General features: G+C 37.5%; 2 protein-coding genes and 1 non-coding gene across 8 annotated transcripts in view; all 3 read left to right on the top strand.

Annotated features, from left to right (window-relative positions):
* The first annotated feature begins 13924 nt into the window (after nt 1-13924).
* actn4 (actinin, alpha 4) lies at nt 13925-113625 on the top strand. Of its 6 annotated transcripts, none has more exons than XM_059330829.1 (23): nt 13925-14317; nt 69294-69408; nt 71328-71447; nt 76485-76571; nt 78431-78518; nt 81989-82067; nt 82210-82291; nt 85644-85729; nt 92274-92366; nt 93356-93481; nt 93624-93728; nt 95023-95170; nt 95623-95773; nt 96607-96715; nt 98395-98535; nt 98667-98849; nt 101088-101222; nt 103372-103551; nt 104997-105143; nt 108781-108861; nt 110641-110706; nt 112251-112409; nt 113084-113625. In XM_059330829.1, the coding sequence occupies exons 1-23, from the start codon at nt 14192-14194 to the stop codon at nt 113240-113242; spliced, it is 2766 nt and encodes a 921-aa protein (XP_059186812.1). In that variant the 5' UTR covers nt 13925-14191; the 3' UTR covers nt 113243-113625. The 6 variants fall into 6 exon arrangements, with proteins under 6 accessions (XP_059186812.1, XP_059186810.1, XP_059186808.1 ...); XM_059330828.1 differs by lacking the exon at nt 85644-85729 and adding an exon at nt 90051-90136 and having other exon boundaries at nt 13926-14317; nt 113084-113623; XM_059330827.1 differs by lacking the exon at nt 108781-108861.
* A 5700-nt stretch (nt 113626-119325) lies between these two features.
* Nucleotides 119326-144179, top strand: part of LOC131969692 (SPARC-related modular calcium-binding protein 1-like) — a 29450-nt gene continuing 4596 nt past the window's right edge. The window contains exons 1-9 of the mRNA XM_059330836.1: nt 119326-119865; nt 132402-132576; nt 135135-135362; nt 137787-137837; nt 139732-139779; nt 139918-139998; nt 141334-141523; nt 143127-143200; nt 143351-143444. Coding sequence (XP_059186819.1) covers nt 119785-119865; nt 132402-132576; nt 135135-135362; nt 137787-137837; nt 139732-139779; nt 139918-139998; nt 141334-141523; nt 143127-143200; nt 143351-143444 — 1022 coding nt within the window. The 5' untranslated portion in view covers nt 119326-119784. The remainder of the gene's footprint in view (nt 119866-132401; nt 132577-135134; nt 135363-137786; nt 137838-139731; nt 139780-139917; nt 139999-141333; nt 141524-143126; nt 143201-143350; nt 143445-144179) is intronic.
* On the top strand, nt 138206-138396 carry LOC131970788 (U2 spliceosomal RNA). Its single transcript, XR_009394208.1, has one exon. It is a non-coding gene; the product is annotated as a U2 spliceosomal RNA (small nuclear RNA).

Raw genomic sequence — 144179 nt, forward strand, 5'->3', positions numbered from 1 at the left:
AGTTTAAGCAAATGGAATATATTTATTAAAAGGAATCACAGTTTCTAAACCAATATTAACACACAAACATAATCATTGTATCAATAGCATATTGCATGATTAATTCATGATTGCATAGAGAAATAGCACAGACAAGGTTAGTGAATTACTCATGCATAGTGACCTTCATCACACAGATAGTGACCCCCATACACAGAGACAGAAAACAGAGACAGAGTAACAGATTATTTCTAACAATAGTTGCTTTGTTTCTCTCTCTGCCCATTTTATGGCCATTAACAATGCTGTTCATTTTAAATATTTTGTATTCAATATTATTAAAACATGAAATGATCATAATATAAGATGTCCACATTATCATCCACTTTAGCTGTTTTTTTACAAACTGATGCAGATGTTAAAGTTTTCAGCCTTCTTTTTTTTTTTTTATTCACAATAACAATTTACAATATATACAGTTTTTTGCCAGGGGGTTAAGAAAAAATAACATAAACAAAATCAAATAAACAGCAATTCCAAAATAAGGGTAAGAAACAAACAAAACAAAGAATAAATAAATACATAACAACTAAATAAATAAATAAATAAAGAACATAATGCATGATTCTTCAATCAATAAAGTATTGGTCCAAAACAAAGTCAGTTTTCAGAGCCTTCTTGCTCTTAAGTCCTTTAATAGAAGTGCAGTATTGCTCCAGTTCCTGTAGAAAGTGAACAAAACTGGGTTTGGAGTCAGCCCATTTCTTCTTATGTATGTGAAATTTCCCTAAAAACAGAAGTAACTGTACAAAAAAACTCAATTCAGTTTCCTTCTGATTTTTGTCAAAACAAATAATAATGTCTTTTTCCTTAAAGTGGATTGCTTGACCTGTTTTCCTGTTGACAAAATTTTGTACATCCTTCCAGAATATTCGAGCATATACACAGTCATAAAACAGATGACAAATTGTTTCCTCGCCTAACCCACAGAACTCACAAGAATACTCAATATCAAGCTTAAATCTCTCTAAGGTTTTTTTTTGCTGGATATATTTTATGCATTATTTTATAGGAGACCTCTTTAACTTTATTATTCAAGACAAATTTATCTCCAAGTAGCCAAATTTTCCTCCTGTCAATATCCCCATATAACGCTGTCCAAAAATAAAGTTTTCAGCCTTCAACTCTGCAGCTGCATGTTTTATTTTCGTCACTAGACGGCGCCTCGCGCTCCCTGATGACGTCGCGTGTTTAAAAATCAAAATCCCTGTATGAATGAAGAGTCTCCCGCCGGGTGCGGTGGCGCGCGCCTGTAATCCAAGTTACCGGGAGGCTGAGGCTGGCGGAGCGTTTGAGCTCAGGAGCTCTGAGCTGCAGCGGACTATGCCGATCGGGTGTCCGCACTAAGTTCGGTATCGATATGGTGCTCCCGGGGGAGCCCGGGACCACCAGGTCGTCTAAGGAGGGGTGCACCGGCCCAGGTCGGAGACGGAGCAGGTCAAAGCCCCCGTGCCGCTCAGTAGTGGGATCGCGCCTGTGAAGAGACGCTGTAGTGCAGCCTGAGTAATACAGCGGGACCCAGTCTTTTACACTCAAACACTCTTCAACAAACACAAACAGGCTCAACAACAATGTGTTTACATGTTACAGCAGCTTCAGCACTGCTTCTGCTTTTTCTTGTTGCCATGAAAAACTTGAGAAAGCAGCTGTGTTTGTTTGTCCTGCAGCGCCTCCTGCTGGAGGAGAGCAGCAGTGACCAGCAGTCACATGCTTGTAGTGATCACACAACACTCATATTCACCACTTCCATATAATGAATGTAACCAGTGGCGGTTCTAGACCAGTTTTACTGTAAGGGGCCAAGGCGGGGCCAGTGTTTAATCAGAGGGGCATTTTAAAAAACGGCAAAGATTATATTTGAGCATTCAAAACCTTTATTTTAGCTTATTGAAAAATCTAATTTAAGCATATTTGGAAGACACAAATACATTTTTCTTGAAACAATGAGACAGACTCACCAACAATAACTGTTATTTTTGTACGACAATGACATTTCTCATTTTTGTGCTTTTATTTTGAAAGTGCAGTACAGTGGGAATTATATATATATATATATATATATATATATAAAAGCTTTTATTGCACAATTAAACTATTATACAATGTACACATTCTGGATTCCTTTTGTGTACAATGAGGTATTGTTTAAACAAAAAATAGGTAAGAATTGTTGCGACGGTCATCGTTTGTTTTATAAATTGATAATTTTATTATTAATTTGACACAGGGGCCACAGCAGGGGCCAAGGGCTTCTTCACAGGGGGCCCTGTGTAGAACCGCCACTGAATGTAACCTCTCTTATGTTTAGAAAATATGTTATGGCTACAGTGCCCTAATAATTCTTGTACTACAAGTGGACAAATGGAAAGCCGTCTATGGTACAGACGGGGATTTCAGTGTTGCACAAAGAGAAATCATAGATTTTTAGGTTCCTTTGTTAAAATCTAGTTCTACAAATTTGACTTCTTTGGTTTCTTTTTCCCCCCTAATGCAAGTCATTTTTAATCTAATGAATAAAATGAAAATGGCACCTAGAAAAACCCTGAGCCAGACAGTGTCAACCCAGGAATACAGTTGCGTTTGTGGGTGTGAAGGCAAAAAACAAAAATATTTTGTCGAGTCTGCTGTGTGCTCTGTACCTGATGGAACTTTACATTGGTTGCAGGTACATCAACATGCCCCCTCAGTATTTTAAAGTTGAAATTCTATTTTTCATTGTATTAATGGCATTTTAGTCAGTCTTAAACAATTATGGCCCATACATTAAAAAGCTGCATTAATATCAGGATGTTGTAGCAGTTCTCCACCACCTGAGGGTGCTGAAAGGCAACACATGTCTGGGAAAATCAGAAAAAGCATCAAAACAAAATATGATTGAGAGCATAATTATGAGCATATGTGACTTCAGGATTTCAATAGAAGAATCCTTTAATGACTTATTTATATTCATATCTGCAGACCTGATGGCTCATTTTAAAAATAGAGAGTCATGATTGTTTTTATTGACCTTATTTACATTTTTAAAAAGTACTCATATTTATAAGGGCCACGGGGCAATCACACCGAGCACTGGCCTCCTACAGCAAAGCACCGATCGATATTGCTATTCTGTGGATTTTTTCTTCTTCCAAACAATTTCGTCCCGCTACAAATTATAGATCAAAAAGTACGGTTTGATCGGGATCAGTGTGCTATTACTTTTCTCTATTTCTATTTCTCTAATGAAAAAATACAGTAGTCTACTTAACTTTTCATACTTTCTACTGTGTTTTTTCTACAGTAATGTTTGAACTACTGTAATTTTGTCACAAGGACAGATTTTTATTGTAAATTATACAGCACTATACTGTAAAAATTAAACACAGTGATGAACTGTGAATAGTACAGTTCATCAGATGAACTGTGAATAAGACAGACTGGGCCTAGAGGTTAGGAATTGGGCTTGTAACTGGAGAGTTGCTGGTTCAAATCCCACTAGTGACAGGTCAAGGTCCTTTGTTAAAATCTAGTTTGACTAATTTGGTTTCTATATCCCCCCTAATGCAAGTCATTTTTAATCTAATGAATAAAATGAAAATGGCACCTAGAAAAACCCTGAGCCAGACAGTGTCAACCCAGGAATACAGTTGCGTTTGTGGGTGAGTAACTGGAGAGTTGCTGGTTCAAATCCCGGTACTGACAGGCCAAGGACTAAAGTGCCCTTGAGCAAGGCACCTAACCCCCACTCCACAGCTCCCCGGGCGCGGTAATGTGCTGCAATCCAATTTTCTGCTCTTTTCCATCTTTCATGCATTATTTGAATGTGTTTTTTCACATATGAGTTAATGGACAGTGTACAGAAACACATAGTAAAATAAGAATTCATGTGCCATTTATAGTTCTTGTTGTATGTTGTCATAAAATAGTCAAACACTAACAGGCTGTCATGATGTCAGATTTTCACTTGACGATTATCATGGCAAAAATAATCCTTGCAACTCCTTGCATGGTGTGTTCACTTGTGTGTAAAAAAAGATGGGTTAAATGCAGAGGTTGAATTTCCCCATTGTGGGATTAATAAAGTAATCTTCTTCTTCTTCTAACTGTAGATTTCACAGCGATTATTTACAGTGTAGTAGCAAGTTTATCTTCACTATCTACCACCTCTCAGACATCTTACTGGACACAAGTTTCAAGTCAAGTTTTGTGGCAGCATATTACAAACTTTTCAACAGTTGTGTACATATTTAGGGACATTAAAGCAGGCAACTAAACGTTTTCTGTTCTCTGATTGGTTCTTGTGGCTCCACATGACAACAGGCGTTGGCTCTTTTTCTGCTCTTTTCCATCTTTCATGCATTATTTGAATGTGTTTTTTCACATATAAGTTGATGTACAGTGTACAGAAACACATAGTAAAATAAGAATTCATGTGCCATTTATAGTTCCTGTTGTATGTTGTCATAAAATAGTCAAACAGTAACAGGCTGTCATGATGTCAGATTTTCACTTGACGATTATCATGGCAAAAATAATTCACAATAACATTATTATCACAAAATCTATAGAAAGAATTGATGCTAGCAGTCAAATTCTATTGTTTATTGTGCATTTTGTCTCTTTATTGGTAAATTAATTTACAAAAAAAAAAAAAAGCCAGGTGGAGAAATACAACCCCTTATAGCCCTTTAAATTATTTACACATTCAATCATTCTTAAATACACGGTTGCTAATTAAGTTGGAATAAAATCATTTTTACCTCTTTCCATGAAATGGTTGTGACAATGTGATTTATTCCTGGCAGATAATATATATCTTCTCAAAACTTTATTAATCTATCTCTTCAAAGTGAATACTGATGCATTTAAATAGGAATAAACAGAGGATTGTGTCTGAAAACAAAATTAATTCCAACTTTATGGGCAACCATTTATAATGGTTATAATGTGAAACCAATGTTGCCTCCCTCAAAATGATTAATGGTGTAGAGATTATGAACTTAAACTATGTTCAGCAATAAAACAGACTGGTTCTGATAATTAATTTTCTTATTATTAGTATAAAAGATTTATTGAAACATTAAAACAAACCAAAGAAATAAAGTAAACTATTGGGACACAATATTGTGTGTATTATTTTCATACGATCATTCCATTATCCTCCACTACACATTTCTTTATTATTGTAGCAGTAAACCTGAATGCTAAATGACTGGATGGATGTTTTGTACATGAATGTAAAAAATATGTATAAATTGCTTTTGAACTCACTTTTGTTTGGGCTTTGTGTCAACATAATGCTGCTTGACTAAACAGTATATAAAGTCATTCCATTTGTTTTAATGCTTCCCAGCAATAATATCTTAACTGAACAGTTCTCTCTCTCTGATGTCCCAATAATACATGTCACTAGCTTATATTTTTCCAGAGTACTCGCACTTTTCTTTGCTCTCTCTTTCACTTGGCATCACTCCTGCTGGTCTCACTGCCGTGGATCTGGTTCGGCCCCAGATGGGGATGCTCCTCTCCTGTGGCGGTTCTAGACCAGTGTAACTGTGGGGACCAAGGAGGGGCCAGTGTTTGATAAGGGGGGCACATAAAAAAACGGCAAAGATGATATTTAAGCATTCAAAACCTTTATTTTAGCTTATTTAAAAATCTCATTTAAGTATATTTTGAAGATACAAATACATTGATTGAAACAATGAGACTTACCAGCAATAACAATTATTTTTGTACACAATGAAATTTCTCATTTTTGTGCACAATATATATATATATATATATATATATATATATATATATATATATATATATATATATATACAATACTGGTCAAAAGTTTTAGAACACACCAACTTTTCCAGAATTTAATTGAAAATGATGCAGTTTAATGTCTCAGTCTACTCTGAAATGAATGCACATTTGCAACATTTAAAATTCTTTATTGAGCATGATAGTGTTTTGAAAATAAAAAAAAAGATTCAAAATCACATTTTATGTTGAACTAAAGGACTAAGAAAAGACACAAAATGACAAAAAAAAGACACAAAATGAAAAAAAAGACACCAAAAGACACAAAATGACTTACAAAGACATGAAAAGAATTCAAAAATGGACAAAATAGCCCAAGACTCCATAGAGTTAAGTTGTTAACCCATTTCTTGTTCCCTGAAAAAAGGCTTACTTGCATAATTCTGAAATGTACATTATCTTTCAGTTTTGACCGGTAGTGTATATATATATATATATATATATATATATATATATATATATATATATATATATATATATATATATATATATATATATATATATATATATACACAAGCTTTTATTGCAATAATACAACTAAACTATTATACAATAGTATAGTAACATAGTAACATTCTGGGTTCCTTTTGTGTACAATGAGATATTGTTTGAACAAAAAATAGGTAAGAATTGTTCCGTTATAAATTGTTATAAATTGATCATTTTGTTATTAATTTGACACAGGGGCCACAGCAGGGGCCAAGGGCTTCTTCACAGGGGCAGTGGCCCCTGTAGGCCCCTGTGTAGAACAGCCACTGCTCCTCTCCTGGTCCACTCTACACTCACCATCACTACTGCCCAATGGTGGCGCTCCATCACCTGCTGCTGTCTCCTCCTAGAACTCCTGCTCCTCTCTCCCTCTCTCCCTCTCAACGTCTCTCTATCCTCCCTCCCTCTCCTCCTTCAACCTGGGAGATGGATCCCTCCTCTGTCTTTCCCTGAGGTCTCTTCTTCGTTTTCCCCTGTTAAAAGGGTTTTTCGAGGAGTTTTTCCCTGTGAGGCTCTAAGGACAGAGGGTGTCGTACCACGTACAGTCTGTGAACCCCTTTGAGGCAAATCTGTGATTTGTGATTTTGGGCTATATAAATAAAATTGACTTGACTTGACAATCAGAAACTGAAAAAAAACTTACCATGACGTGTTGGTATCATTGTTTTCAGCACAACCTCTATGACCTGATAATTATTTTCATTTTGACTTACTGTATCAACATTTTGAACACAAAAAACACACAAAAAAAATACAAAAAATGCATTAAAAAAACCCAACAAAAACACACACAAAAACACATCAAAAACATTAATCTTTTTTTTTTTTTTTTTACAAAAAAACACATAAAAACACACAAAGAAATTACAAACAACACAGATAAAAACACAGCAATTACAAAAAACACAAGAAAACTGTAAACACAAAAGATTGAATTAAAAATGCTGAATGCACACTTAAAAATTAGAAAATCTCAGCAAAAAAAAAGTAAAATCATTTACACTTGGTCAAGGTGGGGTTTTTTACCTTTGACTTATTGGATCAACATTTTGAATGCAAAAAGCACTCAAAAAAAATACAAAAACCCCATAAAAACACACACACAAAAAATCCAACAAAAACACACAAAAAACAGACCAAAAACACACACACAAAAAACACATAAAAACACACACAAAAACACATAAAAACACACAAAGAAATTACAAACAACACAGATAAAAACGCAGCAATTACAAAAAACACAACAACAAAAAACAGTAAACACAAAAGATTGCATTAAAAATGCTAAATGCACACTGCAAAATTATTTTTTTTCCAAAAAAAGTAAAATCATGTTACTGAACTTGGTCGAGGTGTTTTTACGTTTGCTGAAAAAGGGTTGATGCATTAAATTGGACATGCAAACTTTATAGAAAAGCTGACAGCAGGGCTCCATGCTGCTTCATTTTTACATTGTGACATCATGAAGAAGTTGCGCTCCGGCGCTTTTGTGGACTCCAGAGGGTTAAGAGAAATGAAATGAAATCAGTCCATTTATGAATGGCTCCTTCCTGTTAATGAGGCCAGACTCAGACGCACCAATCACAGAGCTGTAAGTAGCAGAGCTGCACTATATGGCTTCACACTACAGCACAGAGCTGTATCCTGGTGCTGCTACAGTCTATATACACTGCTCTGGGCCTCAGTGACGCTAATCGACCAGGACAGCCTGAGCATGACCTACTTCTGCAGGTGGCTGCTGCAGGACGGACAGTCAGCCTCCAGTCCATCCCGAGCATCCACTAATGGATGATACGGCGCTCAGGCTGCTCTGTTTTATGAGTGTCAGTCCTCTGGGTCAGTGGCACACTTTGGATCATCACCTCTTGGTGCTTCACCGGCTACTAAAGATTGATTTCCCCCTCTAGACTGCAACAATATTTCATCATTTACAAGGGAAAGGTTTTAAAAATTGAGAATAATGAAGGAGATTTTATACAAATTAAAGAGCATCTTCTGGTCTGTCATGGTTCTTACACAGTTTGGAAAAGTATGATTTTTATTTTATTTTAGTCATTTCCAGGTCTGGATAAAGACGAATCATTCTTGTTTTGTTTTTTAACACTTTGATGCACAACATATAAACACCTTCTAATGCACAACATGGGTCAAAAATGACCCATTCATTGCAATCAATTTATTTTATGATTAAATAGTCCAAGTATTCTTGGAATATCTTTTTATTTATTACAATCGATCATTATATCCATTTTTACTTTCATACTTTATGAAGAAAAATAGTTTTTGTGTTATTACTAGGGCCGGGACTCGATTAAAATATAATCGAATTAATTAGAGGCTTTGTAATTAATTAATCGAAATTAATCGCATTTTAATCGCATATAAACATTTGACCTGAGAACAGTGAGAAGTAATTTTTTTCGCATGGATTTTTAGTATACCATTGAATAATGACTGAATACATAAGCTTAAGCAACAAAAATATTGTTGTTTTTTTTTCAAGTCCAACAGACCAGTGCAATTTTTGCCATTAAGTGTAGCAATAGCATATTTATAAATATAGTACATTTCATAAATCCAGGTAGCCTATAGGTAGGTATACCTTCTGTAAACTAGAATACTTTGGTTTTTTAAGTAAAACACAATCCACGCTAGCTACCACACTAGCCGCTAGCTGCTATATGTTCTGCATTGAGGTGATACTTGAGGCTGGATGTGCTGCGGTGATATGTGAATTCCTTGTTGCATAGCAACACAACCATGCTCTTATCGACGCTTCCATCTGTTGGTTTTTAGTAACTAAATGTCCCATCATCCACGGGGCCAACCAAAGCGTCTCATCAGCTTCTTCCTTCATGTTCACTGTGGTTTGTTGTTGTCTGAACTCATGAACGCTAGTTGGTGCTCCAGTATAATCGGACGGCCTGAAACTCATCCAGTGAGAAAAAATAAGTGCGATTAAAATGCGTCAATTTTTTTAACGCATTAATTTTTGTGTAATTAATTAATCTTAATTAACGCGTTAAAGTCCCGGACCTAATTATTACATCAATTTTTACACATGGGTCAAAACTGACTCATTCATCCAAATTTGATTTAAAATTAAATGACCTAATACTATAATAATAGTAATTTCTTTTTAATAGTTAGTAAGAGGGGCCAAACACTCATGTATTTAATATATTTAACATGTTTATGTATCATTTTGTCACACATACAGTGTATCTGGAAGGTATTAACAGAGCTTCACTTTTTCCACATTTTTTTTATGTTTCAGCCTTATTCCAAAATTGATTAAATTCATTTTTCCTTAAAATTATACACACAGTACCCCATATTGACATTTTTGACCCATGTTGTGCATTAGAAGCGTAGTGATACAAAAAAAGGGTTTTTATCCAAAAAGTAAGAAATAGAAACAAAACGTTAGGATGTATGATGATCAAAAACAAGTTGATTGAGGAAAACCTGGAATACTGAATGATGAAATTAATTAATTGCGAAGATATAGAAAATAAAAACTCAGTCGGGTCACTTTAGACCACAACATTACAGATTTATTTGATAAAACCATTTATTTACACCATAAACATCTGGCTATTTGAACTCACAGGTGGTCTTAAATCAATTGGGAAGTCTGGAAATTTGAGTCTGAAAAAGTATGAAAAATATGAAGGAATCCTGTCACATCACTACACTGTAAAAAAAAAAAAAAAAAAGCAGCTGTGGTTGCCAGAACTTTATCGTAATAAACAAGGTAGAACTTTTAAAAAATATTACTGTAAAAAGATATTGGCACTGTTGATTTCACGTTTAAGATTGCCATTTTATTCTATTTTTTACCGTATAAATAAAAAGTTTTTCCATCAAAAGAAATGCTGTTCTTCCACATAATTGACAAGAAAATACTTTATAAATGCCGCACAAATTCAAGATTTTACCATTAAATATTACAGTATATTTTTGTTAGAGATATGATGTTTAGTACATTCAACAGTTAAAGATAAATGCAAAAATTACAGTGATGGCTTGTATATTACAGTATATTTTTGTTACACACACGGTGCCAGTGTATTTTACAGTGAAGTAATTTATTTTTCCTCTACTGTAACAACTGTAAAAAACAAAGCAGTTTTGGCAGATATATACATTTACTGTGTTTCATTGTTACTGAAACTGAATTAACTCATTTATCATTTTACGGTCTTTTACTGTCGTGGTTTAGCAGTTTTTCACCGTAAAATCTACAGACCTTTTTTTTTACAGTGTAGTACTTTTCTGCAATGTGTATGTCACAAACAAATACTCATATTACTCGATGATCATTAGTGAAATGCATTGTTAGAGTGACAGATGGATATTTTCATTATTAGTCTAAATTGTACTTTAAATGTGGTGTGATGTGTGTTATCTTAGCTTTAGCTCCTTACTGTAACTACTAAACAGTCCTCTATTTTATATTTTTGCAGTTTTCAATGCATTCTGCACAAATGTATATCTGTAGGTATGTTTTTGCTCATTTAGACTGCTATTGTTGCTCTTTTGTATAAAAATGAAGTAAAAGACTTGTGAAACTAATGCAACACAGTGTGTTCATGTTCATGTTATACAGAATTAAAATTATATCCAACTTTGTAAAACAAAGCAGAAGGCAGATGCATTTGCCTAAAAATTAAGTTTGTAATGTCATCAACGTTTTCCACATGCTTGTGGCGGATTCATCCACAACATATTTCATGTGTTGAAAAATGTTAATGTGATATATGAAGTGACAGTCTTTCTAATCTTTCATTGTGTAAGGATCCCCTGTATGAATATTCATGAGCTGTCTGGGCCTATAGAAGCTGCTGGAGACAGATGTGTCAAACACACACAAACATACAGACTCACACCAACAGAGACGGGGCTCCCTTCAAAATAAAAGCTCATAATTTCAGAGGACTTGCAGAATAGCGAATTTGCACAAGGAATCTGTGCAAAGTGATAAGAAAAGTAGAATGCAAGATTTAACACTGTTTAATAATTGGTAACATGTATTTTTGTTTTTATGGCGTTTGTAAGAAAATATAAGGAATGATATGACTGATAAGGGATTTTTTTAAACCAATACTGATTTCAGAGGGGGGAAAAATCACAGATTTGGCAGCAAATGTAATGGTTTTTGAGTAGGAATAAAAATAATGTGCATTTTGCACAAATATGAATTTGCAAATGTACTCAGAGGGCTGCTTTCCTAAACATTAAACATTCCTAAGAGTATTTAACATGATTATACTTTACATTAGGGTTGGGTGATATGGACCAAAAGTCATATCCCGATATATTTACGCTGAATATCTATGTACGATATATATCCCAATATTTCATTACACAGTGAGAGCATGCAGTCAAAGTAAAAGCCAAATATGACATGTCACAAGTAGTTTTATTGAAACCATTGAACATAAATACTAGAGTACCTTTTAAAAAAACAAAAAAAAACAAAGCTCTATAGTGCACATTTAAATAAAGAAATATCTTAAATAAAAATAGCATATGAAATCAAATAGGCCAATCTTTTTCTGAAATAAATATATTTATATAAGAAAAGAATAATGAACATTACAAAGGAACTAAATATGACAAACCTTATAAGGGCAGCATTATTATATAAAGAAAGAACAAAAATTGAACTATATCGATATGTACAATATGGTCTTATTCCATATCACATTTAAAAATATATCGATATATCTTTTATATCGATATATCGTCCAGCCCTACTTTACATGCAATCTAAAATATTGCCGTCTACATCACCATCCGACTGTTTGTTTCAATGGCTTTTTATTCATCTGTAATAGAGGCTTTCAGGGAATCCTGTGGGTCAAAGAGTTCTTGCCAAATTCCCACAGGATGGGAGTCAATTTCACTATTTATAACAGGACTTGGACAGGAAAGGAGAAAAAAGGCAACCAGAGGGGATGTGTTGGGAATCATCAGGACAATGGAGCAGTTTTTACTCGTGTTGTCTTTTGACTTGCTTGTGTTGCATGAACTTTCAAATGTACGTCGCTTTGGATAAAAGCGTTTGCTAAATGACATTGTATTGTAGAATCTATTATTTTCGGCCAACATATCACCTTATATGAAAAATAAAACAATGTAGTGGAATTACTACCTTTCTTGAGTGAGAAAATAAATCAAAGAGCACGTTGATGTTCCTTTTTCGTTTTCTTTATTATCAGACATCAAATCTTAAAGGTTGCTGAAAAAAGGGTCCCGTCTCGAATAAAGCCCTGAGTCCTCTGAGTTTTTCTCTCTGTGCCAGGGCGTATTTAAACATTCTGTAAGCCAGAATTGTAACAGCCCACAGTTCAACGTATACTGCACGTTTTTTGTACATGCGCACGCTGCTAGGTCTACTTTTGACCTTCAAAGGATACAACTCACTGTTTATATTATGCTCCCAAACACCTCTAATATCTGACAAAACAAAACAGGCAAGGCTCGGTGCAACATCTGCCATTCTCTGGTGAGCTGCTGCTGATACCAGAAAAAAGAAAAACTCATCAAATATGTGGATCATCTGAGGCGCCACCACCTCCAGGCCTAGAACCACATACACATTGTTTGATATCCAACTGTTAATATATGTTGTTTGTTTTGTTAATAAATATTTCTTTTTTTGTTTAAATTGAGACCTGTGTAACATTTGTTATCATTGTGTCATTTTCATCATGTAAATGGAGGGAGAAAAGGCAATATTGGCTTCAAGAATCGGCCCAAAAAAAATGCCATTACTATTATTACTACATACTGTGATATACTACTAGTATTATGATACTGGCATTATTATTATTATATATTATTTTATCATATCTATCTATCTATCTATCTATCTATCTATCTATCTATCTATCTATCTATCTATCTATCTATCTATCTATCTATCTATCCGTCCGTCCGTCCGTCCGTCCGTCCATCCATCCATCCATCCATCCAGTGGCGATTCTAGACCAATTTTACTGTGGGGGCCAAGGAGGGGCCAGTGTTTATACAGAGGGGCACATTAGCACATTAAAAAAGTCTTTATTTTAGCTAATTTAAACATCTCATTTAAGTATATTTGGACGATACAAATACTTTGATTTAAATAATGAGACTGGCCAACAATAACAGTTTTTTTTGTATGACAATGGCATTTCTCATTTTTGTGCACAATCACTTTTTTTATTTTGAAAGTGCAGTATATATATATATATATATATATATATATATATATATATATGTATATATATATATATATATATATATATATATACATATATATATATATATGTATATATATATATATATATACATATATGTTTGAAAAAAGAAAGGTTAGAATTGTTCCATTGTTCATCGTTATAAATTGATCTATCTATCTATCTATCTATCTATCTATCTATCTATCTATCTATCTATCTATCTATCTATCTATCTATCTATCTATCTATCTAAAACTGCCTTTTCCACACGTGCTTTACTGTGAAAGGTTCCACCGGAAGCGCGGCCGCTCGGTGCTCCAGCTTGTCGCGCCGCTGCAGCCTGTAGGAGCGGCCGGTTCCTCCCAGCAGCCTCACAGTTTAGAGGGAAAGCTTTTCTTCTCACAGCAGCAGCGGGGATTTTCTGACTGCACACGCCGGATATTCATCACATTAAAAAACACGCTCACGACTGAAAGCGGCGAGAGAAGAAGGACTCTTTCCTGGGCCGCTATCCCTCCCCGTCCCACCTCTCTGATTTGGGCCGTTGTGTCTTTTTTTCAGTTTAATTTTTTATTTTGTACGTTTTTCCCCCTGCTGACAGTCTCTGTGGCGCACTCAGGTTTTCTTTTGCTGACATGGTAGATTATCACGCTGCCAATAATCAATCCTCCGGCGGAGGGCCACCGACCTACATGGAGCAAGAGAATGACTGGGACCGGGACCTGCTGCTGGACCCGGCCTGGGAGAAACAGCAGAGGAAGGTAAGGAGCCAAAGTGTGGGCCCAGCTGGGCCGAGCCGAGCCGAGCCGGGCTGAGAGGAGGAGGAGGCGGCGGGGAGAAAGAAAATGGCAGGGAGGGATGGGATGTGGAGTGGAGGTCAGAGACCGAGTGAGGGCCTCGCTTTGGCTCCACAAACCCGCAGCTGCCCCACTTTCTATCAACCATTTTCTCCTCCCAGCCTGGCTCTCCTCAATGTCAAGCTGCTCCATTCCTCCTCTCATCAAACAATCATTTCTTCTCCTCTACTTCCCCTCTGTGAATGAACAGTTGTGCCTGTTTCTAACATTAGCTTTCACTCTTTTTCTAAAGCTGCTTTTCCTCCCATCCTCCGGTACTTTTTCCTTTTTCCCTGAGCGGAAACAGGGCGCCACATTGTTCCAAAAAAAAAAACCAAATTGTGATTGTGCAGACATCTGGGAGTTAAAATAGCAGCCGAAGCTGTGATTTTGTGAAGGGGTTAGTGCCTTATCAGGGCGTCCTGTCCCACTTGTCTGCCTGCTTGGCTGGCTGCTTGCAGGCCGATAAGACTGACTGACTGAGGCGAGGCGACTCGAGCTGCTGGAGGAGCTCACCGATACGGTGCAGCTCAGGACCGATATACACACTTCAACTGCTTTACACTCTCATCATTCATGACAGGATTCTTCCTTTCACCCTCAATTTGTTTTATTTTTGCCCACAAGGTTTGCAACTCCTCAAAGAATATTCTAGGATTTGCAGGAATTGATCCAAAACATAACTGAGAGATGAATTAAGTATGTAACATTGACCGACCATTGATTTCTAAATCACATATGACAGCCTGTGCCTGTCTGACAGGTCAGGAGAAGAGAAAAGTACATGGCTGCATACGTCCCACACCCTCACTTGAAGTGGCCCTCAGTACAACTACATGCATTTGAGCATGAAATCTTAATAGTACGGTGTAAAAATGCACGAAATGACTTCTTGCAATTAATGTTGGTCTGCTGTTCTTGCACTGATAAAAAAGAAATCACAGGAAGTGGTTATTTTTTATTTGCTTCACACCTTTTGTATTCCTATTTATACTTATACTTATACATGCATCTGAGCATGAAATATGTTAAGTTACTGCACTGTAAACATATTTAAAATTGCAGTTTCATCATATCTGGTTAAGTGCATTACATTACATTACATTACATGTCATTTAGCAGATGCTTTTGTCCAAAGCGACTTACAATAAGTGCATTCAACCTAATGGTACTAGACATAGACCATAGGAATCAAGTAAGTACATAACTTTAAGAGCTAGCTGTCATCGCTAAAGGAGAGCTATGGTGCACAGTCCTATATGTGGCTCTGTGGTGGTGTCCATGAAAAATTGTGGCCCCCTCCAGCATTTAAGTTGCCCATCCCTGGCCTAAGTGTTGCAGCAATGTGTTGGAGCTAACCAGCTCTACATGCAGATTTCTGTTGCATGTGATGTGCCAATCGCACCTATTCTGCTGCTCTCTTCCCACAGCCCTGGGACATACAAGTTTCTGTATCCACACTCACACAGAACTGAACGCCCACATGCTGTGCTGCAGATTTTTTAGCTCCAGTAATATTCTGCATAATGCTCAGACACAAATAACATGAAGCCACTTGGTACCATATGGTGCATTTCCCTGTTGTTTGTCCTAAAACTACACCAATCATTCCAATAACTTCTCCTCTTTATCCCCCGAAACTATTAACATTTATGCACCGTTGTAGCTTTTTATGTACCTAAAAGGAGCAGCACCTCCTCCTCTTCGCTCTGCCTCCCCCGGTTTCATCAACTCTCAATCCAACCTCTCCTCATCCTCTTATTCTTCCTCCTCCTGGTTCTGAATCCATGCAGTTGAGCTCAGATCAGTGCTAATGTTCCTTACAGTACCATGGCAAGTTTATCCGTAGATGGCAATGAGAGCCATTGGCCAATTAGGCCGAATTTTCAACTGTTTTGATATTCGTTTGTTGGTTAGATATTCAGTTTTCAGTTTTGGGATTGAGCTATTTATTTATTTTTCTAAATGTAGGCTATTAATAAAAGCAGTCAGCGAGATGCATTCTTGTCTTATATTTATAGTTTTTGATTGTACTGTCAAAATGTAGAAATGTAATATTTCCCGCCTAAGTTTGTGTACATATGTGCACATATTTTGTGGGGCATTTGAGGGTCCTCCCCAAAGTAAATGTTATATTTTTTAAATTAAAAATATTGTAGTTCATACCACTTTGGATCATTATTATTACTGTATCTATGTACAAAAGTTTGGAAAAATCTAAAGCAGATAATAAGTAAGCAACACTCAAGAAGTAGGGCTGGGCGACATGGACCAAAAGTCATATCCTGATATATTAAGGCTGAATATCGATATATATATACGATAGCGCAAGTGAGCCCAAATTTTCAGTCAAAGTCCAATCCAAATGTGACATGTCTCATTAGTTTTATTGAAACCATTTGTTAAAGTGAACATAAATACTGTTTAACAACAGGAGTACCTTTTTAACAAAAAGCCACAGCTAGCCTGGAGCAAGGATCACAGTGCAAATTTGAACTATATCGATAATTGCGATATGGTCTAATTCCATATCACATTTAGAAATATACCAATATATCTTTTATATTGATATATCGCCCAGCCCTACCAAGAAGCTTGAAGACAAAACTTGCTAAAGAAGTCCACTGGAAACAGACTACAAGCATGAGATCTGGAAAGGTCTTTTAGTTTTGATGCGCTCCACTTTGATTTGACTTTCATTTGTCTTTGGTGGTGCCCAACACAGTCTTTGGTGCTGCACCACCAAGAACAACAGCACTCTGAAATAACCTTTGAAGATAATTCCTTTATTAAAACAGAAAGAGACGTACAGCAGTGTTATGCTGTCCACATCCAGCCCAGAATGGAGAAGCAGAGTCACTCCAGAGTCATGCTGAGCAATCCCAGACCCAAGATTCAGATTTTCACTGTTGGTTAAAGCTGCCGAGTCAAAAAAATTGTATTCAGGACAACTATACTACTAATATTCACTAGGGAAATTTGACCTTGTGCTGTGCCGAATGTCTCAGACATATTCGAGGCTTTTCACATTTTGTAAAATGGAGATGGAGAATGCACATGCTACCCTGATGATAAAGTTTGTCACTTTTTACTATTCAGACACATCATATAGGTCTTAACTCTCATAAGGGAGTGGTGAAGCAGTCTACTGAAGGATAATGTGAAGCAGCATTGCTTCACAGTGTGGAATGATTGAGTGGGTGTGTTTTATGTGTGTAGTGCTAACCAGGCTACGCACCCTATCTTATTCACTTACTAGCCAGATGACTGGCATACTTTCTAGTGGTGTGACAGCATGCCGAGCATTGAATCGTGCATTTTTATTAAGCCACTCAGCATTTTAGCCGTCAACATCAGACATTCCTGCAGCTGATTAGCATCAAACCTGGTGGGTCCGGTCCTTTAGCTGTTGGCTACGAGGACTCTCTGCATGTTTGTGTAGAGATCAGACAGGTCAAAGTTTCTTCAGATGGAAAATCTAACTTGCCAATCATTAACAGAGGGAGGCTTGTTGTGCAAACCTGGGCTGAGGTCCATTCCTGAATGTGCACCCATCACTGGAGGCTGATAGGTGGTTAGTGTTTGATTGGGACTAATGCGGGTTGGGGACGTGTCCCCCTGCCAGGCTCGGGTTGAGCTGGCCCTGGTGAGGTGGAGGGGGGGGACCAAGGGCAAATTCCTGCGGTGTATTCACGCTCACTGTGCCAGTTATTGCACAAATGTGAGCAAATGCCTCCCGCAGGAATATCCAGAGAGAAGAGGATATAATGAGTGTGGGAATGGGTTTGTCCTGACAGTGTGTGAGGGGCGAGAAGGTCAGACCCAGGAGCACAGTTTTCCACCATGCTGACTTTCACACATTTACAATGTAGAGTAATACAAGAGGGGGAAAAGACAGAAATGCTTGGGATTTTTTGAGCATTCCTGGTTTTATTTGGCGTCTACAGTAGAGAGACGGGAACGCCTGAGTGAGGAGACAACTAGACATGTGACAGTCGGCCTCAGAATTCCAGTTTAGACGTCATCTAATGGAGCCACGACGACACACAACTTTACCTGGTTGTTTCAAAAAATACAATCTACATGTACAAACCTCATCTGCCTTTAACTTTTCAGTAAAAGTTAAAGATGGGCTAACGGGCTGAGTTTCAAACATACTTGTATGATATGAAGATGGAGAGCAAAACAATCCATGTTGTAATACCAGGAAGAGGAAGTTAGGCTAAATTGTAGTTAGAGGAAAAAATGACACAGCCATATCCCTTGACCTCCGACCTTTGGTCTCCTCTTTACAGAAACTACTACTAACTACGAAACTATTCATTATTATGAGACATTAGTTCAGTATTATGGTCTTGGGAGGAATAAATAATCACACATAATTAGGGCTGGGCGATATGGACCAAAAGTCATATCCTGGTATATTTAGGCTGAATATTGATATACAGTATATGTCCTGATATTTTTTATTGCAAAGTGAGAGAAAATGTTCAGTCAAAGCCAAATATGACATGTCAAGAAGTTTTATTGAAACGTTTATTTAAGTGAACATAAAAACTGTATAACAACAGGAGTACCTTTTTTTTTTTTTTAAATCAAAGCTCCATAAAGTGCACATTTAAAAAAAAAAATATCTTAAATAAAAATAGCCTATGAAATAAAATAGGCCAATCTTTTTCTGAAATGAATATATTCATATGAGAAAAAAATAATGCAAATTACAAAAGAACTAAATATGACAAACCCCTAGTAAGGGCAGCATTTATATATAAAGAAATATTTTTTTAAACTACATCGATATATGCGATATGGTCTAATTCCACATCACATTTAAAAATATATCGAATTATATTTTATATCGATATATCGCCCAGCCCTACACATAATCACAATTTTTAACACTGAAAAAATATTTCAAAAAAAGACATGACTAAATGAACTTTATATGTATCAGTCAATTGCTGAACATTTAAATAAAAATGAAAAATGTATAAAAATAAGTTATATGACACCATTTTCAAATAAACCCATCCGTCATATGTTCTGTAAAAAGTAGTAGTGGCCATATTGGAAAACACACTGATAGATACCAATATATCAGTCCTGCAGAGATTCACTCAGCTGAAGAAGAACTTGTTTGGGAGTCTCTTGTGATGTGTATGTTTCAGGGCTGAACACTGTGAGTCTGTGTGTCTTTGGCAGAAGCAGAGGTTTGTCCTTGCAGCGTGTTTCCAGTTGTCCATTTTGTACACGGAGGAACATTTCTCAACACCCCAGAGTACCTAGACTGAGCCCAGCTGAGTCCAGTTAACTGCAGTTTGTAGCAGGCGAAGTTTCTAGCCCGACAAACATGTTATTAAGTCTTTCTCACTGCCTTTGGATCCACCACAGGCTCAAACATGTCAAAGTATGCAGTGACGCCACCACAGGTTTTTTTATTGTAACTCTCGACAGTTTGGCTGGCGCTACATGCAAATCCAGCTCCTCAGTGACAGTTAGGCTGCACATATTTTCTCATGTCAGGAGGCAGGGCGAAAGTACAGCGAGGTGGGCGGATGAGCTAACAAGGAAAGCAGTAAAGTACACAAGCCAAAGTGCCTGGAGCAGTCAGGATCAATGCTGAGTGAGTGTTCTTATTTGTCAAGGTGATACACTTGTAAAAATCAGATTAATTAGCACTTTTCCCACCGTTCCCCTGTGATGCCTTAGTGTTCAGTTGATTCATAAAAGATACAACTTTAGATGATTTAAACTAAGTGAATGCCAAAGGTAGGCATGGAAAACAGAACAGAGTAGAGTTTTGTTACCAAAAACAATTTGGCTGCCAAAAACAGACGAGAAATTAACTCCTGAATCACGTCAGAACACTAAATGTTTGTTCTCCATGTCAGGAGTGTGTAGCACTGATCGTGGAACATTTCCTCTCATAAATCAGCTGGCAGGAATCATTTGTGGTCAAGGACTCTGATTTTTATCACGTCTCATTTTCCTACACTGTCAGCCTGTGTGCACAGATGTGATTTGGAGCTGGATGGCAGTACGGACTCACTGCTGACTACTTTACTTTAGCGTTAACAGCTGGAACTAGTGGGAAGATAGCAGTTTAGACTTTGGTATAACTTTCTCTTACATGACCTGTTAGATGGCCCATAGAGCAGCACACCCTTGTGCTAAATTAAGCTTATTTTTTCTTTAAAGGCCAACTCTTTCCCGGGTTTGGACATGGAAACGCCCACTTAGCCTGTAAACGCTAGTAGAAGCTGAGTCAGTGTTAGCTGTGTTAGCTGGGTTCTGACCTGAAAGTTGCACAATAACGGATCAACTAGCCACTCCTTTTAAAGGTAAAATAGCTCTTTTGGTCAATGGAGTTTCATATATTTATGAGAAAAGAATAACGGACATTGCAAAAGAACTAAATATGACAAACCACAGACACTTTTTTAAACTATATCGATATATGCGATATGGTCTAATTCCATATCACATTTAAAAATATAGCGATACATCTTTTATATCGATATATCGCCCAGCCCTAGTCATCATCCAGAAACATACGTATGTATGAGAAAAGAATGACGGACATTGCAAAAGAACTAAATATGACAAACCACAGACACTTTTTTAAACTATATCGATGTATGCGATATGGTCTAATTCCATATCACATTTAAAAATATAGCGATACATCTTTTATATCGATATATCGCCCAGCCCTAGTCATCATCCAGAAACATACGTCAGGTCAAGCGGGAAAAAGTTTATAGAAGGGCCTCAGGGAAAGTAGCATTTTGATGCTAAAACAAATTTGAATACATAAGGAACACTACAGGATGAGGGGGGAAAAAATCAACCTGCCCTTTAAAAACACAGACATTTGTTTCTGTCACACAAGAAATGATTTTTTCTTTTTCTTGCCCACTGTGTGATTATTCCAGCTCTGCTGATGCAGTTGCGTCCTGGAGCATGAATGCGTTTGCAGCCAGCCTCCCTGACACACCCCACCAGCACCCAGACGTGCAACACAACGCGCACACTGATTTGTTTTTCCATTACTGCCAAGGTGGGCAGCTGGACACAATGTTAGTTTGTTCTTTTGCCGCCCACTTTCACATGCCTTCAGTGTGACGGGCTGGCAGGCAGGCGGAGCCGGTTCAGATGGCGCGGGTTGGCTCAGGACGAGCTGTGACTGACATTTTGTCAGGACCAAACAATGCATCCTGCCGTCATCACTACGCTGGCGAAGATCTGACTGCAGGAAAAGCTGCCAGGCTGCTTTTTTTTCTTCTCCTTCCTGTTCCAAAGCAGCAAGACTGGAGCTGAAAATGGTGGACCCAAAAGCTGCTAGCTGAATAACAATAGACAATGCTCTGTTTGTAGAGAGTTAAAGGAGCAGACGCTTTAATTGGTCGTCTGTGTTTTTGTGAGTGTGATTGGCTGATTGAGTGCAGCAGGACAGACCTGACGGGGTGTGGCAGATACAAGACCAATCCCAGCTGTTTTTATTCAGGGTGGAGGAGCAGATAGCAGCCCAGTGTTTATCTGTGATGTAGTTAGTTGTGTTTTCTGCCTCAGGTGACCTGCAGGTTTAATCCTCATCACACATGATCTGCTGCAGCCTCTGAATGTGCATCAGTTTGAGCAGGATCAGCTTTTGTTCCATGTGTCACATATGAAGCTCAAACACCTGGAATTAGATTGTTGTGATGATTCTGATTTAGAGTGCTTCTGATATGGGATTTTCGACAGCTAACACCCTTTCCAAATAACACAAAGCTCTCTCTTCTGCAGGATATATTCTGTAAAAACTGTTTTACATATCAGACACTATATACAGTACAGGCCAAAAGTTTGGACACACCTTCTCATTCAATGCGTTTTTCTTTATTTTCATGACTATTTACATTGTAGATTCTCACTGAAGGCATCAAAACTATGAATGAACACATATGGAATTATGTACTTAACAAAAAAAGTGTGAAATAACTGAAAACATGTCTTGTATTTGAGATTCCTTAAAGTAGCCACCCTTTGCTTACTAGAATATAAGACATGTTTTCAGTGATTTCACACTTGTTTGTTAAGTACATAATTCCACACGTGTTCATTAATAGTTTTGATGAATTTACAATGTCAATAGTCATGAAAATAAAGGAAACGCATTGAATGAGAAGGTGTGTCCAAACTTTTGGCCTGTACTGTATGCTGATACTGATAGATACTAATTGTCGTGATCCAAATGTATTTTTAGACATTTTATAAGGATAAAACTGCAGGAGGAACATTTTGTGCCTTTTAATGGTTTTAATGAGTTGCTACTTAGGTGACTATTTTCAACAACTGATTACATCATTGACTTTATTTGTTGAGCTTCTGCAGCTTCTTAAATGGGAGACTTTGTAAACTGTTTATGTTTGGATTTGGACTGTTTGGCAGTTTCAAGATGAGAAATGAGATCTGGAAACTGGTGATGGGAACGATTTTCTGACATTTTTACGGAGTAAACAATCAAGTAATTGCAAAGCACTTTAACTGATAATGAAAATAATCATTTGTGACAATCCACTTGTATTTCCCGAGCCCTCTGCGTGGGGAGACACGGCCGCATGTCGGCTCTTCTCGCAGCACACGGAGAGAAGTCCATTTTCGTCTGTAGACATTTTGGGATGTGAGATAATGGAAGTGCAGCCTTTGGTCATTCCCTCGCTGCCAGCTGATTCTGGGTCAGCTGTGGGAAAGCCCTCCGCCTCAGCTGACTGTGATCCAGAATCAGCTTGTGGACCTAAACAACGAAGCAGTCAGTGCAGCAGGCAGCCAGCGAGAGGACCGAGCAGAGAGGAATGTAACCCCTCTGTCTCTCTCTCTGTTTGGCGGCAGTGAGAGCATGCAGGGGGAAACATTCCTTTGGTGGCCCATTATAGCCGGCTAGGCCAGTGGGAGGGGGCTTTTTTTTACTAAAGGGGGGGCGGGGTGTCCTGTTTTTTGCCCGACAGGGGGAAAAAAAGGGTTGGGGTTTTGTAGGATTGCAGATGTGGTCTGTGGGAGAATCCTCCTCCAGGGCAGCGGGTGCTCGCAGGGGGGGAAGTGAGAGTTTCCAGCCGGTTGTGATGTGGCGGAAGTCGTGGCGCCAATCGCTGCTCCAAATATTTGTTTGCAGAAATGTTTTTCAGACACCACCAGCCTGTGATTGATTGCACTTTTGAAGCATTTGCTTTGTGTCCAGGCGAGTTCAAAGTGCAAACCAGAGTCCAGCACGCCAAACTTCAAGCTCCAGTCCAATCAGAGGAGAGACTGGGAGCCTGCGGCTGCTATTGACATTGGTCGGCTGTGTGTCGAGGTGCTGGAGCCTAATGTGTTTCTCTTTCAAAGAGATTTCTTTACGGTCTGTTTCTCTCCCACTCTTTGTGTGCGAGGAAGGCGTTGTGTTTCGGGGGACTCGGGTGCATCCCAATGTCATAGACGCCATGAATTCAGTTTACAGCTGACATAACCTTAGCCTGCTCGCTAATTGTAGCGGTGTTCACAAGCGCACTTCTTAGCTATTGTGCATAGTTATGAGGATTAGTAAATGGCATTTCCCTCTGATGAATTGAAATTGGCAACAATAGGGACGAAGAATTTCCTTTTGGTTGGCTGCCAGTGTGCATGTTGATGGTTTTAGCTGGAGGCTTTGCCCCCCTTCTCCTTACAGCCTCCAAGTGAATCCTCCACAAAGATTGTAAGGAATATACAATAATGTTTTTAAGTGATTGATTTATTTTAGGGCTGGGCAATATGGACCAAAAGTCATATCCCGATATATTTAGGCTGAATATAGATATATGATATATATCCTGATATTTTTATCGCAAAGTGAGAGCATATGTTCAGTCAAAGCCAAATGTGACCTGTCACAAGTAGTTTTATTGAAACCATTTATTTAAGTGAACATAAATACTGTATAACAACAGGAGTACCTTTTAAAAAAAATAAAAATAAAATCAAAGCTCCATAAAGTGCACATTTAAATCAAAACAAATCTTGTATAAAAATAACCTATGGAATAAAATAGGCCAGTCTTTTTCTGAAGTAAATATATCTATATGAGAAAAAGAATATTGAACATTACAAAAGAACCAAATATGACAAACCCTAGTAAGGGCAGCATTTATATATAAAGAAAGGGAAAAAAATTGAACTATATTGATATAGGCGATATGGTCTAATTCCATATCACATTTAAAAAGATATCGATATATCGCCCAGCCGTATGTTAAACACCAATCTGAATGAAGTGGTGTGCTGCAGCAACCTACAAATACTGGCTCAGGGAAAAGAACTTGTTTACTACTTGTACTTGTACTTGTTAGATCCTCACACAAACTCACCTCATGATCATTTTACCCCCTTTTCAGTGAAAATTATGATGCAACAGGATCATTCCCTCCATTATGAATGAATTCATCATATAAAAATGTGAAATATTAGCTGGTTTCAGCCCCTCACAAGTGAAGCACTGCTGCAGTTTTATCTTGTCACTGAATATCTTTGTGTTTTGGACAGTTGGTTGTACAAAACCATTTAAGGACACCATATGGCGTATTGTTTTTTCACTTATTTTTTACATTCAACAAATAATGGAAAATTATCTGTAAGAATATGCAAGTAAGCCCTTTGATGTTTTTGTGTAAAATAACAGTTTCATCGTCTGGTATTTCTGCTGATCTCATGGCTTTAGTTTGAAAATACTCGGCCTGATTTGCATAATTTCACACTGAACACTGAAGACACAGCGTGCTGCTGCGTGCTGAATCAATCAGTCGATTAATGAGAAGATTATCCACACATTTGCTGGCTTCAGCTTCTCAGACATGGCACACGTCACTGTAGACTGAATATCTTTGTGTTTTGGACAGAAATAAACACTTTAAAGACGTCACTTTTGTGTTTTTATAGTGGTGATTTTAACTTTGTGTCAGAGGTTTCTACTTCCAGTTAGGGCTGGGCGATATATCGATATAAAAGATATATCGATATGTTTTAAAATGTGATATGGAATTAGACCATATTGCATATATCGATATAGTTCATTTTTCCCCCCTTTCTTTATACATAAATGCAGCCCTTAATAGGGTTTGTCATATTCAGTTCTTTTGTAATGTTTGTTATTATTTTCTCATATTAATATGTATATTTCAGGAAAAAGGTTGGCCTATTTTATTTCATAGGCTATTTTTATTTAAGATATATTTTTTATTTAAATGTGCACTTTATTGAGCTTTGATTTGAGAAAAAAAAGTACTCCTGTTATACAGTATTTATGTTCACTTAAATAACTGTTCCAATAAAATTACTTGTGACATGTCATATTTGACTTTGACTTTGACTGAACATTTGCTCTCACTTTTTCGGGATATATATCACATATCGATATTCAGCCTAATTATATCGGGTTATATCGCCCAGCCCTACTTCCACTATGTGTGTGTGTTCTGGTGCAGACTCTGTTTGTGAGGAGCTGGTGTTGTTTGTAGGAGAGCAGCAGAAGAAAAGGATGTGTGCTTAGGTGTGGTTGAAGGGTGGGGGCACCATTATATTATCGCTTTTCTTGCAGGTTGACTGCAGAGCTACATACCTCCTGCACAGGTGTGTGTGTGTGTGTGTGAGATATTTCCTAAAGTTATTGTGTGTCAACCAGTCCGTTTATCCTACAGGGAAATAAACTGAGGAACATATTAAACAATAGAATATTAAAAAAGCTGCAGTTCAGCTTTGCTTTTTAGCAACTTCCTCTAAAACAAACGCTTTGGTACAGTTTAAATAGAAGGCTTAGAGTAACATCACACCCCCACTGTTTGAATAATTGGGCTGCACTCACAATGCTAAAAAAAATAAAGACCATTTTCACCGCTGCAGTGTCCACAATAGAAGACTGCAGGTTATCTTTGCAGCAAGTGGCAAAATTGAAAACAACTCTTGATATTTTTGATAGTTTCAGTCATTATTTTCTAACTTGGGATAATAATATGAGATATATTAAAAGCGAATGTATTGTTGTCGCCGTGTGACACTGTGACCTGTCTCTCTGAGTGTCTCTGCATCTCTGGGCTCCTGTCTACGTGGCTGCAGAGTGCATTGAGCGTTCAGAGATGCATCTATGAGGCTGCAGCCTCTCTGTTCTGAACCACAGCGCTCTGCAGCCTGCTGTATTTTTGGTAACACCACTTCAGAGCTCTGCTGTCATGCCGCACCTGAGAGAGAGCGAGAGAGTTCAGATTCAATAAAATTTTGATCAGAAGAATAGAAGCTAAGCCCTGTTCTCACGGTTGCTATTTCTACCTGAAGCTGAACTAAGCAAGGTTTCATACCCTGCAGCCTATAGATGTGCATCGCCTACACCTTTAGCACACTTTATTTACGGTGTATGTGGTGTTAGTGTGTGATAAGATCTATTCTTTTTATAATTGGTGTTGTTTTGTTACTGTAAAGACTTGTAGAGTTTAGTTTGAAATAGGGCTGGGCGATATGGACAAAAAGTAATTTCCCGATATATTTAGGCCGAATATCGATATACGATATATATCCTGATATTTTTATTGCAGAGTGAGAGCAAATGTTCAGTCAAAGCTAAATATGACATGTCACAAGTTGTTTTATTGAAACTGTTTATTTAAGTGAATATGAATACTGTATAGCAACAGGAGTACCTTTTTAAATCAAAGCTCCATAAAGTGCACATTTTAAATACAATTTTTTTAAATAAAAATAGCCTAGGAAACAAAATGCGCCAATCTTTTTCTGAAATAGATATATTTATATGAGAAAAGAATAACAAACATTACAAAAACAAGCGCATACATACTCAAAATCCTGATTTCTTTTTTTTTTTAATAAGAAATCGTATCAATTCAGTTCAACTTGAAGGTCACTAATGCAACATATATTTAAATACTTTTTATTTTGGGGTGCACGTTTTGCTCTGTCTCTTTTTTCTCTGTTAAAAAGTTGTTGCCACAATTGCCACTTTGTCTAAATAATTGACAAAGGTCACTGTGGAGCCCTGATTTAATTCACACAGAACAAAAATGGGCTTTAGCACTTCATATAGACTATAAATAACTAGTATTATGATCTATTTCTGGATATAAGATTCTGGACATCTAGTCTAAAGGTTTAAATGGTCTATATTTGCGTGTGGAACAAAGCTTGTGATGTCACAGTGTGTGTGTGTGTTCGCTGTCTGAGGTTGTCCTCAATCTGCTCGTCCTCTGGAGGCCGACGTCTCTGTGCAGCAACATCTGTCAGAGTGGGAGCGACCACCCTCAGATTACATACCAGATTATTTCCAGATCCGACACATATCTGGGAGAGGAGGAGAAAGGTGGGGAGTGATGCGTGTCGGCACGTGACATGATGCATGCAGCTGCTGCTTTATTTTGCAATTTTATCATGAATTAAAATACTTTTTTTCAACATTTTTCTTTTACAGTTAGTGCCCTAGAAACCCCAACAGAGGCTCTAATGTCCCATGAGAAATTAAAATGATGTGTTTTATGTGACTTGCAAAGTATTTCCCGCCTTTAATGATGTGATTTAATGGCAGCAAATAAATGTAATGTCCTTATGAACAGTAAAAGAAGGAACAGAAAGTCTTCAGAGGTTCAGCTGAGTTTAAATAGGAAACTGAAAGCTCTACTTTTAGTTTGATAAAAATGTTGAATAGTAAAGAGATCATGCTCGTCTTTGGCCGGCTCTTCAGAGCGTCCTGAGGCAGGTCACAATCCATATTGTTGAAATAACATTGTTGTTCTGTAGAATAAAGCTGGATGGCTATGTGCCACACCTAGACAGGTTATTCTCCCTCTGGGGAGTGTGTGTGTGTGTGTGTGTGTGTGTGTGTGTGTGTGTGTGTGTGTGTGTGTGTGTGTGTGTGTGTGTGTGTGTGTGTGTGTGTGTGTGTGTGTGTGTGTGTGTGTGTGTGTGTGTGTGTGTGTGTGTGTGTGTGTGTGTGTGTGTGTGTGTGTGTGTGTGTGTGTGTGTGTGTGTGTGTGTGTGAGAGAGGGAACCACAAACAGGCCGCGCTAGTCTGGTAACCAAGAGCGAGCTCTGACAGGAAGGCTACATGCTTACACACACATGCACGCAGACATCTGGAGGGGGTGTTCGTAGGGCTGGGCGATATATCGATATAAAAGATGTATCGATATATTTGTAAATGTGGATTTTGACCATATCGGATATATCGATATAGTTAAAAAACATAACATCTACACACAAAATCCACCACACAAGCTATGTCCACTATTATGAATAAAACGATTTCTGCTCAATCAAATTAGTACGTAATAAGTTCTCCTTTACTTTGAATTGGTTCAAACTTGATTATGGCGGGAAAAGTTCCAGTCCTGGTGTCCACCTTCAGCTGCATCTGTGCATTGTAGATAAATGTAAAATTCTTTCTTTCAAATCATGATGTTTGACTCAGTGGTCAGCTTTTTATGTTTATAAATAAGGTTTTGTATGAACACTAGTTTTAAGAGTTGTCTAACCAGGTTGAAGGCAACAAACGGAATTTCCTGTTGCAACAATTTACTGTTAAATACATTTTCCTAAATTTAAACAGATTTGGAGGCAAAAGTATGTACGGGAGTTTTAGCTGCAAATACACCATCATTCAAACTAAGTGTGTGTGTTTGTTTCCTCTGTGGCTGTCTCTGATTTCCTCCGCAAGCTCCTGTTTTATTATTTAACAGCTTTCAAACTGGAGCAAAGAGGTGAAGGCCACACACACACACACACACACACACACACACACACACACACTGTAGCTGCTTTCCATAAAATATATAAACACAATGTAATGAAAAGGAAGTGTTATTTTTTTTAAATTGAGCTTGACACATAAAATGCTTCTCTTTCTGTTGCAGGATTTTTTTTGCAGCTTCTGGAATATTTGAAACTGCATCTTAAAAGCCTGATAAACATCAGTCATTAAAATATTATTTAGTAAATGAGCCTGGTTATTAGGTTGTTTAAAAACTGGGCTTGTAAGCGTTCTCTGGGGGTTGGTACACCTGGAACAGGAACATTTCCGAGGGGTATCAGTGGCGTGTGCTGTAACAGCAGCATTAAATATTTACTGATGGCGCCTGGCCTTCAGGTTCCTCTGCTCTCGTTTATCTGCTCACCACATAATCCCACGCAACACTCTTCCTCTCTCTGACTCTTCACAGTTATTCCCTCCCCTTCATTTCTCTATCAGCCTTTCAGTCTTTGCCAGAGTCGTTAAGGCAACAGGTTCAGACTAAAGAGGATCACTTTGTGTGTGTGTGTGTGTGCGCATGTGCGTGCGCGTGTGCGTGCGTGTTGCTATTTTAAGGGTTTTGCTGTACGTTTGGTTGTGATGCAACTATTTCTATATTGTGATATATACAATATTTCTGGTCGGGCATCTCCAGGAGCAGCCTGGGGCCTGCTCAAAACTTCAATCTTTTTATTTTTCTATTTTATATATATGTTTCAGAGGGGATCCCTGAGAGACTAAAGGCCTCAAGCTCTTTTTTTCTGTTTTTAGAGTTTTACAACACAAAGAGACAAAGAGGTGTTTTGAGCTTGTACATTTAATTTTAAGATTTCAATTGTTTATTGGCATATTTGAAATGTTGGCCCTCAATTCCTTTATTATCATCAAGTACAAAGAAATTAAGTAGCATCTCTCACACACATCAAATGGTGCAGTGCATGTTCTGAATTGAGGGGGCGTTCATGTGAATGTCATGTGTCTGGAACAAATTTTTTCAGATTATTCCCACAGCACCTGAATGCATCATAAATGCCCTATCTTGCAGTGTTAATAAAAGTGAAAACACACAAACACAACCTTCACAAATATTTAATCAGAATTGGGTGTAACTGGGGCCGGGCGATATATCGATATAAAAGATATACCGATATACCGATATATCTTTAAATGTGATATGGAATTAGGTCATATCGCAGATATCGATATAGTTCAAATTTGCACTGTGATCCTTGCTCCAGGCAAGCTGTGGCTTTTATTTAAGATATTTTTTTTATTTAAACGTGCACTTAATGGAGCTTTAATTGTAAAAAAAAAAAAAAGAAAAAGGTACTCCTGTTATACAGTATTTATGTTCACTTAAATAAACGGTTTCAATAAAACTACTTGTGACATGTCATATTTGACTTTGACTTTGTCTGAACATTTGCTTGCACTTTGCGTATCAGGATATATATCGTATATCGATATTCAGCCTAAATATATCGGGATATGACTTTTGGTCCATATCGCCCAGCCCTAGGTGTAACCTATCAAAGCAGTGAGATATCTGAGGTATTGCACCTTATCAATATGTAAGGTGCAGTTGGAAATTGTGTTCCCTTCGTTACCGTGAATCAAATCGCAACTGCAGTCTAAAATATAGTAATTACATATTTTTTCAGATTGTGCAGAATAAAATAAATTAAGACAGACGAACAAACATGTTTTTTTAGGGGGAAGGGTTCATGCAGCTTGCAAGAGTGAGACATTTAGTCTCCCATAAAGAGATGGAGACAGATGCATGATAAGCACTTACTGCACGTTCACTGTCTGCTGCTGCTGCTGCTGCTGGCCTCAGGGTCTGAAATGAGAATAGATGCAGGAGGATTTTTTTTCTCCTCCCTTGTTTCTTTGAAAATGGTTGTGTGTTTGCAGACAGTACTGATGTAAGAATCTGTAGCATGGACAGATATGTAGTTTCCTAAGACTTTCAGCACCCAGGATAGAGAAAGAACAGATTTATTTTTGATAAATGGCAGTTTAGAATAAATCTCACCTCCAGAGAAGAAGAGGATGAGTGACTGCAGCATTGTGTTGGTCTCCTCTTGGAGTCGTAATCGGGGATAGAAAGAGGAAGGAAGGCTCTGTGGTTTCTGTGGTTTTCTACCCCGATGCTGTTTAAAAAAAAAAAAAAAAAAAAAATCACCACACGCAAACAGTCAGGCGAGCCCTGTGAGTCAGGCCAGAGACAGACAGATCGCTGTGTGTCACCCCCCCACTGCCTGCATGGACCAGATGGTGGGCCAAGACAGTAGGGAATGCCTGCAGACCGGCCCTACTGTACACTGAATATACCTACAGAACAGGGAGTCATCTGTCTGAGCTGCCACATTCAAACTCTTGTGAATAATGCTTTTCACACAGTTATCTTTATGCACATTTTCAGTCATTGCAGGAAGAAAACCACAGTGGAAATAGCAGAAATACAACAAAAAATATACCAAAAAAGAAGTAGAGATGCTTGTGTGTACTCTACGCTTGTAGATCTCTTTTTGCACTCTTAAAGTCTTTGAGCTGTTTTTGTCTTTAAGATAGAGCTGCAAAAAAATAAACGGCAACTATTTATTTAAAATTATTGATTGTTAAATTGTAAAAGAGTCATTTTTAATGCAGAACTTGCTGTTTTCATCCTCTAAAACATAACCTCTTCCTGCCTTTCTCTGTTTTTATATCATATTAAAGTGAAAATCTTTAGATTTTGACTCACAAAACATTTTCACTATTTTCTAGACTGATTAGTCCATAATTGGAGAACTAATCTGCAGATTAATGGATAATGAAAATACTGCTTTTCTGCAGCCCTGATTTAAATGTCACAGTTGACATTTCCGTAACAGAAAGTCTTCCAGGTCCCCGCTCTGCTGCAGGTCTGAATATGGGTCAGGGAAGTCCTCTGCCCTGGCTGCCATGGGCCACGAGCCTACTATCCTGTCTGATCCAATCAAAGCTAGCCTGCAGGGGATTATTTAGCTACCGTTCTCCGGCGCAACAAAGACTCCTCTGTTGGCCCTGCTCTGACTCACAGCTCTGCAGGGAGTGCATGTGGAGCTAACAGAGACCCTGGTACCCTGCAGTGGTTTCAGAGCAGCACGGTTCTGTCCCAGGCGTGTGTGTCTGTGTGTGTGTGTGTGTGTGTGTGTGTGTGAGCTCGGCGCTCTGGTTTTCACGCGTCCGCGGAGGAGACGCGACAGCTCGTCGCTGCAGCGTGAGAATGGTGCTTTAGCGTTTCCTGCTGAGCTCGGCGCTGCAGCATGAGACTCTTAACACCTTCCTGGGATTGATGGGTTATTTTTGCCTTCATGCACACATTGACAACTGCGGTGGCGGTGCTGCTTTCCAGCTGTGCTTTGTTGTAATAAAAGTCTTTGCTTTGGTTGAAAGAAGTCTTTTAGTTTGTCACATTCTCTGCAGGCAGAAGTGTGTGAAATCTATTTTTGAGGATGAAGGGAAAGACGGAGAGGTAGCTCTGTGATGGAGGAGAGGCTGCAGAATAAAAGAGCTCTGGAGTTGGACTGGTTCATACTACGGGCACCAGGTGCTCAGATGCATTTTAAACCTTCTAAAAATAAGATGCTGTAGTCTCTGGTTGCTTAGCAACAGCCCTGAAGAAGGCTTGTGGTACTATTATGGTTGCCGTGGTATCCTGCATCACCAAGCTGCACGAAGATTTCCTCAATGAAACAGAGCTGCAACTCGTCCATTAATCTACATATTGATTATTAAAACGAATCATCAGAGTCCCTCAGATACTGTTGTTTGTTTTTCAGCATTTAAATTGATCTTGAGTTTGTTTAGACATGAGCTGACTAACAATATGCACAGAAAAAAATCAATGCTTCTATTCAAAAATAGATATTTTTCTGAACTTCCTTGCAGATGCAACGGATTGTTAAACTGAAATCAAGTCCTGTCATAAACAGAAGAGGCCAAATAAAATGGAACAACAGCTACAACAAAGATTATCTACACAAAATTCTTTTCATTATTTCAGTTGCTGGGCAAACAGATCTACACTCAATAGTTAATTTATTAGCTATCAGGGTATCAGGTCCTTTTTAACATGCATGAAGGGATAAATGTTCACACAAGACATTAATTGTTGCATTTATTAGCTTTATAAAGACAGACATATCATCCATGCTGGATTACAAAGCTTCTGAAATGAAAACGATCGCACCAGAGCGCTCGTTGAGAGCTACAAAGAAGATGAAGCGGATGCAATTTAAAGTTACTTTCTAGACCACAGCATTAATTATATTACTGTGATATCATCTTGCTGTTTTAATACGATTACACGTTGACTGAACAAGTATGAACAAAATCTGTGAACTTATTTCCTGCTGTTGTGTTTATTGTCAGTGTAGATGTGACGATAAAGGCTTCAAGAATCTTCAAACCTTTTCCGTTATGGTACCTTGAAAGTGCTTGAATTTTACACTATAAAAGCTGAAGGTGTGAATGTAGCTGTAGCCGTAGTGCCCCTGAACGCCTCATTAGAATACTAAGATGTAGATCTGTGAACTCGGCTGAACCATCTCTCAGTTCTTGGAAGAGAAACGTCAGTGAAGTGAAGGAAACTGTTGAACTTTGGTGAGCCGAGGTGTAAATGTGTGAAAGGAAGTTCAGCATTTCTTTATTATATCATGGCAATCAAAGCTTGTATGTGTAGATTTTTACATGTCTAGGTCTGATAACTATTCATAATACAACAACAAGATATATATATATAAATTGTCATTTTAAGACCAATTTCTGCTGCAGATATAATAATATAACAGAATTATAATGCAAGTACACCATTTTTAAGAGCAACAAGCTTTTAATTCTTAGGAATATTCAAACATGAATTTGAAAAAAATATTAAAATATCCTCAATAAATAAAAGCACAGAAGAAATTAAGTTTAATTTCTGTGCATTGGGCTTTGGGTCTTATAATAGTGGGTAAAACCTGCTGTTTGTTAGACATCATGCTGGCTGAAGTGTTGCTGACATCATGAAGTAAACAGGAGATATAGAGGTCAGACACAGTTACCATGGTCATGTCCATATTTCATTTGATATTATAATTATCGTGTCTCTATAAAGTGTGAGCAATGTGGATGTAGTGACATAAACAGCTGGGCTTCTTAACTTCTGTCCAGTCGTCCATTGTCTGAGTGCAGACGGACGAGAAGTGTTTGAGCGGATCAGACTGTCACTGATTCACTGTCTACACACCCTGGACCGCTCCACATGCAGCGGAGGAGGGGGGTCGCTATGATATTCAAGTCATTTTAAAGGGATTGTGATGATCTGGGGCTGTGATCCCCCCTGAGAGCCGACCTGCACACAGTGGAAGCAGCCACGACTGAGCCCTGCACCCGGAGGGGCTCAGAGGGGTGCTGTGTGTGTGTGTGTGTGTGTGTGTGTGAGTCTATCTGGGGCACGAGGATCACTGCATTTAAACAACTTAAGGTTTCAGGTTGCTGTGGGAGGAGTTTTGGTCCAGAGTGTGGATTCATCATGTCATGCCATTTTTTGTTGTTTTCCAACTCTGTGTGGGCACAAAAAGGATAAAGAAGTAAACCCTCCACCTCCTATAAGCAGCGCTGCAATATAAAGTCTACTCAAGTACTGTACTTGAATATAAATGAAGCATACTTATATATTACTTGAGTATTTCCAGTTAATGCAACATTATAATTCTACTCCACTGCAGGTTAGGGCTGGGCGATATGGACCAGAAGTCATATCCCGATATATTTAGGCTGAATATCGATATACGATATATATCCTGATATTTTTATCACAAAGTGAGAGCAAATGTTCAGTCAAAGTCAAATATGACATGTCATAAGTAGTTTTATTGAAACGGATTATTAAAGTGAACATAAATACTGTATAACAACAGGAGTACCTTTTTTTTAATCAAAGCACCATAAAGTGCACATTTAAATAATAAAATATCTTAAATAAAAATAGCCTATAAAATAGAATAGGCCAATCTTTTTCTGAAATAAATATATTTATATGGAAAAAGAATAATGAACATTACAAAACAACTAAATATGACAATCCCTAGTTAGGGCAGCATTTATATATAAAGAAAGAACAACTATATTGATATATGCAACATGGTCTAATTCCATATCACATTTAAAAATATATCAATATATTGCCCAGCCCTACTGCAGGTAAATATTAGGCCTGTCACCCATATAACACTGTCAAGTCCAAATGTTTAATATTTATTTAAGAGTCTATATTTATTAATTTGGTTTTATTTATTTAGGATTTATTTCTTTTTTCACATTCCTATTCCAATATTTGAATACTCTTCAGAATTAAAGGCGCATTGCTCTTTTAACGGGTGAACTTCAGAATCAGAAGACTTTATTGTCATTGCGTCAATGGTACAACGAAAATTGTCGTGCATCATCTAAAAAAACAACACATGCATGCGTACGCTCATTCACTTGCATTATAATGCTATTAAATTATTACACCAACGGCATAAATTGGTCTTAAAATCACAATTTTGTTTCATCGCAGTCATTTCTGGCAGAATATTTTGTCTAACAGTAAAATAACATGTCTCTCCTTCTTCAGCTAAAAAAAACCTGTCCTGGATCAGCTGGAAAAGTCATTATCACTGAGCTGAAAACAGCTGTTTTTCTATCTTTTTACAGGTAAAAGATCCTATAACATATCAGGATATTGTAGGATATAATTCACTGCTGTACATTAAACTACCCAACAGGATATAAAGTTGTTAAAATGAGCAACAACCTTTAACATACACATTAATTCAGCAGTAACATTAATCCAAAAACATCAGATATAATAATAAAACACTGACAGGAAACATTTTGCACAATTAGTTTTACTGAAAGTGAATTTTGCTGCTAAGGTTGAAAGCAGGACTTTAACAGTGTCGTATTAATACTTTTACTGAAGTACAGGATCTGAATACTTCTTCCATCACTGCTTATTATACTTTTTATTCCGCGTTTAGACGAGCGTTTTCAGGAGGAAATCTGCTGCATACGGTGACTTAAAAGTGTGTGAATTGGATTGGGTATGCAGCCAGGCGGCATCACTTAAAGCGATAAGAGCATCTTTGGGCATGTGGAAGTTTTCACGCCACGCATTTTCATCAGCTACTCCTTCCACAAAGTTCTCCACCATCCACTAGATATCCCAGGTCTCGTTCACAGCCGTCTGGCTCGCCTCCGACCAATTGGTGCATCCAAAATGTGATAGAGGTAATTCCAGATCCTTCTCTGTTCACTAATACTATCTGTACATATCCTGTACATTTGGTGGAAAGACTCCTGTAAGTTTATTAGAGCTGCCAGAGCAGCTTGAAGGTCCGACGCATGGAAATAATCCCACATGTTTGTTGTTTATTTCCCTGTACTGGAGCATGTATGTGACGTAAACGCGTACGTGACGTGAGCAGATCTGAGCAGAGTTTTGTGTCTTGTCAGTGTAGACGGACACGCTACGGCGGAGCGGATTACAGTTTTACACTCTGGAGGGTGGGTTCAGATTTTTGCCTATTTAAGCTCCAAAAACGCCGTCACCGTCTAAACGAAAGGCACTTCCCACTAGGGTTCTCACGATACTAAAATTTTCAACTCGATACCGATACTCAGGAAAGTATTCGATACTCGATACCACAAGAATAAAAATAAAGACCCCAAAATTTAACAGAAATATTTATTTAACAAGAAAAATGCAACATGTAAAAATTAACAGAACCACAGGTTAAATATTTATAATAACAGTTGTGCAAAAGGAAGCTGCAACTATGATAACAAGCTTCAGGTCTGAGGTAGTGCAAAAAATAAATAAATATATACAATAAACAATAACGATTAGAACAATAACAATTGATACTTTTTAAAATGAGTATCGTATCCGGATAAAACGTTTTAGTATCGATACTTTTTTGAGGATTGATACTTTTGACAACCCTAGTCTTGGCAGTGTAGACGGACCCGCTACGGCGGGGCATATTCAACTTTTCCACTCTGGAGGGTGGTTTCAGATTTTTGCGTTTTTAAGCCCCAAAAACGACGTCACCGTCTAAACTAAAGGCACTTCCGATAAAATATTTTGTCGTTTTTACCCGCAAGCGTCCTCGTGTAAACGGGGCCTAAGAGATTCTTCTGAAAATCTCATCAGTTTTCACACTGCTTGATTGGACAACAGAGCTTTGTTGGGATGTGACCAGGAAAACGTGTCACCATTTGACATTTTCCAGACTAAACAATTAGCGACACAAACACACCCGCTCTCTTCTTTTGCAACACAGTAGTTCCAGAAAAGATAATCCTGGTAATCCCTGATGGTCACTCTTTAGCGTCCTGTCTGTGTGATGTGACACTCTCAGCGGTTGATTAGTGCCCAGTCCTTGCCAGTTTCTCTTGGCATGTGCTGCACTGTGTGAATGTGTCAGACAGGCGGAGGGCCATGAGTCATGAAGCCATAAAGGGCCGGGAGAGCTCTGGAATGTGTGACAGGGCTGGACCGAGGGGGGTGGTTTTGGCTAGACGTGTGTGTGTGTGTGTGTGTGTGTGTGTGTGTGTGTGTGTGTGTGTGTGTGTGTGTGTGTGCGGGTCATCAACAAGCGGAAACTCGCAGGAACAAACAAAGTGCTGCTCCTTGTCCCGGGTCTGGACCCTCTCAGCTCCATTACGATCTTACCCCGCCCTCCCAATGACTCGCAGCATGGAAAAGTGTAGAAACAGTTTGCATAATTTAGATTTCAGGCCTTATCTTAGTTGAGTTTTTTAGTTTGACCACCAATGAGTCCTAAAATTCACATTTCCTGGTTTCGGCAGTAGCAAAATATCTCGCAAACAGTATTTGGAGGTTGGATTTCTTTCACTGGCATGTGCATTCTGTACTTAACCCTCTGAACCCCCGAAATCTGCTCACAGGTTTTTAAAAAAATCACCCAAAATAATCGTTCTGTAAAAACAAATTATCGTCAGCTCTATACATTACAGTCGGTCCTTGAAAGGATCATGTACGATGTACGATGTACCTCCGACAGGAAATAGTAGCTTTTATTTGTTATTTTCGACAAAAGTAAAGTTTGTTTGCACCAACCAGATCGTGTAAAAAGCATTAAATTGTGCTCCTCAGTGGCACTGGAAAGCCATGAAATGACTCTGCTGAGAACAACGGTGACAGCAATTCAGTGAAAATTAGACAGAACTGCTGGCTATTTACACAGAGCCGAGAGGAGAGGTTGTAAGAATATAACTGATTCAATATGTACAGCATATGGAGACTTGTGGTCTAGTATCAAAGAAATTCAAATTTTGTTTTTTAGAATTTATGACATACATTACTGCACAAGAGACATTTGAGTTGCAGGACTTATATATTAGAATAAAAAAATGAGGCCACGATTAGTAAAATGTGACAGGAGAAAAAAACACCAGAAACTGTTTTGGGCTTCAAAGGGTCAAAAACCACTGTTTGGATTCCAGCAGAGTTATAATCATTTGATAAATTCTGATATTCTGGTATGCTGAAAGCAATTTTAACGAGCCTAGAGCATAATTTCTCTTCGTAATCGATTTCTAGATGATGATCCGTCTTTGTCTCTTCATGATGAGGTTTAAATTCAGCCCCATGCAGCACAAACTGATACCTGACCTCCTTAAAAAGTGCAGAAACTCACACAGGATATTAAAATTCACCAAACTGAAGCCAAGGCCACCTCAGGACACACATACTTACTGACACACAGTGTTTGACCTGAGTCTCCTGCACTGTGGCAGGAAGGTGGGAGGTGTTGTTGCTGAGCAGCAGCTCTCTCTCAGTTACTCTGTTTGTCCCTTAAACTCTCATTTTACCCTGTTTGTCCCTTTTCTGCTCCTCTGTCCATCTCGTGTTGGTGGCAGGGGGGTAGAAAAGAAGGTGTGTGTGTGTGTGTCGTGTTTCACATTCCTGCACTTAAGAACACACACACACAAACACAGACACGCGCACACATGCACTCACTCAAACAAAGTCGATGCAGTCGGGTAACTTTAAAGTATCTGCAGTGTCACCCTGAAAGTGTGTGTGTGTGTGTGTGTGTGTGTGTGTGTGTGTGTGTGTGTGTGTGTGTGTGTGTGTGTGTGTGTGTGTGTGTGTGTGTGTGTGTGTGTGTGTGTGTGTGTGTGTGTGTGTGTGTGTGTGTGTGTGTGTGTGTGTGTGTGTGTGTGTGTGTGTGTCTCTGTCTGTGTGTGTCTGTGTGTGTGTCTGTGTGTGTTGGGGGTGCACCTTGCTGCCCTCTTACATCAACATTGTCACTGTGACAGGCAGTTAAATGCGTTGCCTTATAAGGTAAAAGCGCGCGAGGCGTGTGGGGAGGAGGAGGAGGGGCAGGAAGAGCCTGTTAACGTGACAATGCTGTCTGCTGCCGGGCAACTGGGCCGGCCTGAAACTCCCGTTTGGCTACATTTTCTCTCTCTTTTTCTCTCTCTCACACACACACACAAGCCTCTGTTTTCTCTCCATCTTATTCGTCTCTGAAGTACCACATGATTCACTCATTTAATATTTGCTTTTGTTGTTGTATGAAATATTTTTTGTCCCATCTTTTCTGTCTGTCTCTAAGGTGTGTGTGCATGCATGCTGCTTGACGTCATGCATTTTGTATGAGATCAGCAGCAGCATGTGCAACACAAACTCCTGTTTTTGCAAGAATGCCAAGAATGAAGATTTATAGCTGCTGAAATGCTTCTCATACCACACACACACACACACACACACACACACACACGCATGCACGCACACACGCGAGTGCACACACATATTTGTTCACACTGACCCTGAAACCCTGCAGTTTTTCTCCTCCTCCTCTCCTCCTGGCTTGTCCAGAGGTAAACTTGCCGTGACTTATGCTTATTAATTACTTGTGTGTGTGATTGTAGCTGACAAAGAGAAAGATTGAGTGATTCTGCCAGATAAGCACGATTCTGGCATGTTTTCCCCTGTAAAGATTAAAATAAGGCAGCAATGAGTAACTCTGTCAGGTGGTGGCTCAGTTTAGCGCTTACTCATTCTATCTACGGCGGTTTACCCACATTCTCACACTGGAGCCAGAAAAGTTTCCTGTAAAGGAAGTGAAAGAGCAAGAGATGGTTTGCAGCGTTATTTGAATGTCTTATTAGGTTTCAATGGTACAGAATAAGAGGTTCACTTCTCCCACACTATGCACCAACAAAAATGACTTCTCCTTTCTGTCCAATGACTTCCTCTAACATGCTTCAGCAATTTTTAGATGATATTATCACAGCTGTGTAGGTGTGAAATAAGCCTTCTCTTAAAATAAAAAGTGGACCATTGCTGTTCGCCTAAACCGGCAAAAGTCTCTACTTTCATAGCAAACGTTCCAAATTTAAATGATAATGAAATGTAGGGATGTTACAATAACCAGAAATGTAGCAATAATTGTCATTTCAATTCATCCTGACCACCGGAGACTTTATTAAATACCTGAATGGCAGTTTACTCCAGTTTTCCAGAATTCATAGAACCTTAGTTACATCTATAACTCTCATTCTCTCATTCTTCCTGAGCGCCACAGTTTATTGTTTCATAGTATGTCCGGTGGTCAGGAGTTAGGGGGTTTTGTGCCCTGCAGTGGCTGTGTTACTGTAGTTAAACAAATACCGTCATGTTTATGGAATTTAGGCATCAACGTGGCACCAGAGTGTCATTAGTTAGTATGATTATTGTAAAAAAGGTCCAAAATATTTAATGTGTTGGCAATGGTGAGACAATATTCCTTTATATGCATCAAAATAACACATGCAAAAAGTGTAATATGCAGCAGTGAAACTTTGATAACATTCAGATTCAGGAGAACTGTTCCTGTTAATGACATTTAATTGGCTGTATCCTGCATGTTAGAAGGGATGAGACTCATCATCATGATCACTGGACGCTCCTTTTCTCTATCCTGTGCTGCAAATCATGAGTTAAAATGTCACATTGACTGTTGATGAGAAGTGATATTAGGGCTGGGCGATATGGACCAAAAGTCATATCCCGATAAGGCTGAATATCGATATACGATATATATCCTGATATTTTTATCGCTAAGTGAGAGCAAATGTTCAGTCAAAGTCAAAGCCAAATATGAAATGTCAGAAGTAGTTTAATTGAAACCGGACAACAGGAGTACCTTTTTATTTAAAAAAAAAAAAAAAAAAAAAAAAATCAAAGCTCCATAAAGTGCAAATTTAAATACAAAAATGTCTTAAATAAATGCTGCGGATTGCCTGGAGCAAGGATCACAGTGCAAATTTGAACTATATCGATATATGTGATATGGTCTAATTCCATATCACATAAAAAAATATCTATAATAAAATAAAAATCTATATCTTTTATATCGATATATCGCCCAGCCCTAGGTGAGATGTGGTAGAAGGCATCTTTAGTCTAAATGTCACATGCAGGTGCTGCAGGAGATCTTTTTTACTTGTTTTCTCAGGCTGGTGGTAAAATGAATTAAAGGGAAGGAAACAAGAAGATTATTTGAGATATCTTCTGTTATGATGTGGCGATATGTGAATTAGATTAGTATTGCATCAGCCGTCACGTCATTCACCATCATCACTGACATCATACTGCTATTCAATCAGTTGCTATTCAACAATCTCATAGTGCAAAGACACACCCAGCATGAAGCTTTAGTCACTTTCTCCTACATGTGTACACACACACACACACACACACAAAATCACGTCCACATGTCAGTGGATCATGATGCTCCCATTTCTTTCAAACTCATTCTTCTAGTATTTTAATTTATTTTCAGTGTGCTGATGCTCTTATTCAGACTTTGTAGACACTTAACCAACAAGCACATGAATATTAAATATGATCATTGTGATGCACAGAGAGAAAGCTCCGTGTTTTTATAGTGTTTCATGATTAACTCTAACCCACCTACATGCAAATTGCTCACATATATATTTTTTTGTCTTCTGTTTTTTCAGTCTTTTTTCATGTCCATATCCTGTTCTTACAGAAACATGTTTACGTGTTTGTCTCACGCTGGAAAAACCCATAAATGCTGAAAATCCCAGCAGCAGAGCCAGTTTGGCATCAGCACAACAGCGCGCTTTCTAACAAACCAGGTTTGGTGGCGTGGATCCGTTTCCTCCTGCCTGAACTGATCAACAACAGAACCGCAGAACTGTCGCGGAGCTCTGGAAATATTCAGCCAGCGGTTTTAATAAAAGGCCGACACAAACAGCTGACGCTTCGCCCTGCCAACTGCTATCAGGGCCTGCCAAGCGCCTGATTCGGACCGTGTAAAAATGGGCGTGTAGTAGTAATAATAATAATAATAATGACATCAGCTTATTCAGAGATTTGTAATGGGAGGTCAGGCTGAGGAAAGAAGGGGAACACCGCTCTGGCTCCTGGTGCTCCTGGCTGCCCAGTCCAGCTACTGCAGGACATCTGGAGACTAAAGGTTTACGTCACAGTCAGGCAAAAGTTAACTCGGCCAATGTCAAAGGAGACGTCTGTGTTAAACAGTCACAGCTCTCTCTGTTGACTTGTGATTATTTAACTTGATTTGCAGCCAAGTTGAGGCTTGAGTAGTGTGAACATGTAACAATCTCAAGGTCATCACAGCAGAAAGATACTTACTGCTGATGACTCAGATGTGGAGCTGACACTGTTTTCCAGAACCAATTACATTCATTTATAATCAGTGTTAAACCATCTGAACCACATGACACACAAAGCTGGCCGCTTTGAAGGCCATGTTTTCTTTAAGAACTGGCCAAAATAACACAATTTATCATCAATGGAAACTGTAAAAACAGCAATTATAATCAGATTTAAAAATCGCTGATGGTCTTTGAATTAATCATGTGTGATAGGGCTGGGCGATATGGACCAAAAGTCATATCCCGATATATATTTAGGCTGCATATTGATATACGATATTTTTATACAGATATTTTTATCGTAAAGTGAGAGCAAATGTTCAGTCAAATCCAAATATGACATGTCGCAAGTAGTTTTATTGAAACCGTTTATTTAAGTGAACATAAATACTGTATAACAACATCTTTAAAAAAAAAAAAGCTCAAAGTGCACATTTAGATAAAAAATATCATCATTAAAAATAGCCTATGAAATAAAATAGGCCAATCTTTTTCTGAAATAAATATATTTATATGAGAAAAGAATAACGAACATTTCAAAAAAACTAAATATGACAAACCCTACTAAGGGTAGCATTTATACATATAAAAGAAAACATATTTGAACTATATTGATATATGCGATATGGTCTAATTCCATATCACAATTAAAAATATATCAATATATTTTTTTATATCGATATATCGCCCAGCCCTAGTGTGATGCAAAATAACCAAATCTAAGTTGATTATAGTAATATTTAATCAAAATAACTTTATTCAACATCTCCATTGTAGAATAAATGATTATAAATCATTTGCACCAATCTGATCCTGTAAAAACATTGATTCAGCGCTCCTCTGCAACTGTGTAGACATTGAGAATTGAGTGAAACTTCGACTGAACTGCAGACTGTTTACACAGAGCAGAGAGGAGAGGACAGGAGAGCTTGGAAGTAAAGGTTGAAAAAATGTGAATAGTACAACACTGCAAAAAAGGGTTTCCATTATTCCATTTTTTGAGTATTAATTTATCAAACACATTTAACTGGCAGTTTTTTTTATGATTTGTGGCTTTATATGTGTGTTGTTCTGCACAAAAGACATTTCTGCTCCATACTTCGAGCCATACTGTTTCCATAGAGCTTCAGGACTTATTTACTGCAGTGAGAAACAAGGTCACAGTGAGCGAACAGTTGAGAGGGTTAAGGAGTACAATAGTTAAGGAGCAAAGTCTGAAGGGACATGGTTTGCTGAGCGTGAACCATGAGAGTTGTTAAAACGCTGTTTGTGTCCCCTGGCCTGTACAGCGTCCTGCTGCAGCATGTGCAGCTGTAAAGCAGCTTCCAGGTGTTGGTCTGAGCTCAGTGAGATCTTTAACAAAGAACCAGAGTTAGAAACAGTCGACTTGTTGACATTAAAAGTGTTTGAATCAAATTTTCATTCAGCCCAGTTTAACTTTCACATCAAGGAATATGGAGACGTATAAAGACATTCCTGAAGTATGAAATCTGTTTCAGGACCAGCAGATGAAGTGGTGATTAGTGGTCGACTGATACGGCTTGTTTAAGGCCGATACCGATTATTTTGAAAAGCATGTGCCGCATGTGCTGCATGTGCAGCTATGGATGGATGGATGGATAGATAGATAGATAGATAGATAGATAGATAGATAGATAGATAGATAGATAGATAGATAGATAGATAGATAGATTAATAAAACAGGAATACACACTAAAATAAATAGTTGCATTGCTTTTTAAAAAAAACAATAATAATAATAACAATGTGTTATATATTCAGCAACTGACTTTACTGACTTTCAATGCTTCAAAGGTGTTTTGTCTGTTTGTTTGTTCGTTGTTGTAGTATATTTTATGTTACATGTGGTATTTTATATTACTTTTGAGTATAAGTCTTCTGCTTCTGTTAAAGGCCCCATTATGACCTCCTGATTGTGCAACAATGAGGTTCAAACTAGTGGTCGACCGATGCAGGTTTTTTAAGGCCGATACCGATTATTTTGACGTCAGTCTTAACCGATCCTTGATATGTGCTGCCGATTTTTTTGGGCCGATTCTTGAAGCCGATATTGCCTTTTCTCCCTCCATTTACATGATAAAAATGACAAACTGATAACAAATGTTACACAAGTCTCAATTTAAACAAAAAACATTTATTAACAAAAAAAACAAAACATATTAACAGTTGGATAGCAAACTATGTGTATGTTGTTCTAGGCCTGGAGGTGGTGGCGCCTCAGATGATCCACATATTTGTTGAGTTTTTCTTTTTTCTGGTATCAGCAGCAGCTCACCAGAGAATGACAGATGTTGCACCGAGCCTTTTCCTGCTGTTGGCTCAGTGAAATGGGATAATTGTATCGGAGAACGCACGCATGTATCGGCCGATGCCGATACAAGTAAAAAAAAACGCGAATATCGGCCCGATATATCGGACGGCCGATATATCGGTCTAACTCTAGTGGTGACATGTCTTTGTAAGTTCAAGTCATGCACGGCTGTGTGTGTGTGTGTGTGTGTGTGTATCAGTGTTTTCTCATAATAGTGGAGCCGTTTGTGTTGTGAAACGACAGCCTGGTTAAGTCACTCGGTCACTGAGCAGCAGCCTGTAAGGCCTGATTGTAAAATAGTGTGGGTCGTTGCAGCACCTTGTTCTTTATCTCACAATGATTCAGGTCTGTGTGCCTGAGGTGTGTCTCACTGTACAAGAGTCTGTCGTGTGTTTATTTAGCCTATGATGACGTCTCTGGCTTTTTTAGCTATTGGAAAGTATTGTACTTGCAGCAACATACATCAACGAGAAAGTGAGTGTTATATTTAATTCTCACATTGTGATTAAAACACTTATAAGCATCATTTCACACTGAAGTGGGCTGCTTTAAACATTTACTCCTTTTTAGTTTGGTTCACCTACATACCGTTAAATAAGATTTAATGTCCCCTCCATTGTAACTGCAGCGTTGTTCTTTAGGATTAATAATTAATGAATGAATCCTGTTAATATATATCTTTTTATATTTTATGGGCCAACAGATTTAATCAGTTACATAATGATGAATTAATAAGAGTATTGGTGAATTTTAGTGCTAAAATGCCACATTTTCTGTAAAAAACACCAAATTTGTCATTTAAAATTTCTGAAACATTCATGTGTGACGAACACTTCCATCAGTAACAATAACAACATCTAAACTTAAAACAGTGATAACTCATCACAATTACTTTCTTCTACATATCTCAATTTATATTTTCCCATTTGCACAAACCAGATCCTGTACAAAACATTAACTTCTGCACTCCAAAACGCAACCGTGAAGCCACGAGCGATTCTGCTGAAACTTCAGTGAAGGAGAAGACGAGAGGTTAAAAGTAGAGGTTGTAAAAATGGAAATAGTTTAATATTTAGCATGGGGAGCTCAGATTTTTTCCCCCAATATTAAAAGCACTTGTGAGCACATGTAGAGTCAGTTATTAATTTCTAGTTTCGTCCAGTTAATCATCAAAGAAATCCAACTTAAGATAAGATAAAGGAAGACTTCCTGCGGTGGGAAAGTGAAGTCTTTTATTATTACTATTTATGGTATTATAAATGTGTTATACTGCAAAAGAAGCCACAGTTCCCTTTACTTCTAGCAGGGATTGTGCTTTTTCCAAAGAGATGCAGGATGATAAAGTATATCGGTCTGAAAGATGAGACCACAGTGAGTAAAAAGTAAATTATAAACTGCTTTGGGTTCAGAGGATTATAATTTCTGCTGCTGATTGGTCGGGATATCAAAAAAAAAACATCCACCAATTCACACCTGAGTCCATGTGACCTTTTATCAGAGGCCAGCATGAATGTAAGGAAGCACACTAATGTAATAAAGTCGACCTTTCTCCTCTACTTCTCGCCTCAGATAACAAATTACTGGTGTGAAATGCTAAAAGTATAATTGTGTGTGTGCTGAAGCAGATAATGAGCAGTCACCTCTGCAGTTAGCAGCAGCAGCGTCCCTCCACTAACCTCACTCAGCTTTCTACATGAGTCATCGCAGCCCAGCGTGCTTTTACAAACTTCCTGTGCACTTTCTTTATCAGTGAGACGCGTCACTGGACAGGAGGCCAGAAATCTTCAGATGGCTAATTTTACTAGCTTCCTGTAGGGGTTAATGTTTTACATCTTGTACAGTTGGATTCATTCACTGCATTCCTGGGGAATTAACATGGACATCCTCCCGCCCCCGCCGCTTCCTGTGCTGTGCCTCTAAAGACAGGAAGTGGATTAGTTGGCTGCTGATTGGATGAGAAGAAGTGATGGTGTGATATGAGAGAAACAGACACACAAACTGAGGGGAACACTCACACTGACTCCCCCCTCATGTTGTTTTTCTAACTGCTTCTTTGAGCCGATCTTATCCATCTAGTTCCTCTTAGCAGCAGTAAAGTGTGTGTGTCTGTGTGTGTGTGTGTGTGTGTGTCTTCATGTCTGTGTTAGGAGGAAAGAGACAGAAGCACCCTGGAAACTTGGTTTTTAAGTTATTCAAAATTACTGGTTTGAGTTGTTCATCTCTTCCATTAACTAAAGTTAACCCTCTAATCCCCAACACCTGCACGCCGGTATGAAGGGCACGTTTTCTTCAAAGAATTACCAAAATTCCAGCATTTATCATAGACAGAAACTATAAAAACACAAATATTGGTTGGATTTTTTAACGATTCAAGTGAGCCTTGAATGCATCATGTGTGACAAACATTTTCATCAGGAAAAATAACCACACTAAGCAAATAATTTGATAATATAATCTCAAAATCACTTATTTTTTGGGTGAAAATTTTAATAATTTCAATAGATATAACATGTGGAACCTTCATTTTATTTCCAATAATGTGTGTATATATAGATTTCAGTTTGTTGGTAATTTCTATAAAATAAATTATCAAAGCAAATCTACTTACTTTAAGGATATATGACATTGTAACCCCCTCCCCCCCCCCCCCCACACACACACACTTCTCTGACCTCAATATTGCAGTGAACATAAGGAACACTGTGTAAAATGTGACAGGAGTTCAAATTAAAGTTCAGCAAAAAATGCCAAATTTCATAAGAGTTTAACACATTCCATTGACAGCCCCTAAATTATCATCAGTTATACTGAGCTGCTCACTCTAAACTAGTCACAAGAGAGAAATCTGTCACATGAAGCGACATAAACTCATAACTTTGTCAGAAAATTCTGTGTTCATGTAGGACCTCATCTCTCATAGGAAGCATGAATAAGATTGAAGATTCTTGAACGTCTTGAACTGGGTTTAAACTGTAAAAGCACTGAGAAGAATTAGTCACAATGACGCCACAAACTCTTTTGGTACTGAACCTTCAGTGGACTGAAGCGTTAATGTCCTTAAGTCACATGTCCTCAGATGTCCTGTGTTTCTAAAAAAAAAAAAAAACATCCTCCTCCGATACTTGCAGAACAGGGATTTTGTGAGAAGTGATATGTTTCCTGCTCTGGAGTGATTTATCTGTTTCTGGACTACATCAGCGCCAATACATGAGAGAGAGAGAGAGAAAGAGAGAGAGAGAGAGAGAGAGAGAAGGAGAGGTGGAGATGAAGGAGGAGAGGAGGAGAGAGTGAGGATGCAGCAGAAAGGGAGTCAGAGGGAGGAGGAACATAGCTGACATTCCTGACATCTCATTCATCCACCGACTCTTCCAGTCCTTCTCACTTTTTCCTGTCTGTCCCTGCTAGGCAGAGTTGGCGCACAAAAAAATCCAATTTTAAGAGAAATGTTTGTGGTTTGTTTTGCCAACATAAGTGGGCGGAGTCACACAGTGAGGCCGCAGAGCTGAGACAACACAAATGTATTTGATTCGTCTGGCAGCAGCAGATAAATGATCCAGATGGGAAACATCATTCACATCTGGAGAGTAATAATCCATGACATTTGCACACAGATAAATCTGTGTTTTGTTTCTGTGTACACTCAAAACAATAGTACTTTTGTGTGTATTTAGCTCCTAAAACCTTTTATATCGCTGTTGTTGCTCTTGTCTTTTTCTCCTACTCCCCCACTTCTCATTAAACAATCAAAGTTTCCGAGCAAAACTATCAACACTAAAATCAAAATGATATGACATTTAAAATTATTTATTGTGGATAAAGTTTTGTTGGAGTGAGAGCTTGGCAGTGGTCTAACTACGTGCATTTACTCAAGTACAGTTTTGAGGTACGTGTACTTTTCTTGGGTATTTCCATTTTATTCAACTTTATACTTCTGCTCCACTACATTTTACAGGCAAATATTTTACTTTTTACTCTACTACATTTAGCTGACAGCTTTAGTTACTTTTCAGGTCAAGATTTAACATAAAAAAGCATCAATTTGTTTTTTATTTAACACTAACAGTATATTTAGTAGTTAAAATTAGCCCTACTTTTGCTAAATTAAAACTTGGCTTACATAAATGCATCAATACAAGTAATCTAACAATATATTTAGAATATGTAAAACAATGTGAGTGGGGCCATTCTGCATAAGGTGTACTTGTACTTTTGATACTTAAAGTTAGGGCTGGGCGATATGGACCAAAAGTCATATCCCAATATATTTAGGCTAAATATCGATATACGATATATATCCCAATATTTTTATCGTAGTGAGAGAAAATGTTCAGTCAAAAATAGGCCAATCTTTTTCTGAAATAAATATATTTATATGAGAAAAGAATAACAAACAAAAGAACTAAATATGACAAACCCTAGTAAGGGCAGCATTTATATATAAAAGAAAAAAAATTGCACTATTTCGATATTTGTGATGTGGTCTAATTACATATCACATTTAAAAATATATCAGCCCTACTTTAATTACATTTTGATGTTTTGATACTTTTGTAATTTTACTGCAGTAAAGGATCTGAATACTTCTTCCACCACTGAAACTTGGCAACATTGTTAACTAGAAGCTCCATGCACTTCATGTAGGCTAGTTAATCTAGCAGCTGCAGGCTGAAAAATAAAATAAAAAATAACATTTTTTTCTTGCCAGTACTGACAGTTTTACATCTTTCGCATAGGCTCCGCCCACGAGATTCAGCTCAACAGCAATCTAAACTTCAACCTTTAAAAGCAAAACTTTTAGATTTGTAAACAAAATATTTTGAGCTACAGTAATACATTTTTAATCCAACATTTATTTTACCTGCAAAACAGTTTTTGATTGCAGTGTGTAAAGTCTGTTTGACTGCATTAAAGACACAGAAGAAGACTTCCAGAAACAAGATCAAAGACTTGTTGCACACCTTCAGTGTCACCAGAACACACTCTGATTTATATTCTCTCTGAAGCTTTAACTTTTCCTCTTTACTCTTTGTTGAACACCTGAACAGTCAAATAGTCTGGCTGCTTCACATTGTTGCCATTTGTCATGGTTCAGGTTGTGATCTTTTACATTGATATAATCTATTCTTAACAGTCTGGGTGGTATTTACCGCCAGCCTCCGGCTTGTTGCTTCACAGCCAGTTACAGAGATTACCTTTTAAGGAAGAGCGCTTTCTTAAAGGTGGCCACGCATACTTTAGAGGATTAATATTTTTAATCTCTGGGTGATTTGTTGTCTCAGCGTCTGAGACTAAAATACATGCGGTGGGTTGGTGTAACGAACAAGCAATATGTGCAGATGAATCATTAAAGCTTATTTTAAGAGCCCGATATCACAAACCCAGAACCGAAACTTGTTCCCATGATCAGTTGTGGGTAAATGTGTCTCCCATGTACTAAATTGAGGCAGATTAAGAAATGTGGTGGTCAGTGTCAACATACAATTGTGCAACGCTGAAGCAATGTGCCTCAACGTCAGCAGCAGTTTTTATTGACACACAGCAGGATGACATGGCATCATATTGTATAATGTTGAAATTCACGGCACGTAAAAACCCTGCATGGCTCCATTTTTATGATTTTTTCTCCTCTCAGCGAGCCACATATTCTAATTATTACTAGGGTTGCAAAGGATTGGAAAATTTCCAGTAAATATCCAGAAACTTTCCATTGGAAGTTAAGCTGCCGAGTTTTGGAAATATTCAAAATAAAACATGACATTTCAACAGATTATTTGTAAGTAGAACTTTATTAGGTTAATTATTTTATTGAACAATCACTTCTTTCATTGAACAACATGAATGTTGCGTTAATTACTTGTCTGCCCCGATCCCACCCATTAAAAAAATGAAGTAAAATCTAACATCCCCAAAAAGTCCCCATCCCAAACTGTTAAATGAAAAAAATTAAGCACCCCTCTCCCTCCAAAAAAGTCTCATTGAACATGTTATGGAGTAATGCACAGTGCATGTTGGGGGCGTGGCTTCAGTAGGGGGGCGTGGCCTCGATAGCCCTGTAGTGTGCTATGTGCATGTGTACCCATATTACATTTACATTTAATCATTTAGCAAACGCGTTTATCCAAAGCGACTTACAGGAAAAATGGGGAACAATCAAGGTATAGTGCAGTAAGAGCCATTAGTGCACCAATAAGTGCTAGTGACAATCATTTCAGGAGTAGAATTATCTTGTGGTGCTATAGGAAAGAAGATGCTCTCTGAAGAGCTGGGTCTTCAGGAGTTGTTTATATGTAGAGAGGGACGCCCCTGCTCTGGTAGGAACTGGTAGTGTGTTCCACCAACGGGGAACAAGAAATGCAAAGAGTTTGGATTGCCTTGGACCAACGGGGGGCAGAGCCAGGCGCCGTTCATTGGAAGAGCGCAACGATAGCCCATTAGGTAGCGTAGGCCTGAATCAGGGCTTTCAAGTAGCTGGGTGCAGTACCGGAGATAACTTTGTAGGCAGCATTAGAGATTTAAATTTGATGCGGGCTGCAACAGGTAGCCAGTGGAGCTGGATGAGCAGCGGTGTGACATGTGACCTTTTTGGCTGGTTGTAGACCAGGCGCACCGCCGCGTTCTGGATCATCTGAAGCGGTTTTACTGTGCAGGCTAACAGGCCTGTAAGGAGGGCGTTGCAGTAGTCGAGTTCTGAGATGACGGCAGCTTGTGTCAAGAGTTGAGTGGCATGTTGAGTTAGGTAAGGTCTGATTTCTCTGATGTTGTAAAGTGCAAATCGGCATGACCGGGTAACTGAGGCGACATGACTGGAAAAGGTGAGTTGGTCATCAATCATCACCCCTAAGTTTCTCACCACCGTGGTGGGAGTGAGTCACAGGGAGTCAATTTTGATGTTGATGTCATGGTATATTGTAGATTTAGCAGGGAGGACCAGCAGTTCAGTTTTTGAAATGTTCAGCTGGAGGTGATGTGCGTTCGTCCATGTAGCTATGTCTGAGAGGCAGTCAGAGACCCGAGCAGAGACCGAAGGGTCATCAGGAGGAAATGATATATAGAGCTGAGTGTCATCTGCACAACAGTGATAGGAAAAGCCATGTAAGCGGATAATCTGACCCAGAGAGGTGGTGTAGATAGCGAATAGCAGGGGCCCCAGCACTGAGCCCTGGGGGACCCCTGTGGAGAGGCAATGCAAAGACAACTAAGGCTAAAATGTATCCTCAAGTCAAAATTGTAATCGTGTCTCAAAAGGTGTTCATAACAAGACAGTTAGAACATTTACCATCTTTTAAGAACGCTCAAGCAGAAAAAATGTATTTAATCAAAGTAAAAACGTAAAAGAATGTAACTAGAATTCTTGATTATCACTTCAGCAGAGCGTTTAAAAACTTGTCTGACTCCTTTGTGAGCTGTCCAAACTGATCCTAAAATAGGACACACACACACACACACACACACACACACACAGTGCAATCCGACCCCTGGCCGGACTCTTTGAGCAACAAAGACAGGAAGAGGCATAAATAAATGAACAAATAACCACATCACTTGACACGTTAGCCTTCTCCTCCCCCTCCTCCCTCTGTTATTTCCTCTCTTCTCTCCTGTCTCTCCACCTTTGAGTCTCCTCTCATAAAACGGCAGCAAATCACTTAAAAGTCGGCAGACAGAACATCAATGTCGTTCATGAGGAGAAATATATCTCAGTAGCAAAGTTCTTTGTTCCGTTTCAGCATGAAGACAAAACATTTGTAGAAGAGAAGGAAGCCTGTGTGTGTTTTCTCTGTGTCAAAGAGATCATATTACACACACACACACACACACACACACACACACACACACTCAACATGTAAGAGATTAGGATTGTGTGTGTGGTACTTGAATGCAACAGGCTGCTCTGGTTACTCAGTACGCTCCCACACTGGTCTCAGTGACTGTTCCTCGATCTCCTCTGGCAGCTGTGATCAGTTTTTTCTTCATTGTGATGTCAACTTGTGCAATAAACGCACATCAAAACACTGAGATGTTGCACTCAGGTTGAGTATCTGTAGCACAGTGCACTTTAAAAGTTAAAAAAGAGACATCTTTGTGAATTTTTAGGTCTCTGTAATGAGGATTTGGTCTGTAACACAACACAAGGCTTTCCTAACTTTATTAAGGCAAGGCAAGGCAAGTTTATTTGTATAGCACAATTCAACACAAGGTAATTCAAAGTGCTTTACATACACATTAAAAACAGCAAGACACAATTGAAAACAGTGAAAACAGTCAATTAAAACAGGAAAATAGAAATAAAAATAGAAATAGGATAAAATGAGATACAGCAGGATAAAAAAAGAGATAAAATAATAAAAAGCACAAGTCAAACATTGCATAGTTAAAAAGCAATTAAATTAAAGCAATTAAATACCTAAATATAAAATTACTGTCACAATAATAACAATATCGACTTGAGCTCAGCAAAAGTTATTGAGGTTATGAACATCTATCATACTATCTCCTGTTGTGGTTACATGCAGTTCAAAGTTAATTGCTCTTTGAAAATGTCTACTTTTCATTATTATACTATTAGCATATCAGTGGAGTTAATGGTCTTTAAATGACCGTAATATCGCAGTTTTTTCTAGGAAAATGTATCGTCCAAATGCCTGTTTATCAAATTGTTATTTATTATTAAAATAGTGATATTATAAGAATTGGGTTGAATATATATGCCCCATTTTCACCGATCCAATCATTTGAGTCTGCCCTATTTCCATAAAATGCATCTATAATTATTATTTGGTCCCTTCAGTGTTCAGTTATTTCAATAAAAGACCTTACAAACAATTTAATCTGCAGTGCACTCAAAGCAGCAGAACAGAAAATGCTTAAATATATTTTTATTTATCTCTATTCAACGACATGATGGCATATTCTCCTCATATCCTGCAGCTGTGATCTGAAGCATGCTGGTTAGAGGGAACTGCAAAACAACATATTTTATTTATTTCCACTACATTCATCATTTAAAGTTGTGCTTGTTTCCAGACGTCCTCACCTCCTCCTGAGCTCTTTCATCCCACCAAATTGCTTTTTAACTTCTGATCCCACGTTCAACGCGTCTGTGATTCCTCCTCCGTGTCTAAAAACTTCCTCATCGTTGCTCTATAACAGTGTTTGAAGATTTGTGCAGACTGTACACTGCAAAAAATATCTGTAGATTTTACGGTGAAAAACTGCTAAACCATGACAGTAAAAGACCATAAAATGATAAACGAGTTAATTCAGTTTCAGTAACAATGAACCGTAAATGTATATATCAGCCAAAACATTATTTTTTACATTTTTATTTATTTTTTAAATACATTACTCCACTGTAAAATGCACTGGCACCGTGTTTGTAGCAAAAAATATGATGTACAAACCATCATTTTTGCATTCATTTTTTGTAAAAAAAAAAAAATGTCTCTCTGTTAAATGTACTAAACACCATATCTCCAACAGAAATAAACTGTAATATTTAAAGGTAAAATCTTTAATTTATGCAGCATTTATAAAGTATTCTCTTGTCAGTTATATGGCAGAACAAAGTTTCTTTTGATGGAAAAACGTTTTATTTATACGGTAAAATATGGAATAAAATGGCAATCTTAAACGTGAAATCAACAGTGCTAATATCATTATACCGTAATGTTACAAAAAGTTGCACCATATTTATTACGGTAAAGTTCTGGCAACCACAGCTGCCGGTTTTTTACCGTAAAAACAAAAGTCTTTTTTTTTACAGTGTAGTTTGGACCAAATGTAAGATTCATACTGTTATTTAATATTTGTCTCTTCTTTCCCACGTTTGTGACTTCTCCACTTTTACCTCCTCTTTCTTTAGATCCTCTCCCGGCTTCCTCTCCCCCCTCTGCGTTTCCTCCTTCCTCCTCTCCTTAATCCTCCCTCTCCTTTGTTTCTGTGCTGCTGTATCGAGGCTCCTCCACGGAGTCGTGTGTCTGGCTGGACTCGGTCCCTGAAGCTGGCTGAAAACAGTCTGTGTTAAGCTGTTGACTCACATAATGGCATATCTGAGGGGCATTAGAACTACACGCCAATTACATGTTTGTCCGCTCCTCTGGGACGTGTGTGTGTGTGCGCTGCTGAAAGATTGTCCCCACATTACTGACTACCTGTCAGCACATGAAGCAGGAGGGAGGCTCCCTCACTCTGTGTGTGTGTGTGTGTGTGTGTGTGTGTGTGTGTGTGTGTGTGTATGTGTGCACATGTTAATGATCACCTGTCCAGACTTGAGAGGATAATGAGAGCAGAGCAGCCTCTGCAGCAGAACTCTACCTCGTCTCTCTTCCTCTCTCTGACCAGTTCTCTCTCGTCTTCGCTGTCTTTATTCACGATTAGCATCTCTATGAGTGTTTCGAATAGGGCTGGGCGATATGGACCGAAAGCCATATCCCAACATATTTAGGCTGATTATCTACATACGATATTTATATCGTATCCATTGTTTTATAGCAAAGTGAGAGAAAATGTTCAGTCAAAGCCAAATGTGACATGTCACATGTAGTTTTATTGAAACTGATTATTTAAGTGAACATAAATACTGTATCATTTTTTTAAATATTTTTTTTTTAATCAAAGATATATTTAGGCTGAATATCGATATACAATATATATCCTGATATTTTTATCACAAAGTGAGAGCAAATGTTCAGTCAAAGTCAAAAATTAAATGTCACAAGTAGTTTTATTGAAAGTTTTTTTAAGTGAACATTTTTTAATCTTTTTTAATCAAAGCTCCATAAAGTGCACATTTAAATTAAAAAAATATCATAAATAAAGATAGCCTATGAAATAAAATTGGCCAATCTTTTTCTGAAATAAATATATTTATGTGAGAAAAGAATAACAAACATTACAAAATAACTAAATATGATAAACCCCAGTAAGGGCAGCATTTATATTTAAAGAAAGAAAAAAAATTGAACTATATCGATATATGTGATATGGTCTAATTCCGTATCACATTTAAAAATATATCGATATATGTTTTATATCGATATGTCGCCCAGCCCTAGTTTCGGACATCTTGGCCGGCGTTTCTCCTCACGCTGCGGCGCTGTGTTTCATTTCATCTTTAGCATTCATCATTTCACAGTCACAGATGCTCCGACAGAAGTATGTATGTGTGTTTGGTCATCAACGCTTTCTCAAAAAGATGCAAACAGCTGCTTCAGCTCCAGGCTGCTTCAGATCAACTCAATTTTTAAAAACTCATGATCACGATTATCTGCAATCGGTTCCAAAAAAGTTTGGACGCTGTGTAAAACGTATACAAATTCCGAATTCAGTGTTTATTTCCAGAAAATGAAATATATCTCTTTTTACAGTTTTGTCACAAAGAATAAGCATTGACTTTGAAAACAAGCATTTGTTGAACAAAAAAAACAACAGTATTTTTAACAGTGTACCTTCTTCAACTTTAAATATGATTCGAAATATGAATAAAAATAAATACATGTAAAAAAAAAAGGATAAATAAGATAAATATATCGTATACACTGAACTTAATAATATAAACATTATTAAAATTAATTAGATCAAAATAAATAAGACAAGTAAACTTTAATTCAATATATAAAAATCATAAATAATACTAAAAATAATCATAATGTTTTAGTGATTTGCCACAAGCTACAGAAAACTTCTAAAATTAGGACAATAATCACAATATGGACTTATCAAGCTCATAAAAAGTCATCAAGGTCATGTGTATGTATAGTATATATAATAGTGACTATTTTGTTTACATGCATATTTGTTATATAAGAATATATATGTATGAGCTTTATGGGTGTTAAAATGACAATAATACAGTTTATTCCAAGTGTTTCTGGGACCAATAAAATGCAGTTATCATGACAGGCCTACACATATTCACATATAAAACACACATTCAACATTTTGACATACTATATTTAATATATTCCAATAAATAACTCAGTCAGAACAGGTGAGAGTGCACTGCTGCAGAGGAACACGGTCTGATGGATTTATAACCCAAGACAAAAGCAGAGCATCATTGCGACACAATAATAATTTAATCTCCATTATCTTGTTTTCATAATCGTTGCAAGTCAGAGTCGAAGATAACCTTTGATGAATCACACGGCTGCAGGCTGCTTCCTCCTCCTCCTCCTCCTCCTCCACCACCTCAGCCCCTCAGTAGTCTCACACATGCACCGGTGCTCCGTGAACCCTCAGCAGGTCCCGCCGCGGCCCCCGGCCACCCGGTGTCATGTTCCTGCAGCGGTGCAGCAGCAGCTCTACAGTAGCAGGCTGCAGATCCAGTTACACCGCTGCTGCATGAACCAGGCTGCATGCAACCAGAGTGCACAGGAATCCAGTGTGCAGCTATTTTTCTCCTTCTTTTTCTGTGTGTGTGTGTGTGTGTGTGTGTGTGTGTGTGTGTGTGTGTGTGTGTGTGTGTGTGTGTGTGTGTGTGTGTGTGTGTGTGTGTGTGTGTGTGTGTGTGTGTGTGTGTGTGTGTGTTTGTCTTCATATAGTTGTGAGGACCAACCCATGGCAGAATACCAACATTGTGAGGACATTTGTAGTTGTGAGGACATTTTTTCCAGTCCTCACAAAGAAAATGCTAGGATAGCCTCTAAAGGCCTTAATTAATCATCTGTATGAATTTCAGGGAAGGTCCTAACAGAGATGGTAAACCCTGAAATGTGTGTGTTGGGCTAGGGGAAGTGGTGGTCCTCACAACTATTAAAGACATGTATATATGTGTATGTGTGTGTTTGTCTTCATATAGTTGTGAGGACCAACCCATGGCAGAATACCAACATTGTGAGGACATTTGTAGTTGTGAGGACATTTTTTCCAGTCCTCACAAAGAAAATGCTAGGATAGCCTCTAAAGGCCTTAATTAATCATCTGTATGAATTTCAGGGAAGGTCCTAACAGAGATGGTAAACCCTGAAATGTGTGTGTTGGGCTAGGGGAAATGGTGGTCCTCACAACTACACAAAGACGTGTGTGTGTGTGTGTGTGTGTGTGTGCGCATTTTAATTGTTGGTCTGGATTTATGTTCCAGCTCAGCGTGGCTGTAAAAAGCAGTTGTCATGATATTTACTTCTGAAATGAGTTTTGAGGAATCTGACTGTTTGAAGATAGTGTTTGTCTTGTGGTTTGCTTGACTTAATAGAGTGCAGTTGAGACAAAAGTGTTCCTGTTCCTGTGTGACCTGCAGGTACTGTGTATGTATGCGTGTTAAATCTGAGTTCTGCATGTGGAGGCACATAGACCAACCTGTGTTGTGGAGCGTTTGAAGCAGCAGAGTGTGTGACAATAGTTAGCAGAGCTGCTGTGTCGCACGCCACAGCCCTTTTTTAATTGCCGTGCCTCTAAGAATAGGAGGCCTTGTGTCAGGCCAGACCAGACTAGTTGTTGGGCTTTATTCACAGGGCCAGGCCAGCATGGTTTTGGCCCAGCTCAGTCTGGTACAGCCAGTCCAGTGTAGTATGGCTCTGTCCAAGTTCCTTGAGGTTGTCCCTCCTGCCAGCAGGTCCCCATATAACTGCTTTAACTAGCAGCACAAGTCTGCTCTTTGCTGCAGCGACTTGCCATTTATACATTTGCTTTCCCTTCTGACAGTGAGGCGTGCCACGCCCAGGCTTCACGCAAGGCTGGGACCACTGGTGACTGATACACCGATATTCAACGTTAACTAACGTTTTGTAAAATATGTCTACAGTCTGCACCATACTCTGCGTTTAGAGCCAACTGAGGCTTGTTTATCAGCTGGAGTGATGAGTGAATTTTAGTTTCTCTCTCATGAGCCTCCCTGGATCCCTGGAGCTTACAGGAGCTATGTTAGCTTCACTATGGCTACTCGGGGCTGGCTAACAGCAGCAGCAATTTTTGTTTGAGTTGGTGCAGAACCACACTTCCACTTCACTAAGCCAACATGGCAAATACACTACATTTATTACATATTCTTGTGTTGTAATGTAGGCAGAGGAGAAGCTAAACGTGTGACATATCGAGCGAGAAGATGCCGACTGCTAAACTAAAAGAAGAAGAAGAAGAATATGACTAATTGGGCTGAGCGAGCAGCATAAATAGTATATCAGACAATGAACATTGACGCTTTTGTAGCTGGAAATGAAGTTATATAATCAACAGCAAAGCCAGTTTCACTGATAGTAGTGGAAGAAAATAGAAACGAGTGCACGCTCTCACAGCACGCCAGATTTACACCCTGAAAGTTCAATGCGACCAATCTGATAGACAGATGCAGCAACACAGTGTAACAGACTCACACTGCTGCTTCTCACACACACACACACACACACACACACTCACACACTCGCTCTCTAAAGGTGATAATTATCAGTTTGCAAGGAAATGATGGAAGACTTTGTCTTGTGTCTTTGTTAGCAGCTCCATCATGTCATAACGTATCAAATAGTTTACAGTTAGATAGAAACAAGAGACCGTCAGTGTGAAGAGTCGCTGTCACAGTGAGCTCATCTGTGTTAAAAAGGGTGTGTGAATCGAGAGCACACACACTACTGACGTTATGCAGAGAATTGAAGGAACTTGAGCAATAACATTGTGTTCAACCTGGCTCATTCCGTGTGTGTGTGAGATACATACCATTAGTCGCATGTGTCGTCAAACATTGCACATGCATGGGTGTGGCAATAATTGGTATGCATGTCTGAAATGGAGTTAAAGTGAGTGAAGAGGTGTGTGTGTGTGTGTGTGTGTGTGTGTCAATTCTTGTGTCATTTAAGCACATTCCTATCTGAGGAGTGGTGTGTGTGTGTGTGTGTGTGTGTGTGTGTGTGTGTGTGTGTGTGTGTTGTCCATCTTTACTCCCATTTTCTGCCCTCAGTCATAACTTTCAGTGTGTGTGTCATGCACATTTTTGTCGTGTGTGTTTGCATTTTACATCTCTTTGAAATGAAGGATCGCCATCTGAACCTTGACCTTTGACCCTGGTGGCACAGTTGGAGATCAGAGTTTCAAAGACTGTTGGGTGTGTGTGTGTGTGTGTGTGTGTGTCTAAGTGATCAAACAGCTGACCTCAGTAGACCCCTCTGGCTGCCTCTGTTTTCCACTCTGCTGCAGCACTAACACAGTGAGGACACAGTTGTATATCTGCCATGGACGGAGACGTGTTTGACAACTTAACCACTTCCAGACACACTCGCAGTTCCTCCAGGACACAAACAACAAAGATGTCTGAACCAGGGGTCGCGTTAGCCCAATATTTTCTGTAATTTTTTAGAAATGATGACGAGAACTTCTGCAGGCTGTGCTTCACTTTGACAGATTAGAAAACTGTGACACCTAAATGACCCGTTTTTGTGGCTTAATTTTAACCCCCAATGTAAATTTTAGATTTGACTGTTTTGAAACACAGATCGCGTCTCATTTACCATGCTTGGTGCATATTACTTTTGACACATTTAAAAAAAAATAATAATAATAATAATAAAGTAAAATAAAAAAATTATATATATATATATATATATATATATATATATATATATATAAACTTTAAAAATGTTTGTAGAAATTACAGTAAAACACCATCAAATTGCATCAGAAATAGGTTGTAAAATTAAACATTGTATATCACCGTGGTAGATACTTAATAAAGTATAAAACTTTGAATTCTACTGTCAAAAACCGTAGAAAACACACTGTTTGGCTGTAAAAATATAAAATGTTCATGTAAATTTAATAGAGAAATACCATGATGACACAATTATCCTAAAAGTAATGGGATTATTTAGTATAAATTACAGTTTTTGCTGATATTTACATTTACATACGCTCACTGTAATTTTTATGGTGAAGTTCTGGCAACCACAGCTGCTGATATTTTACCGTAAATGATAGTTGTTTTTTTTTGTTTTTTTTACACTATATATATATATATATATATATATATATATAGCCCAAAACCATATGTGGGAAATGATGCAACTGTGATCACTTGATTTAATTTTATTTTTAAAACATTTCTTGCTAGAATAAAAACATGTAATGTAACGCAACAAAAAATAAAAGGTCTCGACTTACATTTCATTTGGACTTGAGGGTCACTGACTGATGGTGTGACTCATCAACATCAAACGTCCAGTCATCCTGTGACACAAACTTTTGGCTTTTGGCGCACGCACACACACACACACACACACACACACAGAGGTGTTCGACACAGTCCACTTTACTCACAGTTTACAGTTAATCCCATTCCAGGGTTTCCTGCTATTAAAGTTCAAAGTTTTTTCAATATTTAAGCTTCATGAGCTGCAAAAATCACCAAAAGCGGCTTTAGTCCACATTAAAAGATGACATGTTGAGGTAACACAGTGACCTTAGCCAGTGAGATCAGATCAGCGTTAATGACAGAGAGGATGTTCTACAACAGTTATGCAACAGATACTAGAGGATAAGAGCACCGGGCCTAAAATGTAAACCTTCTCAACACACGGACCCAGCTTTGCTCAGTCCCACACATCCTTCAGCTTGTTATTTGTGTCCTCAGCTCAGGTTCAGAAATCCTCTCATCTCATCTGGTGTGTGTAGCCAACACACAGCGGCTTTAACAGGCTGCACGGGCACTCATCCTGCTCGCTCACTCCAGGAATTAGGGTCAGTTCACAATTCAGCAAGTAAATGTTGAAAGTAGATCTACAGAAAATCAGAATCAGAAATACTTTATTGATCCTTGGGGGAAAATTGCTTTGAAGCACTAAATATACAACAAAATAAAATACAAATGCAAGTAAATCAAGTAAATAAAGATATGTACAACTGTGGATCTTTGCAACCACAGTGTGACATTGAATTATTGCACATGATTGCTGTGGAAAGTACGTATTGCACAGATAATTATTATTATAAATAAAGTTATAAATCACGTGGTTATAGCTGCTGGCTATACTCTCCTCTGACTGGGACATAATTCTTAGTAAATAACAATATTTGGATATTATATAGATCATTAGGCTTTATATATCACGATGTGTAATGAAATATTCCAACCTCACCAGGAGTTGAATGCTCCACTGCTACTCTGCTGACAGCACCACTGATTTCCTTCCTTTTCACTTTTTTTGCTGCCAAACAAAACCAGTTTGTTGTGTTGCAGCTGTTGGACGTCAGCGTTTCACTTTCTGACTCTGAGAAATTCCTCTTCTTTTTAATTAAAACTTACTTTAAAACATTGTTTACCTCCTTCAACCAAAAAGATGTGCTCCAAATGTAAAATATTCACTAAACTTGTTTGAGTTTATATCTATAAATACTTTTATTTAATAAACCTCCGTCGCTGCGTATTTCTGTTAAATGTCTGTTTCCTCCTGTTGTTATTTGTAACGGTGCACTTTGCTAGTAAAGCTGACTTTAGGGGGAAAAAATCCTCTTTTTGGCCGTATTGCGCCCTTCAGTGTCGTAAAGTCTTGAGGTGAGCCATCTGAATCAGGTATATATTATATATATATTATATATATTAGGGCGTAGTATTTAAATGACGCTTGTTTCGAGCCTCCACATTTATCAACAGTCGATCATTCTCGCGCTGTGATTGGAGAGATACGATCGATAAATAAAAAAATATGAAATATACGATCGTTTCTACGCTCCTTTGATAAATGAGTGCCAATGTGTGTGACACTCTGAGGGAGGCATTGAAAAATTTGAAAAGTTGACTTCCTGTGGTGCATCTGGGTGGTATCTGTCTCAACAAACAGGAGGAACTACAGCAGGGTGCATGCAGTTCACACATGCACATTATGAAATTGAATTAGCATTTTAAATGAGGCCAAAGTTAAAGCAGTGAAGACTTCCATCAACAATCTGCCAACATGTTTAGTACAAGAGAAGTAAAGGTCCTGAACCTGGACTCAGGTTTTTCTTCTCATTTTGACTTTTTTCTTGTGACTTCGACTTCTTTCTCATTATTTTAACTTTTTTTTTTTTTTGTGATTTCGACTTTTTTTTCTTATTCTCGTGACTTCGACTTCCTTCTTCTCATTTTGACTTTTTTCTCGTGACTTCGACTTCTTTCTTGTTTGACTTTTTCTTAGTGGCTTCAAGTTTTTTTTCCTCATTTTGACTTTTCTTGTGACTTCAACTTTTTTCTTGTTATTTCATTATTTTCTTGTTATTTTGAATTTTTTCTCTTGCCTTCGACTTTTTTCTTCTCATTTTGACCTTTTTGTCATGATTTCGAACGAGTCCAGAGTGTTAAACTGTTGGCATTCACTTTAAGACTGTTTCTTTCTTACGAAGAAATCTTGAATACCAGAATATTTTCTTTTGTCCACTCAGCTCCTCTCTGAGCTGCGTGTGTGTGTGTGCATGTCTGAAACACGCAGCAGCACCACACCTCGTTGTCCCTGAGTGACAGAAAGCAGCCAGAGACGTGCTGCAGTTCCCCTCCGTACAAAAAGCCAACTGAAAAGTTTTTGTCCTTCCTGGTTGTCACAGACTGATCTACAGATCTCTGATAACGGCCAGCTGAAGGGTGCTGGACACAGATAGCCAGCAGGACGTGACCTCTGACCTCAGAGTGAGGAGATGAAGGCTGTATAATGTGCAGCACGTCGTGTTTTACAGAACATCAAGTTCCCAGGCTCTCTGCAGGTCTCAACCTGTTGCTGCTCCTCTTTTATTCTCCTTGTCACCACTCCCAGTGGCAGCGCTCCTGTTGGGACAGAGCCCCACACTGATCCACTTCATGCTCCCAAACTTTACAAACCAAAGCTTCCCAACATGCACAAACCCTCAGGGTTCCTCGCTGCTAATGAATCAATCAAAAATACAACAAATCAACACAAATAACTTATTAAATCTCATTCTCGACACTAGCTCAAGGGCGTTACTTTGTGTTAAAAAGTGATTGTCAGGGCTCAGATGAAAAAAAAAAAACAGTTTGTAAGCAGGTTTTAGTCACTGTAATGGGGATAATGGAGTAGATAACTATAGTGGGTTGGGGGAAAAATTGTGTAAGAGTAAACAATCGATTTGGTCGGTTCAACTGAGTGACGTTTTCACCGTGTTAACTAGATTAGCTGTGTCTGTGGTTTGCAGCTGGGAGCACTAGAAAATAAAATAATTCATCATAAATTGGCCACAGGTCTGGACAGAGGTCCAGATGCCTGAACCACACCTTCTCTTTAACAAACCTTGAAGCCTCTGAGACATCAGACGTGGAACATACTACTTGAATAAAGGCATCATACCAGGTCTTAAAAATTTACATTTTAGTCATTTTAATAGGTTATTAATATGCTTGAATTTGATTCACATTTCTTGTTTCTTCGTGTCTCAACCAGAAGAGTGAAGTTCAGCTAATGGCTAGATAAGTCTTCTGTGGATCTCTTACTCTAGAAATAATTAAATAATCATGATGAAAACAAGCCAAATGGCTGCTACAATAAACATTTGTCAATGTAAGGCTTTGGGTGCCGGAAAAGTGTGTGAACTTGACTCTTGAAAAGGCAGATTTATTTTATTTAGTATAAATATCAAATATAATGTTTATGTTTTATAAAGGTCATCAACTGGAGGTTGTTTGCAGTTACACTGTAAAACCCACTTGTTGTTTCAACTTAAATATTTGAGTGTCAATGCTGCAAAATAATTTTATGTCAAGACAACAAAGGCAAAGGAGTTACCTCAAATGAATCTTGCTTTTTGAGTCAATATTTTAGGTTAAAATGACTTTTTGCACAAATCTTGTTGTATTGAAAAGGAAAATTTTGTTATAATAACAAAAAAGCAAAATTGGGTTTTACAGTGTAGTGGTGTGCAGAGATCAGAGTTAAAATCAGTGACAGTGACGGGTGCTGCTTCACACTGATTGTGTTCTCTGTGCTAAACTGAGCTGGAACTTCCTGTCCATGCAGTGCCACTTCCTGCTGCATTGTTGTTATGTGTGTGTGTGTGTGTGTGTGTGGGTGGGGGGGTAGAGGAGGCATTATCTTTCTGCCCCCTCCCTCCTCTGTCCTAACTTTGTCTGTCGTTTTGTTTTTGTGTGAAATGTATCACCCCCCCCCCCCTCACTGTGTCCTGGTCAAGTCTCACAGATATACACACACACACACACACGTATATATATATATATATATGTATATGTGTGTGTATATGTGTGTGTGTGTGCGTGTGTCTGTATATATGTGTGTGTGTGTGTTTATATGTGTGTGTGTGTGTGTGTTTATATGTGTGAGTGTGTGTATATGTGTGTGTGTGTGTGTGTGTTGGTATCGGGCGGTCTGGGGGAGGGTCACACACAGAGAGAGAGAGAGTGGGCTGAGGGAGAGTAAAGGGGGCTGAAGGGTGCTATTATCCAGCAGGCTGAATGGGTGCTTTGTGCTGGTGGCCGGTGGGGAGCGGGGCAGGGCAGCGAGCAGCACCCTGTCATAATGTTTTTAAACACACAGTGCAGGAGAGACGCAGGAACATAGGGGCTGTGAGGGTCAATTGGTTTTATTCTCACTCAATTTCAAGTCATAAAACCAGATAGATGAAATAGATTTCATATCAACCAAAAAGGTTTACGTATGAAAAAAGTTGACAAAGACGAAAACGAAGGACATTTTCACTATAGTTTTAGTTAGTTTTGTAACCACAAAATACAGTTAAAGATTTTTTTACTTTACTTTTTTTTTTTTAAACTCATTTTTATTTTTATTTCAGTTAACGAAAATGTTTTTTCAATTCTCGTTTTTGTCATTTTGTGATTTTGTTAGTTTTCATTAACTATAATAAGCTTGGTCTGCAGTGAATCAAAGAACTGCATAAAAATTATTTTAGCCTGTGGAATATCAGGAAATGTTGAGAAGTTCTCTTTTTTTATTTTTTTTCCCAGAAGTCAAACATATTTAATAAATTATACAGCTGAGGAACCATTCTCATGTAAGAAACTGAAACTACTAAATGTATCTTTTTTTTTTTTTTTATCACTGCAGTATTTAACATTAACATTGTTGTGTGCTACTGTCTGTTTTATTTAGGGCTGTAAGAGTTTTCTTTTGAGGTTTTTCAAAAGAAGCTTCACAATGACACTTAAATCAGCAAAATAAAATGACAAAAAACATGCATAAATCACCCCAAATAACACTGTGAAGTTCAAAAGTTACAACTTTGAACTATTCGGTGCAGCCCAAGAAATATTTTTCTTTATTTTATTTTCCAGCAGGGTTGGTGGTTGCAGTGAGTGTTTGTGTTAAAGAGACACTGAGCTCAGACTTTCTACACTTTGTTGTACATTGTTTCGGTGCTTTTTGCCTTTTTATGGTGTTTTATTGTTCTTCAGTTGCAACGCTATCATTACGTATGGTAGATTATTGGCATGCATCTTGTGGGCATGGTATCGTATTGTGAGTTGCTTTAGTCCAACTCTTATTCTGAAGGAGTGTTTTCCTGCTGGAAACACTTTCCTTCCTTCACCTTCTTATGCTTCCTTTTGCCTTTTGCCTTCATAAATAAGACATTTCAGCTGCAATGCATGTGTACGTTCATTGAAACTAGGGCTGGGCGTTATGGACCAAAAGTCATATCCCGTTATATTTAGGCTGAATATCGATATACGATATATATCCTGATATTTTTATCGCAAAGTGCGAGCAAATGTTCAGTCAAAGCCAAATATGACATGTCACAAGTAGTTTTATTGAAACCGTTTATTTAAGTGAACATAAATACTGTATAGCAGGAGTACCTTTTTAAAAAAAAAAAAAAATCAAAAGTCCATAAAGCGCACATTAAAAAAAAAAAAAATCTAATATCTAATAAAAAAAAGCCTGAAATAGCCTTTTAAAAAAAAAAAAAAAAAATCAATGATCCATAAAGTGCACATTTAAATAAAAAACATCGTAAATAAAAACAGCCTATGAAATAATATAGGCCAATCTTTTTCTGAAATAAATATATTTATATGAGAAAAGAAAAACGAACATTACAATAGAACTATATATGGCAAACCCTAGTAAGGGCAGCATTTATATATGCAGAAATAATTTTTTTAACTATGTTGATATATGTGATATGGTCTATGGTCACATTTAAATATATATCGATATATCGCCCAGCCGTAATTGAAATCTGAACATGTATCTCTGTATTCAATCTGAAAACTGTCAACTATAATTATTTCACTATTTAAATCTCTTAGTGACAGCAGCTTCACTGACAGTGTGCAGGATAAAACATTAAAAGCATGTATTTTGGTCACTTTTTTAGGCGTTCCTCTAAATTCTGTAACAAGTCAGAAAACAGTGTTTGTACACGCTGATTGATGACGAGCCATAACTGAGATTTGTGGAGCGTGGCGTGACAGAGCTCTCCACAGTCCCGTGCCCACCTCAGCTCCACGGACTCCTTCACAATAAAATGATTCAAAACACATTTGTGAAGAATGTTGGCTAACCAGAAGCACAAAAACACGGATTCCAACCCGCTATTGAAGTGTGTGATTTGTGCTGGTGTGTGTGTGTCTTTTCCCAGATGTCTGTGTTTGTGATTTGGTACACCATCCTGATATTTAATTACAAGCTATCACAGATGTTCAGTTTGAGTCCTGTCTGCCTTTCTGATCGAAGAGGGGATCTGTTTGAATGGTTTGCAGTGTTTCTTTAACATATGGGACCTGTTCTTCAAGATTTGGTTGTCACTGGAGGCTCCTATTCTTTTCTTATAGTGTAGGGCTGCAACTAACAATTATTTTCATTATTGAGCCTCTTCTCGTTGGCTTTTAACACCACGTAGAGTGTTGATTTTATGTTGATTTTATGATTTTTTGTTTTTATTGTATTCATGCATATTTTATTTTGTGCGGGCAGTACATTTTACATTTTATTTTATTTATTTTTATCCCATTTTTAATTGATTTTATCTTATTGCATCTTACTGTTCTATTGTTTACTACATCTCTTTGTATTGTGTTATGTATTTATTGTTTGTGCAGCACTTTGGAAACCTTGTGTTTGCTAAAATTGTGCTCTATAAGTAAAGGGGATTGGATTGGATTAATCTGTCGATTATTTGAACGATTAATCGATTAGTTGTTTGGTCAATAAAATGTTGAAAAGTATCAATCAGTGTTTCAAGATGACATCATCAAATCTCTTGTTTTGTCCACAAACCAAAGAGATATTCAGTTTATTGTCATAAAGGAACAAAGAAACCAGAAATATTCACATTGAAGAAGCTGAAATCAGAGAATTTGGACTTTTGTCTTTAAAATATACTGCTCAAACCAATTATTCGATTATCAAAATAGTTGACGATTGATTTAATAATCGATTATTGTTTGATTAATTGAATAATTGTTGCAGCTCTACTTCTTTGTGGTTTATAAACGTGTAAATGTTTTTATGTTAAATCTCGATCTGAAAAGAATGTTAAGCTCTCAGCTAAATGTAGTGAAGTACAAATTACAATATTTGCCTCTAAAATGTTGTGGAGTAGAAGTATAAAGTGACATATATGGAAATTAGAGCTGCAACTAACGATTAATTTCATTATCGATTAGTTGTTTGGTCAATAAAATGTTGAAAAATATCAATCAGTGTTTCCCAAAACCACAAGATGATCCTCAAATCTCTTGTTTTGTCCACAAACCAAAGAGATATTCAGTTTATTGTCATAAAGGAACAAAGAAACCAGAAATATTCACATTGAAGAAGCTGAAATCAGAGAATTTAATCAATAATCGATTATTGTTCGATTAATCGAATAATTGTTGCAGCTCTATTATAGTGGGAATGATTTCAGACCTTTTGTCTATCTGTCAGCGACACATTTGATCAGTAACGTAGTTTAAATAGTTCTTTGAGCTCACTGGCTCACTCATTTCTTAGTTCATATCTATAGGTATTGTGTTATAACATCTTTCTCCTTTCCTGCTGCTTCCTGTCTGATCAAAGACCTCCCTTCCTGGCTATTGAATTTCATTTTCTTTTATTCTCGATTCAAAGTTTGTCACAAAAGGTGGAAAAACATTACAGCCCAGACTCTGAATAATCACCATTTGTCTCCTGTTTGTGTGTTCTGTGCAGACGTTCACGGCGTGGTGTAACTCCCACCTGCGGAAGTCCGGCACGCAGATCGACAACATCGAGGAGGACTTCAGGGATGGACTCAAACTCATGCTGCTGCTGGAGGTCATCTCAGGTAAGTCACCCGCACGCCCTCACCACTGCAGGAGCATTAGCCTCAGTAGGAAGGTTTTAATTTAACTGTAATGATATCTGATGTTTCACACAAAAGCCGCAGGGAGAGCCGTCCAGCCCACTACACACACACACACACACACACACAGAGTCACTCAGTAGTGCAGTGGTCTCATTTTCAAAGCTGTCAATCAGTGAAAAATATTTTCAGATGTTAAAGATGCACAACATCTCTGTCTGCTGCAGGGCGTGGTCGCTCCCAGATTCCAAACCTCAGTGCGGATCAGAGGAAACACCCTGCAGCAGATCTGTCACAGTGTGACAGATCTGCTGCAGGTCGGAGCAGGATTAGGGCGAAAAATCGTATTCATCAGTATGTTATGGAAAAGTGGAATTAGAATCTGCAGGACGCTACCAAATTTTAAAACATAGTTTATTTGTTTAACTTTAAATTAAAAAAATTCAGCGTGGACTTTCTTCTTTTCAGATGGAAAACAAATAAAAAATCTAAATGTAAGAAAAAAATATGGTAAATAAATGTGTTTTTTTTTAAATGTATACATCTAATTATATAATTAAAATCAATTAGATCAAAATAATAATCAATATATAATAAGAATAAATTGGACAAAAATAGATGGATAGAAAAAAATAAATATATATATATATATATATTTTTTTTATTTTTTTTTCTATCCTATTTTTGTCCAATTTATTCTTATTATATATTGAATATGTATTATTATTATTATTATTATTTTTGTATCCAGTATGTTAGAGTCCAGTGCCACAACCTTCTTAAATGAGTTTAAAAAAAGTGATATAGAAATATGTTTAAATTTTAATAAAATAATATACAAATAATCAAAATAAATTATTATATATATAATAAATTGGACTCAATATATTAGAGTGCAGCATGAAAACCTACTGAAATTTGTAAAATAAAAAATGTATGTATAAATTCAAATAAATAATTTATAGATAAAACAAATAAATTGGATCCAATATGAGGCACCACAACCTACTGAAATGTGTTAAATGTGTTTAAAAAAAGTGTGATATATATATATAAATACATATGTTTACATTTGAATAAATAATTAAAATAAATTGGACAACTGAAAAGGAAACTGTGAACAAGAAAAACAAGAGCATCTTTATGAAACAGAATGCTGTTTCTGAAACCTGTTGTGGCAGGAATCTGTTCCTGTTGTTATAGTAACTGACCATATAAACTTGTGCACTGCAAAAAAGCCAACTTGTATTTTTTGGCCTAAAACAGTGATTAAATTTGGTAAAACATAAATTACTGACATTTAGGCCAATAATGTAAGTTAGCACAACAAAGGAAGCCAGTTGTCTGCTCAAAAACAAGTTTGTGAGTTGTTGTTACTGATATCTTTAAGTTGGGGTTCAAAACAAGGGACAATAGTTCTGCTAACTCTTATTTCTTTGTTGTGAAATTCGGTCATTAGCGAAAGCTAGCGGCTAACTGATGCTAGCGGCTAGCTAATGCTAGCGGCTAACTGATGCTAGCGGCACTGCTTGTTACAGCTACAAGAGTAGCCATTAGCGTATCAATGCTAACTCAAAATTGTGGTCACAACATTAGCTGACATTTCATAGCGGCGTTACAGTCGTGCCAGAGAAATTCAGAGTTAAGCAAACTCAAAAACAAAACTTTTAAAATTAACTTTTAAAAGTATTTAGTTTAATTGTCCAACTTAAAATTTTATCGAAGTTTGTTGCCTTGAAATTTTGAGTTCACCCAACATTTCTTTTTTTGCAGTGTAAGCGACTGTGACATCCTCCTGTAACTGTAACTGTCCTGACTGAGTTCTGCTGAGCCTGTGGAAACACTCACTCACGTTCTGTTTGTTCCTGTGTTTGCGTGCGTTTGTGTGTGTTTTCCTGCAGGCGAGCGGTTACCTAAGCCCGAGCGAGGCAAGATGAGGGTCCACAAGATCAACAACGTTAACAAAGCCCTGGACTTCATCGCCAGCAAAGGAGTCAAACTGGTCTCTATCGGAGCAGAGGGTACGAGCCACTCATGCACGCACATACAAACAGACCTGACAGTGGAAACTACAACTCATTCATCCACTCCAGTCCCTAAAAAAACATCTGAGCTCTTGACAAAAAGTTTCCATTCTTGTTAAATGACCTCTGACATGGATCCCTGAACAGAACCAGAGCAGGCACGTCTGATGGAGATGTCTCTTAATATCTGCTGCTGTCTACTTTTTGTTTTTTTATCTTTTCCATAATGAGGCTAAAGTAATAATTTGCTCAAATATAGTGCATTTAGCAGAGCAATTTAATATTCAGCACAGCAGAGCAGCTCTGCTTTAACCACACAGGGTCCACTGGGATATATTTGGTATATTTTAGTGAGCTGTGGAACAACACCCCACCCCCCCACCCCACCCACAAAAAATTGGAACATTTTGGAAAAACAAAGATTGCAATGATTTGCAAATCTTTTGTGACTTACAGCTCGGATTTCAAACTATTTGGAACGCTGTGTAACATGTAAATAAAAATACTGAGTATCAGTTTGGACACTGAATATATGTCACAAAGGATTAGCAAATTATTGAAATTAAGTCTCAATTCTTCTGGAATATGTTCTACAATCTAATGCTCAAACTGGGAAACTTTTGTATCTTGGAAATGTGTACAAACTATATAAAAACTACCTTTTTTCATAGTGTTCCAACTTCTTTTGTTTGTTCCAACTTCTTTAGTTTGTATTTAGAATAATGTCTGTACATGTGCAGATGTGATTTTATTTAAAGATGGATGGATGGATAGATAGATCCTTTATTAATCCTTTACACCGATGTCCGGTTCTTATTTTCTCATGTCCGCGGACATATTGCTAAAACTTTTAATAGTGGTAGAGGATGAAACTCAAAAAACACATTATGGTTGCAGCTTTTAGTGTAATAGAAAGTAATAAACAAGGCAACTAAAAACACAAAAAAGTCCTCGCCTATACACAGCTGCATGTAACAGACGGCTTTGGCGCCATGACAATATATGTGACACACAATATATATTATAGACCATAACTACCTTTAGGTTATAGCTCACCTAAATGTCCAAACTTTTTGAGTATTTGATGTTGATGCTCTTTTATGTTACATATTTCAGGTTTAACAGAACTTCAACTTTTTCTAAAGTGCTTGATTCAATTTGCACATCAGACAGAAGCTGAGACAGCAGTGAACACCTTCCTCTGTCCTGCTGAATGAGGACTGAGGTGCATGGCAGTTAGATCACACTGGTGTGTGTGTGTGTGTGTGTGTGTGTGTGTGTGTGTGTGTGTGTGTGTGTGTGTGTGTGTGTGTGTGTGTGTGTGTGTGTGTGTGTGTGTGTGTGTGTGTGTGTGTGTGTGTGTGTGTGTGTGTGTGTGTGTGTGTGTGTGTGTGTGTGTGTGTGTGTGTGTGTGTGTGTGTGTGTGTGTGTGTGTGTGTGTGTGTGTGTGTGTGTGTGTGTGTGTGTGTGTGTGTGTGTGTGTGTGTGTACCAGCTGTCTATGACCTTTCTCCTACTTTATCAGGACAAACGTGACATTCCTGCCACATGACACTGCTAACTGATGATCATTGAACTCAAAGTTGGCCAAAATACTGCACAAGCGCCCACACACACACACACTTTCTGGCTCCCTTTAAAGGTCATCTACTGGAAACCAGCAGAGAGAAAAATGCAGACCCACTAAGGGATGTTGGAGTGGAGATGAGAGAGGACGCCGTCCTACAGAAACATTCTGGTCCTCAGGCCTCCGTGTGACCTTCAGGGACTTCAGTCTTCAGCCTCTCTGTGATCAGTTCGAGTACAGTTAGAGGACACACAGTAGACAAACTGCTGAGTCACAGAACAAAAAGAGTTCAGCTTTTATTATAACTTAGGAAAATGTAGTGCGATAAGTTTCGCAGTAAATATTTAAAATGTGACACACAGATTCTCCAGCATGAGTAGAAGTGAATCCAGCAGAACAGAGTTATAACAGTGACTACATATACTGAGCAAGGTTTTAAAATAAACACATGGCAACAAAAATAGAAATTGTCCTTCTCTCGCCAAACGCTGTAGTTCTGCAGCGACATTTAGCAGAATGAAGCATGCTCAAGACTGGAGTGATTATTAACATTTATGTGGATATCATCATTAACTGTGCAGGTGTTGAAGTGGAGTTATCACTCCGCTCTGCATTTACAACTCACCTTCCAGAGTGACAGTGTGAGAAGCTCCAGCAGCATCTTCTCTCCTGGTAGTTTGGACTAGTGGTCGACCGATAGAGGGTTTTTAATGCCTATACAGATTATTTTAACATCATTTTTAACCGATCACAGATATGTGCTGCCGATTTTTTTGGGGCCGATTCTTGAAGCCGATATTGCCTTTTCTCCCTCCATTTACATGATAAAAATGACACAATGATAACAAATGTTACACAAGTCTCAATTTAAACAAAACAAGAAACATTTATTAACGAAACAAACAAAACATATTAACAGTTGGATAGTAAACAACGTGTATGTTGTTCTAGGCCTGGAGGTGGTGGCGCCTCAGATGATCCACATATTTGATGAGTTTTTCTTTTTTCTGGTATCAGCAGCAGCTCACCAGAGAATGGAGATGTTGCACCGAGCCTTGGCTGCTGTTGGCTCAGTGAAATGGGATAATTGATCGATGAAAGCACGCAAATATCGGCCTGATATATTGGCCGGCCGGCCGATATATCGGTCGACCTCTAGTTTGGACGTCAGTAAGATGGCAGCAGGGTTCACAGTAACATACTGCCACTGACATCGTCCTCTCACCTTTCAGTAAAATATTACTACAATTTAAAAGATATATTAATAATAATAATATTACTACAATTTAAAAGATATTTAAAATTAACAATAAAAACAAAAATGCTCAAAACTTTTTTTGATAACAGTACTTCGTGTAAACATCAATTAAAAATAGACTAAATACAATTTATACAGTTTTGGCTCGGCCTTTCACGATAATAACAATATCACTTATCGTATGATATATGGACACAAGCAGGATTATAGTGCCTGACCTCGATATCAGCTGTTTTCTAATAATGTCAGCAACATGATGTTTGACAAACAGCAGGTTATACACATTTATTATAAGACCTGGGAGCATGTTTTAAGCCCAATGAACAGAAATAGAAACATCATTTATTCTGTTCTTTTATTTATTGAGGGTATTTTAATACTTTTCACATTCATGTGTGAATATTCTGAAGTATTAAAAGTCTATTGCTCTTTGAAAAGGGTGTACTTGCATTATAATTCTGTTATATTATCGTTATATCAGCGGCATACATACATCAGTCTTGAAATTACAGTTATATTGTTTATTGCAGTAATTTCCGGGACAATACATCGCCTAACAAAAATAGTTTTTTTTACTTTGCATCCTTACTTTCTGTTAGAAAACACAGTGGAACATTCTGGAAAGCAAACAGTTCAGAAGAAAACACTGAGTAAACAGACATTATTTGAAAAGGAAATGTCAACAGACTAAGGAGGAGCGTTGCCCTGGCTGCTGTCCAGTTTATAAAAACTGAAGGAATAAAAATCTAATTTAAATAATTTAAAAACCAATATTTTGTCAGAATCAGAAATTTTTGTATTGCCATTATACTCTGCCACAATGAAACTGTGGATAGCTTCTCTACATGCACATATAAAAACTCATTTTTATGCAGGAAACATGCACTTGCACTCCTATTCAATCCCTGGTGTGATTTATTGATTTACCATCATTAGTTTCCATGATTAGGACAAAATTTTCTTTTTTCGGTACGAAAACGTTGTTTTTGACATAAGCAATTATAACTTTTGAGGAGATATAGTGGGAAACTCATTTTTATGCAGAAAACATGCAATTGCACTCCTATTCAACCCCTGGTGTGATTTTTTGATTTACCTTCATTAGTTTTGGACAAAATGTCGTTTTCTCGGCGAGAAAACCCTGTTTTGGACATTAGCAGTTATGTTTTAAATGGATAGAGTTGGAAACTAATTTCTATGCAGGAAACATGCAATTGCACTCCTATTCAATCCCTGGTGTGATTTATTGATTTACCATCATTAGTTACTATGATTAGGATAAAATGTTTCTAAGAAGAAATGTAAAAGACAAATACAAGCAGGAAAAGGCAAAATAGCAGTATAACAATTTATTCTTGATTATGTACATATATTTGCAGGATATTTACGGGGGTTAGTTGTTAAAAGTTCATTTTTAAATCAACAAAATAACTTTAAAATCAATATTTTGTGTCACACTTGATTTCTTTAATAAGTAGACATGTAACAAGGTGGAAGAACCACTTCAGGTTGATTTAATTCCTGTTTTTAGGGTTGTTTTCACAATAACAACATACTTCCTGTACATTATCACAGACATTACTAAACATACAGAGTGTTGATAGAGTGAAAGTGATGTGACAGAGAGATTGAGTGATAAAGATGAAGCAGGTGAAAGTATGAACGCAGGTTTGAACTATGAGTGGAATGTGAGCCTTACATGACTTCCTGTCCTGTTCTCTCTGTGTGTGTGTGTGTGTGTGTGTGTGTGTGTCTTTGTGTGTCTGTGTGTGTGTGTGTTCATTAACCTGCCACATATCTGCAGCTCGTGGTGGGAACACTGAGATATAGACATCCGACAGTTTCTGTGTAAATATTTTCACTGCTCAATAAATGAGTTCATGTCATTCAGATGATTTCTTTACACTAAACACTGTTGTCGCTGCACACACACAACATGAATGTGTTAAATAGCAATACGTGTTCACAGTTTACTGTATTTTACATCTTACAAGGTTGAATTAATTCTCTGAAAGGAGTCATTGTTAAAGCATCTCACTTGACAGGAAAACTGGAGGCTGTGGGACGTTAAGTGCAGTGTGTGTGGGTGTGTTGGCGTTATTAAATGTAAGAGCAGATGTAAGGTTGTAAAAACAGCAGTGATGGACAGGGTTTATGGTCAACACTAGATTTGGTACAATGTGCTGATTGAGACTTTTTTTTTCCTGCAGAAATCGTGGATGGAAACGCCAAGATGACCCTGGGAATGATCTGGACCATCATCCTCCGCTTCGCCATCCAGGACATCTCTGTAGAAGGTACGGCAGCTTCCTGTGCATACACACACACACACACACACACACAGACACACACACAGGGTTGCGCACTGATAGAATACAGTCAAGACAAAACAGTTCAACAACAATGTGGAAAACAGCTGTGGAATGACTTATGTCTTGTATTGATGCGTATGAATGCTGATTTCCAATAAAAAATATTATTTAAAAAATAAACAAATTAATGTGCAGTATTTCTTAAACTGAAAATTAATTGATTATTATATTAATTATTCAATTTTTGTATATTTTTTCTCCATAATAAACAGAAGCATTGTGCAAACAAAGTGGCTTTTAAAGGGTTAACATTCTGGGATTTAATTTATATTTGGTAGTTATGATCAGGACCGAGATTTGTTGAAATATTTAATCCAATGAAAGTGGAATTTAATATTATTTACTAATTATTAGATCATTTTGTTCAATTATTTTTCCTGCTTTGCGTTGAAAACTTTTGTAAACATCACTCGTTGTTTAGGACTCGACCGGCTATTTGTGAGACTTTTTATAGCCACTTTTTCAGCTTATTAAACAAGTAAATAAACATTAAAAAAAACAGATCCTTTTTTTTTATTATCTGCTCTGGCTTTTTCAAAATATTTGCACATACACATGTATATTTTTAATTTGGAAAACTTTAATTTTTTTTAGGGGAGACCCCATATCTGGCACCCAATATGATCCACTAAGTCTTTCACAAACTAAGGGGAACCTCTGGTCTGCATGAAAAATAGTCCGTCTTTAACCCTTTATCGGGCGAAGAACCGTATTTGGTAACTTCAGTGGATATCAAAATGGTCCCCATGTCTCTCTGTTTGGTCGTAGAACCACATGGATTTCTTCCAGCTGATCAGCAAAGATCAGGCTACGATACAGACCGTGATACCATGACATCTGACCAATCAGTATGATAATAATATGATAATATTAACTTTATTGACATGTAAAAATGAAAAATTTAGAAAAAAGATCTGCAAAAAAACAGTCATGTTATTCTTCAATGACTTACGGGAGGTAATATTTCGAGAAAAAAGTTGCAAATTTACTAAATTAAAGTGACAAATCTACAAGAAAAAAAGTTGCAGATTTAAGAGATTTAAAGTGGCAAATCTGCGCGAAAAAGTAGCAGATTTACAAGAAAAAAAGTGAAAAAAAAAAAAAAAATTCACCACTTTAAATCTCATAAATCTGCACATCTTTTTCTTGCAGATTTGCCACTTAAATCCGGTAAATTTTGTTCTCTAAATATTACCCCCTTCCCCCTGGTCCGTATGTTTGTTTTTTTTTACACATTCTGGCAGTATGTAATATCCTCCAATATTCTCTTGGGTTGAAATTTGGAATATGCAAGTATTTCAATGAGTGCCCTATTAAGGGTTAAACATTTGTTTTGTCAGTCCAAAAACAAAGAGATTCATTTTAACATGATATAAAATGCAGTGATATAAAAAGCGCTGCGTTCAGTCTCTTGATGATGTTGAGCATCAGTCCTCAGTACGAGCTGTAATCACTCTGCGGTGGCTAATTAAAACCGTCTGTGCTGCATTAACTCTGGTGGGTGTGGGCCACTGTGAGGACTGTTGACTCATATTTCTTCTCCATATTAGCGCCTGATGGTTTCTGATGTTTGTTCAGGCTCACGCAGTAAACAAAAACATCCTCATACTTTCAGGACTGAAGCAGTTTATATTTAGCATTTTTCTCTCTGCTGGAGCTAAAACAAGATTCAGACATTTCTGCACTGTGTACTAATGCACACCTCCTTTTCTTCTTCTTCTTCTCCTCCTCCTCCTCCTGCTACTGCTCCTCTTTTCTCCTCCTCCTTCTTGTCCTCTCTGCAGAGACCTCTGCCAAGGAGGGTCTTCTCTTGTGGTGCCAGAGGAAGACCGCTCCCTACAAGAATGTCAATGTGCAGAACTTCCACATTAGGTAACACACACACACACACACACACACACATACACTCTCACATTACAAAGTAATGACTGATCTTGCTTCTTTAAGGGTCATTAGTGTTCTTGAATGAAAGCTGCCAACAGTCAATAGTTTTGTCAAATCAATTTTATTTATATAGCCCAAAATCACAAATCACAGATTTGCCTCAAAGGGCTTCACAGACTGGACATGGTCTCCTCAAAAGAACATTTTAACAGGGGAAAAAGAAGAAAAAACCTCCGGGAGAGACAGAGGAGGGATCCATCTCCCGCCTTTTGTGCCTGTTCACACTGTACACAGCAGACTTTAAATACAACTCTGAGTCCTGCCACATCCAGAAGTACTCGTGTATCAGGAATGGACAGGAATCAGAATATAGGGATAAAAGCCTTCAGTGACTGGAGTCACAAATGATAATAATCAAAGTGTTTTTATTGATTTTCATATTCAAACATCAAACATCCCATTCAAGACAAAATAGTAGGATTCAAAATATACATCACAATACAGGTCTAAACTACAGACAAAACGGTAACAAGAGAGATCCTACTAATACCAGACATCAGACATACCCCCCACCCGCGTGGTCCAGACACTCTCGGGCTAAAAATAAATAGATAAATAAAAATGACAATAACAATAATAATAATATTCATTCAAAAAAATAAACAATAATAATTAAAAAAAGTATAATAATAATAATAATAATAATAATAGTAATAATAAAAAGAAATAAATAAAATAAAAGAATAAAATAAAATAAAATAAAATAAAATAAAATAAATACAAAAAAATAAAGACTGGAGTCACAAAAACTAAGGAAATGATCAGAGATTTCTGCAGGTTCAAGCCCCCCTTCAGCCAGTGAATACCTGTGGGGTGGACATGGAGGTGGTGCCAAGTTCTAAGTATCTAGGTGTATACCTGGATAATAAGTTGGACTGGTCCCTAAACACAGATGCTCTCTACAAAAAGGGGCAGAGCCGCCTCTTTTTCTTCTTGAAGCTCAGATCTCTGGACATCTGTAGTAAGATGCTGCAGATGTTTTATCAGTCTGTGGTGGTAGTGTGTTGTTTTATGCTGCAGTCTGCTGGGGAGGCAGCATCACACACAGAGATGAAGGCGGTTGGACAGACTGGTCTAAAGAGCTGGTTCTGTGGTTGGAGCCAGGTTGGACACACTGGAGGAGGTGGTGGAGAGATGACCTGTCAACATGTTCTAGTCCATCCTGAAATACCCAGATCATCTGCTACACAAAACCTTTATGGACCAAAAAAACAGCAGTGGACGGCTCCTCTCTCTCTGTTGCAGGACGAAGAGATACAAAAGATCCTTCTCTCCTACAGCCATCAGGCTGTCTCATTCTAACAGAGATTCTACCAGACTAACTGAATTTATCCGCGGGGATAAATAAAGTGATTTTGAATTTGAATTTAACACATTTAAAGACCAAATCATTCTCTGAAAAGAATAGATATTTGGCATCCAGTTCTTGATCTTTAAGTTTCAACATTTTTTAAAGATCTTTTTGGTTCTCATGGGACAGTAAGTCTCCAATAAAACCCTGATAAAACAGTGTTAATGATCATCTGTTATCTGCAAGAAACTTTCATGATACCAGAGCTCATATTGTGTCCAATAAACCAATAAACCCTCATAACCCCAAAACCTGCACACGGTTCACAAGTAAAACATATTTTCTTTAAACAAATCACCAAAAGGACGAAGAAACAAACTGTAAAAACATGAATTATCTTTGGATTTTCACATTCTGGGCAGTCCTTTTAACAACTAATGTATGACAAACGCCTCCATCACGAAACAAAAAAACAAATAAAAGCTTAAAATAACAATCTTTAAATCAAAATCACTATTGTATCATTAGAGTGGCTGTACACCGAATCCAGAGCATATTGATTGGCTGCACATGGCTCTGAACATGGTGAGAGCCAAGAAATTCCCCTTGTGATTTTTCCTTTTTTATTGCATTATAACTGTGTTATTCTGCACAACAGATATTTTGTAGTTCATCCTACTTGTAGCCATGATGGTGCTGTTACCATAGAGCTGCAGGATTTCTAGATTATATAGTGAAAAACAAGGTCACAGTGAGTAAAAAGCAACAGGAGGAAAACGCCCTGGAAAGGCTCAGCGGGTGAAACACACCTCAGTTATCTTGGAGCAGCATTATCTCACATAGTGGTTTATGAGTCGATACTTTTGGGGTTTTGTTTGTATGTATTGATAGATACAGCATCAGCTAATACTGTTAAATGCTGAATGAAAGCACAGTGCTGTCTAATTAACTTATAATTGTGTATAAAGGTCGCCCCCTGTTGGAGAAGCTGGGTAACTGCTCAGAAGCCACTTCAACTACTGTGTCAGAAAAAATCTGACATGTTTGAAAAATAGAAGAAATAAAAATCAGAAGAAATGTCCGTATGTACAGGTTGTATGTAAAAGCATTTCTACCAAGAGTGCTTGAGTATAATCTGGAAAATGTCCAGAAAGTGAACAATGAGATAAAATCATTTTGTCCCAAGGTTGAGAATGAATTTCACTTGTAACAAAGTTCTGCTGTAACGTTTTCATGACCTCGTGTTGCCTAAAACTCTGTGGACAAACTGTGGAAATATCACCAGTCAGAGGTAGGGCTGGGCGATATGGACCAAAAGTTATATCCCGATATATTTAGGCTGAATATCGATATACGATATATATCCCGATATTTTTATCGCAAAGTGAGAGCAAATGTTCAGTCAAAGTCAAAGATGACATGTCACAAGTAGTTTTATTGAAACTGTTTATTTAAGTGAACATAAATACTGTATAACAACAGGATAACTTTTTTTTAAAATCAAAGCTCCATAAAGTGCACATTTAAATAAAAATATATCTTAAATTAAAATAGCCTGTCATAAAATAGGCCAATCTTTTTCTGAAATAAATATATTTATATGAGAAAAGAGTAACGAACATTACAAAAGAAGTAAATAGGACAAATCCTAGTAAGGGCAACATGTGTGTGTGTGTGTGTGTGTATATATATATATATATATATATATATAAATAAAGAAAAACAAATTGAGCTATATCTATATTTGTGATATGGTCTATTTTCATATCACATTTAAAAATGCATCGATATATTTTTCAATATGATCCACTAAGTCTCTCACAAACTAAGGGGAACCTTATTTATATAAATATATATATAAATATATATATATATATATATATATATATATATATAAAAATAAATTGAACTGTATCTATATTTGTGATATGTTCTATTTCCATATCACATTTAAAAATGCATCGATATATTTTTTATATGGATATATCGCCCAGCCCTAGTCAGAGGTTAATAGATTTAATTCAAAGTCTCAATTGAAAAGGTGTTTTCAGGGCTGTATGAATGATTAATAGCAGCCTCAGACTCACTTCATGTGTTGTCTCTTCAGCTGGAAGGACGGTCTCGCCTTCAACGCTCTGATCCACAGACACAGACCTGATCTCATCGACTACGACAGCCTCAGGAAGGTAAAGACACTCACACTTACAGTTCTGCTACTGAAGTCCTGAGAGTTAGAAAAAGCTCAAGTTTGAACAGTTAAGTGTGAAAATAATAGGTTTAGGTTCATTGAAAGTCTGTTGTGTTGTGACGCTGTGATTGGTTGTTCAGGACGACCCTGTGACCAACCTGAACAACGCCTTCGAGGTGGCTGAGAAACACCTGGACATCCCCAAGATGTTGGATGCAGAAGGTAGGACTGTGGTTTCCTGTGAAGCAGCTGTGAATATGTTAATCACACTGTGGCTGTGTTTACCTGCACACAACACGGTGACTGTGATGTGAGTGGGCAGAGGTCTTATTAAGCTGCTTCAGTTATTCCATCATGTTCCCACCCCTCTATTAACATTATTACTGTTATTATTCCCTTTTACATTTATTGAGTACTCAAACAGCCGTGATTCAGCACTTACATTGTTTTATATCTTGTAAAAAAGGTTCGGAAACATTATTTTGGCCAATTATTTCTCCCATTTAACACCACTTGTTATTATATTTGATATTATTGGAAAACCTGATTAGTCACCTTTTCAATGAGGTACAACTTGTAAAAAGTGTGTATTCGTGGAATGAGCAACACAGCTAAACGTGTGAGTAGAGCCCAAACAAATCCCCTGAAAATGTTCTCAAGCTGGGATCGATTTCCATTCTGTTAAGATGACTCTCTTGGTCTCTGCCATGCCAGACCCTCAGGCCTGCTGTTCATCAGTGAGAGGCTCGCCTTCCAACAACCGAACAGAGCTAAATGGCATCTTGAGGCCATAAAGCCATAATCCCCAGACTACCACCCAGAAATATCAGATATTTTGGGACAGAACCTGAAAATATGTGAAAAGGCAACCTGGTCTCACAGAAATCCGTGGAATAGCCACGGAATCGCTAAAATTTCCGTGAAACTGACACGGATTTCGCTACAATGCAAGTTAATGACAGTCATATCCCGTGGCTATTGGTTTGTTCCAAGTCACGTGACTTTCAAGGTCCCAGCGGTCAGAACAAAAAACATGGCGGACAGTTCTCTCAGTTTTAGTGAAAAATCAATATTTTTACTTAGTTTCTGCATAAAAATGGATTTTGATCACATTTGTAGCGAGAAATATATGTTTTATTTTCTAAATATTCACTCAGTGAATGTACATAATCACTTTGTATGTTGGAATAGCCACGGGATATGACTGTCATTAACTTGCATTGTAGCGAAATCCGTGTCAGTTTCACGGAAATTTGAGCGAATAAGTGGCTATTCCACGGATTTTGTGTTAAGCGAAATCCGTGGCTATTTCATGGATTTCTGTGAGATCATGTTGTGAAATGGACACACCTGCCACATAGAGGAGATACTGAGGGATAGAAGTGATTTGCACCGTCATCTTTTATGTCAGCAGTGTGGAACATTTTAGTTCGTCAGCATTGCTTGACACATGTCCAGTACAGTACGCTGCAGTAAAACATCTAACAAGATCCACACTGACATCACCCAAACATATTCTGAGCAGCATGAGGAAAGAGTCGGACTCTCCTTCCTGAACCTTTTGTGAATGTTTAACCCTTTGATGCACAACATGGGTCTGAAGCGACCCGACTAAGTTTTTTATATTCTTTACCTTTGCAATAAATGAATTTCATCATTCAGTATTCCAGGTTTTCCTAAATCAACTTGTTTTTGATCATCATACATCCTAATTTTTTGTTTTAATTTCTTACTTTTTAAATAAAAGCCCTTTTTGTATCACTACGCTTCTAATGCACAAGGTCATTTTTGACCCGTGTGTGTAAACTTGATGCAATAATACAAAAAATATTTTTCTTCATAAAGTATGAAAGGAAAAATGGATATAATGATCTGTTGTAATGGAAAAAAAAAGATGTTCAAACACACAGCCAGCATTAAATAACATGGGGAATGAATGCGGGTCATTTCTGATTTTTTTGAGTGCATAAGAAGGTGTTTAATGTTGTGAATCAAAGGGTTAAATTGCAAACAATGAGATCTTCCTAACGTGCAAAACAAACTAAACTAACACCTAGAAAACCACAATGCAAACAGAACCTGTTGCCACTCTAGTGTCTATAGTTTATGCAGTCTGCAGGTCCCCATGCTGTCTCATGAGGACAAGCTGTTGCAAAGACCAATCTAAAACCTCATTGAGTTGTAGTTACAGAACTTTACCTATATGATGATTAAAATGAGCCGGACACTGACTCAAACTGACCAAAATTCTTGTAAATATGTTCTTTGTAAAAACTGATAAAATCAGAGTTTATGTGTCTTGAATTAACCCATTGAGGCCTGAAACGCCTGTAAAACCTCTGGGCGATTTTAAAATAAGCCCCTAAAACCTGAAGTTTTTCTGGAAATTCAACAGAAGTGTCAACGCTTTTACTAAATAATTGATTTTTCAGCCTCTGTAGCAGATAGAAATGAAATTCAAAAAGTATTTGAGAGCTTATACAAATACTACAAAACGACGTATCCGTTGTCCAGGCTTCAATGGGTTAAATCCATGCCTCTCAGTCACAGTGTTGATGTTCAGGTAAATGTGGCCACTGATCTCCAGATACAGCGTTGGAGCAGTTACACCAGCTGCTGCCATCTCCATCTCTCCCCTCCTCTCTCCTCTCTTCTCGCTTTGGATTGTAAAGCAGATGAACTGCCTGAATGTGTTTTCATGTGTGTCTCTTATGTGTGTGTATGAGGGTTAAACCAATATATTCATGATGCAGAAATGTATTTCTTCTATTCTGCAAAAATCATAGAAATGGACAAGTTTCTTTGCAGAACTCTTTGTTTCCCCCTAAAACTGCTAAAATAATATTATACACACACACAGAGGTGTTTCTAGTAAACTGATATATGGGTCTGACCCTCTATTAGGGCTGGGCGATATGGACCAAAATCATATCCCGATAGATTTAGGCTGAATATCTATATACGATATATATCCCAAAAATAGTGACAGCAAATGTTCAGTCAAAGCCAAATATGACATGTCACAAGTAGTTTTATTGAAACCGTTTATTTAAGTGAACATAAATGCTGTATAACAACAGGAGAACCTGAAAAATCAAAGCCCCATAATGTGCACATTTAAATAAAAAATATCTTAAATAAAAATAGCCTTTAAAATAAAATAGGCTAATCTTTTCTGAAATAAATATATTAATATGAGAAAAGAATAACAAACATTACAAAAGAACTGAAAATGACAAACCCTAGTAAGGGCAGCATTTATATATAAAGAAAGAAAAAAATGTATTATATCGATATATGCGATATGGTCTAATTCCATATCACATTTAAAAATATATCTTTTATATTTGTTATATCGATATATCGCCCAGCCCTACCCTCTATGTACTGTATTGTTAATAATGCTGTCAATGTGTTTGTATTGTCCTGTCTGGCTGTTAACAGTAACAGCAGCTTGTTAAATGTGTGTTTGTGTGCATTATATATATATATGTGTGTGTGTATAATCACATGTCCTCTGTCCTGCCTGTTCGTGTGTGTGTGTGTTCATAACCACGGTCTCACCCCCTTGTAGACATTGTGAACACTGCTCGTCCCGATGAGAAAGCCATAATGACTTATGTGTCCAGTTTCTACCATGCATTCTCTGGAGCACAGAAGGTACCCTCTGACCCCTGACCCTGACCTTTAACCCCCCCGCGTTACTAACAAGGTGCTGCTTCCTGTCCAGCATGGCGCCACTCTCTCTCTCTCTTGACAGCGTTGCTAAGCTGTGAGCCTCAACAAGGACGCTGGATTTGTTGGGACACAAACACATACACAAAAACACAAACAGTATGAATGAAACTGCTGGGGAAAGCAGTGAATGTTCTGTCTGCTCTGTTGTGATGTTTTCTTCTGGAAATGAGTCTGGAGATTACACCAGACAGTGTTGGTACATCTGTGTTTGCAGCAGCCAACTTTCTTTCAGTACAGGTCAGTGGTCGACCGATACGGGTTTTTTAAGGCCGATACCGATTATTTTGACATCAGTCTTAACCAATCCCCGATATGTGCTGCCGATTTTTTTTTGGGCCGATTCTTGAAGCCGATATTACCTTTTCTCCCTCCATTTACATGATAAAAATGACACAATGATAACAAATGTTACACAAGTCTCAATTTAAACAAAAAAAGAAACATTTATTAACAAAACAAACAAAACATATTAACAGTTGGATAGAAAACAATGTGTATGTTGTTCTAGGCCTGGAGGTGGTGGCGACTCAGGTGATCCACATATTTGACGTATCGGATTAAGCCAATAAAGTAAAAAAAAAGAGGTTCAGTTTTTCAGCCACAAACCACATGACTTCTTCATGAAATTCCTGCTGTAAAACCTTCAGCAGCGTGTTTCCTGCCGTCAGCTTCCCTCTAAAGTTCTGGCTCCAAAATCTAACAGTTTTTGTTTGATGATGACCGGAGATAAGGTCAAATATACTTGGTGTAAAATAAAGAACGAGATGTTCTCCTCAATTTACCTCTTAGATGTTATATTTGCAACCACCATTCAAATCAAGTAAATGAAAGTGAAAAATAATTATCAGGTGATATAGGTGAGGTTGTATTGTTTTAAATGGCCAGCATCAAAAGATGGATGAACTTGTTTTTAGGCTCTCAGACTTTTCCTCAGATGTCTGAGGAGGTGAAATGATTCAGTAACTAAAAAGAATAAGAAGTGAGCTCGTCTTCAGGTGGAGGTGAAAACCTGTTTAAATATTTAAAATATTATTCTAAATATTATTAGCTGACTATATAAAGTTTAAACCTGTGCACTAGAGATGGACAGAATCCCATGACAGGACTCACAGGTTGTATAAAGTTTAAAACAAAGTAGTGTGTTAATACAAACACAAAATATAAAATATATGCCTAATTTCAAAGTTTTTGTCTCACTTTTTATCTCATTTCATTTTATTGTTCAATATGTCAGGTAAAATGAAATTAAACAAAAGTAATTCCTCTCCCTCCCCTCTTCTCCCTCCCCTCTCCTCTCTCCCTTCTCTCCCCTCTTCTCCCTCCCCTCTTCTCCCTCCCCTCTCCTCTCTCCCCTCTCCTCCCTCCCCTCTCCTCCCTCCCTTCTCCTCCCTCTCCTCTCTCCCCCTCCTCCCTCCCCTCTCCTCCCTCCCTTCTCCTCCCTCTCCTCCCTCCCTTCTCCTCCCTCTCCTCTCTCCCCCTCCTCCCTCCCCTCTTCTCCCTCCCCTCTCCTCCCTCCCTTCTCTCCCCTCTTTTCCCTCCCTTCTCTCCCCTCTCCTCCCTCCCCTCTTCTCCCTCCCTTCTCTCCCCTCTCCTCCCTCCCCTCTCCTCCCTCCTCTCTCCCCTCCCTAGAGACCTCTGACAGGAAACCAGTTGATTTGTCCCTTGTTTTGCTCCTCTTCCTCTAATTAATTTCTTGGCTCATTTAAAACTTGTTTGTGTGCCTCTGCAGTCTCAGGAGTGCGTGCGTGCGTGCGTGCGCGCGTGCGTGCGTGCGTGCGTGCGTGCGTGCGTGCACATTGGTGTATTTGATGATGTGTGTGAGACAAACAGACAGATCTGGGCAGGAGTGCAGTGTTGTGTGTGTGTAAACTTGTTCCATGTGCAGATTATTCTGCTAGTTGAATAATTTACGTGCAGTCAGTAACCACGGAGAAAGTTTGTATTTGTATCAAACTTGGGTCGATCACAAACAAACTCTTAAGTCTCGAGATTTATTGCTTTTTCCAGCACTTTTTACCAAAAATCCTACTTAATCCTGTTCACACACACACATTGTTCAGTTTATTCAACTTCTGCTGTGTTGGTTCATCGTTCTGTTCACTCAGTTCTTTGAGAACATTAACTTTAAACACGAAGGAGTCTTTTAGTCAAAACATGTAAATTCAGTTTCAAAGTGAACATTAGTACACCTGCTGGGTTACTATTGTGATTATACACAAGAAGAATCAGCTGAATCAAGTCTGCTGTTTACTTTTAGTTCATATTTTTAATGCTGCTGCCTAGAAACTTTAGACACATGATTTCATTTAACTTTGATTATTTTATTGTTTAGTTTTGGTTTGTAAAATGTCAAAAAACAATGAAGAATATCCAAGTTCTTTAAGCCCAAAGGGATTTCTCCAAATGAGCTGTTTACAGACACAAAGATTTAAGAGGTTGAAACCCATGAGAATCTGCCTCTCTGCTCTGTTTTACTTCATTTATACTCAATAACTGAACCTAATAAATATTTTTAATATCATTTAATAGACAAGTAATTTTCATTTTCATAATATAGGGTTACTTTTCTGTTTATTCTGCAATCAAACAGAATAGTTCTGAGAGCAAAACTTTTCACACAGCAACAGAAAGATTGATAGATTAATGCTGACATAAAAGAAACATTTTAATAATGCATTATTGTAGATCAAATGTGTCTTTTTTGCAAAACTTTTGGATTTGCAAACAAAATTTGCAATAATCATCTGCAATAATTCATCTTTAATCACACATCTGCTTTACTTGTACTGGAAAACTGTGCTGCATCATTCACATGAGTCTTGGGCTATTTTGTGCACTTTTGATAATTATTTTTTCACTTTGACTTACTGGATCAACATTTTAAACCACAAAAAAACACACAAAAAATAGTTTTTTTTCTTTCAAAGCACAACCATGCTCAATGAAGAATTTTAAATGTTGCAAATGTGAACAAAGGTGGTAAATACAACATACAAGACATAAAATGAAGATAACATCCAGTTCTATATTTTTATACTAAATATATTTAACCTTATCTCCGGTTTTACTCTGTCTATCATCATCAAACAAAAACTGGCACGGAGTTTCAAGCTAGTATTTTAACGGGAAGTTGACGGCAGGGCTTCCTCTTTATATTGTGACGTCATGAAAAAGTAATGTAATTTGATAACGCCGGTGTGATCTGTGACTCCAGAGGGATGACAAAAAAAAAGTCGAAGTCACAAGAAAAAAGGCAAAATGAGAAGAAAAAAGTAGAAGTCACAAGAAAAAAGTCTAAATTAGAAGAAAAAAGTTGAAGTCACGAGAAAAAAGTCTAAATGAGAAGAAATAAGTTGAAGTCACAAGAAAAAAGTCTAAATGAGAAGAAAAAAGTCGAAGTCACAAGAAAAAAGTCTAAATGAGAAGAAATAAGTTGAAGTCACAAGAAAAAAGTCTAAATGAGAAAAAAAAGTTGAAGTCATGAGAAAAAAGTCTAAATTAGAAGAAAGAAGTCACGAGAATGAGGAGAAAAAAGTCGAAATCACGAAAAAAAGTTAAGCTAACGAGAAAATAGTAAAAATATCAAGTAAGAAATCAAAGTCATGAATCAACCAAACTGAAGGAACAAGCTGCTGCACACTTTGAATGAAATTCATCCCCATACAGATTTATTGTGTGTGTGCGTGCACATTGGTGTATTTGATGATGTGTGTGACACAAACAGATCTGGTTAGGAGTGCAGTGCGTGTGCGTGTGTGTGTAAACTTGTTCCATGTGCAGATTATTCTTCTAGTTGAATAATTTGCGTGCAAAATAGTTTACGTCAGTAGAAAACGAGACAATAGTCAAAATATCGAGAAACAAGTCTAAGTCACGAATGAACCAAACTGAAGGAAGGAGCTGCTGCACACTTTGAATAAACTGCTTGGAGTGACTTCATCCCCATACAGATTTATCGTGTGTGTGTTTGTGTCCCAACCTTGAGCTTGTGGCTCCGGCGTCTCTCCTCTCCTCTCCTCTCCTCGTCCCTCCTCCTGCCCTCAGTGTCGGGGGAGGGAGGTGCTGTTAACAGGAGGAACTTGAAGCTGTGGACCTAAAGAGGGTGCAACCCCCCCTCGCTCTCACCTCCTGCAGGGAGCGAGGACCACGTAGCTTTGGGTCGCTTTGGCTTCACTCTGTCTCTCTCTCTGTTTACCTTCCATCATCATCCTCTCTGTCCTGCTGGGTGCTGGGTGATGCGTAGACATCGTGGGTACGCTGCGGCCGGATGAGAAGGCCATAATGACCTATGTGTCCTGCTTCTATCACGCCTTCTCTGGCGCACAGAAGGTGAGCTTCTACGCTTCAGACTCACAGCAACAAAACACCAGCAGGGCTCTCATCAGGAATAAGTGAGAAGACAGGGTTCAGTTTTTATGAGGAAATCTGTGAAGATCTGCTAGCAACCTGGTCTCACAGAAATCCGTGAAATAGCCACGGATTTTGCTTAACTCAAAATCCGTGGAATACCCACGGAATCGCTCAAATTTCCGTGAAACTGACACGGATTTCGCTACAATGCAAGTTAATGACAGTCATATCCCGTGGCCATCCCATTGATATTTGTTCCTATTGGTTTGTTCCAAGTCACGTGACTTTCAAGGTTCCGGCGGTCAGAACAAAAAACATGGCGGACAGTTCTCTCATTTTTTGTGAAAAAATCAATATTTTGACTTTGTTTCTGCATAAAAATGGATTTTGATCACATTTCTAGCGAGAAATATATGTTTTATTTTCTAAATATTCACTCAGTGAATGTACATAATCACTTTGTATGTTGGAATAGCCACGGGATATGACTGTCATTAACTTGTTGTTTCACGGAAATTTGAGCGATTCCGTGGCTATTCCACGGATTTCTGTGAGATCATGTTGCTGCTAGTGTCAAATCACAGTAATATACACAGTAATATATATACTGTAACATATACAGTAATATGTTCCCCCAACATGTGTTAGATGGAGCTGATTTATTTCTCCTCATTTGTTAGAACGACAGAGGAAATCAGACTGTCTACAGTTTCATCAGGGTGTCACCATTCTGATTAAAAAGTGGTATCAAGTGTGATATAACTGCCATATTTTTCTGGAATTTACCACACTAAGGCCATATGGACATATTTTTTAGTTTTTCCCAGTCTGCTTTTCTTGACTGACATTTTTAAAAAAATTCTATCGATTTTTGACTCAATTGAAATTTTGACACCTCCTGAGTTATTTTGTCATGAATGCTCTTACAAAGTTCTGCAAACTCAGAAAAGAGAAAAGTCAGGAGTTCTCAACAGATCAGGACCATGATGGGAACTCGACAACAACAACAACAACAACAACAACTTTCTGGCTCTTCTGTTTCGGTTTCTTTGGACATCAACTGTGTGTTTCCCCTGGTAGTCATTTACTTTAATGTCTGAATTGAAATTCCCAAACTGGTGTCAGTACTGTGATCCTCTACCAGGGATTCATCAAGCCATAAAAAGTTAAAATACATTGAATTCATTAATTAAAAACAAGGCATTAGTTGGTATTTAATGTCTTATATCAATCTTTCAAAAGACTTTTTTTGACTTTTGCACAGTACTGTTTATATTACAGAATACATATACAGCGACGCGTATTTCTCCTGTAGAAAATAATAAAACATGAAGGATCACTGTACTGGTGTGATTTTAAGAAAAACAAACCGATTTATTTTCAGTCCTGTGGAAACACTGGTTGATGTCCCTCCAGTATCTTTTCAGCTATTAACACTTCTCAACTCTAAATTTTAATTTGTTTTATTGTGTATTATTATTATTATTATTGTTATTATTATATGATGTATATATCAGTTTAGACTTGAAATACATGTTATATATATGTGAAAGAACAAGTAAAAAGTTTGTTTTACTGAATATGTCCGCTTTTATCAACATGTGATAGTCTGTGTACTGTTTTTATTTTTTTATTCCAGTGGTACAGTAGTGTAATATCTACTGATCTGGACTGCAGCGCTCCATGAACCTGTAACTAGATGTACAGTATGATCTGACGCATGGAGCTTTAAAACACACACGTTGATTTTTGGCACATTGAACTAACCAGCAGCTGCAGCATGATTTTACGAGTCAAATGCAACAATCATTTGACTTTTTATTCATTGGTTTGTCTTGTGCACTTTTTAATAACTGTGCCTGACCTTATGTCAGACTTATTGCTGTTCACTGCCTGTGTGTGGAGTGTGTTTACACCACTTTGGAAAGTGTTCGTAATTGTAACAGCGTTGATGAAATGGCAGGTTGAGTTGGTCATAAAGAGCAGTAGACACTGTTTGTTTGAGTGACTTTAACATCCTGTTAGAAACATGTAGCTGCAGTGAATGTTCTCACTAAGACTCGGCGTGTTTCATCCAATCACTGTGAGCGCTACTCACCACTCTGTGTCCTGATAGGCTGAGACAGCCGCTAATCGCATCTGCAAAGTGCTGGCTGTCAACCAGGAGAACGAGCAGATGATGGAGGACTATGAGAAACTGGCCAGTGAGGTGAGGACACAACCCTTCAGCATGTTCACACCTGGGCTCAGTGCACTTCTTCATTGAGTGAAGGGAAACAAACAGCGTTTATTCAAGGCTTTCTTGAAATGCTAATACTACAAAAATATATGATTTTAACAGTGGGGTTTCTTCATTTTTAAAAAATATATAATTCAACCGGAAATAAATTAAATAAATGTAAAATATAATTAATATAACAGAAAAAATATATTATAGAAACATTTATACATTTAAATAAATTATATTAAAATTATTATAAATACAAACTATGTTGTAATGTTAGTGCACACCCACAACTCACTGAAAAATATGAACGTATATTAAATATGTAAAAAATAATACATTTGGCCAAAATAAATTGGATTAAAATATGTTCTAGTGTACTGACACAACCTACTATTTTTTTCTAAACAATACTCCTATTTTTATTTTTTATATTTGATTTATAATACAAGAGAAAACAACAGCAACATTGTCAGACAATAGTTGTAAGACAGACAAGGTTATAATAATTTTGGACTTTTCATTAGTTTTAGTTTTAATTTCGTTGTGATTTTTTGTTTCCAAATTCAGTTAGTTTTAATTTGTTTTTAGAGTGTGTTTGCTAGTTTTAATTAGTTTTTATTTTTTGGAAAATGCTTAGTTTTAGTTTAGTTTTTATTAGTTTTAGTGTTAGTTTTAGTTTTTTTGTAATGATTCAAGATTCAATAAAGTCACAATAAATGTTTCCTTTATTTTCTTTGTCTGATCCATCTCAGCCCCAATAAGTTTATTAAGTCATAAAACCAGATAAATGAAATGGATTTCATATCAACCAAAAAGTTTACATATGAAAAAAGCTGACAATACACGAAGGACATTTTCAGTATAATTTTAGTTAGTTTTGTAACCACACAATACCGTTTCAGTTAATACTAACTGAAATGAACTATAATAAGCTTGACCTTGACCGGATTATATTTCCTCTCTGCCTCCAGCTGCTGGAGTGGATCCGTCGGACCATCCCCTGGCTGGAGAACCGAACCCAGGAGAAGACTGTGCAAGACATGCAGGCCAAACAGGAGGACTTCAGAGACTACCGCTGTGTCCACAAACCACCCAAGGTAGAAACTAATTCTGCAATGCTTTCTGCTTAGAATTTCTAAATGTTGCCTCGCTAGTGTTAACCAGTTCTTTGTTGTTCATCCAGTGCTTCTATAGCTGTGCTGCATGTGTCACTAACACTGTGATCCCTCGTGTCTTCAGGTCCAGGAGAAATGCCAGCTGGAGATCAGCTTCAACACTCTGCAGACTAAACTGAGACTCAGCAACAGACCTGCCTTCATGCCATCAGAGGGCCGCATGGTGTCGGTATGCATGCACAATTCCCTTATACAACTCATAACACAGAATAGGGCTGGGCGATATGGAAATCTGAAAGGGCTCCTACGTTTGAAATGTGGTTGAGAGAGCTGGGAAATGTATTACACTTGGAGAAAATCAGGTACATCATATCTACTAAAGAGGATATCTTTTTTAAAATATGGCAACCTTTTCTTGATTTAATGTCTAAAAACTGAATTAGTGTTATTCTGTTGCTGTGTCATTTATGTTATACCCTTGTTTTGTTTGTCTAATGTCAAAAACTCTGTCAAAAGAAACCAAAACATGTATTGTTCTGTGTAGCCTGCACAATTCCCTTATAGAACGCATAATACAGAATAGGGCTGGGCGATATGGACAAAAAGTCACATCCCGATATATTTAGGCTGAATATCAATATACGATATATATCCCGATATTTTTATCACAAAGTGAGAGCAAATCTTTAGTCAAAGTCAAATATGACATATCATAAGTAGTTTTATTTAAAGCGTTTATTTAAGTGAACATAAATACTGTATTACAACAGGAGTACTTTTTTTTTTTTTTTTTTTTTTAAATCAAAGCTCCATAAAGTGCACATTTACTCACTTAAATAAAAGTAGCCTATGAAATAAAATAGGCTGATCTTTTTCTGAAGTAAATATATTTATATGAGAAAAGAATAACGAACATTACAAAAGAACTAAATATGACAAACCCTAGTAAGAGCAGCCTTTATATATAAAGAATGAGATTTTTTTTTTTTTTTTAAACTATATCGATATATGCAATATGGTCTAATTCCATATCACATTTAAAAATATATCGATATATTTTTTATAGCGATATATTGCCCATCCCTAATACAGAGTCCATATCTGCAGACATTTGAATGCTATTCTTATTTGTTACGGCCTTCAGAAGTTCTGCACTTGGGGAAAATGCATAACATACCTCTTTGTTTGCTTGTGATCTTGTTGACCTGACAAAGCATGAAAAAGATACTTTTTACACATGCACCATGTTTGTTGGTTATTTTGGCATATTTTTAAATCTTTTTATTCCAATGAAATCAAAGTAAAATGTGTTTATTTTGAGTTCAAACGGCTGTATTAGCCACAGCATGCTTAGCCCTGTCCCTCCTGAACTCCTTTCAGAAAACAAGCATTTTAAAAGTTGTTGGGTTGTCGTCTTGTACACAAACCTGACAGAGCGAGATTTAGATTTTGTTTTAAAAGTACAGACAAACTGTTTTGTGCAGCAAAGGATTCATAACAGTAAGAGTCCTGTTTGCTCTCAGGATATCAACGGAGCGTGGCACACTCTAGAGGGAGCAGAAAAGGGATACGAGGAGTGGATCCTCAGTGAGATCCGGCGTCTGGAGAGACTGGAGCACTTGGCCGAGAAGTTCCACCAGAAGGCTGCCATCCATGAATCCTGGACTGATGGTACGTTAAGGCTTTATATCAAACTGGATGCACAAACTGTAAACTGATGATCCTCTTTGTTTGCAGAAATCTTTCCTCCGTTTCAAGAGGAAAAATATCAAATATATAATATAAAATATTTTTAAACCTTTTGTCTCCCCCTTATCCAGATGGACCTTTTTTTTTTTAAAGTGGAGGGAAAAGCCATATTAATGAATTAAATCAATAAAAGTAAAACAGTTTTGCAGAAAGCTCATTGTTCATTTAAACTTTTTTTTATCCATTATGGATTATGATGAAGGAATTTATATGCACTCTCCTTCCTCTAATCCTAAACCTCTCAGTGCTTTTAGGTTATAATCTGGAGATGGCTTCGGAGCGCATGGTTCTTTATTATATGAGAAAGTTGTGTGTTGTGTATTTAGCTCCTCTGCAGCATTTTGATTGGATGAATGGGTTTCCTGTGTTCGCAGGTAAGGAGGCCATGCTGACCCAGAAGGACTATGAGACCTCCACCCTGTCAGAAGTCAAGGCGCTGCTACGGAAACACGAGGCCTTTGAGAGCGACCTGGCGGCCCACCAGGACCGAGTGGAGCAGATCGCCGCCATCGCACAGGAACTCAAGTAAGAACGGAGGAGAAATTTCAGTTGAGATATGGGAGAATTGTATCAAGAATATCCATGGTAGCTCAATAAATGCAAGACATCATCTGATACAATTCAAGGTAGTACATAGACTACATTATTCTCCATCCAGATTACAGAAAATATTTTGGGATGTGTCACCCCAATGTATTAGGTGTCAAAGTGAAGAGGGAACACTATCCCACTTATTTTTGTCGTGTCATAAGCTACAACCATTCTGGTCATCCTTGTTTGAGTTCTTCACCAAGGCCCTTAATCATCCATGTAATCCAGACCCATTCACCGTGTTGTTTGTAGTGGCTAATCCAGATAGTGTAAAAAGTAGTTATGAAGCTAAGGCTATCTCCCTTTCAACGTTGTTAGCCAGAAAGTTAATTCTACAGTTTTGGAAATCTGAAAGGGCTCCTACGTTTGAAATGTGGTTGAGAGAGCTGGGAAATGTATTACACTTGGAGAAAATCAGGTACATCATATCTACTAAAGAGGATATCTTTTTTTAAATCTGGCAACCTTTTCTTGATTTAATGTCTAAAAACTGAATTAGTGTTATTCTGTTGCTGTGCCATTTATGTTATACCCTTGTTTTGTTTGTCTAATGTCAAAAACTCTGTCAAAAGAAACCAAAACATGTATTGTTCTGTGTAGCTCCACCATTTATCTCTAATTTGTATACATAATTTGTGTATATTTTTCTGTTATGAAATAAAAATAAAATAAATACACAAAAAAAAGAACGGAGGAGAGATGAACAGTTCCACTTACTCTGAACTGAATCAGTATGGGCTACAATCTTCTCTGCTCTGTGTGTTCAGTGAGCTGGACTACTACGACTCTGCCAGCGTCAACGCCCGCTGTCAGAAGATCTGTGACCAGTGGGACGTCCTGGGAGCTCTCACCCAGAGCCGCAAAGAGTCACTGGAGGTACGACTCAGTTTGTGATTTCACTTCTCAGTCTGTTCAAATGCCGATGAAATATTATATCTCACATTGGACTTATGCATTGGTGCATTCATGTGGTTTTTCCATGTTGTATTTATTTATTTGCACCATAAGAAAGGACAATTAAAAAAACAGAAATGAAACAAGAATAGTAAGTGCGGGAGAGGTTGAAAAAATCTAAATGGGCTTATAAAAAGCACCTCCACAAGAAATATACAAAAATGCAAAAATAAATCAACAACAACAATGAGAGAAAGCAACAACAAATAACAACAAAAAAGAAAGCAATACAAGTGCCATTTTGTAGCAAACACACAAAAAAGTCAGGAATAAAACATGGGAAATGTGAAATAATTGTATTTGAGTGTATGAGCATGAATTCGAGATAATGATCCAATGACAACTATACTGGAAATGACACTATTAGGAGTCTTAATTTAACTTAAAATTATTGAGGGATGAAGATAATTTAACTAGATGAATATGATAATTCCAAAGTATGGAGCCTCTGTAAGCAAAATAAGACTGAGTATGTGTAGTAGATGAAGTTTATCACTGTGTCTTGTGTTGTAAGAATGGACCTGAGAGTTAACTGTAAAGAATTCATGAAAAGATTTGGGCAGCAAGTGGGAAAGATGAATATATTTATAAATAAATATGCATGATTGAAGTATATTAATATCATAGACTGACAATATATGAAATTTCTTAAACAGAGGGACAGATGGAGACAAGTAATTAGAGAACGTGGCTAATCTAACAAAGTTCTTTTGTGTGATTAATAATTTCTGTAGATTAGAAGGATAAGTGCTGGGCCAAACAATATTACAATAACTGAGATGTGGATAAATTAAACTATAATACAGTATATTTAAAGCATTCTGAGATTTTCCATGTTGTTTTGATTGTCCAAAAAGGTAAAGACAGCATGTTTGCAGCACGTTTCTCACTGATCGATTTTCACACTAACCTCTGTATATTTAACGGCTTTAAACATTTACAGTAAATCATCAAACATAAAGCTTTAATGCACAGGTGCAGAATGGAGCAGTATAACTTACTAGTGTGATTTATCTGCCAACATTGATCTTTCACAGCTGCACTGAGATCTCAGAAAAGTTTAGTTTTTGCTTAAAGGCGAGAGCATTAGAGCTTTGCCTTTCAGAACATGCAGGTCTGGATTAATATCATCTGTTTGGCAAGTTTAAACAGTTTTATACAGGAGCTTAATATGAGATATGAAATAAAGGAATCAGTAGAAAAAAATAATACAATTTCTCGAAATACGCCATCAAGAATCAGGTACTGTATCAATTGCTGAAATGCAATATGGTACCATGATAAAGTAGTGACTCTACCCTTTAAATGTATTACTGCCCACACATTTAATCCAATCCAATCTAATCCACTTTATTTGTATAGCACATTTAAACAACAAACACGTCTCCAAAGTGCTGTACATAGAATCAACAATAAAACAAACATTTCCATATAACAATCATAAATAAATAATAAGTGTATACATCTAAAATTATGATAAAAAGACGTAGTTAAAATGCTAAAATAAATAAAAGACACAGAGGACCATCATTTATATTCTTGTCATTAGTTAAAATAAGGTTGATTTTAAATAATCCTTCATGCTGTTTTCTTGCTAACAGAGGACAGAGAAGCAGCTGGAGTCGATAGATGAGCTTTACCTGGAGTACGCCAAAAGAGCGGCGCCCTTTAACAACTGGATGGAGGGAGCCATGGAGGACCTGCAGGACATGTTCATCGTCCACAACATTGAGGAGATCCAGGTAACTGGTGCAGTGTGGTCCAGATAGCTGCAACAGGAAATGTGAATTCTACAGTAGTGGGAGCTCTGTTTACAGTGAAGCAAATGTATTTCTGCAAACCAGAAACCTGTATGTCTTTTTCTCTCCATCAGGGTCTGATCACAGCCCACGAGCAGTTCAAGTCCACCCTGGCCGAGGCCAACAAGGAGCGGGAGGCCATCCAGGCCATCCAGGCCGAGGTGCAGAAGATCGCTCAGAGCAACGGCATCAAGCTGAGCGGATCCAACCCGTACACCACCATCACACCTGAGAGCATTGACAACAAGTGGGAAAAGGTTCGGCCACAGTCTGTGTTTTCTAATCATTGTTGTTTTTATTGTGTTACATTTAGTTTTTAAAGTCGGCCCCCTATTAATGACCGGCCTCATTTAGTAACCGGGTGTAAAAACAATTTTTAGTAAATAAAAGCCGGCCTCTTTTATAAGCCGGGTGTCTTACCGGTGTTATGTCAAAGTCTGTTCCCCCGTCGATATGCTTAACCTGCACCAACCTGACCCCTGACCCCGACCAGTCCTCCTTTAAGTTGTTAACATGAGCCCAAGTTTACCTTAACCCCAAACAGTTCTCTCTACAAGGCCTAATCTTAAACTTAAATCCTAACTCCAACCACGGAGGTAATGCTATGGAGAACACCATTCAGGAAACATCATTTGACGGTAACAGATTTCCACACAACACCTGTATTTTGAAGTTTGGCCACACGAGTTAGTACTGTAGGTAAATATGGTTGTTTCTCCCGCTGTCCTAGTCATTCTCTGTAAAGTTGAGCCGTTTACGCATGTTCTTCTGGGCGTTTTAGTAGTTTAGACATTTTAAATCCTGCTTAAAATGAACATTCAGCGTGCTGTTCATTGTTTGTTTACATCCGAGTACTTCCAATATGGCTGACATCAGGGTAACTGGCTACAATGCGCTGTGTAAAACACTCTAAAAAGTGCCGGTCAGAGCTGCTCTGATTTTCTTTTTTTAATAAAAGCCTCCTTCAAATAATAGCCTGCCCCTATTATTAGCCGGGTCCCAAACTGATTTTTTATTAATTGAAGCCCCGGCTACTAATTGAGGAAATACGGTACTCGATACGTTGGATATCATAAATATAGTGCGTCTCTCTCCCGTCTTGTTAATGACGTTCTGCTGGAAAGACAGCATACAGGCTGGTTTTCAGGTAATTAACTGTAAATTACAGTAAATGTCTTGATGCAGATACTTTCTTTTTACTTCCTCAATGCATCACTTAGTTACTAATGACTAGAACTGTGAGCATCATTCACTCTCCCAGCAGTTTAAGGCGCTCATGCACTGTTTTACAGCCAAGCAGGATTTACAGCTCCAGCATGCTGCTACTGTGTCCAAGTCTATTCCTCTGTCAAATAAAAGGATGACCGGTGTTCTAGTTTAACGAGTGGCCCTGTTAACTGATGTCCCTGGTTGTTTGTCGTAAAAGCAGCTGCTGAAAGCACAAACGGAGCATGAACCTGTCCTAGTAAAAGCTTTCAGTTTTACTTCAATCAGTTTTAAAATACAAACTCATCTGTGTTTATTATCTATGCCAATAATTTAGGCAAATTACTACCAGGAATCATTGATTCATTCAGCTGAAAGTCACTTGTTAACACGGTCACTTGATACTGCTGAAGCCAGTTCATATGAACATTTAAAGGAGGTTTATGAACACATAAATACAGATTTGAATGGAATATTTTTTTATGCAAATTGCCTGAAAAAATGGCAACAAAATTTAAACAACAAATTGAGTTGAAGGATTAAAAATATAGGAGAGGCTGCAGGTCATTACCATGTGTTCTGGGAATGTCCAAACATACAAAGTTACTGGAAAGATAGATTCATGTTATGTATATAGTTTTTGCCTCCATACCCCTCTAGATGTTAATAGTTAAATTATATGTTTTTGATTTTTCTTTACACATACATATTATTAAAAGGGAATGGACAATGAGCATTTGGAACAAGAAGCTATTGATAGGCAAGGCAAGGCAAGTTTATTTGTATAGCACAATTCAACACAAAGTGATTCAAAGTGCTTTACATAAACATTAAAAACAGCAAGACACAATTGAAAACAGTAAAAACAGTCAATTAAAACGGGGAAATAGAAATAAAAATACAAATAAGATAAAATAAGATACAGCAGGATAAGAAAAGAGATAAAATAATAAAAAGCACAAGTCAAACATTGCGTAGTTAAAAAGTAAGGGCAGTAGAGTAGCAGTTAAAAAGTAAGGGCAGTAGAGTACAGCAGTGTTAAAGTTAAGAGTACGCTGCAGTAAAAAACTCTTGGCTCTGTACAATTTTGATGCTAACAACTGTAAATCCATTTGTACTTGCCAGTTGTTGTGAAATTTCCTAATAAGATAATTACAAAAAAAGTAAAAATAAAAAAAATATAGGAGCGACTTAATAACTTTCTGCAGCAGTGTTTCTCTAATGTGTGTGTGTGTGTGTGTGTGTGTGTGTGTGTGTGTGTGTGTGTGTGTGTGTGTGTGTGTTTGCAGGCGATGGACATGGTGCCTCAGCGTGATAACGCCCTGCAGGATGAACTTAACAAGCAGAACTCCAACGACACCCTGAGAGCCAAGTTCGCCACTCAGGCCAACACAGTCGGCGCCTACATTCAGGCCAAGATGGAGGTAATGGATTCACCAGGGCGGCCGCTCCGACTGCTCGCCATTGTGTCGAAGCGATTCATCTTAGCACAGCTGTGTGCAGTTTGTCACAGTTTTCAGGCCAACATTGTAAAACCGTGAGCTCATAGAGCAAAGAGTCCAGATAGGTGAACATGTGCAGCTTTCTACTACAAGTAAAAGTCCTGCATTCAAAACTTACTGAAGTAAAAGTTCAAAAGTATCAGCATCAAAATGTACTTAAGTATCAAAAGTAAAAGTACTCGTTGAACACAGAATGTTGCAGATTGTTGTATATATTCCAAATATTTTTTTTTATTTTTGGTGTGCTCATGTAAGCAGCTTTTTAATTTTATAAATTTAGGACTCATTTCAACTACTTAATACACTGTTATGAGGTTTTATAAAAATGGAAATACTCTAGTAAAGTGCAAGTACCTCAAAATTGTAATTAAGTGCATTACTTGAGTAAATGTACTTTACATTAGATGGTGCTTAATTGTCCTAAAGACCAATAATATGTCAGTAAATCTGCATTATAGACAATAGGTTTGGGCTTTTTCAAAATTTCAGACATTGTGCAATTAAAAAAACAGAAAATAATTTACACAGGATGTCTTTAGGATGTCAAATTCAATGTTTTCAGGCCAACATTGTGAAACTGTGAGCTCATAGAGCAAAGATTCCAGATAGGTGAACATGTGCAGCTTTCTACTTCTCAAGCAATCTTAACTGAATTAGATTTTTTTTTATGTACTGTATCAGAACAGGGCTGCAGCCAACACACATTTTCAATAGCGATTATCTCCTTGATTGATTGATTACTCATTTGGTCTATAATATTTCAGAAAAAAAAGTGAAAAATGTCCAGTTCAGTTCTCAAAGTCCAAGATGATTATATGCCTTTATCTGTCAGTCCAAAACTAAAAGATATTCAATTTAATATGATATGAAACAGTAGAGCAGGAAGGCTCTATTTCTGGAATGCTGAAATCAGCTTTTTCTGCCATTTTTGCATGAAAAATTACTGCTGATTATAATTATTTTTTGATCTACTAATATTCACAGCCCGAGATTAGAAACAAAGACTCCAACTTCAACTCTTTGAGCTTTATTTTCAACCATCCTCTGCTGCACATAAATCATTTTTAAACTGATAATAACTTGTCATTTAGCAGTAGTGATGTACACATGCAGTCTCTTATGTTGTTTTGTGTTCAGCTTCAGTATAAAATGCATCTGTCTTCACTTAAGGCAGGGATGGGCAACTGGAGGCCCGGGGGCCGCATATGGCCCGCACCCTCACTTGAAGTGGCCCTCAGTACAACTACATGCATTTGAGCATGAAATCTTAAAAGTGCAGTTTAAAAATGCACAAAATTACTTCTTGTAATTAATGTTGGTCTGCTGTTCTTGCACTGAAAAAAAAATAAATCACAGTAAGTGGTTATTTTTTGTTTGCTTCAAACCTTTTGTATTCCTATTTATACTGTTATACATGCATTTGAGCATGAAATATGTTGCATATTTAAAATTGCAGTTTCATCATGTCTGGTTAACCCTCTGGAGTCTCCAAAAGCGCCAGAGTATGGCTTCTTCATCACATCCAGACTAGAAAACAAAGCAGACCAAAAAAAGACACAAAATGAGAAAACAGAATAACCAAAAAAACCCCACAGAAGACACAAAATGACAAAAAAAAGACACAAAATGACAAAAAAAGACACAAAATGAACAAAAAAAGACACAAAATAACTAAAGAAGACACAACGACAGACACAAAATTACCAAAAAAGACACAAAAAAGACACAAATGACCAAAAAAGACACAAAATGACAGAATGAAGACACGAAAAGACATGAAAAGGATTAAAAAATGGACAAAATGGCCCAAGACTCCATAGAGTTAAGTGCATGGTCCTATATGTGGTAGTGTCGATGAAAAATTGTGGCCCCCTGCAGCATTTAAGTTGCCCATCCCTGACTTAAGTCATACAATGAGGTCTTATTACACATTCTAATGAGAGAAAAAAAGGAAAGAAGAAAAATAAGGAGATTATAAATGTTTCCTCTGCTGTGAAAGCTTACGTCAGAGTGTCACATTGTGCTGCAGGAGGAACAGGAGAGTAAACAGTGTGTGTGTGTGTGTCTGCAGGAAATCGGCAGGATATCCATCGAGATGAACGGCACTCTGGAGGACCAGCTGACCAGCCTGAAGGACTACCAGACCACCATCATGTCTTACATGCCTGAAATCAACACACTGGAGGGCTACCACCAGCTCATCCAGGAGGCCCTCATCTTTGACAACCAGTACACTTCCTACACAATGGAGGTAACACAAGCTAACCTAGAAAAACAATGTTCTAAAGGATATTTCACATTATTCCCTGATCTTGTGGCATATATCTTCATTATCCTTATTTCCAACTGCACTTAACTCCAATGCTACCATTTCCTGAATAAATATGATGATTATAGCCATTTCCCAAATAATTCTTCCCAATAACATTTAATCTATTGCCCGGTAAAGAGAGCATTATGTCTGATTTTTACATTTCCTCATTGTACTCTTTTTGTGTACTTATTTTGCCACCACATAATATCTTATAGATTGGTTTCTCACACACACACACACACACACACACACACCGTCATCACAGTCTTGCTCTTTTACGTGGTGTTTCCTGTAAGTCTAGTAAAGTGAATTAAGGTCTGTCCATGCCGTAACTATAAAAATATATATTTTTAAATTGTTCTAACAATGATGGCGTGTCGAATGCTTTTGTTGGGATCACTTTTAGAACAACTTGATGAGTGTTAGAAACACTGACATCTTATTCTTATTATTCATAATCTTGCAATGTCAAAATAAAAATAATGATAGATAAAAGCTAAATAAAGTGCTGACCAAGGTTATAATAGATTTAGATTTTTTCTGATTTAGTTTTAATTAGTTTTTAGAGTGAGTTTGCTAGTTTTAATTCGTTTTTATTTTTGGGAAAATGCTTAGTTTTAGTTTAGTTTTTATTAGTTTTAGTGTTAGTTTTAGTTTTCTTGTAATGGGGTATTTGCTGGGTGCCAGATTCAGTAAGGTCACAATAAATGTTTCCTTTATTTCCTTTATCTGATCCATCTCAACCCCAATATGTTTATTAAGTCATAAAACCAGATAGATGACATAGATTTTTATATCAACCAAAAAGGTTTACGTATGACAAAAAAGTTGACAGACGAAAACTAACATTTCCAATATAATTTTAGTTAGTTTTCTAACCACAAAATACAGTTTCAGTTAGTTATCGATTTTTAAAAAACTCGTTTTTATTTCAGTTAACGAAAAAAAAAAAAAAATCTAGTTTCCGTTAACTATAATAACCTGGGTGCCTGCTTTAGTTCACATGATAATGCAGAAGATGAGGGACATTAACACCTGTTAATCATTCTTTGTTTGGACGGCATGTCAAACTCTGTAGAACAGCGTGTAACATCCATCTCTCCTTTCATTTCTTTTTTTTTTTTTTTCAGTTCTATCAGTTTAAAGGTTTATTACACCATCAGTTCTATCAGTTTAAAGGTTTATTACACCATCACTAAACAGTTGAAGGGTGATTACACTTAAATATAAAATACTAACAAATGATTAAAGGTTTGTTACACCAATGTTTTCTTTATGTTTAATAACCTAAATATGTATTTTGTAACCATTTACAAAATACATTTATATAATTTTCTCTCCTTTCATTTCTCTTCCCCTCCCTCCCTCCCTCCCTCCTGCAGCACCTCCGTGTGGGCTGGGAGCAGCTGCTCACCACCATCGCCAGAACCATCAACGAGGTGGAGAACCAGATCCTGACGCGTGACGCCAAGGGCATCAGCCAGGAGCAGCTCTACGAGTACCGCGCCTCCTTCAACCACTTTGACAAGGTCAGGGGTCCAAGCTGGCGTCTCCTCATAATGTCTCACTAGGCCCGGCAGCACTGTGTTTGGCAGCTCAGTTTATTTCTTTGTTGGTTTTGTTTTAACTTGGATAGACCCAGCGATGGAATGTTACTTTACTTACCGTATTTCCTCAATTTAAAGCCAGGCCCCTATTAACCCATTTAGGCCTAAAACGCCTGGTAAAAATGCCTGTAAAACCTCTGGGCGATTCTGAAAGAACCCCCTAAAACCTGAAGCTTTTCTGGAAATTCAACAGAAGATTTTTCAGCCTCTGTAGCAGATAGAAATTAAATTCAAAAAGTATTTGAGAGCTTATACTATTGAAGTTGAGTTTATTTGTCCAAACCTTCAATAAAGTTTTTTAAAAAATCAACAAACTCAGCAAATGTTACATTTGACTGAATAAAAATGCTATGCATAATACTAATACATGCCCATTAGCAAGATGCAAACATGATATGACCATTGGAAGAAATAGACATAGTTCTCATTAGCCTACTGTAATAAAAAAATAATAATAATCATAATAATAATAAATAATAATAATACATTTTATCTATATTAAACTTTTAGGGTACTCAAAGACGTATAAAGTAATATAAGACATAAACAGTCTTGATTTCTTATATCATCACAATCAATTAGTATTATTATTCTTATTATCTCCAGATGGCCACAAATCTGTCTGTTCTTCGGTGAAAATATGTAGTCTAAAAACATATTCCTCATCCATAAATCCCGGTCGATTGGTTCCGAAGGTTCAAAGTCAAAGTGCCGGTCAGAGCTGCCCTGGTTTTCTTTTTTTTAATAAAAGCCTCCTTCAAATAACAGCCTGCCCCTTTTATTAGCCGGGTCCCAAACTGATTTTTTACTAATAGAAGCCCCGGCTACTATTTGAGGAAATACGGTAAGTATTTTCATTGTGTAATATTATGTACATTAGCTCTGTGAACATTTAATGTTTGTGAGAGTAACCAGCTGACTGAATGAATGTTTAGACCTTACAAGGGGGTGAAAGACGAGCCAAGCGTGTGAGTATTCCTCCTGATGTTTCACAGGCGAGCACGTGTTGGGGTGTGAGCACACAGTCTATGTCTACATCAGTGTTTGTACAGGCGCTGTGAGAAAAATACAGTCTTCTTGTGTTACTTTAAAGAAGATGAATGCAGTTACACCTTAGTTGTAAATCTGTTTACGCTGAGCTTTGAAATATCCACTGATGGGAATATTAATATCATCTTCATGTTAATGGCAATAAGAACTTTATTTGTAGTTTAGTGTGAGGAGAATCTGCTGGTGCTTAACTGGGTCTAAACATCACAATATGTCACCAGACCTGTTTGTGCTGTGGTCCTGTGTGTGTATGTGTGTGTGTCAAACCTGATATATAGTTCTATGAAACTCATCAGGATGAGAACGACATCACCATCATTCATCTCACATCACTGTGTGTGTCACTTTTGTCCTGTTCAGACCTGCATTTACAGGCGTCCCAGGTCACCTGATCACAAGTGAACGGCCCTGAAAGTAGAATTCAGTTCACTTTAACCCATTGAGGCCTGAAAAACCGCTGGGCGATTTTAAAATAAGCCTCAAATTTTCTGGAAATTCTGGAAAAATTCTGGGGAAAAAAGTGTGAACTCTTCTACTAAATAATAGATTTTTCAGCCTCTGTAGCAGATAGAAATGAAATTCAAAAAGTATTTGAGAGCTTATACAAATACTACAAAACGCCGTAAAGGCTTTCCAGGCTTCAATGGGTTAACATTGGAAACAACTCCACATGCGTCCTGAGTGACTGCTTGTGATCGGATCTCATTTCCTTGCTCCGTATCAAATAAAGATCACTGACAGTATTATAATATATTCAAAACACAAGATGCACCCTCAGTTGCATCTATGACATTAGAAAATTCTTAAACATTACAGACCGGGGCTGTGTTCAAAATACTAACATGCTTTTCATAATAAGCATGAAGTAAAATTGAGTATGCAGTGCATTTACACTGAACAGTACATGGATTGCGCAGCGCAGTAGTGGAAGAAGTATTCAGATCCTTTACTGCAGTAAAAGTACTAATACCACACTTGGAAATTACTCCACTACAGTAAAACTTACTGAAGTAAAAGTACAAAAGTATCAGCATCAAAATGTAAAAGTTTTTGGTGCACTTATGTAAGCAGCTTTTTCATTTTATAAATTTAGGACTCATTTTAACTACTTAATATACTGTTATGAGGTTTTATAAAAAATGGAAATACTCTAGTAAAGTACAAGTAACTCAAAATTGTAATTAAGTGCATTACTTGAGTAAAAGTACATTACGTTAGATGGTGCTTAATTGTGCTAAGGACCAATAATATGTCAGTAAATCTGCATTATAGTTTATACTGATTAAAACGAATCACCTACGATAAGTTTGGGCTTTTTCAAAATTTCAGACATTGTGCAATAAAAAAAAAATAGTTCACACAGAGGATGTCTTTAGGATGTCAAATGCATCTTAAATGAGTCTTGAGTGCGTTCATGCTTACTTACTTACTAAGAGCTCCTTTTTGTAATTGGATCACCCCAGACCTGTTGGTGCAGGTCTGAATGGAGATCACATCACATCAGTGTTTCTGGGCACATGACACATTGTGTTATTTGAGAGTAGAGCCTCTCAGAGTCTCCAAACAGTTTTCTTTGGTATGATATGAACTTGTTTAACTAGTGGACATGCAGACTTCTCCGCCATGTGTGTAGAGATGGTTGGTAGTTGAAATTGTATGTTTTTATAAATCTGCTGCCCAATAACATATTTATATTATCTTATTTTTTCATTAGAAAGTATTAGGGCTGGGTGATATATTTATCCCGATATATTTAGGCTGAATATCGATATACGATATATATCCTGATATTTTTATTGCAAAGTGAGAGCAAATGTTAAAAGTCAAATATGACATGTCACAAGTAGTTTTATTGAAACCGTTAATTTAAGTGACATAAATACTGTATATCAACCGGAGTACCTTTTTTAAAATTAAAGCTCCATAAAGTGTACATATAAATAAAAAAAAATAAAATAAAAATAGCCTATGAAATAAAATAGGCCAATCTTTTTCCGAAATGAATATATTTATATGAGAAAAGAATAACAAACATTACAAAAGAACTAAATATGACAAACCCTAGTAAGGGCAGCATTTTTATATATAGAGAAAAAAAAATAACTATATGGATATATGTGATATGGTCTAATTCCATATCACATTTAAAAATATCTTTGATATCGATATATCGCCCAGCCCTAGAAGGTATTTTAATGTTTGCAAAGTGAATTTCCAAATTAACTCTTTGTGTTTTTGTGAATACATTGGAATGCATTTCCAGAAATAACTCAATGTGTTTGCACATGCTGGTGTCTCCACTGGTCCGTCATGGCTGCCTGTTGAGCTGTGTGTTAAACATCCATGTCTGTCTGTCTGTCTGTGTGTGTGTCCCTCCATCCTCCATGTCCTCGTCTTCTCCTCCCATGCTGTGGATCTCACCGTCACCATCCTCCACCATCCCTGTGTTGCTATTGGTTCATCCTCATGACGTGGCTGTCATTGTCATTGGGTGTTTGGCCGACCTCAGGACCACAGCGGGGCCCTGCAGGCCGAGGAGTTCAAGGCCTGTTTGATCAGTCTGGGCTACGATGTGGAGAACGACAAGACGGTAGGAGCTCCAGGACGGGACGGAGGGAAAGAGTTGGTGTTTGTCGGGTCTCTGAGCAGGAGAGCAGGGCGGAAATCACTGCCAGGCAGTCTGGGTTTCAGCTACAGCTATACTGATTTGATTTTTGATTTGATATTTTGATTTGAATGATTTATTTCAAATATGCAACAACAATACAATAATAATAATGCATCAACAGGAGTCAGCCCTAGTGACTCCTGCACTGATAAGGCCGCCAAGCACTCTATAAAAATGCCACAACATATTTGAAAAGGGGTGGGAAGAATTAAAAACTTGTTCAATCCCACCCCACTTCTTTAAACAATATTAACAGGTCAGAAATCAAAATCGAAACTCAAACTCAAAACTACCTGTTTCCTTCAGACTAATTTCTCATTTTCATGATATCAATTCTATGTATCAACACTTGCATATCTATACACCGATACACATAGACACACACAAGCGTACAAACGAACACTTGCACATCTGTACACCATACCAGTACACATAGATGCATACAAACATACCAATACATTTCCTGTATACCCATACACTTATACATAAACCTACACATACCCATGTTTCCTACTCACTGACACACTGAAAATGTCAGCCACTCCGACTGCCCTACAAAGCCTAACTGCAGTAACTACATTTTTGGTCAGAATTGAGTTCTAACTTAAAATGAACTCTTTTATGTCTGTTTTATCTTGTGACCAAGTTTTAGATTTCAATTTTACTTTATTTCAGAGAAATAATTATACAAAAAACACAAAAACAAACTCAAAACCAAGCAGTTATTTCACTTACCACAGTCTGCTATGGATATATATACTAATTTAAACATAAAAATAATAGAAACTGTAAGTTTATTTCAAAGGGAAATTATTATCTAGATAGTGATGAAGTTAAAAAGTGAGATAAAATTATATTAAGACTAAAATATAACATTTTTAAAAACCATTTATACACACAAAAAATAATAAAAAAATAAAACCACAAAACAGTCTATTTGCATGTAAATTAAAAATAGTAATAGTTTTTATTGTAGAAAGAAAATTCACATTTTAAAAATGGTCTAGAAACATAAATGGCACACTGAAAGCTTATATTATTGCACTTTCAACTGGCTTTCTCAGCTTGTCTACATATCATATATAAATAAAGTTATTACTGTAAATAAAACATGTGTATTTTCAATAAATAGATGGACTCCAGAGGGTAAAAGGAGAAAAACAATGATTTTACTTATGTCTGAATATATTCTGACCATGAATGTTTTGGTGTCCCTGCTGTATTTAGATTACAGATTGCTTTATTGATAATATTTCCTATATTAATTTGACAGCCATTAGTCATAACATCTAAACATACTGGTGAGTGATCAGTCAGCTCTCCTGCTCTGAGTCTGAGGAGGTCCAGACAGGGTTCAGTCCGTCAGCATGGAGGGCAGAGACATGTTGCAGTGTCCCTGTTTGTCCACCGGGGGTCTCTGTTGCTTTGTGCTGCTTCAGCTCCACCAGACTCTCTCTCTCTCTCTCTCTCTCTGAACAGGCCCCGCCCACTCTGTCTGTCTCTCTGTTTGTCAGGTTTTACTTTCGCTGTTAACTGTTTGTGCTTTTTATCTTTTTTTCCACCCCTCCCCCTCAAACATTACTCACTTTCTCCACAACATTGTGATATCTCTATTTCTGTCCATCACTCCCTTCTCCTCTTCATCCTCCCTGTCGACCCCCCCTCCCCTCCCGGCCTGTGCTGTGTTGTGGCGGCCCACAGAAGCGGTCAGGACAGATGGTCTCAGATGATTTCCGGGCTCTACTCATTTCTACAGGAAACAGCCTGGTACTGCTGCTGCATGATGCTTCCACAGGGTGTCCGCAGGTCCAACTACATCCAAAACAGTCAAAGCCTTAAAAGGCTTTCATCTCCCGTCATTTAAACTGTCCAGTGAGACTCTGACCCATTCATGATTAGGGCTGATATCTAAATGATTGTCAAATTGTGGAGAAAATAGTTTTGTTAACTCGCATCCTTTTTTGTAGTGTTTAAGGTAAAGTTCTTTTAACCCTTAATAGGACACTCATTGAAATACTTGCAAATTCCAAATTTCAACCCTACAGAATATTGGAGGATATTACATACAGCCAGAATGTGTAAAAAAAAAAAACATACGGACCCAGGGGAGGGGGGTAATATTTTGAGAAATAAATTTACGAGATTAAAGTTGCAAATCTACGAGAAAAAATGCGCAGATTTATGAGATTTAAAGTGGAGAATCTACGAGAAAAAAGCTGCTTTTTCCCACTTTTTTTCTCGTAAATCTGTGACTTTTTTCACACAGATTTGCCACTTTAAATCCCTTAAATCTGCAACTTTTTTTCTTGTAGATTTGTCACTTTAATCTAGTAAATTTGCAACTTTTTTCTCGAAATATTTTTGTTTTTTATTTTGGATATCCACCGAAGTTACCAAATACAGTTCTTCGCCCGATAAAGGGTTAAGCCAATAACAAAACGCCATACCTGAGAATCGAGGATGTGTTCAACGGTAGAGATGTCACTCATCAACAATCCAGTATTAATGATCTTTTTTTGTTATTTAAATGTCTTGAAAAGTTCCGTAAACAAATTATCAACTCATATTTTAGTTTCGTTTTCTCTGAGTTGGTGATTGTCTCATAATGATTACTGGCAAAATCAAATCCATTTGATATCGTATCGCTGCAGACTTTGTGATATTTATATCGTCCAAATAATAAAAATAATAATATCCTGTGATTGAACTTGTGATTTACAATTGATGTATTTGAGAAGTTTGGCTTTTTACTGAAACTCACTGTTCAATCGTTCAAGAACTTTAAACTATACCCAGCCCTAATCATTTTTTGTATTTTTTCAATCAACACTTACGGATATGTTCCCTTTTAGTGTGAGTTGTAAGTCTGACCTGCAGACACCCATGCTCTTTGTATCTCTCTCTCTCTCTTTCTTTCTTTCTCTCTCTCTCTCTCTTTCTCTCTCTGTCTCTCGCTGCTTGTCTTGTGTCGTCACATCTGTCTGCTTCTATACTTGCCAACTTTCTGCCCACTTGTTTGCTGCTGACTAACTCAAAATGTCATATTTTAATGAATAGCATCTAGTTCCTGTGTAGCTGTTTGTCGTCATGTCTCCTGTTTCCCATTGATATTAACCAGTGATCATGTTATGTGTGTCTGCATGTGTCTGTGTGAAATATAAAATATCAGGACCACAATCACGACTCTCAAGTCAATTTTCCGCCTCACGGAGGTCCTGATGTTTTACACACTTGTGTGTGTGTCTGTGTGTGTACATGTACACACAGAGTGCTGTGTGTCCTGGGTTAACCTGTTGTTTCTGGCTCGGCAGGGAGACAGCGAGTTTGCTCGCATCATGAGCATCGTGGACCCTAACGGCAGCGGCGCCGTCACCTTCCAGGCCTTCATCGACTTCATGTCCAGGGAAACGACCGACACGGACACCGCCGACCAGGTCATCGCCTCCTTCAAGATCCTGGCCGGAGATAAGGTGTGTGTGTGTGTGTGTAGGTGTGTGTGTGTACAGTGATGTGTATGTTATACCTAGAGCTGGGCAACATGATGCATATCATCCAAAAAAAAAAGTTTAAAAAAAGTGTATATATATATAATTATTATTTTTTAGCAAGTCTGAAATAAAAATAAATAAATACAATATATGCATGTAAACAGAAATTTTTATACATTTTTTGATATGTATCATTATATATATATATATATATATATATATAATGATGCATATCAAAACATTTTTTAGAAAGTCAAAAAATGTTCATATATTGTTCTGTTTACATGCATATTTGTTGACATAAATATGTCATATTAACGAACCCAAAAGTACTTTTTTTTTTGTTGTTGTTGTTGTTTTGGTTTTGGTTGACATGTGTTTTTATTCATTTAGGATATATATTTTTTTTAATGTCACGTTCCAATTCCAGTGTCTCAATAAAGTGTGTATATTTTCATCCTAAAATAATCAGGAAATAATTCATCATTTAAATTGACAATGAACTGAATTATATAAATAGCTTCCATCCGTTCTGAATCATCCCAAGCATCGATTTTTGATAACGGCTCATATCAGACAACATGTGCCATCAATAATAATCTGGTCCTGTCAGATGTATTTTGTAAACTCACTGTCCCTCCCTCTGTGTCCACCAGAACTTCATCACGGCTGACGAGCTGAGGAGGGAGCTCCCCCCCGACCAGGCGGAGTACTGCATCGCCCGCATGGCGCCCTACACGGGGCCCGACGCCGCCCCCGGAGCCCTCGACTACATGTCCTTCTCCACTGCTCTGTACGGAGAGAGCGACCTGTAGAGGAGGCGAGAGGAAGACGGGGTTTGGACAGACGCGGGGGGGAGGGGGGGTGGGGGGAGGTAGAGAGTAATTCTGTGTGTAGAGAAGTCACCAGGAATCGAGTGTTTGAAGAGTTTGAGTGGTGGGTGTGAGGTGCCCCTGGGCTCGCTGATAGAACCCATTGCTTTTCAGCTCTAAACAGATCCAGAGTCATCCATTTAGTGGTAAACAGGTTCATATGAGCGGGCGTATCCAGGGGCAGCTGCTCTGTAGTGCGGGTCCTTAGCTTCACCCTCTCTGCCTTTTGTGGGGTCAAACTGGGGAGGGACGGGGGAGGGGGGAGCACAAGTTAACCTGATACTTATGCTAATTTTTGTTTATTTTATTATAATTTCTTTCTTCTTGCCAGGGGGGTTCAGGGGCGGGGGGTGTGGGGTGTGCCGTGGCGACTGGCGAGGTTTGTGTATTAGATCCTAGAGAGATATATGCTGCGGGGTCAGGCGGCGGGGGGGAGGGGGGGGCGATCAACCAGAGATAAAATGACATATATACCCATAATTCCCGTGTTGCTGGATAAGGTGACCTGTCTAACCTCAGCTCTTTTCCTCCTCCTGTCTTTGTTCATTTATTTTATTTTGTTTACTTTCTTGGAGCTAGTGCGTGGTGGGGGTGCGCTCGTGGTCCGGGCGGGTGGGGGTGGCGGTCGGTGGGGGGCGGGCGGGAGGGAGGGCGGGACTCAGCGCTGTACATATTTTTTCAGTGCAGAATGACAGTCGCAGTTGTTGAGAACAATTGATCGCAGGCTTTCCAGTAGGGCAAAGTAGAGTGGCATTTATTAAAAAATAAATAAATAATGACAAAACACAGACATTTAAAAGCCAATGATAGCAACACAGAGAGAGCAGTTCCACCAGTGGATAGGTTTGAGCTTCCAGAAGTATTTTCTTCAGGTTTTTTTCTTTTGCTCATGGAAACACGTCGGTAGCCGTGAAGTGGAGGCTTGTGTACCTAAAGGCCTTCTCCTGTAGAAACCCCATGACGGGCAACGCCATCATTATCCACAAATATTTGCTTCTGTGAAACTATTCTCCTCCCGGGGTGGGCTTATTTAAATACAGAAAGTATACATTTATATGATAGGTAAGATTGTAGTAGTCACAGTTAGCCCAGTTTTATATACCAGAAATCGCACATACATGCAAAAATATATACACTTCATATCATGGATGTATTCGATTGGCCGAATGAAGGTTAAAATAAAATAAAGGTGCCTATTGGTGGCTACAGCCCTGTCCCTCTCTCTCTTACTCTCTCCCTTTCTCACTCTCCCACGTCCTCCCCTTCTCCTCCCCCTCCCTCGGTCTCTCTCTTTCTACATCCCCTCATTTGTCTCTGAAGAAAAGGGAAAGAAAAATTTACCGCGAGGACGGAGGGAGGGGAAAGATTGGGGAGGGGTCTTTATGTAAACATTCCATTATGTCCAAATAAAAAAAATACTAAAAAAAAAAGGAAATTGTTATGTAAAAAGAAAAAAAACTATGCAATCATAATGTGTTCAATATCTGAGTTCTGGGGAAAGTTGTGGGCGTCCATCAGGCCCTTGTTTGAGAAAGCTCCCTGTCTAAATTAAACAGGATTTCTCCGGTGTTTGTTGGCTGTTTTGGGGGAGAGGAGGGGGAGACGGAGGGAGGGAGGGACAGACAGGGAAGGAACTAAGAAGAAAAGACTTGGACCAAAAGCTTCTTTCTTTTTTTTTTCTTTCTCTTTTTTTCCCTGAGAGGTTGGAGAGAAATGAACTCTGGAATTGTGATTTTCCTTTTTTTGTACTCTTTAATATCAAACCTTATCTGCTGTACTGGAAACTGCAACGCCTTCTGTCTCTAATGATAAGTGAGTTTCACAAAGCACACATAAAGTTTCCTTACAAAATACCTTGGCTCGTCTTCATGTCTTCTTTCGTCTGTCTGTGTGTTGGGAGGGTCACTTTTAACCTATTAAGGCCAAAAACGCCTGGAAAAGCATGCCTGTAAAACCTCTGGGCGATTTTGAAAGAACCCCCTAAAACCTGAAGTTTTTCTGGAAATTCAACAGAAGATTTTTCAGCGTCTGTAGCAGATAGAAATTAAATTCAAAAAGTATTTGAGAGCTTATACCCGTGGCTTTCATGAGAAGTTGAGTTTATTTGTCCAAACCTTCAATAAAGTTTTTTTTTAAAAATCAACAAACTCAGCAAATGTTACATTTGACTGAATAAAAAATCCAATGCATAATACTAATACATGCCCATTAGCAAGATGCAAACATGATATGACCATTGGAAGAAATAGACATAGTTCTCATTACCCTACTGTAATAAAAAAAAATTATTATCATAATAATAAATAATAATAATACATTTTATATATTGCACTTTTCAGGGTGTTCAACGACGCATAAAGTAATATAAGACATAAACAGTCATGATTTCTTATATCATCATCACAATCAATTATTATTATTATCAATATTAACATATTATTAATAATATTATCTCCAGATGGCCACAAATCTGTCTGTTCTTCGGTGAAAATATGTCGTCTAAAAACATATTCCTCATCCATAAATGCCGGTCGATTGGTTCCGAGGGTTCAAAGTCCAGATCAGCAATAAAATCATCGCCGCTGTTTTCATCAGATCTCTTCCGTCACTTACTGCTGAGCTCCTCCGCTATAGTCGTCTTCCGCCATGATGTCAAAGTTCTGGAAAAGTCCAATGTTGCATTGCGACACTCCCGCATGTATTCTGATCATGATTCTGATGCATTTCATTGGCCAAAAGACCGAAAAAAGGTGGAAAAAAATACAAATACTACAAAATGACATATCCGCTGTCCCGGCCTTAGTGACGCAACAGCGCTCCTGGTTTCAATGGTAGAAATGCGGTAATGCTTTCCCGGCGTCAATGGGTTAAACATATTCCACCACAGATTACTAAATTCATGCCCTGAAATGTTATTTTTTTTAACATTTTCAATTAGATTACTCAAATCAAGTGTTCTTCATACTTTTGAAGGGGGAAAAATAATCTTCCAGAGTGGTTTTACTGTATATTTAGTGTATATTTCAGTGCCAAAAACACAATCCTAACCTGGCCGTGTCTTCTCTGTCATTGCCCCACGCACCAAGGTTATTATAGTTAATGAAAACTAATGAAATAACGAAAACTAGAATTGAAAAAACATTTTCTTTAACTGAAATAAAAATAAGTTAAAAAAAAAAAAAAAAGATAACTAACTGAAACTGTATTATGTGGTTACAAAACTAACTAAAATGATAGTGAAAATGTCCTGAGTTTTGGTCTTTGTCAACTTTTTTCATACATAAACCTTTTTGTTTGTTATGAAATCTATTTCATCTATCTGGTTTTATGAGTTAGTAAACGACGGTTTGTAAGTTTCTGCACCTGGTTTCTACCTTTTTTTTAAGTGCCCATGTTTTTATTGACTTGGAAGAGTGCATATATGGCTGTGTATGACAAAAGTAATTTTTCAAGTTTTACAGTAAGGTCAAGACACACGAAACAGCAAACACACACACATCTAACAAAACACAGCAAATCTTGTTTTCATAAGAAATATTAGCATAATGTAGTCAAACTGGCATTTTAAGGGTTAAAATCCTGATGAGTATTCAATATTTGATAGTTCTGATTAGGACTGAAGTTGATCAAAAGAGTGACCCAAAAAAGTTGAAAAAAATATATATCAGTAATAGTTTTATAGTGTTTTGGAAGTGGACATGTCTGCTATAAAAGGGTAGTACATTTTTAAATCTGACACTACACAAAAAAAACTATAAATGCATCAAAATCAATTTTGTTGCTAATCTTTGACATATCCAAGACTGATAAAAAAAATGCTCCAGCCAAAAATTATTTATTAAATGGAAAATAACTCAATTTTTGTTTGTTTTTTCTTTGAAAGACGGTGACATCGTGGAATCAAACTGGCATTTAAAGGGTTAAAATCCTGAAAATAATTTAATATTGATAGTTTTCATCAGGACTGACGCTGATTGAAAGATTTAATCCAAAAAAGTTGGCAAAAAATCTATATCAGTAATATTTTTAAAGCATTATTTAGAAGTGTACATGTCTGCCATCAAGTGGCCAAAAAGGGGTTTGAGAACCAAAAAGAGAACCTAAAACCCTGTTCTACCAGTTGACACAACAACACATAACTGGAGTTTTCCAAATTCTCCACTTTGCCCGGAGTTTTTAGAAATAATCCTTTTCTGTGATAAAAACGGGGTTTTCGTGTAAATGAGAGGCCAAACCGCATGGAAATATCTGTGTTTTCCTTTCGTGTAAACAGGGCCTTATTTCTCCGCTGTCCCCCGGCTCGTAGCGAGATCAGTGGCGTTACAGCAGCGAGCGGTAGCAGGGCTAGTTGGTAGATTAGACTTTGGCCAAATCCTGTCGGAAGCAAGGCTAAAACATCCTTTTTGGTGGTGAAACAGGAGTGTTAAGTCAAACGTTCTTCTTTTAAAATCAACATTCGCTCTAAACTATTTAAAACGGCTAGATCGAAAGAGAGTATCGCGTCTGCTGCAGCCATGTTGGATCTGTAAGAAAACTACAAAACTACAGGCTTCCATCTGTCGAGTAGTACGCGTCATCGTCTTGCCGTCCCTCCCCGTTCTGTGATTGGATCTATAAAACGGCTGAGAAACGGCCGTAGTTGCCGGACCGCCTGCAGGTTCGAAATGAAATCGAGCGTGCAAGGCAGTATGGGTATACCCAGGCTACAGTATTACTGTCAGGCGTACAGAATTCTACAGCTTTACATTCAGGGCTTACTCAAAAGTTTATACAATAGTATTTGCATAAACAAGATACACATGTCCATTCATAACCTCTTACCTTATACTGTGTTTTTAGATTGTCCCACTTTTTTTTTTTTGCTTGGCCGTGGGTGAACTGGCCTTCTAGCCCCATTTTCTCCACTATGGTCCTATTTTAACAAGAGAGAGAACTGATTACACAGCTATGATAATAACTTTTTAACAATATACTTCCTAGACTTTAACTCAATTTTTTCCCCACCTATAGCCATATTCCACACAGAGACGTATAAATGTCTCCGTTTGTGCTTTTGTCCCTGTTAACACATGGATTTAAAGTGCTTACAATGTCTTCCAGTTTTGTCTTAGAGTGTCACAATCAAGTTGACGCTACACCTATATAAATAAATATTTCATTTGCAAAAGCAAATAAAAAACCTTTCAACACCTTTTACAAGTGCCATCATATGATAAGAAAACCCTGTTTTACCCAATAATATTCCTTACATGTTCACCTCAGTAATTGTCTTTATTATTCTGTATTTCGGTGAGGCAGGACTACAAAAGAGGATTAGGGCCACACATGAAAATAATATTTGAGTTCTGACTTTTAAGTCAGAATTCTGACTTTATTCTCAGAATTCTGACTTTAAATTCAGAACTTTTGGTACCCATGAGGAGCAACTTTGGCGGAGAGTCCCTTTCAATGCAGTTGGGAGGAACACAGAGTGGCCGAAGATGTCCACCAGCGACTTTTTGCGTGTTCAGGGGGTCCCAGCAGAAGCTATTTCTTTAATGGAAGACCAAAAGGTGAGTGTAAAGGAAATACCGTATGTGTTGTTTTGGTGCCCGGAGTAGCACGTTTGTCAAAATTCTGAGAATAAAGTCAGAATTCTGATTTTAAAAAGTCATAATTCTGACCTTAAACTCAGAATACTGAGAATAAAGTCAGAATTCTGATTTTAAAAAGTCATAATTCTGACCTTAAACTCAGAATACTGAGAATAAAGTCAGAATTCTGACTTTAAACTCAGAACTCAAATATTATTTTCAAGTGTGGCCCTAATCCTCTTTTGTAGTCCTGCCTCACCGAAATACAGAATAATAAAGACAATTGCTGAGGTGAACATGTAAGGAATATTATTGGGTAAAACAGGGTTTTCTTATCATATGATGGCACTTGTAAAAGGTGTTGAAAGGTTTTTTTTATTTGTTTTTGCAAATGAAATATTTATTTATATAGGTGTATATATATTATATATAGCCTATATAATATTTTTTTTCATGTGTGGCCCTTATCCTCTTCAGTACAGTGCCATTTCTTCAGCATCAGTATAATTAAATCTAGCTGTTATACATCACTGCGATCTTTCGACCTGTCTGTTTCCCCTCGTGGATATATGAAGTGATTGTAGCACGAGGAACGGAAATGGGCCGTACCTTGAGGAGAGGAAAGGTCTGACCTGCGCTGCTTCACACACACGCGGACCTGCTTTTACGCGCGCTGGTGAGCTGCTGCAGCAGCTCGAGACCTCTGATCGACAACATGGGCAGCCGCGTGACACCTGAAGAAGTGACGCTGAAGTTAGTTTAGACCTTCATCACCACCTTCATCACCATCATCATCACCACCAGCACAGACTGGCTGCAGCCGCTCCGCGCGCACTGCGGCGCTTTGAAACCTCGGAACAACAGGCAGCGAAAGGCGCGCGGCCGCTGCTCCTCGTGCCCGCGCTGGCAGGAATGATGCTCGCGTTCGCCTTCACCTGCCGCGCGCTGCTAGTCCTCGTGTTCTCCGAGTCTGTCCAGACCGACAGAACAGCGGTAAGACCGAAACTTTACCAACAAGTTACAGTTTTTCTCAGTCGCTGTAGTGCATCTCAATTTACATTTGCATAACAGTAAATTCATTTCTCAAAACATTTAGTGCAAACTGCAAAACCTAGTTGATAACCTGTAAAAGCGTGTCACTTGCTCTAAATGGATCATAGCTCATTCCTCAAAAGCAAGTATTCATGTCAATATAAGTGTCATCAAGATGAAAAGTCCTGACACCATGTTTATGAACAAGATAGTCAAATGTCTCTGTCATGTTTTCATTATGACAGTTTACTCTGTAAATGTTTTCCAATGTAAAAAAGTCAGATCTTGATGACTCTACCTGAAAATGCTCCACTATATACTATTATACTATTATACTATTTATAACTTTTATTTTATTGTTTTACTGTTATTAGTATTTTATTGTTTTTATTTATACCTATTTGTGTATGATTTATTCTATTTTAATAACTGTACAGCACTTTGGTCAACTGAGGTTGTTTTTAAATGTGCTCTATAAATAAACTTTGACTTGACTTACACAGCCATTTGAAAACTACAGTAAAGTCACACATTACTGTATTTAGAGAGGTGTACAACACATTGAATATGTATGTTTCATATATTTACTGCATATGATCTTTTCAATTCTAATTTGTTTACAGCATTGTGCAAAAGAAACAATACACCCTTATTTACAACAAACATAAACTCCCTTTGGGTAGAGCTGTGACAGTCCAGTGTCACAGTGTTGTTTATTTGTTTGTTTATTTGTTTATTTATTAGGATCCCCATTAGGCATCACTCCGTTGTGGGAGTAATGGCTTTTCTTCCTGGGGTCCTCAAACAGGACACAATTTAAATACATAGTAAAAGCATACAGAGTAACAATTAGAATCTAGAATCTCTGGCAGTTATAAGAAAAAAACTACAATATTAAATTCAATAATTTACCAAAAAGTGGAATACCGATTACAATTCAAAGAAATTATTAAAACGTTTTTTTTAAAACATTCAAAATCAATACCTGGCTTATGAAACAGAAAAACAAAAACTAACAAACAAAGCAAAAAAAGAATAATAATACAAGTCAGACCCTATACATTCACCTTTCTAAAGTCATCTTTTTTCATTTTTTTTTTAAAAACTACTTCTGCTCTCCAATAATAAGAGCTCAGATGGAAGCAGTAGAAATGGTCCACACTATGTCCTGCTGGTCCATATATGTTGTAAAGTGTTTATGGGTTTATGGATTCAGCTCTGAGTGATTGTAGAGAAGTGTCTTATCAACTAATGTTGGTAACTTGGTTCAACTAATGCTTCACACAGTGAAAGCTGAGCTTCACCTGAGAGAAATCTATTTAATTCCAGATACATTTTCAGTAAAAAATAAAGATTTTAAAAAATGTATAAAATTTATTTTTAGATATTGACAACTAGTTCAACATTTTTGTATGTAATGACTCAAGCAATGACATGAGGACTATTAGTTTTATGTGGAATGACTATCCAGCATTCACAAGTATAGTTCACTTTGACTGACATGACATAAGCAAATGATAATGTTATAAAACAGCAGAGAGTTGTATGAAAGCACTTGATGCATGTCCAAAAGCATTTGTAATTTGTTGTAAGCACAAATGACTAAATGTTGTGGAGGTTGAACTAACTGTTGTGCAAATGTTAATAGTGATGTAAGAAATGCACCAAAGCGACTAAGAAAAACTGTAACTAGTGAAGCTGAAACTTTTCCATGCTAACTACATTTATTACTACAATTATGGTAGTGTACACTGTAAAAAATAATCTGTTTAATTTACGGTAAAATACCGGCAGCTGTGGTTGCCAGAACTTCACCGTAAAAATTACAGTGAGTGGATTTTCTATTCTAAATTTAAATGTAAATATCAGCAAAAACTGTAATTTAGTCTGAATAATCCTGTTATTTTTAGGGTAATTGTGTCATTCATTCACACATCATGGTATTTCTCCATACATTTTGCATGAAAATGTTATATTTTACCTAAAACCTGTGTGTTTCTTCCAGTTTATGACAGAAAAAAGTAAAAGTTTTGCGCTATTCTTTGATTTACGGTAATTTAAAGTGTCTAATACAGTGATATACAATTTTTCATTTTATGCCCTATTTCTGATGTATTTGACAGAGTTTTACTGTTATTTCTACAAACCTTTTTTTACAGTGTAGTAAAGTAAAAACTGTTTTACCCAAGTTTTTGAGGTTTGTACCTGAAAGCTTTGTGAATTTAGAACCACTTATATTCAAAACATTATAACTGAGCCAGAAATCACTAGTTTATCGAGCTGACAAATGTAAACTGTATCATATCCAAACATAAATATAAGTTGTCATAAGCAGACATCCATGCAAAATGAAACAATTTAAAAACATGACATTTCAACAGATTTATTTGTAAGTAGAACTGTATCAAGTTTTAATGATTTTATTGAACTCAAAAACATGAATGTTGAGTTAAATATTACTCATTTCCTCCGACCCCACCCATTCAAAAATTAAGTGAAATTATTTGATTTGATTACAAACGAAACAAAAGACCTGGGGCCGGATCCACAAAGCATTCTTAAGAAAAAAAAATGCTTCTTAAGTGCCACTTTTTTCTTAACTTTGCTCTAAAGACAAAAAGATTTGGTATTTGTGAAGAAATTCTTATATGTTCTTAAAATGTTTTCTTAACTTTCTCCTTAATTTTTTTCTTAAGATACTTGAGAACAAATGAGATTCTTGAAAACAAAGTTTTTAGATTTCTTCTCATATTTCTTCTCAACTTTAAGAGAAGCCCTCAGCAGTCTGAAAACTACAGTGAATAGGAAAGTCTTGATTTGTATTTACTTGAACAAATTAGTATGACATTGACTTGATTTCTTTAATATTTAGTTTAGCCCTAGGCGATCTGTTAACACGTTTTGTTCAATGAAGTTGGTCAGGTTAGTTTTTTTAATGAATGGATCACATAAATCTTATTCTGGCAGTTGACATATAATTGAAATGTCCTGTGTGACATGTAATGTAGACACTACAATGTACTCTTAGTAAATCACAGAGGCAGTTGTTGTATTTGATACTATTTAACTAATGATCTAGTGATCGTAGTTTTCTCACTTAGGAAGTTCTTAGATTTTTAACTTAAGAAGTTCCTAACACATACGACAATTCCTAAGAAAAAAATGGTGAATAGCATTTAAGAACATTCTTTTTTTTTGCCAAGAAAAGGTCAAACAACTTAAACAGAAAGTAAGGTAAATAATAAAAAAATGAAGAGTAGATATTTACAACACCAGTTGTTGTTAACATTGATTTCTGATAGTTAATAGGTAGGAGGAGGGTTATTGTGTGGCCATACATATATGCTGATAAGCAAATCAGCAGACAGACAGACAGACAGACAGACAGACAGACAGACCAATGGGGGAATTTTATGTAAATGCTACAGATGCGTATGTGTGTGTGAGTGTGTGTGTGTGTGTGTGTGTAAAAGTGCGTGTACTTTGTATTTTTAGGTGCTTGTATATGTGTGTGGATATTTCAGGGGGAAAAAAGGGTGTTGCAAAGTTCTGTGGAATTGGGAACAGGCATTTGTAGATGGGATTTTTTAAATAAATGTTGTAGCATTGAAGAACATTCTTAGGAACATCTTATTTTTTTTCCTAATAATTTTTACGTTAAGATCACTTTTGTGAATCTGGCCCCAGGTTTGTAGGGGAGACCGGGGACAGCTGTCACAGTGCTGTTTTATCGTTTTGATATCAAACATTTGGTGTTATGTCGTGCGTCTCTATCTGAAGGCAGGCTTCAGCCCACCTAGTACCACCAGCAGCAGAAAAAACTGGAAAAACATCAAATTGATCTCTTGGCTGCAGCCCAACTTCAGATTAGGACCAGATAAACTGGCAGCCTACAGTTAGGGCGTTTTCACACCTGAAAGTCCGAACCAAGGTCCGAAGAGAGGTCCGTGTTCTTTTACATTGTCTACATTTGGTCCTGTTAGTTTTGGTTTCACACTGCAAAAGGAATAAGGGACTTTACAAGACAATTCTACTGGACACGTCATCTCCCTGTGTACTTCCGTGGCTCATTTTGTTTTGGTTATGCTGCGTTGTTAGGCCGGCCGCCATCTGACCTCAGTGTTACTTCCTTAATGTGTTTACACGAAATGAATCCAGCGAGCCACCTTTTACCTGTGGTAATACTTTTGCTGGTCTTTTGCTACCAGCAGCACCAGCTTAATGAGCATTACGTGAGAGTGCTTGGTATTCGCAAGATGAGCCGCCTCATCATGCCAAAACTGTATCACTGTTGACAGTAGAGGAGGAGAAAACGGCTCGCAATCCTGCAATCCAACTTCCTGTACCGTAATTCGAGAGCAGAAGAAGAAAAGACCTTCCTGTCATTGATAGGAAGGTCCGAACTATAAAAAAAGTTGTTTTCACACTGCAAAAGGTTCAGACCTTGGTTCGTTTGGTCCGGACCGAGACCACCTCTTTTGGTCGGACCAAACTTTGGTCCTTTGGTGCAGAGTGGTGCTAGCCTGGGTATACCCAGACTGCGTTGCGCGCTCGAATTTAATTTTGAACCTCCAGGCGGTCTGGAAACCAGGAAGCTTTCTTAGCCCTGTTTTAGGGATCCAATCACAGAGCGGGGAGGGACAGCAAGACGATGACTCGTACTACTCAGCACTTGGAAGCTTGTAGTTTTCTTACGGAAACTCTCTTTAGCTGTAGACCGCTTGCGGCGCTACGAGCCGGTGGTCTCGCCGGTGATCTGGCTACGAGCCAGGGGACAGCGGAGCCCCCAGAGACCCGCAGCAGCTTGTTTATTGCCCATAAAATCAGTGGATGTGTGTGGCTGAATGACATGAGGGGGAATAAAGCGTGAAAATAAATAATCTTGCAGAAAGCGAGAACTGGAGAAGCAACGCAGCAAGCAACACTCTCTCACAGACACACACACAACAAACATCCATTTCTTTAGCTCTACTACGTCATCTGGTATAACTGATCTGATTGGCTAAGAGCTACCTACAGACGCTTTGATAGACATTCTAAGCGCCCAATAAACGGCTCTGGAGGATCGTAAACCACACCTCCTCTACGGAGAAATGAACGGCTGGTTCCCAGACCACATCTCATTTGAGATTTGTCTGGTGTTAGCCAGGCTAGTCCGCGGCACCTTTCACACCTGGAATTTAGGTTCGGATCAAACTGAAAAGTCCTAAAGTCCGGACCAAACGAGATAGGTGTGAAAGCGCCCTAAGGCAGCCAGCGGCACCTTCCCTGACCGCTTCAAGTGAATCTGTCACTGCAAAAGTAAAAAAAATTGGAGTGAAAAGTTCAGATAGAAAAAGAATCTCGAGACTGAGATTAAAGTGCATGACTTCTTCATGACATCACGCTGTAAAACCTACAGCCGCATGTTTCCTGACGTCAGCTTCCTTCTAAAGTTCTGGCTTGAAACTCCATGCCAGTTTTTGTTTAGATAAGGACAAGATAAGGTAAAATATATTTAGTTTAACATATAGAACTGGATGTTCTCCTCATTTTACCTCTTAGATGTTATATTTGTAATTAAGGCTTTAACTAACGATTATTTTCATTATCGATTAATCTGTCGATTATTTAAACGATTAATCGTTTAGTTGTTTGGTCAATAAAATGTTGAAAAATATCAATCAGTGTTTCCCAAACCACATGATGACGTCCTCAAATCTCTTGTTTTGTCCACAAACCAAAGAGATATTCAGTTTATTGTCATAATGGAACAAAGAAACCAGAAATATTCACATTGAAGAAGCTGAAATCAGAGAATTTGGACTTACTGTCTTTAAAAATGTTGATGCAGTAAGTCAAAGTTAAAAAGAAATGACAATACTTCTCAGCAGCAGTCTGGATAACAACAATAATCCACAGGAAGTGTGTTGTTGTTGTTGTTGTTGTTTTATCTGTGTAATTGGCTTCATGCTCGGGGGCCACGAGTGCCCTGCTTTATCAGCTTTCAATTGTAATTAGTTTACAGTCTAAAAAAAACCTGAGACCACACCAAAACTCAAAACAGCAACATATATTTTTTGTTATACTGACAGCATCAAATCAATATTGTTTTTCAAAGAAAAGAGATTAATCATGTTTGATTTAGAAAGTGCGTGTGTGTGTGTGTGTGTGTGTGTGTGTGTGTGTTCTTGTACTTCCTACATTGTGTGGACCACAACACGTTTTTAACCAACAGAGTGAGGACATTTTTGCAAAGTGAGCACATTTCGGCCGGTTCTCACTTCATTAAAGGCTTTTTTGAGATTTCAGACTTTTTTTATGGGTTAAGGTTACATGATGATGATAATTAACTGAAACTGTATTGTGTGGTTACAAAACTAACTAAAATTATAGTGAAAATATCCTTCATTTTCATCTTTGTCAACTTTTTTCATACACAATGAAGATGGATAAGACAAAGGAAATAAAGGCAAAATTTACTGTGACCTCTTTTAATCTCCCACCCAACAAATACCCCATTACAAAAACAAAAACTAATAAAAACTAAACTAAAACTAAAGCATTTAAAAAATAAACTAAAACAAGCAAACTCAATCTAAAAACTCATTAAAACTAACTGAAATTGAAAACAAAAATGAACAATTAAATTAAAACTAAAACTGAATTCACTGTTCCAATGAGGGTCCTCACAAAGATAGAAGTACAAGAATGTGTGTGTGTGTGTGTGCGCGTGTGTGCGTGCGTGTGTGTGCGTGCGTGCATGCGTGCGTGCGTGCGCGTGTGTGTGTGTGTCAGCTGAAGAGTGTGTGAAGGTGTTTGCACACACACGCACACCTCTGAATGCCCTGAGATGTTAAACATGTCATCATCATCATCTCTCAGTGTGTGTTAATGATCACTTTAACAGATTAATGTTGGAGCGAGCTGCGTTCACAAGCGACCGATTCACTCGTTCACAGGCGGTTTGTTCAGACGCTGAATCCCGCCGCTGGGTGTCAACACGGCTTCTTCCAGCACAAACATCCAGTTAGAAACACTCTGGAGATGAGTTTTTATATTTTCCTGCAGCAGGAATGTGTGAGGCATGAGGAGACAGTGCTGGCTTGTTCTCACTTTCTCTGCTGCTCGCTCCCTCCCTCCCTCTCTCTCTCACTGTCACACACACACACACACACACACACTCACACTGGGCTGAGGGTTTATAGTCCAGGAACACTGGTGGTAATTGTTTGAACACTGAGGATATTGTACTTACTGTAGTTTTACCTGACAGACAGGAAATCCAGTCTGCCCCACATTTTGCGCCCAGGCTGCTGCCCTCCACTCCTCCTCCCATCATCCCTCCATTCCTCTCTTCCCTCTAACTTTCCCTCTAGTCCTCCTTTTTTATAAATTCCGCAGACTTTCATTCATTTTTCAAGTGTTTCTCTACACTGCAAAAAAAGAAAAGTTGGGTGAACTCAAAATTTCAAGGCAACAAACTTCGATAAAATTCCTGGACAAGTTGGACAATGAAACTAAATATTTTCGGTTTTGTTTTTGAGTTTGCTCAACTCTGAATTTCTCTGGCAGGATTGTAACGCCGCTCTGAAATGTCAGCTAATGTTGCGACCACAATTTTGAGTTAGCATTGATATGCTAATGGCTACTCTTGTAGCTGTAACAAGCAGCGCCGCTAGCTTCAGTTAGCCGCTAGCATCAGTAAGCCGCTAGCTTCAGTTAGCCGCTAGCATCAGTTAGCCACTAGCTTTCGCTAATGACCAAATTTCACAACAAAGAAATAAGAGTTAGCAGAACTATTGTCCCTTGTTTTGAACCCCAACTTAAAGATATAAGTAACAACAACTCACAAACTTGTTTTTGAGCAGACAACTGGCTTCCTTTGTTGTGCTAACTTACATTATTGCCCTAAATGTCAGTAATTCATATTTCCAAGTTTTACCAAATTAAGTCACTGTTTTAGGCCTAAAAATACAAGTTGGCTTTTTTGCAGTGTAATTTTTTCTTAATTCCTCTAATCACATTTCCCCCCCTCTTCTCCTTCATACATCTGTTCTTTCATTCCTTGCTTCTCTCCTATTTTCTTTCCTTTTTCCCTTCATTTTTCTGCCTAGTCTCCTTCATCCTTCACTCTTTTCTTTCTCTCAGAATTATCCCCCTTTCTTCTTTTTTGCATATTTCTTCCCTCAACTCAGATTTCGCCCTCAGTTTAAATGTTCAATAGTAACATTTTTGTTGTTGTGAGGTAGAAATTATGTTTATAGCGGCGTACATTCTGTACTCTATTCATTCTCTACAGTTTTTCATATTTTCAGTGTTTGTTTAATCCTTGTTAGTCCTCCCGTCGACTATACACCCATCCTCCTCAGGGATCAGAAAGGACCTCATGACACAAGACTGTTTTTAGGACATGTAGAAAAAAATTATTACCAACTTTTTTTCACCTTTTAAGGCAACACATGACAAAAAAAATGATGTATAATTTTCATATTTTTTTCATTATTATTGGTCAATTTTAGTCAAATATACAAAATTAGGCCTCATTTCAAGAGAAAAAAAGTAATAAAACCTGAATATTTTTTGAATAGTTATAGTGAAATAATAATTTCTTGATGGGAATGTACAGAGTAGGTTATGTCATATTAATATTAATTTATAAATCACCTAAGACAAGTTTAAATAAACCGGGGTTATAGTTATTATTTGATCTGTAAATTAATGTCTGGACATTAAGGCACAGAGGTCTCATTCACCTCTAAATTATGTCAACACTGTAAGACTCTGTGTGTGTGTGTGTGTGTGTGTGTGTGTGTGTGTGTGTGTGCAGTGAGAGCAGGTAGGCTAATGGACAAAGAGGCACTATTAAGAGTGAAAAGGTGGGGTCTGAGTGTGTGTGTGTGTGTGTGTGTGTGTGTGTGTGTGTGTGTGTGTGTATCTAGAAATAAGCATGTTGAACACTTAAAATAAGAAATTAACTCTTAAAACAAGATAAATTAAAGCGATGAACTGGCCCGAGCAGAGTGCACTGACAATTATTTGTTTCTTACCAAAAACCTTTAGATTAAGAAGTGTTAGATAATGTATCTTGTTTTAAGAGTTGATTTCTTATTTTAAGCATTCAACATGCTTATTTAGATTTAACAATCTTAATTTAAGAAATCTTGTCAAGTGAAATTATCTGTCCATGCAGCAAGATCATGTCCCTCAGATTTAGTGTTTTATCTCATTTTTAGACACACCTTTTTTGCAGTGCTCACAGCTCCTGATAGCAGAGATACAGATGGAGAAGATGCTCACCTCAGTTAGGGAAGTTTATTCACTCACCACTTTACTAAGAGCTTTCACAGGTAGATTGACAGATAAAGAAAAGAGCCACAAACTTTTTCACACACACTGTCTCAATGTGCTCAGCCAGCCTGAAATGTTTGCGTGTTTTAGATGTGTTGTGACTCGTCCTCTCTCCCCTCTTTCATTGTGCATCCTCCCTTGTGTCAGGTTTTTCTCCAGGCGTGAAACAGTGAAAGCCCGACACACCAGCAGCCAATTTATCACTCACAGACTGCCAGCCATGCAGAGGCTATAAAAGGCCTTTCAGTGTATCTCTTCTCTCCACCTGCAGTGTTTTGGACAGTTTAATAGTGCCCAGCCACACACAGCTCTCAGACAATAGCCAAAGGTTTGGACTGACACATTTCTGTCTGTTGTGGTGGCTGGAAGAGAAGCACAGAAGGGAGGAAACATGGAGGCCAAGAAGAGTTTGTGCTGCAGCAAAGTGAAGAAAGACAAAAATGTGTGAAACACTGACAGACATTAACTCGATATTTTACTTTATAATTTATTATTTAGCAGGAAGGAAATGTGTTTTTATTGGCTGGTTTTACCAAAGTTTTTCTCTGCAAAAAGATATACAAAAAATGGAGTAACCTCCTGCCACAAAGCTTGATTAGTTCTAGTCAGATGTCTGAGAGAACTACTTTATATGTTTGAATGGTTTTTGATGCTTTTAGGTTTTAGAAAGTCCTCTTTGCTAATAGATGTTATTTTGTATGAATAAGAGCAGAATAAATCATCACTTATTTGTGAAAGAAACTGTGAGCTTAGCATCAAAATATGTGCAAGTTGTTAACAGTAACAGCTTCCTGTTTCAGTGTCAAGATCACAATAATGTCTATAACAAGCTGGAATTAACAGGCAACGTGTTGCTTTAGCACTAGACGGTAAGTTGACACACTTGGGGTGGGCGGTACGGCTGAAATCTTCCGTCATTTTCTGTCATACATTAACACTAAACTCAATTATGAAATGGTTTAAACCAGTGGTTCTCAACCTTTTTTCAGTCATGTACCCCCTGTGAAATATTTTTCCAGTCAAGTACCCCCTAACCAGGGCAAAGCATTTTTGGTTGAAAAGAACAACAACCTATAAACAGAGCGCTGTGCCATCAGTGTCTGATTTATTAAACTTTGGAACTGATAAACACATACAAAATTCAAACATTAAAAAAAAAAAAAAACTATTTCAAACATTTTAAATGTTAATAATCCATGACTAAATTTATTGCAAATATTTCTCATCACTAAAATGTAGTCATTCAAATGAATGTAGTAAAAACAGTGAGCATATAACCATTTAAAACTATAAAATGAACCATTTAAAACTCCATAAATGTGCAAAACACTGCTCATTTGTAGTGGTCTGTCTTTAACTATTTAGAAATGTTTAAAAAAGAAAGAAATAATTAACTTAATTATAAATAAAGTTTTGTGCACATAAAAATAATTACCAACATAAAGTGTCCTCTTTTGGTATCATAGTAAAGATCTGTGTAAAATCTCACGTACCCCCTGGAGTGTCTTCATGCGTACCCCCAGGGGTAAGCTTACCCCCATTTGAGAACCACTGGTTTAAATAACCACAACATATTTCATTACATTTGTTTGTTTTCTTCTTAAATTTGAAACTACAAACACAACCATTACACAAAACTAAAATTCTTTAAAAATGTAATCGTTAAGGTTCTTGAGAACAATGATTTCCAGGTTTTAAGGCTACCAGGACGCCTCCTCCTTCTCTGTATTTAGGCTATAACTTCACTCTTCCCTCTATGGCTGTTCAAATCATGCTATCCTATGAGACAGGATATGTGAGATTATGAGGTCGCACGATAATCAAAATAATGTGTGAGAGTAGCTTTATACAATAGAAAATCTACCAGTGGACACATTTCTACTGTTGCAGAATACATACTGTCAAATCAGCCAACCCTAGTTAGCACTGTTAGATTAGGTCAATAAATATTGGCTGAACATACTATGAACTGACAGTTTGAACCTCTTCAATCTTGAACCACTGAGCAGACTGCACAGGGACCAAAGAAAAACTCAATATTTCGAGCCCAGTTGCACAGTTGTTGTTCAATTATGATCAAGGGTCACTGATGCTTTTCTGACCTGGACTAGCCTGGCCAACACCAGACTAATCACAAATGAGATCTAGTCTGGATACTATTCATTTTTCCGTAGAGGAGGCATGGTTTATGATCCTCCAGAGCCGTTTATTGGGCGCTACGAATGTCTATCAAAAGCGTCTGTAGGTAGCTCTTAGCCAATCGTATAAATTATACCAGATGACGTATGTAGAGCGACAGAAATTGATGTTTACATAGCCAGACTAGCCCATATCTACTTCGATTAAAATGCTCAATTCTGCTTTTGCAGCGTTTTTCTGCAGCATGTTCTGGCTCTGGCTGCTCACAGTCTACCGGCAGTGTGTGTGTGTGTCTGTGTGTCTGTGAGAGAGTGTTGCATGCTGCTTTGCTTCTCCAGTTCTCGCTTTCTGCAAGATTATTTTACGCCTTATTTCCCCCTCATGTCATTCAGCCACACACATCAACTGATTTTATGGGCAATAGACGAGCTGCTGCAGGTCTCTGGGCGGCTCCGCTGTCCCCCGGCTCGCTGCGAGATCAGCGGCGTTACAGCAGTGAGCGGTAGCGGGGCTAGTTGGTAGATTAGGCTTATCCTTTAGGCTTAAATATCCTTTTTGGTGGTGAAACAAGAGTGTAAAGTCAAACGTTGTTCTTCTTTTAAAATCAACTTTCGCTCTAAACTATTTAACTACAGCTAAAGAGAGTTTCACGTCTGCTGCAGCCATGTTGGATCCGTAAGAAAACAACAAAACTACAAGCTTCCGTCTGTCAAGTAGTACGCGCCATCGTCTTGCCGTCCGTCCCCGTTCTGTGATTGGATCCCTTAAACAGGGCTAAGAAACGGCCATAGTTTCCAGACCCCTTGGCAGTTCGAAATGAAATCGACCGCACAAGGCAGTATGGGTATACCCAGGCTAGGACTGCTGGGATAAATTTAAAAATCCAATATCCAACAGTATTCTCCCCTGTCATGCAACACTGTATCTACTGTATTTATTTCTGTTAAAACCATTGTTATTGCAGGAATGCAGAAAAACATCAACATAACATCTGATTCCAAGCGTTGTGTGTGTTTGTGTGTTTGCAGCCCTTCTTGCTCACAGAGAACATGTGGCCTCGCGGCTGTGTGCTGGACTGTAAGCAGGGGCGCCACAGATCCGTGTGTGGCAGCAACGGCAGGTCCTATAAATCACTGTGTGCCTTCCAGAGGGCGCAGTGCATCAACACACAGCTCCGCCTCGCTCCACGAGCACACTGCTCAGGTAAACACCCAGCACACATCCTCACAGCTGCTTCAGCACCTGTTAACATGCTGACTGGATGCGGCTCCATAAAGGCAATGTTGATATATTACAATGTAAACAGTATACTGTATAAAACACATGCAAAAAATATATATACACTGTAAAAAATGTCTGTAGATTTAGAGTGAAAAACTGCTAAACCATGACAGTAAAAGACTGTGATGATAAATGGGTTAATTCAGTTTCAGTAACAATGAAACACCGTAAATGTATATATCAGCCAAAACAGTAATTTTTAATTTTTAATTTTTAATGCATTACTCCACTGTAAAATACACTGGCACTGTGTTTGTAGCGAAAAATATACTGTAATCTATATACAAGCCATCATTTTTGCATTTATTTTCTGTAAAAAATACTTTTTCTCACTGTTGTACGAATGTACTAAACACTATATCTCTAACAGAAATGTACTGTAATATTTAATGGTAAAATCTTTAATTCTTACGGCATTTGTAAAGTATTTTCTTGTCAATTATATGGCAGAACAGCGTTTCTTTTGATGGAAAAACTTTTTATTTTTTATGGTTAAATATGGAATAAAATGGCAATCTTAAACATGAAATCAACATTGCTAATATAATTTTACCGTAATATTACAAAAAGTTGCACCGTATTTATTATGGTAAAGTTCTTGCAACCATAGCTGCCTGTTTTTATCAACAGTTATATATATATATATATATATATATATATATATGGACACTGGCTTAGTTTTATGCAAACAGACTTAACTGAGAGAAGCTCTAAAAAGCTCTAAAAAAAATAAATGTACCATATTCAGAATGATTCTGACTATAATAACAACATGTGACTATCAGAAGAACTGTACCCACACACACTGTAAAATGCTGCTAAATACAGAAGACCACAGTCAGAAATCAAACCCGTTTAAAAACACACAACAATGTTTGTAACAGCAAATGGACAGCAAATCAAATCAAATCAAATCAAATCAACCTATACGAGCCATTTTGCTTTGATTGTTTATTTGTTTGTTTGCGCCTCCCACCACCGTGTGGAGAAGAGCGCTCATTATGGGTTCTGATGTCATGAGTCAATATAAGGCACCGATGTATGACTGATTGTGGTGAGATGCCCGAGAGACACACAGTTTTTTGACCACAGAAATGTGATGTATAAGTTAGAAATATAACTTTTGTTCATTTGTTTAAGAAAGAAGTATACATTTGTTTGGTTTGTTTCATTTGTGCGTGTAAAACACTATAAACGGGATCTCATCATACTAGCGGCATTTTTTTCGAGTAGCAATCGGGTCACTACACAACCTTTGTTTTCATCTTGCAAAGCAGCAGTTATACAGTGCAAAACGTTTCCAGCAAATAGCAGAGCATCCCACATATACATCAAACAAGCCAGTCCCTTATAAAAAAATAGGAATAGTAAAAGGAGTGCAGATAAATAGTGTGGTGTAAATTTACCACCTCTCTGAGTGAGAAAAGTGGATTAAAAACCAAGTTGAAGTTCCTTTTAGTTTTCTTTATTATCAATCAATCAATCACAACACCTGCCTAAATACAGCGGAGAAAGAACTTTGAAAATTTCGAGGCTGCTGAATGAAAGGTGTCCCGAGTCCAATGGACCCCTCAGTTCTCTCTGGCTTTTCTGTCTGTGTGTGAGATCATTTAATTCAAATGTTCCAGCCCATATGCGACGCGTGTGTACGTTTTCCCAGGCACGAGCACGCTGCTAAGCCTACTTTTTAACCTTAAAAGGATACAATTTATACTTGTTTATATTCAAATTCCAATGCCTTTACTGTCTGACAACTCCCAGATATTAATGTTCATTATTCTGGTTGGAACCAGTTGGTACCTGGAGACTCTGGCTGTTCTGCCTTTAGTAATATAAATCTGTAGCATAAAATATACAATAGTAATCACACACTTCTGTTGGATCATCATTGATGATTGAGAGGGATTCATTTTGTATGAGTCTATTTCTACATATTATACCTTTTGTGTGAATATAACTTTCCACCACTGAGCTCATGTGCAAACCAACTGAAACTAATTTCTTTTTTTTGATCAAGGTGTTTTTATTTTGTTTTACAGATTATAGTTTACAATTTAACATAGGTCCAACAGAACACACAGGGAAAGAGGGAAAAAAAAAACCCTCAGTAACTCCCCCCCTCCCCAAGTACCAGACTTAAGAGTTCACAGTGTAAAATACATAGTTCAAAATACAGAATTCACATAGCCAGATTAGCAAAAATCAGAAAGAAAAGAAAGATACAAAAACATAACAACAAATACATAAATATAATTATAATGATGACTGAGGCCAACAGCAGAGGTTTGCAGTATTGTATTGTCTGCCTCCATATCTTTGACAAACATTAAGAAAGGCTGCCAAATGTTATAAAATTTTCTAGTAGACCCCCTAATTGTGTATCTGATCTTCTCCAACTTGATATGGTACATGATTTCCCTAATCCAATGACTGTATGTTGGAGGTGTTGGGTACTGAAACTAATTTCCGTTTGGTTTTAGATCCGGGTCAGTCCAGATGCCGGCTGGCGCGGGCTCAGGCCCTGGAGGCCGGTACCCTCAGCAGCCCTGCTGGTCCAGCAGCTGCTGTCTTTGTGCCAGAGTGCAGTCCGGACGGTCACTTCCTGCCAGTGCAGTGCCACAACCAGACCGGATACTGCTGGTGCTCCATGCCCGACGGCAAACCTGTCAGCGGCACCTCGGTCCTCCATCTGATCCCCAACTGCACCGGTGAAATATACTTTTAGTATATTTTTTTCCCTCTAGATGAGAATCTTTCTTTCTGAGGGAGTTACAGTTACCACACCAGGTACAGTTCAAACAGAAGCAAAGCACAACAGACAGGAAATGCAATCATCAGACACACAAGTAAAAATATTTTCAAGGAGACTAGATTATTAAAATGCAGTATAATCTGATGACCATCATTAGAAGGTAAAGTACCCTGGTTCATAGCTACAGAAGTTGAAAAGTTATGTTTTTTTTTTATTTATTTTTTATTATAATTATTTATAATTTGATTAATTGTTTGTTGGGTTTTTTTTTTCTTTTATGAATATTATTAATTTTATTTCTCTAATTTTGCTACACTGGAACAAATTGCTGTTTGATTAGTCATCATTTTTGGATGACATTGGATGACTACTATTTCAGTTGCACAATTTTATTGGAGTGAATAAAAATGTAAAGTTATTTTATATCTGATCCAAGATGAAAGATTGAGGAAAGATGGCAAGTGTAATCTGAGGATGCATTATCGGAGGGGTTAGATTTATGTATACCAGATGTATGCAAAATGTTTGTTAAAATGTTCAATAAAAAGAAAGTTTAAAAAAAAAAATGCAGTATAATCTGCAGAATATTCCAAAACCAGTCCTCAGCTGGGTGCAAACCTCCGGAACATGGTAAAATTAAATAGCAAATCAAAGAGTTGAGAGGGTTACTTTAAAAAAAATGGTCCACTACAAATTACTGAATACATGCCCTAAAACTTTCTAAATATTCTGGACTATTTTTGGAAATAATTCAAAATATTGCAGAGTTCATTTGTCTGGGTCTTTTAATCTATTTTTTAAGGCAGTAACTGTATTCAGAATTTCACTAATTTAACCCTTTGGAGTCTTGGGCTTTTGTCTGTTTCCCAATCCTTTTTATACCACTTAAGAAATGTTCACCACACCATGTTGGTATCAGTTTTTTCAGCACAACCTCACCTATAAGACCTGATAATTATTTTTTCACTTTGACTTACTGGATCAACATTTTAAATCCAAAAGATAAACACATCATGCTCGGTGAAGCATTTTAATTATTGCAAATGTGAACACAGGTTGCAAATATAACATTTAAGAGATAGTATGAAGGTAACAGCTAGTTCTATATTTTTATACAAAATATATTTGCCTTATCTCTGGTTTTACTTGGCCTATTGTCATTGAACAAAAACTGGCATGAAGTTTCAAGCCAGAACTTTAGAGGGAAGCTGACGGCAGAGGGTTAAACTGTATCGAAAATGGAGTACAGTTACTCATTTTGCATTTTTAAATACATAATCCCATTACTTGCATGTAGATAATATCACCACAGTCCAAACATGGAGGAAAGTCTGGTAACACTTTACAATAACCAACTAAATAATGTTTATAGATGGTTTATAGACCAATTATTAACCATTTACAAAGTGCTTTACATATTTAATCGTTCATTGTTTTCAACCAATTTCTTAAAGGTATAGGAATCATTTCAAAATCATTAACATACTTAATATGGAGTTAAAAATATCAAAATGGGTGCAACTAAAACCATTTATAAACAATTAATTATAATTTAATTGTTTGTTAATGGTAAAGTAATTATAAACTTACATTAATAGACATGTTTATAAATGAATATACATCTATTTGCCATTTATACATGATTAAGTTAGTTAAACATTAATAAATTATGTATTTACCATTCTAAATGGTCTATAAACAGTTTATAAATGATGATTAAACATTAATAAACTATCTGTTTACCGTTTATAAATGATGGTTATTGTAAAGTGTTACCGAAAGTCTCAGTTTTTTCTTACTGACATGTTTTACAAATAAATAATAAAAACCTCTCAGGTGTTTCAGCTTCTTCACAAGATATGTACTTTAAAAGAATGCTTGTTTTCGAACCAGCTACCTAAAAACTTGATGACACTTTTTCGATTAAGTCCCCATTTTGAATGTAAAAATATGTGTTACCTGGGGATCGGGAATGAGCCTGAGAAAAAGTCATCAAGTTATAGTTTTATTAGCATTAAGAGTTAGCTTGAGTCCATGTAGTGAGACTCAAAGCTTTTGAAATCAGAAGTACAGCATGCTTATGTCAGTGGAAACAAGTAATTTCTGCTTAAAATACGTCTTTTTTCAGAGGTTGACAAAGTTATGAAAATAGATTCTGTGCATCTTTCCTGGGAGGATAAACACCATTCTTCCAAACAATATCCTTTCAGCTGGTGTTTGATGGTTTTAGTGTGTTTTTCTTGACTTTTTTGTCTCCTGCTGCAGTAAGATCTTTGACACATATTTGGAAAATGAATCAAATGTCATAAAGATTTAATGTCATTGACAGAATTGTGGCATCAAACTGAGGTGTTTGGTTTTATAATATCATCCCCAACAGATCACATCATGTTGGCTCGGACCACAGATGCAGATTTGTTTCCAATCAAAGGTGAGAAAGAAGTTTTGTTCCAAATTCATGACATTCATGATGACAGTATTTTGATTCTACACATTCTATATATAATATGTCTGCTTGAATAAACGCCTGTCGTATACATTCACTGAAAGATTAGTTCTGTATGCTTTTCACTATTTTTCGTGTTTTTTCTCTGGCAAGAAAAGGGACATCCACATCCCAAAAATCTCTGGCTGTATCCCAATGTTAAGGATCCTTCCTTGGTGGGATCCTTCCTTTGGAGTCGGGTCCTTCACGACGTGGCTAGAGTCCTTCCTTTCACTGTAAAAACACATAAATAGGACAGCCTTCAGAGTGTGTAGCTGTGCGTCATTGCGTAATTGGACGTCCTGCTTAAATTCAGCGCCGCTCTCGGTCTTTTGGCTAAGATCAAGTGTAGTATCTGTTCTTATCAGTTTAATAAAAAATAAATAAATAAATAAATTCAGCGCCGCAATTTCAAAATCAGTTCACGACATGGATGTGTCTTTGGCATCAGCACTCTGACACATATTTGTGAAAATGGAAGAAGATGCTTTAAGGTTGAATCTCCACGATTTAGCAAACAAACAAAAAAAAAAAGCCACAAAGTGGATCAAACCTGAATATTTCACTGATCCTGGCTGAATTTGGCCGCTACTTAGTATCATAAAAGGAGCGGAGCATAACTCACCATGGAAATATGTTCTGTGATTTTTAAAATTTTATTTTACAGTTCATTACAATAACAGTTATTTATAAATAACAATAACGGATAAAAGCTGTCGGTCACTGTTAAACAATAAACATGAATAACTTTATGAATGGCATAGCTACGTATACTTTGCACATAGTACATCATCATCTGATGCATATATATGAATTAACAATAACTTTAGCGACTGAGACGCATCAATTAACTTAACTGGCAATGTATCGAGATTATATTTATCATCTTTTAGCTAAATATTCTGGCATTTGTTTGTGCATATGTTTTGCTTGACTGTGAACACAAGTTTTGTAAGTTATGTGATAACAAATATTCAGTGTAAACTGAAAATGCTTTGTATATTTAAATGCATATTGCGCCGCCGGTGTCGCTGTTTCTTTGCTCGCCATTTTCAAATCTCCCGGTTGCAAGGCATTATGGGTACTCGGGGCACATGGAGGATACACGCATGCATCCTTGGAATTTGGGCAGAAGAAGGACTCTGTCCTCTGGAGGATCCTGGACATTGGGACAGTCCTCTTGACTATTGAGTCCTTTATTGACTTTGGGATACAGCCTCTCTCTCTCTCTCTCTCTCTCTCTCTCTCTCTCTCTCTCTCTATCTCTCTCTCAATTCAATTCAATTCAATTGGCTTTATTGGCATGACGTAACAATGTATATATTGCCAAAGCAAGCATCAGAAAAAAAGATAACAAGATAAGGAAAGCAATATTTACAATAAATTATTATATTTAAAAGAAAAGAAAAACTAATAACAATAAAAGAAAGCAATATTTACAATCGTTGAATTACAATCAACATATAATTTATACAATCCAACTGTCCCAGCAAAAAAAGAAGAAAAAATAAAATAAAAACAAAAAAACAAAACAACCAACAGCTGTGTGTCACTCGCTGTCCCTCAGTGTCTCAGAAACATAGACTGCTGCTAATCTACAGCTCTGTGACTCTTCCCCAGGAGGAGCGGCATTTTTTCCTCATCTGACCATTTTAAAAACCTTTTTTAACGGTTTCAAATTTTTGGAAATATGTTTCTCTAATTAGTTCATATTTTTTACATTTGGTTAGGAAGTGTCTCTCTCTCTCTCTCTCTCTCTCTCTCTCTCTCTCTCTCTCTCTCTCTCTCTCTCTCTCTCTCTCTCTCTCTCTCTGACTTCATCTCTATGCTTGTGTTTCAGATGAAGTGGGTGACCCTGGGCCTACAGTGGACCCCAGAAAACCTGCAGGTGAACAACTGAACCTTTTCCAGTAGGGACCCTGTGTTGAGTCTCTCTCCTGCCTCTCCTTCACTCTCCTCTGTACAACATCTACACAAGCAGAAAAGCCTTCAAACATAATATTATAATTAACATTTTCTCATCCAGTGATGACAGCTCCTCCGTTCTGGGTGACCATCCTGATGAACTCTGACCCCAAAGGGAACCGCTCAGTCAGACGACCCACCGGTAAGATTCCTCATGTTTAAAAAAACAAAAGCTTGTTTTTAATTTATAGTCAAGAAAAATATTCAAATGCTATTATTACAGAACTACAGAATGTGTTTGCAGATTCAAACACATCAAATGCTTCTTTTATAATGAACAATCTATATATTTACTAAAATATTTTAGTTGCCTTATGTCCAAAATGACATCACTGTTAATATGATATTTGCAATTATGCAAAGAAGCGAAGTAACAAAATGTCAAATAAATATGAAAATCTGTTCCCGTGGAAAGGCTATCATGTAGAGGTAAAATTATAAAAGTATAAAAAAAAGTATTATAAGGTTTTCCCCACTTAGAAAGTGCTAATATCTGCTCTGACCCATGGACTTTTTGGTATTTCTGCTTTTATTTAACTCAAAGTTGAGAAACATCCTCCTTCTAAGGAGACAACTCAACCACAATTAGATTTGTTGTTAGTAGGGTTGTCAAAAGTATCGATACTCAAAAAAGTATCGATACTAAAACGTTGTATCCGGATACGATACTCATTTTCAAAAGTAGTGATACCCCCCCGACCTTTCGTTTCAAACTGACCTATTACTGATGTTATCGTGGCCGGTGGCTCGCATTAATGTTGGCCGTGTTATTATTAGCCATTAGCCGCAGCTAGCATTTAAAGGCTGACGTCACGTTAATGATTATAAACAACGTAAATAAATAAATCAGGCACGTAGTATGTCCATATTACGTTAATTGACACAGTGTCAGTATACATAAGCATAGAGTTGATAAGTTTACATAAATGTTGGTGACTGAAAAGTGTTATTTTCTATCTTGAAGTCCCAGAATGAATAATATATTGTGCACAGCATACAACCTCAAAATATTGTTCTAATTGTTATTGTTTATTGTATTTATTTATTTTTTGCACTACCTCAGACCTGAAGCTTGTTATCATAGTTGCAGTTTCTTTTTGCACAACTGTTTTTTATTATAAATATTTAACCTGTGGTTCTGTTCATTTTTTACATGTTGCATTGCTTGTTAATAATTTTGGCGTCTTTGTTTTTATCCTTGTGGTATCAAAAATGGTATCGAGTATCGAATATTTTCCTGAGTTACGGTATCGAGTTGAAAATTTTAGTATCGTGACAACCCTAGTTGTTAGTGACATTACAAACATTGCAAGTGAAAAAGGAGCACACTTTGACAGGATATTTAAAAAATATATAAACATTCATTCATATAATTAACAGCTAAAATATGATGAGACACTTCTTAAATAGCAACACTTTAGATTGATCCAAACATTATTACTGCAGTAATATTGTGCCTGTTTGTGTGTTTGTGCAGACAGTGCTCAGACTTGTGAGCACGAGCGAGCGCTGCTGCTCTCTCAGATGACAGAGTGGCATGAAGATCGTTTTATCCCAGAATGCACTGCAGACGGCCGCTACAGCCCCGCGCAGTGTCACGCTGCTACAGGTTACTGTTGGTGTGTCCGGGTGGACAGCGGCAGGCCGCTGCCGGGGACCTCAGCAAGGTAAACAGTCAGTCTGTAAACTGGATTTTCTTCAGTTTCCTCTCTTCTCTCCTCAGTGGGTGGGATTGGTTTATTTAGGCACGGATATAATCGAGCTCTGATGCATGGAAGCATTTTATCTTGGTCATCCAATTTGACACCAATTACTGTCTCTGTTTCCCAGGTGGGTTACTCTTTATGGAAACACGCAGAACAAATCAGAATACATTACGGTTGGATGGTTTTGTGCTTGAGGGTTTTTTTTTTAAAACACACTTTATTGTTAGGGCCTCGGGGCAATCGCACCGAGCACTGGTCCCTACAGCAATAGCTGTAGGGACCAGTGCTCGGGGCGACCTGTTATACTGTGGATTTTTTCTTCTTATTATTATTATTATCATTAACAGGTGTTGTCACTTAATTCTGTTGATTGCTTTGATCTGATTGCCTTTGCTCTTTGATGTGATTACAGTTACAGATACACACACACACACACACACATGCACTAAAGTGTGCACACACTGCATACACATGCGTCATACACGCACACACATCTATCTATCTACCAAAGGGCAAAGGGAGTTTTGATCCAGTTTTTCAATAAACACTCGAGCAACTAGAACAGGGATGGGCAACTGGAGGCCCGGGGGCCGCATACGGCCTGCACCCTCACTTGAAGTGGCCCTCAGTACAACTACATCTACTTGAGCATGAAATCTTAAAAGTGCAGTGTAAAAATGCACAAAATTACTTCTTGCAATTAATGTTGGTCTGCTGTTCTTGCACTGAAAAAAAAGAAATCACAGTAAGTGGTTATTTTTTATTTGCTTCAAACCTTTTGCATTCCTATTTATACTGTTAAACTTGCTTTTGAGCATAAAATATGTTAAGTTACTGCACTGTAAACATATTTAAAATTGCAGTGTCATCATATCTGGTTAAGTGCACGCTCCTACAGTATATGTGGCCCTGTGGTAGTGTCCATGAAAAATTGTGGCCCCCTCCAGCATTTAATTTGCCCATCCCTGAACTAGAAGGAGTTCGTCAAGGAGCTTACGATGTGATGCGGTGTAAGTCCCTAGAGGGAAGGCCTCGATGGGTTTTTATCAGTGTTGAAGGTTTTCATATAATGGGTTTTCTTTGGTTCATTGGTGAGAAAGAAAAAGATTCCCTGAGGCCTAATGTTTGTTTTTTCCCCACTGACAAGCAGAGTATACTCTGTCTCTGGTTGTCAGTAATTTAAAAGTGATTAGTTTGACCGAGGAAAAACACTTCAATTAAAATAAATTAAATAACCCATTTATTTTGTCTGATAAATTACTACTACAGTGTGAGATAAATAAATAAATGTAGCTTTTTTTTTGTTTAGAAATATATATCTAGAAATCATGCAACTATCTACGGTGGTCCACCAGAGATGGTGAATAACAGAATGACTGACTGTACTCCAAACAACAACAAACGTGAATTAATATTGATATTATATGACATTTGATATTTTATCTTTTCCTGCAAAATTGCAAAATGCAGACAGCTTCCAATGATTCAATTCTAGTTCTAAAACTTAACACAAGTGTAATGTTTGTTAATGGGCAATTTAATTGCTCTTTTTGTTTTTCTGCAGGAATCGCATCCCAGAGTGCACTGGGGCAGAGGAGGCACCAACAGACAGGAGGTTCAGGATAAACCGTCTGCCTGGTAAATACGAGAGTTTCTTCTTTTTATTATCACAAAAGCTGCAAGAATTTTGTAAAATCTTTAAAAGATTGACTTAGAAAACCCTCTGCAGCAGTTTATAAGCATGTAAAAGTGGAAGTGGAGACAGTGTCCTCTCTCGTGTCCCTGCAGGATGTCCCGGAGCTCGTAAGAAGCAGTTCCTGCAGAGTCTGGTCCGAGCTCTGCAGCTGGAAGCAGAGCATGCTGGGAGTCTGAGTCTCTACCAGTAGGTCTATCCACCATGCCCTGCACATCCCAGCAGGTGTAGTGATCAGTGTAGTGGTGATTAATGATCTTGTGTGAAGCTCCAACATCAATCACTATTAAGGCCCAATGTAAACGAATTAAACTGCAGAGTGTTTATTGAATCGGGAGATGTGAATATTGAATGAGGATGCGACCCAGTTTGTCTTTAATTGTAATTAATTAGTCATGGTAGAGACGTGCTCTGAATGCAGCAGAGACACTTTTAAATCACTCATAGTTTACATGTGATAACTGGTGCTGTAGCCTGCAGGATATGCAAGAGCAAAGCTTTCTACATGTGCAATTTAACCCTTTGATGCACAACATATAAACACCTTCTAATGCACAACATGGGTCAGAAATGACCCGCATTAATTTCCCATGTTATTTCATGCTGGCTGTGTGTTTGAATACCTTTTTTTATATTGCAAAAGATCATTATATGCAATTTTCCTTTTATTCTTTATGAAGAAAAATAGTTTTTGTATTATTTTCATACAAATGGGTCAAAAAGGACCTTGTGCATTAGAAGCGTAGTGATACAAAAAGTTTGTCTTATTTTTAAGGTTTAACTTTAAAAGAGTTGTTAGAACCACCAGGTTACTTTGGAAAATCACATATTTTAACATTTGAGACTCATAAGAGGCACCAAATAATAATTTCCATTGGAAAAACACCAATCCAACAAAATAGGATAGTTATTATTTGTGTCTTT

This window comes from Centropristis striata, chromosome 4 (genome assembly GCF_030273125.1).
Source record: "Centropristis striata isolate RG_2023a ecotype Rhode Island chromosome 4, C.striata_1.0, whole genome shotgun sequence".
Lineage (NCBI taxonomy): Eukaryota > Metazoa > Chordata > Actinopteri > Perciformes > Serranidae > Centropristis > Centropristis striata.

What these genes read in the sequence shown, in the direction of transcription:
- actn4 (XM_059330829.1), top strand. Translation starts at nt 14,192, where the DNA reads ATGGTAGATTATCACGCTGCCAATAATCAATCCTCCGGCGGAGGGCCA. An exon ending in CAGAGGGCCGCATGGTGTCG is followed by an intron (nt 93,729 to 95,022) that starts GTATGCATGCAC and finishes GTTTGCTCTCAG; the next exon opens with GATATCAACGGAGCGTGGCA. An exon ending in GCCGCAAAGAGTCACTGGAG is followed by an intron (nt 96,716 to 98,394) that starts GTACGACTCAGT and finishes TCTTGCTAACAG; the next exon opens with AGGACAGAGAAGCAGCTGGA.